This window comes from Trachypithecus francoisi, unplaced genomic scaffold, assembly GCF_009764315.1.
Source record: "Trachypithecus francoisi isolate TF-2019V2 unplaced genomic scaffold, Tfra_2.0 Lachesis_group16, whole genome shotgun sequence".
In the NCBI taxonomy this organism is placed as follows: domain Eukaryota; kingdom Metazoa; phylum Chordata; class Mammalia; order Primates; family Cercopithecidae; genus Trachypithecus; species Trachypithecus francoisi.
Genome location: NW_022681461.1, coordinates 44,471,515 through 44,593,410, shown reverse-complemented (window position 1 = coordinate 44,593,410; position 121,896 = coordinate 44,471,515). Strand labels below are relative to the sequence as shown.

The 121,896-nt window shown below is 36.1% G+C and overlaps 1 protein-coding gene across 5 annotated transcripts; it reads left to right on the top strand.

Moving 5' to 3' along the window:
• Positions 1 to 802: 802 nt before the first annotated feature.
• Positions 803 to 75,341, top strand: ZDHHC21 (zinc finger DHHC-type palmitoyltransferase 21). 5 transcript variants are annotated; one of them, XR_004443484.1, is made up of 11 exons: positions 940 to 1,284; positions 4,085 to 4,133; positions 10,465 to 10,595; positions 16,243 to 16,441; positions 17,650 to 17,748; positions 23,856 to 23,967; positions 27,247 to 27,385; positions 46,296 to 46,412; positions 63,850 to 64,000; positions 66,871 to 66,914; positions 67,455 to 67,544. XR_004443484.1 is itself a non-coding variant. In XM_033237381.1 (11 exons), the coding sequence occupies exons 5-11, from the start codon at positions 16,288 to 16,290 to the stop codon at positions 67,585 to 67,587; spliced, it is 798 nt and encodes a 265-aa protein (XP_033093272.1). In that variant the 5' UTR covers positions 943 to 1,284; positions 4,085 to 4,133; positions 10,465 to 10,595; positions 13,218 to 13,324; positions 16,243 to 16,287; the 3' UTR covers positions 67,588 to 75,341. The 5 variants fall into 5 exon arrangements, 4 of the variants coding, with proteins under 4 accessions (XP_033093273.1, XP_033093272.1, XP_033093271.1 ...); XM_033237381.1 differs by lacking the exon at positions 63,850 to 64,000 and adding an exon at positions 13,218 to 13,324 and having other exon boundaries at positions 943 to 1,284; positions 67,455 to 75,341; XM_033237382.1 differs by lacking the exons at positions 940 to 1,284; positions 63,850 to 64,000 and adding an exon at positions 803 to 895 and having other exon boundaries at positions 67,455 to 75,341.
• The last annotated feature ends 46,555 nt before the right edge of the window (positions 75,342 to 121,896 follow it).

Here is a 121,896-nt window from a genome sequence, read left to right as displayed (position 1 = left end):
AATCCTTAGCAATACAAGGCAATATGAGGCCCCAAACAAGCAACCATGTGTGCTCTACAAGCGCAGTGGTGAGAGAACTCTGGGTAGGCAAGATTTCCACTCTCAAATCTGGATAGGGTTAAGATCATCAGAGAGCAGGGCATTCTAGAATGGGGAAGTGAACCAAATTAGTTGGAGCTAAGACTGGAGAGGTAGGTAGGGATGTGTCTGTGGAGGACTTTTAATCACATAAGGCGTACAGATTTTATACAAGAGGTAGTATTTCTTCCACCAACACACTATCTCCTCCTGTGGCACGTGGGCACAACGATCTAGCTCCACATTACTGCAAACAGTTTAACCTTCCCCAAACACCGTTCAGCTGGGGTGAGGTGGGAACGTTAGCAGATCTCTGGCGTTTGGTGAAGATACTTAGACTGAGAGGTGGATTACTTGCATCGCTGAGTCCAAAAGTTACCGGGTTTGTAGGGATGGGAAAGCAGGAAACTTTTGGAGGTCTCCCAAAATATAAGAAAAGATTGTTTGGGTGTGGATTTAGGTTGAGGACAGGAACAGGAAATATCCTGGGATGTCTGAGGCAACCCAATAGAGGGTCTCAAGCGGACGAGACCATGTAACACAGTGCAATGCTTTTCCATCTTTACGGTGCACCTCTTAGGAGTCACCTGGTGACTTTGCTGAAGTGCAGGTACTGATTCAGCAGGCCTGAGATTGTGCATTTCTAAGATTGTGAGTTCCCAGAGGGTGCTGATGCTGCAGACCGCACTTTGAAGCAAGGTACCATGGGACATCCAGAACGCCTACGGCGAGAGAGGCCTGCTGGCCACATCCCCTGAAGAAGGCAGGATACATGCAATCTTTTAAGCTAAGGTCCCCGTCCTGTCTCTCGGGAGAGGTGAGCAGTGAGGATATGGGGACAATGAGAAGGACGGCTCAAGCAGGGCTGGGGAGGGGGCAGGCGAAGGAGAGTGCGGTCGGACTGGGCCCGCGGTTCTGGGGCCGCGGCGCGATTGCAGGAGTTTCGGCCCTCAGCGGCTCCCATCGCGGCTCCCGGGAGCGAAGCGAGACGGCGACGGCTGCAGTCGTCCCTCCCCACGCGGGCGCGCGGGCATGCGGACACCCACTCGGCCGGTCCAGGCTCTCAGGCTCCCGGAAGCGGAAGGGAAGAGCGGCCCGGCCTGGGCGGCGGCGCCGGAGGAGGCGGAGGTGGCGCGACAGGAGGAGGGGAAAGAGCTGTTGGCGGCCGCGAGAGCTGCGGCGGCGAGAGGCGAGCCAGCCGCGACGGTGAGTGTGCAGGCGCGGGGGCGAAGCGGCCGCCCCCACCCCCGGCCCCTGCTCCGCCCCGCCGGGCCCGCCCGCCGCTCCTCCGCGCCGGGACGCCCTCACCTGTCCCTCCACGCCCCCTGCACCTGCTCTGCTTGGAACCCCGGGGCTTCTCGGTGCCTCCCTGCCCCAGGCCTGGCCTTTCTCAGAGCGTCTTCTGCTAGAGCTGCAGCCACCTGCTAAGTGCCCCTCCCTCAAACTGGCGGTGAGGGGTTCCTGCTGTAGTCGAGACGGTGTTGGCTAGTTATTTATTTATTTTTTAAAAATCTATTTCCTGAGTTTCTCGCTTGTAAACTACAGTTTCTGTCTCCGCACCCCCGTCTGGAGACCTACACTGGGATCCCTGGTTTCTCTGTGCTATTCCAGAGCTATTCATTCATTCCAGACTTCTGGTGTGAAGCTGCAGAGAGGACAGTTTGCTCCTTTATTGACCTTCTCACTCCTCTTCTCTCGATCCAAAGAGGTTTTCGGGAAAATGGCTTACGGATGGCAGCAGTTTGCACTTGTTACTGTTCACTATAATAGGTCGCTGGATTGTAACTGCAGAGTCCATTTAAGTTATGGTCTTTTTCAAGCTATGTGTGTGTCACATTTTAAGAGCCCTTGAGAGTCAGGGTGGTTGTCTGTATTATCAGGCTGAGAGGACATGACCAATTATTACTTTAAAATATTGCAATATAGCATCCCCTGAAAGTACAAGAGGAAAAAAAAATCAAGGTCATTGTGGGCGGGTCATAAATTATATTGTAAAGTTACAGTCCAAAGACGACCAACGATAATTAAGTGCAATTTAAAAAGATGTGTTAAATAGGTCCTCAGCCTACTATGCTAATATGTACACTTTTAAAAATTCACTGCCTTCCTTGTGGTAAGAATGATATTAATAACAGTCACCATTTGATGACTGCTTAGCATGTGCCGTTCCTGGATTAAAAGGCTTTTGGTGTAATATTAAATTCTTCCAACTCTTTAGATTTTACTTATTTTAAAGATAAAATTCAGAGAGATGCTCTCTTTTTCCTTAGTTGTGCCATCTCTTAAAAGCAAAAAGATGTTTGAAGAATTGAGGTGAGAAATCAATTGGAAAGAAAACCAAATGAGATTTGGTGTCATGGAAAGAAAAACTAGAGTCTAGTCCCATTTCTGTCACTATCCAGCTGTGGGGTCATGGGTAAGGCAATGACCCATATTATTTTCTGTATACCATCATAAATTCTTTAAGGCTTATTTTAGCTTCTCCATGCTTACTTGGAAAATAGTATGTTTTTAAATAATATAAGACCCTTTAACGCGTTGAAGGTACGTTAAAAACATATACGAAGTATTAATAAAATTATATCAAAATACAAGTTAAAATGTATAGTTCCATAATTGTTTTGGTGTAGTACTCTTCCAGAATTCATCATTTTCGATGGAAACAATTCTACTAGATCCTTTCACGCTGTTGAGATTTCTGTTAACATACTTAGGAAGCTGTAGTTGGAATAAATGAAATAGAACATCATTTAAAGAAATGGTGAGGACTGTGTCACTTTTGCCTATGAGGTGCTTTGTTTAATAAGATAAATCTAAGCGTTTAAAAATGCAGACACATAATCAGCTTAACAGGAAGTTCTGAAATAAGAATCAATGAATCATAACATTTGTACTTCTTATTTGCCTACTGCCTCATTTCTTTAATTCGTAATGACCGATTCAGGACCTATGGAAAAGCACATGAATAAAATAATGGTTTTTATAAAATGTGACCCACATATAGCTTGAAAAAGACCATGACTTAAATGGCCTCTGCAGTTACAATCCAGGGACTTGTTATAGTGAATACTAACAAACGCAAGGTGCTGCCATCCGTAAGCCATTTTCCCGAAATCCTCTTTGGATGGAGAGGAAAAGAGTGAGAAGGTCAATAAAGGATCAAACTGTTTGTCCTCGTGCTAGTCTTATTATATAGTGGTTTAGTGAAGAAACTGCTTGAGAAGTTGAGTAATGTCTCCATGGAGCTGTTTTTCTGGAATTGTAATTGAATGTGACTCAATGAAAACTTTTTTAGCATAGGAGGTGACACAGTGGCAGTATCAGTACTACCAGGCAAAATAGGGAAGGCAGAGGAAAGGCTGTTTTTATTGCCAAGAGCTTGTTCCCTAAATTCAGTTTTACTTTTATTTTAAGGAATGTAACCTTTTATGTTGTTTTAGTAAAACATTAGGGCTCAGATTCAACTTTTCACATACATTAGTTATAATAAGCAATTTAGCATCTAGTAGAATAATCAGTGCTTAAATAACTCATTAAAGTTTAAAATACAGGTGAAATTGTTAAAACAGTTTTTATTGTTGAAAGTGATTTGTTAAGAATTCTTGATAAGTTAAGTCAGACTAGTTTAAAAAGCACATTTTCATAGACATGTGAATCATCACTGCTCATTGATAGCTCCCTGAACAAAAATACCTTAGTATGATGGTAGTTTATGTGTTTGTTTCGCTCTTTAGATCTAACCTGGGTAAAATTGTGACATTTTTGAAGTTTGCCTTCTGCCTTTCAAGCTGCTTTTTCCTCTGCTATTTCTCTCAGAGTAGATTCACCTTCTTCTCCGTTTCAGAGATTCTCTTAACCTATGTGTTGCTACTTCTACAAAACGGCAGGTTGGGTAAAATAGGTATTTTACCATTCACTGATGAATTTTTTTTTAATTCTAATATAAAATGCTCAAGTGTGATGTCAACCAGGCTTCTGATTTTAAGCTTTTTATCTGTAATTACAGAATGAAGAACTTTTTCACTTACTGCAGGATTTTCAGCTTCAGCAAGCAGGTGAGGAGAGATTTTTCTTATGGTGTTAGTGTTCTTAAATCATGCCTGCTTTGGTAAAGCCTGGTGTGAAGGAAATCTAATTTAGTCTCCTACCCGCCACCCCACCCAATCTCTCTTGGTGCAGTGGGTACTAGAAGGTAAGTAGCAGGCTTCCCCTTCCTTCTTAGAAGAACATACTTGATTCATACCCAGGAAAAGCCTGGGCCTCTTCATTTCTGACTTTTACTGTATCTGAAGGTTTTTCCTTCTGCTGATTTTGGAACAAAAGTTATCTGTTTTTCATCCCCATTCCTGTCCTACAATTAATCTTGCCCTTTCAGTCCCTTTTCCCACTCCTATCTCCCTAAATGAAAACTCCCACAGAGACATTTTGTACTGACTGAAACAATATTTGGTGGTCTTTAATTCGTATCGCCCCACACCTCCCAAACTATTTTTACTTTTTGTTAGAAGATTCTAATGAAGTGAGCTTGAGCTGGGGAGAATGGAGACCGAGGCTGCAGTGAGCTCTGATTGCAGCACTCCAGTCTGGACAACATAGTGAGACCCTGTCTCAGACAAACACACATAAAAAACAGTGCCCCAGTTACCTACTTTCTCTAAAGTTAAAGCAAGTTAATGCAACTAGGGAAAAATAAAGGTAAATGCCTGTATTAGCAGTACTAATACTACTAGTACTGCTAATACTACTAGTACTGTTAGTACAGGATAGTGTTAACAGTATTAATAATACTTCAGTGTAGTACTACTAATACAGTCATTTGTATTTATTTTTTACTCATGAGACTGGTAAACACAAAAGCAAATTTATGAGAAGAGCAACAGCTTATGCTCAGTTTTGCCCAGAATGTAATTTAAAAACTTAGTCTACAGAGTGGATTCTTGAAACTATTGGTGGTGCATGTACGTATGTTATGCTTTGACACTTTGTCCACCCACGTTTTTACAGTCTTCCTGGAAAACTCAGCAATTGATTCAGAATCCCTGCTTACATTATACATTCTTTATTAGCTTCTGAAATCAAGTACTGATTTTCTTTCACACTTTATTTCTTTGCTCACCAGTCCTGCTTTTACTTGAAAGTGATTTAGTTTAGGGGCTTTAGTTCAGTCATTCTATTTTTTTTTTTTTTTTTTTTTAGATAGGGTCTTGCTCTGTCGCCCAGGCTGTAGTGCAGTGGGGCAATCTCGGCTCACTGCAAGCTCCTCCTCCCAGGTTCACGCCATTCTCCTGCCTCAGCCTCCTGAGTAGCTGGGACTACAGGTGCCCACTACCACGCCTGGCTAATTTTTGTATTTTTAGTAGAGACAGAGTTTCACCGTGTTAGCCAGGATGGTCTCGATCTTCTGACCTCATGATCCACCCACCTCGACCTTCCAAAGTGCTGGGATTACAGGCGTGAGCCACCGTGCCCAGCCTAGTTCAGTCATTCTATTTTAGATCAAATCTCTATTTTTGGTTTTCTGCTTAAAGAACCCCCCCAGCCAACATGTAGAAATACAACTTCAGTTAGTGTAATACTAGCTGAAGGGCTCTCATATTTGAAGTTTTTTTTTTTAACTTGTTCAGACTTTAGACAAGTAGATAACGGGGCATTTGTTTTTCTTGTGCTTGTTTTGTTTTTTGTTTGAGACAGAGTCTCACTGTCGCCCAGGCTGGAGTGCAGTATAGTCAGAGCTCACTGCAACCTTGGTCTCCATCTCCCTGGCTTAAGCAATCCTCCCACTTCAGCCTCCCAATAAGCTGGGACTACAGATGAGTGCTCCCACACCCGGCTGGTTTTCTCTTTGTTTGTTTGTTTTTTTTGTTGTTGTTTTTGAGACAGAGTCTTGCTTTGCCACCCAGACTGGAGTGCAGTGGGGCAGTCTCAGCTCACTGCAACCTCTGCCTCCTGGGGTCAAGTCTCAGCCTACTGAGTAGCTGGAATTACAGGTACCCGCCATCACATCTGGCTAATTTTTGTATTTTTAGTAGAGATGGGGTTTCACCGTGTTGGCCAGGTTGGTCTTGAACTCCTGACCTCAGGTGATCCACCCGCCTTGGCCTCCCAAAGTGCTGGGATTACAGGCATGAGCCACCACTGTTTGTCTTTTAACCAGAGACTAGGTCTGGCTATGTTGCCCAGGCTGCTCTGGATCTCCTTAGCTCAAGCAATCCTACCCAACTCACCTCCCAAGTGTTAGGATTACCGCAAGAGCAGGCCCTGGGGTATTGTTAAACCGTTTTCATTACTTTTAAGATGGGGACCCAGAAACATTGTTTCATTCTGGAGTTTGTAAAACTAGAAGTAAAACTTACCTTTCACTTTCCCTTCCTTTCCTCTCTCCTTCACTGCCCTGTAAAGTTAGCATTTTGGAGGTGCTGCTTTGCCAGGCAATTTCTCTTTTAAGCGTGACAGCAACTAGCCGGGCTCGGTGGCTCAAGCCTGTAATCCTAGCACTTTGGGAGGCCGAGACGGGCGGATCACAAGGTCAGGAGATCGAGACCACCCTGGCTAATATGGTGAAACCCCGTCTCTACTAAAGAATACAAAAAACTAGCCGGGCGACGAGGCGGGCGCCTGTAGTCCCAGCTACTTGGGAGGCGGAGGAAGGAGAATGGCGTAAACCTGGGAGGCGGAGCTTGCAGGAGCTTGCAGTGAGCTGAGATCCGGCCACCGCACTCCAGCCTGGGTGACAGAGCCAGACTCCGTCTCAAAAAAAAAAAAAAAAAAAAGCGTGACAGCAACTGTATAAGTTGACATTTTTATCTCCATTTTACAGATGGTCAAACTGAAGCTTGAAAAGAAACTAAAGCTTGGAAAGTGAATAAGAGACTGTGTCATAATTTCTCTGTTAACATCTGTAGAAGATTAATTTTTTGATCTGTTGATAATCAACTGAATATCTATGTGATATTTAAAACATTGAATTCCTAATTGGCAAGGAGAGCATGATTTTTACGGAGAATTATTTAACTGCCTACACTTGACCAGTTTTCAGAGTAGAATGATATCAGAAGTCAAAAAGTTTTATAAATATGTTTTTAGCTGTAGCTCTGCTTTCTAAATTCATTGTTGGCTGTAATTAATAAGTTTAAAATTTCATATATTCATCTAATAAGCATTTTCTCTTGGCACTGTGGAAAAAAAAATTTGGTGTGTTTGAAAACTTAGCTTGTAAATTGTTGATTGTATTCTTTCAGGCGCAGCATATCAAAAGTATTTAATGACGTTGTCTAGTTTTGAAACTTTGGAATTGTTTTGTTATTCCAATTTTTTGGATGTTTAGGCCCAGCATTACTTTTGTTTGTTTGTTTTGTTTTTGAGACAGGGCCTTGCTCTTGCTCCCAGACTGGAATGCAGTGGCACGGTGATCTCTGCTCACTGCAGCTTCCGCCTCCTGGGTTCAAGCTTCAAGCGATTCTCATGCCTCAGCCTCCTGAGTAGCTGGGATTACAGGCGGGCGCCACTATGCCTGGCTAGTTTTTGTATTTTTTGGTAAAGACAGAGTGTCACCATGTTGGCCAGGCCAGTCTCAAACTCCTGACCTCAGATGATCTGCCCACCTTGGCCTCCCAAAATGCTGGGGTTACAGGCATGAACCACGGTGCCTGGCCCAGCATTACTTTTATTACCACATAGATGAGATTTGATTTCTAGCGGTGGTGGTGTTTATCTAATACTAAAATATGAATCTCACTTTAGAGGCTGTGTCTGCAGTGTAGCTCTAATAACTATAAATGTAAAGTAGGATTTTTATTGTTTTTAAGCCAGTGAGTGACTGGGATTTGACTCATGGGTGATTGACCTGTGCTATAACCTGCTAACGTTACTGATAGAAACTACTGTTTTGCTGAAACATTAGGAAGCCACTCTCAAGTCATAGACTTGGCAGCATTATTGTTTTTGGCCATGTTTCAAAAACGTTTTGTTGTACCACATTTAATTCTGTTTGAATTTTTTTCTGAAAGAATTCATTTATTTGCCATTGGGGTAACAGCTCTTTAACTTTTTTATTTTTTTGAGATGAAGTCTCGCCCTGTTGCCCAGGCTGGAGTGCAGTGGTGCAATCTCTGCTCACTGCAACCTCTGCCTCTTGGGTTCAAGCGATTCTCGTGCCTTAGCGTCCTAAGTAGTTGTGATTACAGGCACACACCACCATGCCCAGCTTATTTTTGTACTTTTAGTGAAGACAGGGTTTTGCCGTGTTTGCCAGACTGATCTTGAACTCCTGACCTCAAATGATCCTCCCACCTCAACCTCCCGAAGTGCTGGGATTACAGGCATGAGCCACTGTACCCAGCCTTTAACTTTGTAATTCTGTGTTCAGTCTCTGAAAAGCAAAGGTGCAGCCAAGGAGCCCACTTTAAATTAGCTTAAAAAGTTAAGAGTAGAAACAAAGTTCATTTGACAATCTAACAATTATGGACCATAGAGAAGTTGACCTTGGGAGGAAATACAAGTTCCCTGCCCCCCACAAATGTATAAAGGCAAAAGAAATGTAATGGTAATAATTTTGATATGTTTTTTACATTCTCAGTATTTAATAGTTTGCTGTTGCTGTGGTAACCAGCACACCTAACACACTTGTAACTTGTCCTTTGTTTCCTGTCTTAGAGAATGGTTCCACCTTTCACCTAGATCCTAATGTGAAACTTGGGAGCCATCCTAGTCTGCCCTCTGCTCCCAGTTGATCACTAGGTCCTATCAGTTTTATTTATTTAAGTTCTCCCAGATCTGCCCTTTTTCAGTATGCCTCCTGTCTTAAGTGTCACTACCCCACCCACTTACACACACACACACACACACCATTCCCCTTATCAGTTACTATTTTTGGGGTGCTTACCCCATGTGCCCTCCTCATTTCTTGCCGGGTTAACAGTCAGTCTACCTGGTTGCATGTATTCAATCTCAGTGCTTTCTCAGTCCACCACAATTCAGCCCTCAGATTGTGTCCGTTCTTCTGAAAATGCAAATTTGATCATGGCGTTTTACTGCCTAAAATCCCTCAGTGGTTTTCCACTGTGTTCAAGGTGAAATCCAAACTCATGGCATGGTTGAACAGTGTTTTTCAATCTGAGGAGCTACCTGTGGGTCATGAAATCGGTTTAGTAGGCTATGACCAGTATTACACATTTTTATTAAAGTAAAATAAATAGGTTGCAGTGGTACCCAACTGTGGTGCCAGCGGCCCAGGAAACTGAGGCAGGAGGATGCTTGAGCCCAGTGCGCTATGATCGCACCTGGGAATAGCCACTGCACTCCAGCGTGGGCAACATAGTCAGACCCAGTCTAAAAAAAAAAAAAAGAAAAAATAGAATAGCAATATCAGCGTGTCTCATATGTAGTAAGGGTAAATATCACTTCATTAAACTTTTTTAGTTATTCATATATATCTGTGTGTACTAGTAATGTTACACAATTTATTAGAGTTGGTTGTGGTCAAAAAGATGAACATCTTACCCCATTCTATATGCAGTGATTCTTGTTATTTCAGTTTACTCAGATTTCCTTTGCCTGCTTTTATGCCTTTGCTTTTTCTGTTCTCTTGGTCTGAAGAGTCTCCATTCTTCATCTAGCTAACTTACAGGGTTTGTTGTCTTCAGGAATCTTTTCCTGATGGCTATGTACCGTAAGAAATAAATTTTGTAATATGACCTATGAACCAATATCCTTACCATATGAGGTAACAGTCTTGTCCCCTTGCCCTCTTTCTTAACTTGTCTTACTGGTCTAGTCTGTTTGCTAGTCTGCCTCCATTGAAGATAGAGTCTCTCTTTTTCATCTATACCCTGTGTTAAAGCATAGTATGTATAGTAGTTAAATGTTGATTGAGTTAATAAAATAGTGCATCAGTATATGTTATATACAGGACTTTATAGTATATATTTTAAAGCCTGAATTGTAGAAACTGACTTATGTTTGACTCTCTTAATGGTTTCATTACAGGAGGATTAACTGTCTTAAAACATTTTAAATTAAAACTTCCATTTTAAAGTGTTTATCTTTGTTTATGAATTGTGATTATATACTTCTAGCAGAATCTATTGTTATTTTGTGATTTGTGGCCAAGGAAGTGTGTAATGGAGCCCAAATACTGAACATACAATGCTTATTTGATTTTATGGGAAGTGGGTGATTTTGAAAGAGAGACTCATGTATAATGGTAACCAAATGCAAATTCTGAAGGGATGGGTGGGATATGAAAGCACAGTATCAAATGGAGTTGAATTTTTTTGTTGTTATTTCTAAATTTAAGACATTTGTAATTGGCATTTTCACAGTTAGAATATTTAGTTGCTTATCGTTTTTGTCTTTGTGAGAAATTATTGTTTCTTAAACCATTAATAGGTCCTCATGGAAAACTGTTATTGAAGAGAGATCTATTTGGTGGCATATAATTGAAAAAAAATGAATCAAAAGAAAATCTCTAAATGCTGGTGCCAGAAAAATTACAGCACACCTCAGTGAATTTGCAAGTGGTAAGTTTGCTTTTTGATTTTACATGATGATATATTTTTGAATTATGTGCCATGGTATCCTTGGAGTCTTATGGTTAGATGCACTTAATTGTCAGTTAGCAAATGTGGTTACTTTATGTTTATTTAAAAGTTTTTATACTAAGTTTTAACCAAATCTGTTTTCTTAAATAAGACTTTTTCCGTAGAGAAAAATAATCTGTAAATAATAAGTTTGGGAAACATCTTATCGTAAGTGTTACATGGCTTTACAGCAAATCCTTCCGTACTTCATTTTTAAAAGTAATAATTTTAAAAGCATTTACTATAAGTATAATATATAGTGACAGAGAGGCCTAAAGTAAACATTTTGTTTGTAAGTTTAGTGTCTCTTAGGTTATCTTTATTTGAAAAGAATTTAGAAGTACATGGTTGTTGATAAACTTAGAAGAACACATAAATATTTGAAAGCCTTCCTTCTCACTAGTCCTTTCTCAGCCCATTGAGAACAGTTTGGTTGGTCGGTTTTCTTGCAGTCTTTTTTTCCTGCACTTGTGCAGAAATTACTTATGCACATACACACATATTTTTTCTAACAAAAATGTTATATAAACTATTGTATAATTTGCTTCCCCCAACACTTAATTTTGAAAAATTTCCAACAGAAGCATTGAATTTTATTGTGTAACATCTGAATACTTATCATTTAGATTCCTAAAAAACATTGTAACAAATTTCAGCACATGTTCATGTATCTTTCTATCCACTTTGTTATTAATTTGGGGGATTCATTTCAAAGTAAATTGCAGACATCAGTATGCTTTCCCTCTACATAATTCAGTATACATATTGTTAATTAGGGCTCAGTATTGGTTTACAGTTTCTTAAAGGTAAATTTACATACCTGACGTGCAACAATCTTAAGTGTACATTTGCTGAGTTTTGACAAATTCATACATCTTTGTAACTCAGACTCCATTATCAATAGAAACATACTTATTAGCACCACAGAGAGTTCCCTCATGCCTGTTTCTGGTCTGTCTCTATCCCTGTCTCTTTCCAGAAAGCCAGTTAAGGTCTGTTCCCTCTCCACTCCTAATGGATTTTGCCTATGTCACTTGCTTTGTTCACTCAGCAGTATGTTGTGGGTAGTTATATGCAGATCTAAATCTGCCCTCTTTTCTGCCTTTAAAAAAAATTGCAATAGCTTGGAAATAGTTTACACTATGGGTGTATTAGAATTTATTTCATCATTCCCTTTTCTCTACATAGACATTTAGATTGTGCCATGCTTTGATGATTACGGAAAGTACTCTATCCTTGTACATCCTCGTATGTGTATATACAGTCTCAGGAGTACTTTTGTAGGTAACAGTAAAAATAAAACTGCTGGGTAAAAGGGTTTTACTTTTTGATACATACTGCCAAATTGCCCTCCCAAGATGATTGTATCAGTTTACATGCCCACCAGTAATGTATGAGAGTGTCCTTTTTTTCTGTGCCCTCTTAACATTGGATATCATCTTTCTAAAAGTTTTTCCGTACAATACATGAAAACTGTACCTTGTTATTTATTTCACATTTTCCTAATCGGTAATGATTAGCCATTGGATTTCTTTCCCTTTGTGAATTGCTTCTTTATATATTTACATTGTATGCCTCTTCTCAGTCTTGTGTTGTATTTTTTCCAGGAATGCTTTGTCTTTTAACTTTGCTTTTCATGTGTTTTGGGCTTCAGATGTGTTAATTTTTATCTGGTCAGACATGGCTGATGGGTCTTCATTGTGAAGGCCTTCCTTCTTCCAAGAATATCAAACCACTTGCTATTCTAATACTTTTCCTTTTAATGAAATTTAGAAGAAAAAGATAAATCATTGTGAACTGAAGTGCCAGGAAAAATTTCAAATGGAGAATGAGATTCAAATTGGCCTTGAAGTCTGAGTTGAATGTAGATGGAGTAAGCAGAATGGTAGGGACGTTTCAGACAGGAGGAATGAGTGATGGAATATCGTCGAACAGTGGTAACAAGACCACTTAGGCTGAGGTGAAGAGTCATATAAAACTGTAAGCATAGACATATGTGTTTGGATATATTTGTTGGTAATTATTTTGGCTAATCTTTATGATTTTCTAAAATCTGCATCTTGATGTTACAGTTTTCTGTCATTTTCATGGTGACTTGAGTATTCTTCTTGAGGAGAATATGTGGTGAAATAAAGTTGCCTGAAAAGGCAAAAAATGGTAGTATTCCACTGGAATAAGTTGAACATTATAAATATTTACTCAGTCTGGTTTATTAAGAGTGAAATTATAATTGTTTTTAAAGTTTGTGCTGTAGTAATTTACATCATTTAGTCCCTGTAGTCGACTATAGTTACCAGATAGCAATCTTAAAAAAAGTAGAAGTACCAGTATATCCACTAGTTACTTAGAGTTTTGAGTTATGAGCTCACCTTTTAATATACAAATTAGTATGTTGGAATCTCCCGCTAATGAAAGTATTTTATGAATGCTGTCCTTAAGACCGAGTAACAGCATTGTGTTCAGTTTGGTCATTGCTCAGGATGTGTAATAGTTTCTCTTCAGCCATAAGCCACGCCTGGTAGATATTAATTGAGTGGAGGGATGATCTTGCATCTCTTCCAGTTACGCATTTGTGGTTTGTCATCTGATTTGGAGCACTTGGAAGATCACTGTTTTGTGTTCTGCAACCCAATTGAGAGGATTATGTGGAGCTAAGTTTTACCAGTCAGGTATTTTTAAAAATATATTAAACATCTTATTTGTTGTTGTATTTTTCTATCCTGTGCTCACTTTTCCTTAGGGATGCTTGCTCTTTTAGAGATTGTCATCTATGTGTGTTTACGTCCAGGAAAAATGGATATATTTTAAACTATACTTTTCACTTTGTAATTTTTTTTTGTTGTGAGAGATCTCTTCTAGTGATAAAGAAAAATTTGTTGTTCTCTAGTAGAGGAAAATAAAAATGGAGTTCAAAAATGAATATTTGATAATTTTACCACTTGTTTTGCTGGGTCATGTACTTTTCTGTTTCTAAAGTTAATAAATGTAGAAATAAGTAATGAAGTTACTCTCATATATACTTAATGAAATTCATGTTCTGTTTTTAGTCTTGAATAGAACTGAAACATTAAAGAAAGGTACATAAAATTAATAATACTGAACATGTTGAAAGAGCACTTGTCATTTCTTTTAGCACTTGATAGTTGGCAAGACTAAAAAATTAACATTGTCTTGAATGTTTCTCTTTTTGACTGTGTAGATAGCTTACGATTTGTATTTGAGATTCCTTTATTAAAATGATTCTTAGCAAATTAAATAGCATGCTTTATCCTGACTTTTTTCATTTTAATGATACCAATCTGTCTTTTGATTTTTAAATTAAAAGATAAATAAATGAAACTTATTAGTTTAGTGGCCTAGGCACTATTTCTATTTTAGAATTCATACACAAGTTAGAATATATCTGATTTAAACCATTGAGTGGTATTGCATTTGGGTTCTTTTTTTTTTTTTTTTTTTCCTGCTGGCCCAATATTTGCAGGATCTGGGGATGAGAAAACAGGGGTATTCCTTTAAAATTAAGTATTCCTTAGTGTCTTTTTCTTTGTTTCAGTAGCTTTATAGCTTGAAGAACATTGGCAAGGCCTCTAAGGGATGGTACCCTGAGGCTTTTCAATTGATTATGAGTTGTTCTTAGAATGAAGTAGACTGGGATATAGGCTGAAAATCTGGGAGTCCATCCTTGACACTTTCCCCTGTAACCCCTAATATCTGATCAACCAGAAAGTCAGACTGGTTTGATTCTAACAATTGCTCCTTTCTGCAAACCTAATTTTGGCTTTTGCCTTCTCTTAGCCTAATGGATCTCTGTCTTTAATTTTATCATTCACACCAGAGCTTCAGTAATTTATTCACAGTACACATTTCATCATGTTAATCCTCTGCTTCAATAGCTTTCTATTGCCAAAGAATTCAGTCTTAGCATTCTAACATGGCATTTTATGTCCTTCATGATATAGGCCTGTATTTCTTAGCACTCACTCTCCACAGAAAGCTTTATGATTTGTGATGGCAGGTTGTAATACCTCCCACAGTTTCTACTCTTGCTCTTGCTATTCCTTCTGTTTGCAGTATTGTTGTCACTTTTCATTGCTTGGATAACTTTTACTAACCTTCTAAGACTGAATTCAGGTTTCATCTCTTATAGGAAGTCTTAGTTTATCTAGTCCCATCTTCTGTGCCCCATTAACATTTTGTCCGCAAATCTGGAACTTACCATATTAAGCCTTTTTTCTGATTCTTTTTCCCATTAGACTGTTTTAAGCAAAGACCATGTCTTCTTCATCATTGTGTCTGCAGTGTTTAGCAAGTAATGGGTGTGTAGTGGAGGCTCAGTGAATATTTGTTGAACTAAGTAAGTTCAAGTCATTGTGGTAACATTGAAGTGTTTGTGAAGCTCATGGGTCAGTGGTTCGTAGACAGCAGTCAGCTGTTATCAGACTCTTGCAGAGCATTTTACAACATTTTATTGCTTTTTGAGCTTTATGAAGAATTATGATTCAGTAGATGTAGAATGGAGTCTGGGGATATGTATTTTTAAAAAGCTCCCCAGGTGTTTTTGGTTTTCTTGCAGGCTAGAGAACCATTGTCCTAGTTTATTATTATACCATTACATTTTATGTAAAAGGTGCCCTCTAGGCTTTATGCAACAATTTATTATTTCAGCCTTGGAAGTTATATCTACCAAAGTATGGTTGTATTTTAAGTCACTTTTTTGGTACCATATATATATATATATATATATAATATATATATATATAGAAGTATCTTAATTCCTTAAGTGTCTCATTGAGAGATCTGTTAGCATATTGTTAACACTCAACTAAGAAAAGCCTCATTTAAACAGGAGTCTTCTTGAATTGATCATGATGAGATTTGCTGGGCTTCATTCTATGAATTTTAGTATTTTTGACAATTTGTAGTTTTCACTTTTTGTCATTTTTCAAAATCCTTAAAAAATGTTTTATTATAGTTTAAACTAAAGTGCACAGTTCTGAAGTATACAGCTCAGTGAATGTTTACATATGTATATAACCATAAAGTACCACCCAGGTCAAGATATGGAACATTTTCAAACCCCTCAAAGGTTCTCTCATGTTCCTTTTCAGTTAACATACACCCCTGTCACCACAAGATAACCACCATTTTGACTTGTGTGACCATCAGTCTTCTGATTAAAGCTACTAAAAATTTTTGTATGTAATCTTTTGGTGGACATGTGTATTCATTTCTTTTGGGTTTACACAGGAAGTTCAACTCATTGTGGCAAGGACTGGGTTAAGGACAAACTTGTGTTTTAAATTCAGTAGATGATTCCAGTTTATACCTGTGATAGCAAATCATAATGAAACATTGAAATTATTTGAAGCTTATGGTAAAATTTGAATGTCCTGAAACTTCTGTTTGTTTTCCCAAGTATTTATTGTAAAAATATATATACAAAGAAGTATCAATAATCAACTATAGAAAGAAAATATCAAATATGCAAAGAAAACTCAATGTCATTTTATAGAAGTTTTGCCAGAAATACAGTTTTTAGTCAAATTTTTCTATGTAAGTAATTGTTTTCTTTGTTCCTTCTCCTTAGGATCATCCCTCCTTGTGGGTTAGCAGGCAGTTATAAGACTGCAAAATGGGTCTCCGGATTCACTTTGTTGTTGACCCACATGGTTGGTGCTGCATGGGTTTGATTGTCTTTGTTTGGTTATACAATTTTGTTTTAATTCCCAAAATTGTCCTCTTTCCTCACTATGAAGAAGGACATATTCCAGGCATATTAATAATAAGTAAGTTTCTTGATCTTTATTTTCTTGTATAATTATTTTTCTCACTGTAAACGTTTTTGGAGTGTAGTGTCACTATGATAACTTTCCTTTTAATATATTTAGTATTTTAGCAGTGCTGTCAATATTCAGTTATTTACTAATTTATGAACTTACAGAAATAATGGCCTTTATAGATTTGCAGTTAAATAAAAGTGATATCTCCATTTTTAACTGCCAAGTACGTAAAGACCATTTTGTTAAAAATAGAAAACTGGCACAGTAGTGATAACTTGCATGTCTATCTGTATTTTCAATATTGCTGTTTTGTACCTAATTACAAATGTAGTCGTTTTAAGAATAGAGATAGTATATGTTACTGAGAAGTAAGAATTTCATAAGAAAATTATTGGTTGTGAGGTTGATTATGATAACACTTAGAACTTCTGGATAGTTATTAGTCAATTAGTGATGGCTTGCTTATGATTAAAATAAATTGAAATTATATATTTTACATGTACATGGCATTTACAGTTTTCATGCCCATTACCTCATTCTGACCTCACACGAACCATGGGAAATGTTATATGTATGATAAAACTGACCAGTACTATGCAGTCAGTCCTAGATCGAGCACTCAGACTGTTCCTTTTACATGTACAGTGTTTTTTTTAATCTCCCAACAGAATTCCTCTATTCTTACTAATTTAAAAATGTAGAATTATGGTGGCCAAATCTATTTTCCCTTAGTATTTTTGTTTTCTGGTTATTAATTTTAAAATTAAAACGTTTCTAAGTCTTAGTTCTCAAATTAATTGTTTTAAGATCCATCAAAAGGGACAGTTGAACTTCACTAATTCAGAGTAATATTGAAGATACCCAGTTAATAAAAAAGTTTAATTGTTGGTATTTTGATCCTTTCAAATATAGAACATGTAGTAATTAAAAGTGAGCCTATTCATTTATGCCATTATTAATAGGAAGTCCCTGTTAAGGGATCTGATTTATAAGAAGTTTGAGTTATTATAATGTAAAATAATAATTAAAATTAGTGCTATTTAAGATAGTCCTCCTGACAGTATTCTTTGGTGAGTTAAATTATTTATTTTTTAATCTTTTGAAAATTTTTCTCCTGATGGTGTTTATTAAAATACACATTTTAAACTTTAATTATGATTGTTGATAAAATGTTTTGAAGGATAAGTAATTTCTTTAATTTATTTATTTTAAAGTATTCTATGGCATTGCCATATTCTGTCTGGTTGCCTTAGTGAGGGCCTCAATAACTGATCCAGGAAGACTCCCTGAGAACCCCAAGATCCCACATGGAGGTATGGTACTCTGGATTCATCAGTTTTGCTGATGCCAGAATTACTGTCTTTATTTACATATTTTATTGCCTTTAATATGTATTGGTTATGTATGTCATCTAACACCGCTTTGAAGTCTTTGCTTGTATGTGTCTTTTCCAAACTTCCCTACTTAAAATTGCAACCCTGCTCCCCCTGCACCCCTGCAATTTCACCACACTCCATCTCTTGACTTCCTTTTCAGTTTACTTGTTTGTTTGTCTTCCTTTTCCCATTCTAGATCTCCATAAGCTCTGTGAGAGTATAGATTTTTTGTTTTTGTTTTCTTCATTTACTCACTGCTGTATCCCTCATATCCAGAAGAGTCTCTGTCATTTAAGATGCTCAGTACATAGTTGTTGAATGATACATGATTATCTGAGAAGTTATATTTTAATTTTATAAAGGAGTTTTCTTGATGGTGCCACTTACGTTACGTTATAAAGACAATATTGCTTAGAATAAATACTTGTAGTATTAAGAATACTATTGTCTATTTTTCCAAGTTCTAACAATTCAGTGAAAAATGGCAAGCATTTATTCTAGTGTCAGTCGAAGGTGATTTTTGATTACTCTATTGCATAGTAACCATTCAAATCTCAAAAATGAATTAAAAATGTATTGCTTGTTGTATTATATACCGGGTATATATTGTACAGCCTTATTTATTTTCATTCCTGAGGCTCACTCTTTGATTGTTTGCTATATAAGCTATGAGAACTCTCTGAACTTTCTTCTAGTAAGAAATTTATATGCCTGTGTAGTACATTGCAGAACCAAAATACTTTTATAGTAATTTAGTAGTTTCCAACTTGCTGCACATTAGAATCCACCTGGGGAACTTCAAAAAATCTCAATGTCCAGGTCACACCCCATTTCGTTAAATCAGAATGTCTGAGGCATAGGAACCAGGTATCAGTATTTTTGAAAGATCCTAGGTGCTTCCAGTGTGTAGCACAGTTTGGGAACCAATGCAGTAATTTCTTAGGAAATTAGATTAAGTGACAAGTTACTTAGAAAGTCTCCCTTAAATTCTGATTATTGTTTTTCGACACCCATCATTTAGAGGCGTAGTTGGCCTTGAAAATTCAGAGATTCAATGGGAATATTACACTGATGTTTATATAACTGTAGAAGTTTTTGAATACTACATTAAATATTAAGTTTTTATTAATGTCTAGAGGCAGTAGGACTGTCATTAGAAGTTTGTGTATGTATATGTGTTTTGCAGTGGGACAGGAGCAGGGAGGGTGGCACTCTGCAATCTGTATAAAATCACTTTTCTTCCCACATGGCTTAGCTAAAAACTCTCTAAAATATTGTATACATGTGTTATCTACTTCAACTTGAAAATCCAGTGGCCCATGAAAATCAAAGAAACAGGTATTTTCTAACTTGAAGACCTGTTTCTGATGAACTCTTTAGTTTGCAGTGGTGAAAGACTCAAATGCCTAGATGTTCCAGACACTGCAAATCAATGAGAGGGGCCATATAGCAAGTATTTCATATTAAAAATTTCATACCTTATCTGAAAGTAGTTGTCTCTACTCAGCTACAGTAATATTGTCATGCAATTAGACTGTTGGATCTTAAAATTCTCAGAATACAGGGAATCCCAATTTTTATGAGAAATTTTGTGATTAAAAAAAGACACTGGAAACTAATTTAAAATGTTAAGAATGTTGTATATGCCCCAAAATTTATATCTTTAGGCCTAATTGACTAATTGAGTCTACATGTAACAACTCTGTTATCTTTAATGTCTAGACTGTAGTGATGTAGGACACCCTGGCATCTTGCTGACTGTTTGGATGTCTCCTTTACATCTTGTCTCAGTTGACATGTGGCCTATTTTTCTTCCCTGAATTCAAAAAACTTCCCATTCACTCCATTGACAAAAATACACTTACTTGTCATATATTAATGTTTCTCCAAAGTCTTTTTCTAAAAGTGTCGCATATCGTATGATCCTCATGGTAATTGTATGAGGTAGGTAGGCTGGGTGGTCAGGAGCATAGATTGTCCTTCCTGGATTAAACAGCTGGTTGTTGGTGTGAGATCCAGCCCAGAGACCCAGAACCTTGTCTCTGTCATCTTATTACGATGGATCTATATACAGATTGATAATTTTAGCTTTTTATTCACCTTTGTTATGAATCTGGGGAAAACTTAAGTCATCATTTACTTTTTGGTGCTGGTTACCTGATTCTTTTGTAAATATTATTTTAATTTAGTAAAAAACATTACAAAATTTTAACAGTGAAAAATAATATTGAATGCCTAGAGAGTTGAAACTATGGAAGAGTAACATTTATTCAGGAATGTTTAAAGGTTGAGCAATTTCATATAACTGAATTCTTCAGAAAAGGGAACTTAAAGCCCTAATACTTTGGTGATTTTAACTATTTTTTTTATTGAATTACTCTGAAATATTTTACATGCCTTTCTGCTTTTTTGAAACACAATGACTTTAGTATATATGTGACTTACTAAATATGAGGCAATTTGAATATAAGGAAATGTTCCATTTTCTCATGAAAAGATTCCCAGAATTTGACTTTATAAACTTTTGAGCATGTAGATGAAGCAGTCAAATGAAATTGTTATGTTTGTTTATATTACTTGAGTTGTTCACATGTGTATTTGAAATAAAATATAAAATGAACACCTTCAGTTAAAAATGTTTTTATCACTTTCATATTTTATGAAATTTTGTTCAAGTTCTTAGCTATGTTTAAAAATGTTTTACTGAATATAATTTACATGCCGTATAATTTATCCAGTTAGAGTGTACAATTCTATGGGTTTTAGTATACCCACAGTTGCGTAACCATCACCGCAATCAACTTTAGAACATTTTAGTCAAGTTTTTCACTTGCATGTTCGACATGTGGTTTTGTCATCACTAGAGCCATTTTTTTTTTTTTTTTTACATAGCATTACAGAGGAAATTCTTTCAAGTTAAAAAAAAATGTGTCATGTTTTGATGCAGTCTCTGGAAAATTTACCCCAAGCTGTAAGGATGCCTGTATTCAGTGATCAGGGTCATGTATTCACTCACAGTTTTAGTGTTATCCTCCCTCTTATATTGCTTTTTAAAGGTGATCTGTGAGAGACTTATTGACATTTATTTCCTACATTGACAACTGATTCTTGTCAGGGAATCTCTGTTAGGACCCAAACTTTGTGTTGATTTAGCTTATTTCAAGTAATGTTTTTCTCCTCAAAGCATTACTTAGTGATTTTAAATATATTAATTGAGTGAGGGTCCCTTAAAAGGTGAGTCTTTTAAAAGACTCAAGTAGAGGGTGATTCCTTCCTTTCTGAGGGTTAAACAAACCAAGCATTGCATTATATTCATTCAAGCATTTACAGCATTAATAAATCTCCAGGTTAAACAAAATGATGTATTTATTCACATTAAACAGCCTCAGTCATTTATGGAGTTTGCCTTTTTTTTTGGTTTTGTTTTATATTTTGATTTTTCTCTCCCTTAAAAATATATCTGTTAGCTTTTAATTTTTCTAAAGCTATCATAAATTTTCAGTTGAATTCTTTTTCTCATAGGCTTTTTAAAAATATTATTACATGGCTAGTACAAAAATCATCAGACATCAGAATGTATCAGTCACCAAGATCCTATGTGGACATGAGTAAAGAAAGGAAAGGGAAGTGACTAAGAAAGGCTTTAGAGATATGTAGGGTATGTTAAGATGGATGGATTTTTTTCTTGCTACACAAGCCAGAAGCACCTTCTAGATGATAAATTAAATTTCTAGATTTTGTACAATAGTGATTTCTCATTTCTTCCCTAAGTGTATAGAGATGTATGTGCCCATATAGATATGTGAAACTGAGTTTTTACAGGTATTTCTCATTTTAGATACTTACGTGGTATCTTCATGTTATCAAAGGAATGATCAAATTCTTTCTTTAAATCAATTTATGGTCCAGACCATAGATTAGCAAATAAATTATTTTTTACTATAAAGGCCTGTAGTAAACATTTTCAGCTTTATGGGCCGTACAGTCTCTATCACAACTCCTCAGCTCTGCCATTGAAACACAAAAGCAGCCATAGACAATATGTAAATGATGGGTACATCAAACTTTATGGATACAGAAATTACAATTTTATATGATTTTTACATGTCACAAATTGTTATTTTCAATAGTTTAAAATTGTAAAAATTATTCTTAGCTCATAGGTCATACAGAAACATGTGGTAGACTGGATTTGCCTGCAGACTGTAGTTTGTATCTGTGGTCTAGATTAAGAATTATAGGCTTTCTCTAACTATAGCCAAGTGCTCTCCTCTTTTCTGAGAATACATTTTAGATATAAAATGAAGAATTATATGCTGATTTCTCAGAAATTACCAATAATGAATACACCGTGTTTATGTTTTAAGGGGTTGATAAAAACAAAGTTTTTATATTGCCTTTTAATGAAAATTGGCTGATTGTGGAGAGAACCTCCTTCCTGTCTATATTCCTCGCAATGTGTGAATTCAAAGTTTTAACACTGGGAAGTTTGGGAGCATTGAGCTAAGCAGGGGAGTGGGATATGATATGCTTGTGACATTGTAATATGCTATATATTAAATGAGTTTTTAGTTCACTTAGAGGTAAATAATACTAGTTTAACTGTATGTCAGGCTTTAATATTGCTGCTTTTGCATGATTTATTTTCACTAAAATAACTGTAAGAAATGAAAAAGGATTTTCTTTTAAAATGAGATTTCAAATATAAGAGATAATTTCTCAACTTTCATGTCATTGGAACAATTAATTTGATGTAGGTTTTATTCATACTTTGTTTCTTCAGAGATATCTGTAGTGGGAATGTTTTCCCAACGCTTTACTATATAAAAGTCCAGCATGTTGATGTTGCTCCTGACCATTGAACTAAAATAATGGAATTCAAATAGAGAATCTTTTTCGAAAATTGAATACTGTCTACTATTATCTTTCACTTTTATTTTGAATCTTTCATGTTTTGATTTTAGACTTTTCATACGTCAGCAAGCATTCAGTGACTACCTACTATGTGCTAGGGTCCCACTGTTCATATAGTAATATTCAATCTGAATATAGGAATTAGGCTAATCTTACTGTGCCCATACTTTTAATGAGGTTATGGGATAGTATAAACACGAATGATGAAAATTAAAAGAATTTTGTAAAAGTAAAATTCCATTCCAACATATTTAAAAGATACATTTTTGTATAAAAAGGCAATTGTCTTTTCTAGGACGATGACTCTTCCATAGTTTTCATGGATCTGATTAGGACAATTTTTAATGAAAACAAAAGCCTTTTCTCTTATGCAAACTTCATGTTTTTTGCACAGAACTTAATCGTGTGCTATTTCACTACAGATTAGAGGAAATTGCTACTTGATGGTAGTTCAGTGTTTTGTGAAGAACTGCTTTATTTTCATTAAAAATAATAGTCATCTTATAACATTTTTAACTACTGAAACTATTCTGACACCTCCCAAACCCATATGACATCCTTCTCTAACCTGTCGCGTACATTCTTAAATGAATCTATTGATATTTTAAAAAATTAAATGATTTAGGGAAAGTGTGTGGAGAGGAATGCCATCTCTGTTTTTCAAATGAGTTTATAGGATTGATTTCAACTTACTAATCAACTGAAACCAGGGTCAGCATTATTTCTTCTTTAGAGCCTTCAAAAAATAAAATTTCTAGAAATCAATTTGTTTAAATAAAATTGTTTTAGTATAATAACTTGGTTAGGCTTTAGGGTTTTGTCATTGGATTTTACTTATATTCTCACAGTATACCCAGAATCCAAATATGTTGTTTTCTGTCTCTTACTTTGACTGTAACAATAGTGTCTTATTTTTATAGTCTTTTAAATTAGAAACACACAAAATAAGACATATATAGAATAGAACCACAATATTCATGGCAAACACGTTTACACCAAAGGCTTAGAAGAAGAAAAATCTCTTAGAGTTATATGTTGAAGTCTTCCTATAAAATCTTCTAAACAACTGTTGCTAAATTTCAGCATTACCCACTTGCCTTCATTAAATGGATTTTAATTTCCTTCTCTAGAAAGGGAGTTCTGGGAATTATGTAACAAGTGTAATCTGATGAGACCAAAGCGTTCCCATCACTGTAGCCGCTGTGGCCACTGTGTGAGGAGAATGGATCATCACTGTCCATGGTAAGAGTGATTCACTTCTAGCAAAGAAAAGGGGGGTGGGTAATTAAATGTAAATCTTACAACTTAGCATCTTTAAACAAAAGTTATGTTAAAGTTATATAGTTTTACAATATCTTAATAAGGATATTGTTATTTAGATTATATGACTGATCAACTCCCAAAGTCATTTTTCCACAGAAATCCTATATTTGCTAACAAGGAGAGATTTGAGCAAAAAAACTAAGGATTAATATGCAACCTAATATACAAAAGGATAAAGGTGGTTGTATTAAATGAGGCAATGTATATAAAACATGTAATAAAATATCTGACATGTAGGATGTACTTAAATGGTAGCCATTTCTAATTGTAGTAAACCATATACATCCGAATATTTGTATTCCCTTTTTATTTGTTTAATTAATAACATTTCAGACACCCTGATAACCTCTTCCTTACCCCTTAAAGCTTTTTAAGCATTATGTGTTGGATATAGCTACTACCATTATGTACGTGTTGGAAGTATGTCAGTGATAATTAGCTGATTCTGCAGAACTGTCAACAGTTTTGGTCAATAGGGGGCTCTCTTGTAATATTTAAAGAAAATGTTCAGTTGAGAAATAGACTCTCTGAAAACAAATGCTGTGTGAATTCTGTATTGTATCTCATTTTAAAGCTGTCACAAAAATCTGTGAACAAGATATTGTATTTAATTCTGTTTTCTTAGCATTGGCTCTCTGTATAAATATTTAAACTGGTATAGTGTAGAATTTGACAAATGTATCTGTATACATGTATGTAGTATTTATGTTTGTATACACAGTCATGCATATATGCAAATGTACATAGTGAGCCTCTTAATTTGTAATTGTACTTATTTAAAATTGATTCAAGTAGATTTTAGCTTTTTCTAATGTTAGTTTAGAGTTTTCCTTATTTTTGAGAACTTATTTTGATAGCACAGTTAATCAGCAAACTTTCAGTGGAAATTTGTTGTTTTGCATAGACTGATTATTTAAATAGAAGATAATTTCCTGAAACAGGAAAAAATAAGAGCATTTTCGATAAAAGCACTTTGTTACTACATAAAAATTTTAAAAATTTCTAAATCTGTCAACAAGATAGAGTAGTATATGACATATAGTTGATATTCAAAACTGTGCCTTGAATTTAAACAGATTAATTCCCAAGTAATCTTCTGAAGCTCAGTGATCTGTTTGCTGTCACAATAGTAATAGATTTTTAGAAAGCTAGGTGAAATATGTATTCAGATAATTGCTAATAATACAGAAAACTCAGTTTTTAAGCACCTCTTATTGTAGTGTTTCTTATTAACTAAAATACAAATGTTCATGATACAAGTGGATATTGATGCCTTTTTTCCAAACGAATGCAGTAGTTTAAGATTAAAAAAAAATCAACTAGGAAAGACTCACTTATTGGTGACCAAATAAGGTGCTGTTTAACCTTAATTCTAACCTTGGGGTGATTTCTCTTTCTAGGCCTCTTGCTTCCATAGTTTTAGTCAACTTTTCAGAAGTTGTTAGCAGTGAGGGGGAAGTACAAAGGATTGGAGGATCAGAAAGGAGGGTAGACAAGGGACCTAAAGAGATTCAGGAATTTTTATGATTAAATTTCCTGATAGAGCGCTGCTGAAATGTTCAGAGAAAAGGGAAATGTATAGTGTAAATTGGAAGCAAGGAAAATTTTTGATGTTTTCAGAAATTGCACTACTTAGCTGCCTAGCACAGTTTTAGGTTTGGAGGTCAATTCTCACAATGCCTCAAGGTTTTCTATATTTCTGGCTTTGATCTTTTTGTTTGTTTGTTTTTGTTTGAGATGGAGCCTTACTCTGTTGCCCAGGCTGGAGTGTAGTGGCACGATCTCAACCTCCACCTCACTGCAACCTCCGCCTCCTGGTCTCAAGTGATTCTCCTGCCTCAGCTTCCTGAGTAGCTGGGATTACAGGCGCATGCCATTATGCTCGGCTGATTTTCGTATTTTTAGCGACGATGGGGTTTCACCATGTTGGCCAGGCTGGTCTCAAACTCCCGACCTCAGGTGATCTGCCCCCCTCGGCCTCCCAAAAATCTGGAATTACAGGCGTGAGTCACCGCGCCCAGCTTGATCATTCTTTCTAAGTAGTTCAAATGTTGCAAAAAGAACTCATAGATTGAGTACCTTAGTGCTTCTTAAAGCTGTTCTGGTTAAAAGTGCTGTGATCGTAGACATTGTTTCTCAAACTTCCTGGGGACAGGAAGGATAGAACAAGGATAAGCCTTGTTATCCTTGATAACAATGTTGAAGAGCATTTTTGAGTGTGTATAAGCACACTTCTTTTATAATCCTGCTTGCAAATAACAAAGCACAGTAGATTTTCTTGTTTACAAAACATGCACTCTTAATTAAGTCTAAGAAATACCTCTCTAAGATTTTTCAGTTCAGTTCTATATTTGACTTTAAAAAATGATTTAATGACAAGTTAAAAAGAGCGATTTAAGTTAGGACCGAAACCTGTTACATCATTTCTTTTTCATTGACAGTATAATACTATTTTGAAATGAAGACATTTGTGCAAAGTCATTTGTAGTTTTGAACTAGGGTTTTTTGGTGGAATTTTAGGATACTTTGACAATTTGGATACAATAAATTTGGAACAATAAAATATTCAGCTTAAATTAGACTTGAAAGTTTTTGATTGTAACATTAATCCTCTTTCCTAGTTAGGGTTCACTGTTGTATTGGTGGAAGTATAGCTCTATGTATTTGTAAATAGTTTTGAATACATTTTTATTTTCAGCAACCAGGGATAGATTTTTAAAATGAAAAAAAGTTGTGAATGCTTATCAGTCATGTCAGAGTGGTATGTTTCAGCTGTTTTACTTTAGGGCACTCAGATTGCTTTCCACAGCTAGAATGCTGTAAAGGAAGAGCAATATACAGGGAAGCAGGGTTCTTGCTCTCTTGGCCCCTCTGTCTTCTAACTGTACATCCTCTGGCTTAACTCCTTTGTTCCCTGGTTCCATATCAGTGACACAGGAAGCTACCGTCTGCTCTTCCTGTCTCGCTGAGTTGTTATGAGTTGAAGGGGATCACATATGTGGACTTCCTTTGTGAAGTGCTTTACAAATGTAAGATGGTATATTTATACTTTTCCTTGTATAGTTTGTTTTTATCTTCAAGTGGCCTTAGCATATCTCCATGAAGTCAAGCATATGTGATATTATTTGTTTTTATTTTAGTCTTGTTGATCCTGAGGTGAACTTAAAATATTGTTTCTTTTTCATTTTTTTTCTTTAGGATTAACAATTGTGTTGGTGAAGATAATCATTGGCTCTTTCTGCAGTTGTGTTTCTACACTGAACTTCTTACTTGCTACGCACTGATGTTTTCTTTCTGCCACTATTACTATTTTCTTCCACTAAAAAAGCGTAATTTGGTAAGAAATGTTTATATCCACTAACATTAGAGCAGTTGTAGCATACAATTATTAACATGTGGTTCCTTTAAGTACAAAAGATTGGGAACAAAACAACAAAAATAAACTCCCAAATTGGTGAATTTTGAACTATATTGGGATTGAGAAAGTGGGCCCTAGTCTGACATTTCCTTTTCATGAAATTCATTTATGGTTATTTATTAGTGTTGAGTGGCTTTCTTTAGAAAGCAACACATTGAATCTTTCAATATATGTGTCTTGGTTTAAAAATATCTATGATAATGAAAAAGATGAAATATTCTTGTTTCTTTTCAGGAATAAAAATGTAGAATGTATTTTTTTTTAGCATAATGTCATCAAGATTTTATTTTATTTTTTATTATTATACTTTAAGTTCTAGGGTACATGTGCACACGTGCAGGTTTGTTACGTATGTATACATGTGCCATGTTGGTGTACTGCACCCATTAACTCGTCATTTACATTAGGTATATCTCGTAGTGCTATCCCTCCTGCCTCCACGCACCCCATAACAGGCCCCGCCTGGTGTATGATGTTCCCCTTCCTGTGTCCAAGTGTTCTCATTGTTCAACTCCCAGAATGTAGTTTTTAAAGGTTCTCAAACAGTTACGTTCTTGAGAAAAAGAACTTTTTTTCTCCCTGACTTTGATCAGCAATGATAACATGAATTTGCAGGATGCTTTAAAAAGTTATCCACTGAGAATATAATGCATGCTAGTACTATAGTTTTAGAAATGTTTCATCTTATTTGTAGATAAATTTCTGATATAATTGGCATTAAAGTTAGATCATGTAAAAGAATGTACATATTCCCCAGAGTAATCTGTTTCAAATAGTTGAGCCTAATAAGAAAAGCATTAAAATGAAATTCCTCAGTAGGATTAAGGTAGTAATTTTTTTAAGTAACAGAGAAGTAGAATTTAGTGGTGTTAATGAAAAACAAAGAACAGCTAAGAGGTAATGAATGCATTGTAGTATAGTGCAGTATTGGCAAACTCTGGGCCTTGGTTTAAGTTCAGTCCTCTGCCTGTTTTTGTTAAGAAAAAGTTTTACTGGAAAACAGCTACTTTCTTTTGTTTATATATTGTCTATGGCTGCTTTTGTTTTGTAACAGCAGAATTGAATAGTTGTGGCAGAAACTGTATGGTCTGTAAAGCCTAAAATATTAACTGTCTGGCTCTTTACAGTAACTTGGCCAGCCTCTGGTAGTGGAAAGATCTTGTCTTTATACATACCTAGGATTAAAGCCTGTTTTTTCTTATTACATGAGTGAGTTTTGACACATTGTTTAACCTCTCTGAGTGGTAATTTTCTTCTACACTCATTATAATGTGAATAATAATGAGATTAAATGAAATAATATATGTAAACTTAGCTGGTATGTGATAGACATTCAATTTATGTTACATTTGATTTTAGTGAAAACTCTCAGAGGGAGGAAACAGTTTTCTTTGGCCTATTAGTTTTCGTGAAAATTTTAGAGACTGTTTTACAGTAAGCATTTATTACTGGAAGATTGATGACCAACTAAGGAAATTCCAGTAATCAAATGATGAAGGAGTAAGGTGTTTGAAATTACAAACTAATTTTCTTCTCCAAATGAAAGGTAGAAACTGGAGAAATTAATGGCAATTAGGCAGTCACCATTTTTTAAAATGGAGAAATGGATTATAGGTTATATCTGAATGTGCTACATATATGTATATATTTACATGCATAATAAATATTGGAAAAAGGTCAGCAGCATAGTAAATGTTTGTTAAAAGATTAAATCAGGAAGAAGAAAGTATATAAAAAGTGAGTGTGAAAAGTGGGTTTTGAAAAGTCAAACCAGATTTTCCTTAGAGCAATCAATTGTAGATGCAAGCAGGTGTTTTTTTAAATAAAAATCATAATAATATGTTAGCATTTTACCAAATGAAAATCAAATCATTATGTTGGTTGTTAGAAAGCTACTTTAGGGATGAAGCACTACATTATAAATAATTCTAGGGATCTGACAGAGTTATTTATGTCTAGTAGTACTGAGCAGAAATCGTTCTCTTAGCCTAAGTCTTACAGTTTCCTTGTTGTATCAAGTGGGGTACTTGTATAATTACCACCATATTAGCAGTAATGAAATGAAAACTCAGAGAGATTATGTTATGAAATTTCCAGGATCATTTTGCTTCCTTTTGAGAAATCAAGTAATTTTTAGTTTTGTTTATGATATATTAATGAACGAAGTAATTCATATATATTATCAAGTTAGGTATATGGAGAGAAGAGCTTTACCACAATATTTCCCATAGTAGGAAAAGACAGACGAATTTAAATACATAAAATTGAATGTTTATTAGCACTGTTCTAACCTACTTAAGTTTGATAGAGTAAAGCTAAATTCTAGGGCCAGAATTATAACTAAACTTGAAGAAAGTATTTTATAATCTATGTAGCTCTAAATATTCCAATGATCTGAAGCAAATGAATGTTCAGTAGTTACTCAATATACATTGAAATGACTTCGAGTCATTTCATTGATTTAGAAGTTGAGAATTTGAAGCTATGTTACAGATACATACAGATTTCATTACATCTTTTTGGTGGATTGACTCTTGTATCGTTATAAAACGTGCTGCTTTATTCTTAATAATGATTCTTGCCTTCAAATTTTTTTTCTGTTACTAGTTTAACTATATCAGTTGTCTTTTAGTTAGTGTTTTCATGGTATATCTTTTTCTGTCTTTAATACTTTCAACCTTTCTTGGTTACTATGTCTCATGTGTCTTATAGACAGCAGATATTTCATCATTAAAAAATTGTCTTTTAATATGAAATATTTAGTAAATTTTTACTTAGTATAGCTGGTATTTTGTCATCTTCCTATTTATTTACTATTTGACTTTATCTGTTCTGTGTTCCCATTTTTCTCCTTTTCTTGCCTGTTTTGGAATTTCTAATTAAAAAAAATTCCAATTTTCTATTTTTAGTGGCTTTCTCTTTTATTCTTTTTATAGTTTTCCCAAAAATGAAAACATTATTCTGATTTTTTTGAAGTATAAGTTAGTACTTTACCATTGTGCACCTAATGAAAGCAGTGGCCTTGGAACACCCTCTGTCATCATCATTTTTTGTATTTTGGGGTGGAAAGTAGATACAGAAAAAAATCACATGGTAACAAGACTTTATCATTGTTGCATATACATTATGTGTTATATTCTTATATAAGTTATATGTTACCTATAGTCAGTATTTGTTTTGAGTTATCTACGTATTGGTGTTTTTTCTAGTACTCCTTATGTCTGAGCCTCCTCTAGGCTTATTTTTTCTGCTTTTATTGCAAGTCTGTTGGAACAAATTCTCTCAGTGTTGGTTCTCTGAAGATGTTTTTATTTCTCCTTCATTTTTGAAGGATTTATTGTTTGGCACAGAATTGCAGGTTGGTGGTTACTTTTGTTTAGTTTTTAAAAGATGTTATTCCGTTGTCTTATGGTTTCCATCATTTCTGTTGTATAGTCAGTTGTTGGTGTTACTGTTACTCCAATGAAATGTGTGTTTCTTTGGCTGCTTTTATGATTTCTTTTGGTCTTTGTATTTTAGCAGTTATTCTGTGATTCTGTGATGTGCTTTGGTATTGTTTTCTTTGCATTTTTTCTGTTGGAGAGTTTATGTAACTTTGAATCTGTGGCCTGATGTCATTCTTAAGTTTTGGAAATTTCTTGGCCTTTATCACTTCAAATATTACCTCAGCTCAATTTTTTCTCCTGCAGTTCTGGGATTCTACTTACATGTACATGAGGTCTCATTGTGCTGCATATGTTCTAAATTTATTTCTTCACTTTTTTATTCCCCTCTCTGTGCTTCATTCTGGATATTTCCTATTAATTTATCTTCTGGTTTACTAATCAGCTCTTCTGCCGTGTCTAATCTACCCTTAAATCCTTCTAAAGAGTCTTAATTCAGTTATTATATTTTTCGCTTTTAGAATTTCCATTTGCTACTTTCTTTCATTGATAATTTCTGTGGTGAAATCATCTATTTTGTCATCTATTTTTTTGAACATGTTAATCACAGTTATTTTAACGTCTGTGTTTGATTACTTTAATTTTGAGATCCCCTTGAGGGTTCATTTCTGTTGACTCTTTTTTCCTCTCAATTTCCAGATATTTGGTCCTGTCTTCTGACATGCCTAAGTCAGAATACTGAGCATTTTGCATGACAAATTGTAGAAAATGTGGTTGATGTGTTCCTTCCTCAGATTTGCTTTACTCTTTTGTTTTTTTTTTTGATAGGATATAAGAGAAGGCTCATTTTTATCCAATCGGGTTTGTATAACAAGAATTTCTAATGCTAAATAACAGAACAGTGGTCTTAATATAGCAGTTCTTGGGAAGATGCTGTTTATTGTGTTTATTGGTACTTTGTAAGGAATGTTGATTGCTGGATTTGTCTTTGTGAAAGACTAGTTTCAATTTGCCTTTATTCCAATAGTATAGTCCTTCGGGGTCTCAGCTGAAAAACTGAGGTGTTTATTGTGGATTGTGCCCTACAGTTACTGTTTTCCTGGCCTTGGAGATTTTGCAGGATGTTCTGAGTCTCCAGTTCTACTTGGCTTTTCATTCAGTATTGAGTGTGAATTGACAAGTACTTTCAGATAAAAAGTAGTGCAGAGGCCGGGCGCGGTGGCTCAAGCCTGTAATCCCAGCACTTTGCGAGGCCGAGACGGGCGGATCACGAGATCAGGAGATTGAGACCATCCTGGCTAACATGGTGAAACTCAGTCTCTACTAAAAAACTACAAAAAACTAGCCAGGCGTGGTGGCAGGCGCCTGTAGTCCCAGCTACTCGGGAGGCTGAGGCAAGAGAATGGCGTAAACCCGGGAGGCGGAGCTTGCAGTGAGCTGAGATCTGGCCACTGCACTCCAGCCTGGGTGACAGAGCGAGACTCCATCTCAAAAAAAAAAAAAAAAAAGCAGTGCAGAATATATGGATCACCTTAATGCCTGTCTACTTTCTCTGAGATTTTGGCCCTATAAGTTCTGGACACTTTGGCTATTTGCCAATGTCTTCAAACAGCTGTGTATTTATTAATTAATTGGATTTTATCTGGTTTTTAATAGTGTTTTTGGTGTGAGGGTTGGTCCCATACAAACTATTTCCTCATAGGTGTCAATGGCAATAACATTTTGTTTAAAAAAATTTCTTCCCAGGTGATTGTAATCATTGCTGCCTAATTGCATAACTCCAGGAGGTAACACTCACATCATAGTCTGTGTAAATAGCATCCTGTGGAGTTGTGCAGTGCAAAACTTCTGTGGCCATAAGGTTTGAGAACTGCTGTAGTGTAGGGAATGAGACTCATGGTGGACTTTATAGGTGAGGTAGAGATTAACCAAATGGGGAGATGAAGGAAGTCATTGCTGGGCCAAAAAAACAACAAAAGCCTTGAGACTTTAACTGGAATAATTGGTTTTAAGGGCAAATCCATTGTAAAATTCCAGCTGTATAACAAACTTATTTAAAGCTAAGTAATAAAATAATGTTCTTACTTCAACAGTTCTTTTGTAAATTATATTTGCTTTGTTTTTCATAAAGGTAGAAAAAATTTAAATAATTTCATAACAAAAGCCACCATTATTACCACTGACATTGAAAAAAATAATGTTTTATGGTGGAATATTCTTCAAAAAATACTGTCCCATCAGTGTTTTCTGCAAGTCCTTTCCTAGGTTTCTTTCATTTTTCTCTAAAACAAAAATCTGTATCAGGCTCTTGATTATGTGTATGTGTATAAAACTCTGTGTGAATAAAGATAGTATCAGGAATTTCATTCATTCATCTTATTACTCTTTCTATTATTCAGGATATGGAATAAGATCCTCCAAAGTCCCTACCTATCTTTGGATATTACGTTAATGATTATTATACATATTTTTTGTGGGAGTAATGATGCAGTGAAAGCATGCTGTGGACCTTGACCCTGTCTGTGTTCTTCTGTCATCCAGACTGAAGCAAAAGCTGTAGTCTGCATTTTCTTTCTACCATTTCAGGTAGATAGGTGGCAGCATAGTATCTTTTCTAGCCCATCTTTAAATTCCAAAGCTGAATGGAATTGCCTGGGTTGGAAAAGAAAGTGTTAACTTTCTTGTTTTTCTTTTCTTGTTTTTTTAAGGCGAAAGTGTTTATTCATTTAACAGCAACAACGACAAAAAATGAGTTGCACTTTGACCATTGCTGTAATGACACTTAACCTGTATTCAGTAGAAAACTGGTACGTTGTGGGTTATGCTCATGCTCATGGTAAAGACAGTTGAGAGAAAGCAGGTTGTTCACAAATTCTGGGAAATGAACAGATTGGGAGCCTAATTTTCTTCCATTTCTCTCTTCTCTTCGCCTTCTGTTTTCAGGAGAGCTCTTTCTGAGCTGGATTATTTTAATTTCCTTGCAAGTGCCCCATTGTTTTTTATAGTAACTTAATGCTTTTTAGATTTCTTCTTAATCTTTTAAAATATTCTTTTATTATGGACATTCAAAGATTTATATGTTTTTACCATGTGAAGTTTTGAGGAAATACTTGAATTTATCCTTTGTTGAGGGAAGTAAGGACTAAGATGTGCAGGAGATAAGGAATTTATAGTTTATCATGAATCAATGCCCAAATTTAGGATTTATTTTTTAAGCTATAGATACTGATTTATATTCTGAGTCTTACACTAAAAAAAGACCTATGAACCTAAAAAGAATTAGTATTTACTGTCTTCCTCAGAAATAGTAACTAAAAAAATCCCGAAATTCTCAAATAGTTTAAAAAATGTGTATCTAGAAAAATTGAAGAAACTTGAGTAATAATTTTGTTTTCTAAATAAATGGAGATAAATTAAACTTTTTTTTGTTAGAATCACAAAATCAATAAATATTATAAACTTTGAGATGTTTGGAGAAGTTTTTCAGGTGTTAGACATTAAATTAGTTTGCATCATTTGCATTTATCATTCCAGTATAACGTTGAATTTTACTTAAAACCCCTCTCGAAAGTAATGTTTCACTTTAAATATTTACTGGCATGAAAATCACTGTCTGGGTTCTAAAACCTGTAGATTGGGTAATGATTTGGCATTTAAGTGAATAAAATAGATGAGTATTGAAGAAAATGAGCTTTCATTTTTTACCAAGGTCCATATTTGACTGTTTCACATAGTTACTTTAAATGCTTATAAACAGATGCCTAGTCATTTGGTGTATTATCAAATTCTAATAATGTATTTCATTTTATTGGATACTGGTTATTTACCAAAACCAATAGTAGAAAATTATGGTTTTAAATTAATTATGAAGGAAAGTACCACTATATTTAAAGAGTATACCTTAAATTTATTGTATATTTATCCATGAATATTTTATTGGTAACGTGTTTTCTTTTTTATATTATTCTGGATTAGTATATTACTTAGATTAGCGGAAAATGTCTACTCATTTGACATATTTCTGAAGGGATGAATAGTATGATTATCATCTTACAGGTATGGTAACTGAAATTCAGAGAAATTCAATACCTTGTCCAATCACAAAATGGCCACTTGGCAGAGGTGTGATTTGGGCCCATGTCCCTAAGTCATGTTCTTGCTATTACTATGTCTTATTCAAGCTCCCATTCCATACTGCTTTTTGCATTTTTCCCTCAAGAAATTTTTTAGCAATATTATTGTAGGATTAAAAATATTAAATATATTTAAAAATACTAAACATCATAATATATGCTCTTCAGAGAAAGCTCAGTGAACCTCCTGATTGGTAGATTAATATTTTGCTGTTTTTATTTTTCATTGAGGCAGTCTGTTATATTTTATGAAGGCATCGTAGTGGGTTAAAACTAGTTTTTAAATGTGTACCTGCTGGAAATCAGATGTGGGCAATGTTTACTGTTTCTCTACATGAGAAAATATAAGCTTTAAAAAAAAATAATTTGTGACTGTTAGTATCAGAGTTTATACAGCTAATCTTTGATGGCATGCCACTTTAATTCTAAAATTATGTCTTTTAGCTTCTTTTTAGATGAAGTGGTTCTGATAATTTCTAGTTATTGTATACTTATTTTTATGTGAAGGGGAAAAGCATACTAACTGCATTTAAGGCTATGAGAGCAGTGGGTGACAGAAGGGGAAGAGAGGAGAGAGAATTTCAATAAAGGAAATGCTGCCAAAATTCAGAAGAGGAAAATAAATAATGTTTAGCAGCCTAGCCAACTCTTCTGCTAGGAAGATACATTATTATTATTCCAATTGGCTGATATCTAATAGCGTTGCTAGGGATTTGATGTCAGAACTGTGCCACAGAATTGTTTGCCTAGCCTTTTGGCTAACAAAAAATAGAAATAGTCAGAAGACTTGGCTGCAGGTAGCTTTGAATATTGGTAAATCTTTTCATAATTTATTTTAATCTTTTCCTATAATCAGTTTTAAAGTAGTCTGAGTACTTCTGCTATTTGAAAAAATATTGTAGGCTTAATAATAACTTTTGTTTTCTTAATATCTAGAAGGTCATTTATTTTGTTCACTGAAGGATGGAAAAAATTGCTGAAATACATATTTAGCTTTTTAGATTTTTGGAAAGAATAGCCAAGAGTCAAGAATAGCCAAGAATATTGTGGAATTAAAGTTGATATGAGACGAAAATTATTTTTAATGCTAATATAAAAGTAATTTGGCTTTTTTGTTCCTGTTTCCTGAGATGCTAGTAGAAATATTATTCCTTAGTAACATTTTTTATGTTTTTTGCTTGAAAAGAATAATGTTAGATATACAGTTTATATTTCTAAAGAAATAAGAATAATCTATTTATTATTCTAACAATTGCCAATTCTGTTTGTCAGTATATCTCTATGCTTTTAGTGAGAGATGGAACACAGAAACTTTATAATAAATCTTAATCCTGTCCTACAATACCAGGTTGACTGAGTGTATGTCCTGGTTAAACATGTTTCCATAGTAAGCTATAAATATTAATAGCATTTAACATAGAAAATTTATCAGTTTTTATTTCTCTGTAAGACTGTTACAGTTACTGTGAATTTAAATGGTTAAAACCTGGCAGCAATTTTTTTATTGTCTTACTTTTACTTTTACCAAACACTGTAGCACTGCATTAATTGGTGAATGCAGTAAGGAAGTATGTTACTCTGTTCTCTTATTGGATTGCCCAAACTTTTCTAGAATTTTTACTGCTAAAATATGGTCAGGCAGACAAAATGATTTTTCTGGAATACTTCACCCTCAGCTATGAACCTGACAGTCAGATGCTAGTGAAATATGCTCTGTAAGGTAGTTGCATACATATGACTACCAAAATTTAGTGGATAATTCTGAACACTCAATGATAGCCATTAGGGAGGTATGAGTAATTATTTGTTTCACTGTAGATATTAATTGCCATTAGGATGTAATAAGACTGAAAAAAGTACATTTTACCTGAGCACTGAGTTGGGGAGTGGAGGAGTTTTATGTAGAATAAGCGTGTAACTTCTTTTCCTATATTTTGGAATATAATAAGGTAAGGCTCATTCCAAAAAGTGCTCATAACCATACAGATATCATAGGATTTTATTTTAGGATTAAATTAAGATTGCTTATTTTAATGTCAGAGTATTTGCCTTGTGAACCTACCCTCAGCATGTGAAGTTGGTTATTTTGTTATTTTGAAAATATGCTTTAAATATCTCAGATGTGATCTAAGCTGTTTCTGTTATTTTTATTTTTTAATTTTATGATCTATACTGTCTCTAGGTGTTTCTATTCTTGAACAACAGAGAAAAACAAAATCCTTTACCAGTGGGTACAGTGGTTCTTAGTGGGGAGGAGGTTGACTTTCCCCCACACAAAACATTTGGTAATGTCTGGAGACGTTTTTGGTTGTCACAACTAGGAGAGTGCTACTGGCATCTAGTGGGCGGAGGCCAGGGATTCTGCTAAATGTCCTACAATGCACAAGAGAGTCCCCTGCAACAAAGTATTATCCAGCCTAGTGCCAGTAGTGCTGAGGTTGAGAAACTCTTTGGTAGGAGGAAGATCACAAAGAAAACACATATTTTTACTTTTCAGAGTAGTCTCATAAAAACACAGAAAAGTAAGTATAAGCTATGGTTTATAAATAAAAATTGCTTCAGACTCATTGATAGGAAAATTGTCATTTTATATATAAAATTTTATTTGTAAAACACAGTTTTTAATTTTAAAAAATTGTGAGGAACGTTTATTCAGTCATTCAGTACATATTATTGAGTGTACATATTATTCCCCATCGTCTAGGCTCTGAAACAAAGTTACTGTGTTTAAGGAGCTTACGTTCCGATTAGAGAAGACAGTCAATAAACAAATGTATGGTAAACAATATAAGTATTATGAAGTGTAATAAAGCAGGGTACAGGGGTGGATATAGTCAAGGAAGACCTTTCTCATAGGGACACTTGAGCAGAGACCTGGAACTCAAGCAAGTCCCTGTTGACATTCTCAAGGAGCGGTAAGGAGACCAGTGTATCTTGAATGGAGTCAGTTAGGGACAGAGCAATAGGAGATGATGAATTGAGAGTAGTAAGGGCTGTGATTGGACTGTATGCTTTATTAAGGTAGTGGTTGGGACTTTGTAAGCTGTTGGAGGGTTTTGAGCCACTGCAGAATCTCATTTACATTTTAGGAAAAAAAAAACAACCTGATTGCTATGAAAAATAAACTGAGGGACAAGGATAATAGCAAGAAGACCAGCTACCAGGCTGCTAAAATACAGTCCAAACACGAAATGATTATGGTAGTGGTAGAAGCGCTTACAAGTGGTCTATTGTCGTTTGAAGAGCTAACAGAATTTGGTGATAATTTGAATGTGGGCTATGAGTTAGAATGTGAAACGTCAAGGATATTTCCGAGACTTCACAGCCCAAACAACTGGAAGAATGGAGATACCAATTACTGAGAGGGGGAGCCTGAAGGAAGAATAGGTTCTGGGGAGAAGTTAAAGAGTTTGGTTTTACACATGTTTACTTTGCCTATTTGACTTCCAGGGACATATGTTAATTAAGCAGCTAGATACAAAAATCTGGGTTTCAATGGGGTGGTCTGAGCTAGATAAATAAATTTGGGAGCTTTCAGCATAAAGATAATATTTAAAGACATGGAAACTGACTGGAGATTTCCTAGCAGTAATTACAAATAGAAAAGAAAAGAGTTCTGAAGACCAAACTCTAGGCACTCTTCAGTTTTTGAAGTTAGAAAGATCAAAGGTACAAGAAAGGTGACTAAGACTGCAGCCAGTGAAACAGGAGTAGAATGGTGGTGAGAGAGGGTCAAGAAAGTTGGTGGTAAATTAAAGGAGAATTTATCTTGATGGACTGTGGAATATAAAAAAGTAGGGAGTTGAATGTGTTGGGGAAAGTCAATGATACGGTGGTTGGGCCAAAGAATTGGAGCTCCCATTGGGGCTGAGTTGTTAGCACTGATAGTCTACAGGGAGTTAGCTCAAAAGAAAGCATGTGGTATTCATAAGGTGACATACTTGAAATTATAATTATGAGTTGCAGTTCTTAGAAATGATAAGATACAGTATATAGTTTTAGAATTAGAATTGAGATTAGGATAGAAGATAAGATTATAGGAAGAAATGAGCTGAAGGAATTCACAGATCAAGTATTTAATTGTTTGCTAGATCATAAATAGCCAAATCTGACTCTTCTTTTCATTTAGCTTGCATTAAGAGGTGGTGCCCCCCTACTGCTAGTTTTGTAACATTTAAAAATTTTTTAATGATACAGTTCTAAAAGATTACCAGATAGGAGTATAGGAATATTATTAATATTTCATGGGAGTGACCCTCTTCTCCTCTGCTGGTTTATGTGTAAACATAAACATAACTATGTTTATGTACATGTTGCCTGTGTGTTTCTTTTTCTGTGTTTATCGCTGCTATTATACATGTGAAACGATCCTTGTAGATACTGTTCTCTGTCTCTTCACATGTTGAGGGAAGAGACAGTTCTTTGTCCAACTTTCTTTGTTTTCATTCATTCATTTAATAAATATTTGTTGAGTTGGAGCTGATTCTACGTTCCAGAAACTCATCATTGAACAAGACAGGCAAAAGTCCCCATCTTCAAGAAATTTGCATACTGCTAAGGGAGACAAAACAATAAAGAAATACATATATATCAGATGGAGATAAATACTATGAAAAAAATACAGCAAGGAAATAGGGAATACTGGGATTTTCTGTAGTTTGGTCAAGGAAAAGGTCTCTGATAAGGCAATATTTAAGTAGAAACCTGAAGAAAGTGAGGGGAGTATGCATGTGGTTGTCTGGGGAGTTTTCTGGGAAGAACAAATGCAGCAGTCCTGGTTTGGAAGTTCGCTAGCTATGTCTGAGAAATAGCAAGGAGGTCAGTGTAGTTGAAGGTGAGCCAGGAAGAAAGTAGTAAATGAGATCAGAGAGCTGGTCTGACTCTTCCTCTCCTTTTTTCCTGTCTCTCACATCCTTTTCTGTGTCTTATTTCACAAATTTTGGTCTGTCTTTTTATAGGCCATTTATAACTAACTTTTATGTTTCATATGTATTTTAAGAGTTTGGTTTTCTAAAATTAAAAGTATTTTTATATTCTATATTTCACCGTCACAACTTTTTGTACCTTTTATATTGTAAAATGTGATACACATATGAAGGAGTGCATAAAAATAAAAACAGTTAAGTGAATCATCCGGATGTTTCTTTTGGGCAACATTTGGAAGATTTATCCTTTTTGTTACTTTAGATACAGTTTATTTTCATTGTTGTGAATCCTCATAATATTTCATTTTTAATATAAAGCCATTTGTTCATTCTGTTGGTGGATATTTTCAAGTTTTGGGAGATTATAAATAATGCTGTTGTAAGCAGCCTTGTTTATTCCTCCCTCTGTACATGTGCATGTGTTTCACTTGGATGTAGAGCTAGAAGTGCTGGTGTTCAAAGGTTAAGTGGTATGTTCTTTTAGACAGTGTTAAACAGTTTTCCAAAATAGTTGTACTGATTTAAACTCCTACCAGTAGAGTGTATAAATTCTGATTGCCTCATATCCTTACTAATACTCATTTAAGTCTTCTTAACGTTAGCCATTTGGTATGTATGAGCAGTACTTCATTGTTTTAATTTACACTTTTCTGATGACTAATGATATGCAACCTCTTTTCATATATTTACTGATGATATGACTGGCCTATTTGGCAAAGTGTGCCTATTTAAGTATTTCTCCCATTTGACTTTTTGTTGGTAATTGTAGGGTGTTTTAGATTAGTCCTTTTTTGGTATTTGTTGTAAACATCTTCCACTCTTTGGTTTATCTTTTCACTCTCTTAATGGTATTTTTTGGTAAACAGAGGTTTTAAATTTTAATGTACTCCACCTTATCAACTGTTTCATTTTTGAGTAGTGTTTTTTGGGTTCAATTTATAAAATATTTTTCTATCCTTTCTAAAACCAATGTAATTCTCCCTTATTATCATCTAGGTACTATATTTTTCTGTCTTTCATATTTCTACCTGGAATTGAATTTTGTGATTCTCATGAGATGGAAGTCAGGGTTTCAGTTTTTTCACAGATGAATAGTCAGTTGATCTATCACCATTTATTGAAAAGATAATTTTTTCCCCTCCACTCTGTAGTGCCATCTTTCTCATAATCATGATTCATGTGTGTGTGTGTGTGTGTTTCTGTTTCTAGTCTGTTGGAGAGACAATACCACACTGTCATTATAACTATAGTTTTATAAGAAATGTTATTATCTAGTAGAACAGTCGTTTTTGACCTTTTTTTTTCATTCCCATTTTCCTCCTGTGGAAATTTTCTCTTCTTACCACCCCCATGAATTTAAATACTAAGAAACAAGAGTTTGTCAGATAAGATTGACTTGTGTAGGGCCACAAACCATAGTGATGGCTAAGACTGTTTTTCTCCCTCTAAGAACCAGTTTTCTCCCATTTGGGAGCAAAACTTACCCTGTCGAGAATACATGCAGTAGAACTGACTTTCCTACCTTGCTCTGTTTATATGAGTGTCATGGTATTCTTTGTGTTTGTTTTTTCCTATGAAATAAAGAAACAGCTTAGCAGTTTCTACAGAGTAAAGCAAAGTAAAAATATATATATAAAAACTCCCACCAGTAGAGTACATAGTATGTATGTACATACTATGCATATAGTATGTAATGTGGTTATATATAACCTGGGCAAGTTGAGCTTATCATAGGAATGAAAGGTTGTTTTTTGCACTAGAAAATCAGTCAGTATATTTTATCACATTAACAGATTAGAAAAAAAATTCAAATGAGCATCTCAGTGTATGAAGACAAAGATAAAATTCAGGATTCATTCAGGTTACACACTCTTTGTAAACTAGAACTAGGAGAAGTTTTGTAATCGGATAAATGGTCTTTCTCCCCCAACCCCTTAAAAAAAACCACAAAGTCAACCAACTATAGCATGCTGAGATTAGATGTTAACTTCTTCCCTCCAGGTTGAGGACAAGGCATTGATGCCCACTATCACCATTATTATTATTAAACATAGTACTAGAAATTTAGCCAATGCAGTAAGACAAGAGAAAGAAAGAAAAGGTACAACTGCTAAATGAAATATAACTGTCATTACGCATAGATGATGTAATTGTGTAAATGATTTATCTATAGTTTTTTTGGGTTTTTAAGAAAGTATAAAAAATGTGACTATGAAACAATATTTTAAAAAATCTATTTTTATGTGCTCACAAACAAACCTTTAGACAATGAAATTAATAGCAAATGCCATTTATAATAGAATCAAAAACTGGGAAATTACTGAATTAAATCTGACAAAGTGCAAGGCCTTTAGGAGAAACTTGGCGAAAGATAATGGAGAGAATATATCATATGTGAATATATGCCTGAGTATGTGTTGTAACTTGAAAATCTAATTTTAAAATTTTTATGCAAATACAAATCATCTAGAATAATCAAGACATTCTTGCAAAAGAATAAGATGGGATGACATGACCTACCAGATATTGAGACTTATTACAAAGCCATAATAACAAAGACATTTGTCACTGTTACAGGGATAAACAAACCAAGGGAACAGAGTAGAGAGCCCGTGTATGTATGGATACTTCATCTCAGGTCACTGAAGAAATGATAGCTTTTTAGTCATTCTGGAACAGTTGAATATTCATATTCGAAAAGTAAATTCAGATTCTTATCTTTCATTGTGCACAAAAAATTTAAATAATAATGCTATGTGAATTAGTGACCTAATGTGAAAGGCAAAACTTACAAAGCTTTTAAAAGGCTTTACAAGATAATATAGGAGAATGCCATTTTTACTTTAGCATCAGGAAAGATTTATTAAATAGGATATAAAAAGTACTAAAGGAAAAGATTGATACATTGGACTACTTAAAATTAAGACTTGAGTTTATGAAAAGATGCCATCAAGAGGGTGAATAGGATAGTTTCAGAGCAGAAGATATTCGAAATATGCAACTGAAACATAGCAATATCCAAAATGTATGAAGAAGGAGTTAGTAACCTCTACCTTTAGGGTAGGGTAGGGGTGAGGGAGAGCCAGCAATGGGGAAGGAATACACAGGAGGCTATACTTGGTTTCAGATGTTCTAATTCTTGAGAGGATACTGTTACTCTTCTTCTTCTTCTTTTTGAGACAGAGTCTCACTTTTGCTGCCTAGGCTAGGGTGCAGTGGCACGATCTCGGCTCACTGCAACCTCCACTTCCCAGGTTCACGTGATCCTCCTGCCTCAGCCCCTCTAGTAGCTGGAATTACAGGCATGCACCACCATGCCCTGCTAATTTTTGTATTTTTTTTTTTTTTAGTGGAGATGGGGTTTTGCCATGTTGGCCAGGCTAGTCTTGAACTCCTGACCTCAGGTGATACACCCGCCTTGGCCTCCCAAAGTGCTGGGATTACAGGCGTGAGCCACCGTGCCTGGCCCAGTGTTACTGTTCTTTGAACACATGTTTTATGAATTTATCTGTATATGAGCACATTTCTTAACAAAATGGAAGAAATGTAAACAATAAAGAAATACATTTATTGATTATATTAGTTTGCTAGGTCTGCCTTAAGAAAATAAAACAAACTGGGTGGCTTACACAACAGAAAATCATTTTCTCACATTCTGGAGGCTACAACTTCAAGATCAGGATGTCAGCAGGTTTGTTTTCTCCTGGTGCCCTGTCTTTGGCTTGCAGATAACCACCTTCTCTCTGTCCTCACATGGTCTTTCCTCTGGGAACATCTATGGTGTCTCTCAGTGTGTCCAAATTTCCTCCTCTTATAAGGACACCAGTCGGATTAGATTAGTGCCCACCCTAAGGGCCTCATTTTATTTTAGTCACTGCTTTAAAGGCCTTGTCTCCAACTACAGTCACATTCTAAGGTACAGGGGTTAGGGCTTCAACATATGAATTTTGGGGCACACAATTGAGTCCGTAACACTGATTATGTAGTAAAGATCTGGGATAGCAAATGGGTTCCTGTGATTTGGATAAAAATTTTTAAGCCAATTTTTGGATTCAAAAAGTGTTACATCTAAAAAAATCTAAGACAGAAGTAAAGATGTACTCTAGAGAACAGTGTTAAGTGACTCAAAATATGGATTTAGTGCTGATGATGTTAATTATGCATGTGTGAACTTGGAATACAGTTGTTTTTTTGAAAATGTAAAAGTGATAAAAAGCAATTTCTAGATTAAAGTTTTTTTACTACTGTATTTTACATAAATACTTTAAATATAAATGTATAACCAAATGAATAAATGTAATATTATAAGTGGATCATTTAGTCTCATCTCCATCCTTGACATTTATAAATTGTAGTTGGCCAAAAATTATTTTAAAATCTTTTCACTGGGAGAAGAGTGGATGGATTTTATTTGGTCATAGATGGTAATTTTAGTACAGTAAGCTCTGCTATAATGCAATATGTGCATTCCTAAAAATCACTTCACTGTGTAAAACCATGCATTAAAACCACAGGGCTTACCACTCCGAAACTTTGTCTGTGACACTTAAAAGGATAGGAACCTAATAAAAACCACAGCACTCTTTTATAAATGTTAAATGATTAAGAAATACATAAATACTATGATAAACATGGCACTTTACCTTGAAGAAGACCTGAAGTTTTCTTATGGAAGTGAGCATCAGGAGGGTTGCAGAATGTGAATTATTGTGAAGTGATGGAAGGAGGGTCTGTGAAATTGGAGGGAAGCTTGTAATACTAGATGCGGGTGGGTGTGGCTCATAGCATGGAAGATAAACTGAGGTGGCTGGTAGATGACGGGTGAGTGTGTTTTGTGTATTCCTACGTATTTTAGTTCATCTTGGTACAATTTTTTGTGTTCATCTAGGATTTTTTCACAGATAAAATTATGCATAAGAATGATTGCTGTGGTCAAACTTGTTTAATGTATCAATTATGTTAGAACAAATTTGTGTTTTTAAATAGCATTAATGCAGATTTTAATTTTTTGTATCTTCCACAGGCCCATCATTTTGGTTTTATATGTTTCATAGGGATTCTATATTGGATTCTTTTTACTGAAGTTTTAAAATGATTGCCTAATATTTACCTGCTACATAATGTTTTAAGTATCTTGCTGAATTCTAAGTTTTTCCAGCTAATGAATAAGTAATGTGGATGTGGAACCTGATTTTTGCCTTAGTCTGGTGGTGACTCAATATAATACACACAGAAAAGTATCAGTTCTTTCGTTTCAAGCAAGCATACTATCTCTGGTGGCCTTCCTATTTTTGAAGTTGCTATTAGGATACCTTAATCCCTAACATGAATCAGTATAAAAGAAAGCATGTGGGTGGTTGTGTTTGGGTGTCCTTCCCATCCACTTGGTGCTTTTATTTTCTGTGGTTGCTTTATTCCACAGCTTAGCAACAGCAGATTTCCAGGAGAAGTCTTAGTTCTTCAGCTCTCTCTCCTTCCTCTGGTCTGGTTGGTTGGTAACAGTGAGGGTAAATGAAATGCTTCTTGTTTTTCTGTCTTCCTACCACAGTATCTTTGGTTTACTTTTAGAACACTCATTTTCAATCTCTGAGCCAGAAGACCTGCCTTTAAATCACAGCATTTCAATTCCTCCCTCCTATCTAGGCATTCCTTTGTGTTTCTACCGTACTCTGCATGCATCCCTGTTATAGAATATATCACATTGTTTTGGAATTTTCCAAAGTTGGGCTCTCTTTCTAAATAAACTGTACTTCTTGAGTGCATGGACCATATTTTTATCATTTATACATTTCTATTACGTAACACAGTGCTTGGCAATGGTGGTTGGGTGACTGGATGGAAGAGTGAAGTAGGCTTGAAGAGAGCTGTTCTTAAATGATCCTATTATATATGATTTCCCTTCATTTTGACCGTGTTAATGATTTCTAGATATCTTGGTCACTTGAACTTTAATATGAATTATGCTGTGTATTCAAACTTTTTAGCAGAAAAATAATAAAATTCCTTTTGTAAACCAAAGATTGTACAACCATCTGTGTTTTGTTTTGTTTTAGGTTTCTTTTTCTTTTCTTTCTTTTTTTTTTTTTTGCCCAAAATAGATTCAAAAAGCAAACAAGGCTAACTGGCACCTAAGATTGAGGAGTTTTGATGCAGTAGAGTAGTAAACTCCTATATTTTCCAGCTTGCTATTATTGTAAATTAAAATACCTATTTTTGAAATTTTAAAATATTTATACATTGATTTAAATAGAACAAGTATAAAAGAGGGAGAGGAATTCTATTAAGATAATAAGGAAGATGTGTTATGGCTCAAGTCTTGATTATTATTGCAACTGTAAGCAATATAAGCAACTCTGAATTGTTTTTAAGACTTCCTTTTTCTTTATAGGACCTCTTTGTTGTTAGACACGAATTGGCCATAATGAGACTAGCTGCCTTTATGGGCATTACTATGTTAGTCGGAATAACTGGACTCTTTTACACTCAACTAATTGGCATCATCACAGTAAGTATATTTTTAATGTAAAGTAACATTTATGAATATATTACCTAATTATGAATGTAATTCTGAAAAGTTATAGAAAGTTTAGAAATTAAAGGAGAAAATTAACAATCCTTTTTAGTACTTTCATATGCCTATGTAATTTTAAAGTAGTTATAATCAAGTACAAAGTACATACAATTCTGTATCCTGTTTTTGAAAGCTAACAAATATAGTGTTTTTATATGAGTATAGACATCATGTTTGTAGTTTTTTATTGATACACAGTATCTTACGTATTTATGGGGTACATATGAGTATTTGTTACATGCATGTAATATATAATGATCAAATCAGAGTATTTGGGGTTTCCATCAACTTGAGTATTTATCATTTCTATATGTTAGGAACATTTCAAGTCCTCTCTGCTAGTTACTTTAAAATATATATTGTTGCTGACTGTAGTCACCCTCCTGTGCTACTGAGCATTATAACTTATTTCTTCTAACTGTATGTTTATAACCATTAACCACACTCTCTTCATTCCCTGCTCCACCCATGCACCCTTTCCAGCCTGTTGAATCTCTCATTCAATTCTTGACCTCCATGAGATCAACTCCTTTGGCTACCACATATGAGTGAGAAAATATGGTGTTTGTCTTTCTGTGCCTGGTTTGTTTCACTTAACATAATGACCTCCAGTTCCATCCATGTTGCTGCAAATGACAGAATTTCATTCTTTTTATGGCTGATAGTATTATTCCACTGTGTATATACACCAAATTTTAAAAATTCATTCATCTGTTGATAGACACTTAGGTTGATTTCGTATCCTTGCTCTCATGAATAGTGCTGTGATAAACATGCAACTGCAGGTATCCCTTTGATATACTGATGTTTTTTCCTTTGGATGAATACCCAGTAATGGATTGCTGGATCTTATGGTAGTTCTATTTTTAGTTTTTTTGAGAATTCTCAGTATTGTTTTCCTTAGTGATTACACTAATTTACATTCCCACCAACAGTGTACAAGAGTTCCCTTTTCTCTGCATGTTTGCCAGCATCTGTTACTTTTTGTCCTTTTAATAAAGGCCGTTCTAACTTAGGTAAGATGATACCTTATTGTGGTTTTGACTTGCATTTCCCTGTTGATTAATGACTGTGAGTACTTTTCATATACCTGTTGGCTATTTGTATATCTTCTTTTGAGATACGTGTCTTCGTGTCCTTTCCTCACTTTTTAATGGTACCGTTTTTTATTGTTGAGTTGAGTTCCTGGTATATTCTGGATACTGTCCCTTGTCAAGCAGGTAATTCAAGTGTTTTCTCTCATTCTACAGGTTGTCTCTTCACTCTGTTGATTGTTTGCTCTACAGCTTTTTAATTTAATAGAGTCTCATTTGTCTGTATTTGTTGTCTGCACTTTTTGAGATCTTAGCCATAACATTTTCATCTAGACCAGTGTCCCAAAATATTTTTCCTAGGTTTTCTTCTGGTAGTTTCACAATTGTAGGTTTGATGTTTAAGTCTTTAATACATCTTGAGTTGGTTTCTGTATATGGTGAGAAATGGGGTCCAGTTTCATTCTTCATTCTTAGGCATATGGAGATCCAATTTTCCCAGCACTTCCCATTTATTCAAAGATTGTTCTTTTCCCAATGTATATGCTTGATGCCTTTGTCAAAAATCAGCTGACTGTAAATATGTGAATTTATTTCTGGATTCTCTATTCTGTTCCCTTGGTCTATGTGTCTATGTATCTGCTTTTATACCAATACTATGCTGTTTTGGTTACTATAGCCTCATAATATATTTTGAAGTCAGGTAATGTGATGCTTTCAGCACTGTCCTTTTTGCTTAGGGTTGCTTTGACTCTTCGGGCCCTTTTTTGACTTCATACAAAGTTTAGGATTGTTTCTCTAATTATGTGAAAAATGGTGGTGGTATTTTGATCGTGATTACATCAAATCTGTAGATTGCTTTGGGCAGTATGGTCATTTAACAGTAATAATTCTTCTGATCCATGATCATGGGATAGCTTTCCTTTGCCTCCACCTTTAATTTCTTTCTTTAGTGCTTTGCAGTTTTCCTTAGAGAGCTCTTTCACCTCCTTGGTTAAATTTCTTACAGTGTTGTTGTTGGAGCTATTGTAAATGGAATTGTTTTTTATTTCTTTCTCTGCTAGTTCATTATTGGTGTATCGAAACACTACTGATGTACTGATTCTTGTATGCTGATTTTGTATCCTGTGACTTTACTGAATTTATTTATCAGATTGAAGAGTTTTTTGGTAGAGCCTTTAGGTTTTTCTTGATACAAGATAATATCAACAACACAAAAGGCCATAGATGGCCTTTATTATGTTGTAGTATGTTTCTTCTGTGCTTAGTTTGTTGAGCGTTCCAGTTCCTTCCTCTTCAATTTTTTGAAATAGTTTGAGGAGAATTGGTGTTAGTTCTACTTAATTTAACATTTGGTGGAATTTGTGAAGTTGTCTGGGTCCTGGACTTTTATTTGTTGGGAGACTTTATTACTACTTTGATATTATTACTTTTTATTGGTTTGTTCAAGTTATCTGTTTCTACCCAATTCAATCTTGGTAGGTTTTATGTGTCTAGGAATTTATCATTTACTCTAGGTTTTTCAGTTTGTTGGTATATATTTGTTCTTAATAATCTTTGTTAGTCTTTGTATTTCAGTGGTATCAGCTGTAATGTCTCCTTTTTCATTTCTGATTTTATTGACTTGGGTCTTCTCTCTTCTTAGTTAGTCTTGAAAGTGATTTATTTACTTGTTTATCTTTTCAAAATACCAACTTTTTGTCTTCCTCTTTGCTTATTTTTTTAGTCTCTTTTTCTTTTACATCTGATCTGGTCTTCATTATTTCTTTCCTTCTACTAATTTTGGGTTTCGTTTGTTCTTGCTTTTCTGGTTGCTTGAGGTGCATCATTAGACTGTGTTTGCTTGAAATCTTTCTACTGTTTTCGTATAGGCATTTATTACTGTAAATTTCCCTACTAGCACTGCTTTTGTTTTAGTCCATAGGTTTTGATATGTTTTGTTTTCATTTTTATTTGTTTCAAGAAAGTGATGTCCTACTTAGTTTCTTTCCTGGCCCAGTGGTTGTTGCTTAAATTCCATGTATTTGTATAGTTTCCAAAGTTCCTCTAGTTATTGATTTTTAGTTTTATTCCACTGTGGTCTGAGAAGATACTTGATACAATTTAGATTTTTTTCATGTTTCTTGAGACTTGTTTTGTGTCCTAACCTATGGTCTATCTTGGAAGTGTTCCATTTGCTGATAAGAACAATGTGTATTCTGTAGCTGTTGGATGAAATGTTTTGTAAATATCTGTTAGGTCCAGTTGGTCTAGAGAGCAGTTTAAATCCGATATTTCTTTGTTAACGATTTTACTAGATCTGTCTCATGCTGAGAATCCTGTGTCCATGTCCTCAACTATTATTGTATTAGAGTCTATCTTTCCCTCTAAATCTAATACTTGGTTTATATATCTGGGTGCTCAGGTGTTGGGTGCATATGTATTTAGAGTTGTTATATCTACTTGCTGAATTGATCTCACTATCGTATAATGGCCTGCTTTGTAACTTTTTACTATTTTTAACTTAAAGTCTGTATATCTGATATAAGTATAGCTAGCTATTCCAGCTTACTTTTGGTTTCCGTGTGCTTGGAATATCTTTTTCTGTCTTTTTACTTTCAGTCTATATGTGTCTTTATAGGTGAGATGAGTGTCTTGTAGGCAGCATATCGTTATGTCATGTTTGTTTGTTTTTTTAGTCCATTCAGAAAGTCTGTATGTTTTAAATGTGGAGTTTAATCCATTTACATTAAAGAGTATTATTGATATGTGAGGGCTTACTCCTGTCATTTTATTAATTGATTTCTGATGTTTTGTATATTCTTTGTACCTTTCTTTCTCTTTTATTGTTTATCATTGTGGTTTGGTGGTTTTCTGTAATGGTAACGTTAGAGTTCTTCCTCTTCCTTATTTGTATGTTTGCTCTACCAGTGGGTTTTAAATTAATTTTTTATAAAAAAAATTGAGACAGAGTCTTGCTCTGTTGCCTAGGCTAGAGTGCAGTGTTGTGATCTCGGCTCACTGCAACCTGTACCTCCCGGGTTCAAGCAATTCTTGTGCCTCAACCTCCCAAGAGTGGGTTTTATACTTTCATGTGTTTTTATGATGGTAGCTATCATCCTTTTGTTTCCAAATGTAGGACTCTCTTAAGCATTTCTTATAGGACCAGTCTAGTGGTGATAAAGTCCCTCAGCTTTTGCTTGTTATCTCCTGCCTTTTTCCTTTATTTATGAAGGATAATTTTGCTGGAAATAGTATTTTTGTCTGAAAGTGTTTTTCTTTCTGCACTTTGAATGTATTATCCCATTTTCTCCTGACCTATAATGGGAATGTATTATCCCATTTTCTCCTGTGGAGAAATCCACTGTTAGTCTGATGGAGATTCCCTTATATGGGACTTGATGCTTTTTTCTTGCTGTTTTTACAATTCTCTTTGTCTTTGACTTTTGATAGTTTAATTATGGTGTGCCAGAGAAGATCTTTTTGCATTGTGTCTGTTTGGGGATCCCTGAGCTTCCTGTACTTAGGTGTCTAGATCACTTGCTAGACTTGAGAAGTTTTCAGCTGTTATATCCTTAAGTAGGTTTTGTAGGCTTTTTGTTTTCTCTTTGTCTTCTGGGAGATTACACATTAAAGTATTTGGTCACTTTATGGTGTTCAATCTGTCACATAGGTTTTGTTCATTTTTTAAATGCTTTTTTCTTTATTTTTGTCAGACTGGGTTATTTGAAAATACCTGTCTTCAAGTAATGAAATTCTTCCTTCTCCTTGATCTAGTCTATTATTGAAACTTTGAAATATATTTTGTATTTCATTTAATGAATTCTTCAGTTTGTTTGGTTCTTTTTTATTTGTATTTGTTTAGTAAATTCCTCATTCAGATCTGGAATTATTTTTCTAATTGCTTCATATTTGCTGTATTCTCTTTATCTCAATTAGCTTCTTTAATATTATTTTGAATTATTTTTCTGGGATTTCATATATCTTTTTGATTATAATGTTTTACTGGAGAATTATTGTATTTCTTTGGAGTGCCATATTTCCTTGCTTTTTTATGTTTCTTGGGTCGTTATGTTGATATCTGTGATATGTGATGTAGAAGAAACAACAGATGTTTCTTCTAATTTGTTTGCTTTTGTAGGAGAGGACTTTTTCCTGGAGATGTATCTGTTGTGTTGGTTGGTTGGGGCCCTTTGGTTTTGATTCTGGGAATGTGCAGTATTATAGTTGCTGTATGATTTGTTTGGCTGTAAGCAGCATCAGTGGTATCTATGATTTCCTCAGTGGCTTAGGGTATGTTTGTTAGTGGATGTTGTGATGAAATTTTGCTAGGGACTGGGTTGTCAGGTGGGCTTGTCCTTGGTCCTTAGTGGTGGCAGCAGCGAGTGGGCCTGTCTGTGGGCACCAGGGTGGCTTTGGCACTGCTGTTAGCAGGTCCACACAGACCAATTCTTAGGCCTCCAGGTGGCTTGTTCAGGTGCGGATAGTGGCAGCAATGCGCCAGGCAGGTGGACAGGTTCTTGGGTCCTGGGAAATGGGCATGTCGTGGGTGATGGCAGTAGTATTGGTAGAACAAACCTCTAGCTCCCAAGTGGTTTGCATAGGTGTTGACAGTATCAGCGATGGGCTGGGTGGGCCAGCCCTCAGACCCACAGGTGGCATGTGTGGGTGCCAGCTATGGTTGTAGTAGCAAGCTGGGTGAGCCTGACCTCTGGCCCCAGAGAGGAGTGTTCAGATGCTGACAATGGTAGACTGGGCTGTAGATGGTTCCCAGGCTCCTCGACAGTGTGCTCAGGTACTGGAGTTTGGATATGGGCAGACCTAGCCTCAGCTACTGGAGTTTGGGGTTGGGGAGACCTAGCCTCAGGTCCCCTGGTGGTACATTCACCCACTGGCTATGGTAGGCATTGGTGGGGTGATCTCCAGGCCCAAGGCAAAATGTCTGGGTGGGAGTGGCATCCATTGCAGCCGTGCTACTGGGGAGGACGGGATTGCTTTCAGTGGCTGCAGCTGTATGCAATGGGCTGGGGATTGCCCACTTTGCTTGCACGTCAGCTTGGCAGTGCCAGCGCACAATGGCTGCTGTGGGTGGGGGGTTTGTCCTTGGGGCATGTGAAAATGCACCCTGGATTTGCTGCTGGGGTCAGCAGGGTCTTTGCCAATGGTTTGTACTTCAGCCTTGGTGGTGGCAGCCAATGGCAGCAGTGGCTGTGGGCAGGGAATATCAGTGAGGCTCCAGAAATGTGGAGATGCAGGGGCTGTTGGGCTCACTGGCAGGATACAGTCTGGTGGGGGCTGGACTCTTAATATGGTGCCTTCCTGGAACTGCTTAGGGCTCGAAGGCTGTGTGGGACCCAGCATGATCTTCCTCTCTGGGGCGGTGCCTTCATGTATACTCCAGGCAGCTCCTGTTAGTCTTGAGACTTGAGAGGGTCTAGGGGCTTTCCTCTCGCTAGGATGCAGGAGTCCGCAGTGGGAATGTTGGCCATTGGGGGTTACTGACTTACCCTTTTCCTGCACTGGGGAGCCTCTGCATGCCTCCAGCCAGTTTTGGCTAACCAGGCCGCCTTGCTTTCCTCTCAGTCCTTGCTTTAGGATGGTGTTTCCAGTCACTTCTCTGTTGAATTCCAGTGTTCTCTTAGATGATATATTTTATGTGTGATTATCTACTCACTATTTTGGTTCTTCTTTGTGGAGGAGGTGAGTACCAGTTGTTTCTAGTCAGCTATCTTGAAGCCCACCTACAGGTTTTTGTGTGGACATACATTTTCATTCCTCTGGGGTATGTAGAAGTGGAATTGCTGAGTCTAATGGAAGCTACATTTAACTTTTAAAGAACTGCTACTATTTTCTAAAGTTGCTGCATGATTTTGCATTCCCACTAGCAGTATTTGAGGGTTCTGATTCCTCTACAGCCTTGGTGACAATTGTTATTTATTACCTGCCTTTTAAAAAATGGTTGCCATCCTAGTGGTTTTGAAGTAGTACCTCATCATGGTTTTAATTTGGATTTCCCTGATTAACTAATGAGATTGAGTACCTTTTCACATGCTTATTGTCCATTTATGTATCTTTGGAGAAATCCTTTGATCATGTTTTAATTGGGTTGCCGTTTTACTGTTGAGTTAGAAAAGCTGTTTATATGTTCTAGATATAAGTCCCTTTTCAGATATATTATTTACAAATATGTGATTTGCAAATATTCTCACATTCTCTTAATTACATTTTCACTTTATTAACAGTGTCTTTTGAAGCACAGAAGTTTGTACTTTTTATTGTTTCAATTTATCTATTTTTTTTCTTTGGTAGTATATGCTTTTTGTGTCTTATCTAAGATACCATTGCCTAATCCAAGGTCAACAAAAATCCCTCCTGTATTTTCTTCTAAGGGTTTTATTATTTTAGCCTTTACATTTAGTACTACGATTCATTCTAAGTTAATTTTTGTAGATCGTGTGAAGTAGGGGTCCATCTTCATTATTTTACATGTAGATATCTAGTTGTCCCAGCACCATTTCTTGCAAAGACAATTCTTTCCACCATTGAATAGTCTTGACACCTTTGTTGAAAATTAATTGGATATTTTCTGGACTCTTAACTCTATTTTATTTATATGTCTATCTTTATGACATAGAGATACCTTTATGCCAGTAGCACACTTTCTTACTGTTGCTTGATAGTAGTTTTGATACATTTTTCATACGTTTTTACTGAATATATTCTGATAAACACTTAATTTCTTATCCACAGTATATATGCTATACAGGCATACTTGTATTGTGCTTTGTAAATAGTGTTTTTTTGTTTTTGTTTTTGTTTTTTTTTTAACTAGTTGAAGGTTTGTGGCAACGGTGCATTGAGTGTGTCTTTCAGTACAATATTCCCACCAGTGTGTGTTTACCTGTTGTTTCTGTGCCATAGTTTGGTAATTCTCATAATATTTCAAACATGTTCATGGTTATTATATCTGTTACGATGATCTGTGATTGGCGATTGTTGATGTTACTATTGTAATTATTTTGGGGCACCACAAACTGCGCCCATATAAATGGCAAACTTAATTGGTAAACGTTGTGTGTGTTCTGACTGCTGCATTCACTGGCCATTCCTCTATCTCTTTTCTTTGGGCCTTGCTATTCCCTAAGATACAATAATATTGAAATTAGGCCAAATAATAACCCTATGGTGGCCTCTAAGTATTTAAGTGAAAAGAAGAGTTGCATGCCTCTCACTTCAAATCAAAAGCTACAAATGATTAAAACTAATGAGAAAGACATGTTAAAAGCTGAGATAGGCCAAAAACTAGACCCCTTGTGCCAAATTGCCAAGTTATGAATGCAAAGGAAAAGTTTTCAAAGGAAATTTAAAATGCTGCTTCAGAGAACGTACAAATGATAAGAAACTGAAGCAACTTTATTGTTGATGTGGAGAAAGTTTTGGTGGTTTGGGTAGAAGATCACACAAGTCACAACATTCCATTAAACCAAGCCTAATCCAGAGCAAGGCCCTCACTCTTCAATTTTATGAAGCCTGGGAGAGGTGAGGAAACTGCAGAAGAAAAGTTGGAAGCTAGCAGAAGTTTGTTCTTAAGACTTAAGGAAAGAAGGCATTTCCATAACATAAAACATGCAAGGTGAAGTGGCAAGTGCTGATGTAGAAGTTGCAACAAATTATCCAAATGATCTAAGATGATTAACGAAGGTGGCTACACAAAACAACAGATGTTCAGTGTACACAAAACAGCCTTCTATTGGAAGAAGATGCCATGTAGAACTTTTGTAGCTACAGAGGAAAAGTCAATGCCTGGCTTCAAGGCTTCAAAGGACAGGACAGGCTGACTCTCTTGTTAGGGTTAAATGCAGCTGGTGGCTGTAAGTTGAAGCCAGTGCTCATTTGCCATCCCCAAAATCCTAGACTCCTAAGAATTATGCTGCATCTACTCTGCCTTTGCCCTAGAAATAGAAAAACAAAGCCTAAGTGACAGCCACATCTGTTTACAGCATGGTTTGCTGAATATTTTAAGCCCACTATTGAGACCTACTGCTCAGAAAAAAAGTTCCTTTCATAATATTACTGCTCATTGACAATGCATCAAGTCACTCAAGAGCTCTGATGAAGATATACAAGGAGATTAATGTTGTTTTCATGCCTGCTACATCTGTTCTGCATGCCATGGATCAGGAGTAGTAATTTCAACTTTTAAGTCTTACCGTTTAAGAAACACGTTTGATGGGCTATAGCTGCTCTAGATAGTGATTCCTGTGATGGATCTGGAGAAGTATATTGAAAACCTTCTGGAAAAGATTTACCATTTTAGATGCCATTAAGAACATTTGTGATTCATGGGAGGGGAACAAAATAGCCATATGAACAGGAGTTTGGAAGAAGTTGATTCTAAGCTTCATGGTTAACTTTGAAGGGTTCAAGACTTCAGTGGAGGGGATAACTAAAGATGTGCTAGAAATAACAAGAGAAATAAGAAGTGGAAGATGTGACTGAATTGCTACAATCTCATGATCAGTATTGAATGAATGAGAAGTTGCTTCTTAGGGATGAGCCTGAAAAGTGGTGTTTTGAGATGGAGTTTACTCCTAGTGAAGATACTGTGGACATTATTGAAATGACAATAAAGGATTTAGAAGAATATACAGACTTAGTTGGTAAAGCAGTGGCAGTGTTTGAGAGGATTGACTCCAAATTTTTGAATGAAGTCCTACTGTGGGTAAAGTGCTATCAAATAGCATCACATGCTACAGAGAAATCTTTCATGGAAGGAAGAGTCAGCCTATGCAGCAGACTTTATTGGTTTTTTGTTTGTTTTGGAATGGAGTCTCACTCTGTCACCAGGCTGGAGTGCAGTGGCATGATCTCAGCTCACTGCAACCTTTGTCTCTCGGGTTTAGTCCCAAGTAGCTGGGACTACAGGTGTGCACCACCACACTAGCTAATTTTTGTATTTTTAGTACAGATGGCCAGGATGATCTCGATCGCTTGACCTTGTGATCTGCCTGCCTCGGCCTCCCAAAGTGCTGGGATTATAGGTGTGAGCCACTGGTTTATTGTTTTGATTGTGACAGCCACCCCAGCCTTCAGCAGCCACAACCCTGGCCAATCAGAAGCTATCAACTTGGAGGCAAGACCCCCATCAGCAAAAATATTACATCTCCCTGAAGATTCAAATGATCATTAGCATTTTTTAGCAATAAAGTATTTTTAATTTAAGGCAGGTATGTACATTGTGTTTTAGACATAATGCTGTTGTATGCCTAATAGAGCATAGCATAAACATAACTTTTATATGCAGTGAGAAACCGACAAATTTTTGTTACTGGCTTTATTGCAATACTGGCTTCATTGTTTAGAACCAAACTTGCAATATCTTCGAGGTATTTCTGTAAGTTATTTATGGTTTTTGTATATCAGGTTTGATTCTGACTCTGTTCTCTTCTATCAGCATGTTAGTTCTCAAATTATAAGGGAATTTTTTTTTCTGTAGTGTTGAACAACATTACTTTTTATTAAGGTAGAGAGATTTAGTTATGATGTGATATTTCTAAAACTCAGTAGAAACCACATTTGTTAAATAATGCTTACTCCAAAAGTTTCATCTCTTTCTGCATATACGTAGTACCCTCTCAGAGCACTGTACCAGACAGTGCTGTTATCTATAGCAATTATACCTCTGCGAAACATTCAAAAAAGAATGATGAAGAAAGAAAGCAAGAGAGAGGATATATTGTATTTGTTATCCTAACCCTTAGTCACTTTACTTTCTCTAGAATACAAGTACTTTTTAGAATTACAATAAATTTTTAAATCTCTTTGGCTGGGATTTCATAGTGAACCTCAAGCATTATCCTTTTAGCATTTAAAAAAAAATTAAAAAGGATTTCCAGAATATACTCCTCCTCACATTGATTTAAGATTCTTTGAGGCTTGATTATTTAAAAGTCTAATACATTCAGTGTTTAATTTTAAATCTAATGAATTATTAGCACTTAAATATGATTTAATATTTTAATTAAGTTAAAATATAGATTATGCTTACTTTATAAAATAAGTTTGCTGTTTTGTGATAAAATTAAGATGACAAGAAATTTTACATCTGCACATGTTTTTGTCATAATTTGAATCCATGGATCTCTCTTTACAGTGTTAAGTGATGAATTTGTTAGGTAGCATAAGAAAGAAGTGGGAGAAAGAATCACAGTAAACTTAATCCTTCCATTGCAGTCTTACTTTTTCCCCTACTCTTGAACCCTACAGATCCTAGAGGCATTTTGGGAAACTACGGATGTGGATATCATTTCATTACATACACTATTTTATTGCATAGCTTGAATATAGACCTATTAGATGTCAAACAAGCAAAATAAGTGCTGTCTCTTTGGGGTTTAGCTTGAGGTTTCAGGGAAGTGGCATATCAGTTTTCAGTAACTTTTTACCATTATTCATTTTTGCTTGGAATAAATAAATCATTTATTTCATGTATAGGAAGAAAAATCTCATCTTCCTATTGATAGTGGAAGGTAACAGGATAATCATAGCAGTGATAATCTGATGTCATTTTAGACCTAGCAAGAGTAGATTATCTGTGACCCAGATAAAATAATTAGAAATTATTTTAACTTAAAAATAGTGGATTTCTAATCTCATTTTCAAGGTTAAAAGATTTCAACACAACCAGATGTTTCTGTTAAATAGACTAATCTGAAGCCCAATTCAAAAGGATTACCTGTGATTATTTTTCGATTTAATTTTAAACAGGATTCAAATTTACATGTTTGTGCATTTTTACTACAATTTATATTGAAATAAAAATGTTTTCAAATCGATCTACTTCTAAGGGAAACAGGTTAGTCAAATCATTGTTTAGACTTCAGACTGTTTAGCCTGTTTTTTTTTTTTTTTTTTTGCTGTTTCTGAATGAAATGGATAGTGATGTTATTAATGTAATTGATGTTGTCTGAATTATTGAGCAGTAGTTCACACATAGCCAACAATAATGTCCATTCTGATGAGCGCCAATACTGATAGTGCTGGATGATTGTATTCGTCATGTTTTCAGTCACTGGGCTTGGAGAGAGTTAATCAAGAAGTGCTGTAACAGCTGGTACAGCACATTCTGGTGAGGTTCTGACAGTGAGCTATTGTGTACCATGACACTGCTCTGACAGTTTATCTAAATTTTATATACAAGCATTTTTGTTTTCTGGGCTCTGTGAAGTTTGTATAATAGTGTAAGCTTTTGATGATGTCTCTGGAGATTTTCTCAGTTGTGGTGAGATTGGGGATAGGGTGAGACAGATGTATTTAGTTGCAATTTTGAAAAAGACTAAATTCTCAAACAAAAATATAGTGATTTTTGCATTTGGTTTCACAGGTACTATTGTTGGAGTCTGTTTGAATTGCTGAAGATAGCTTAAATCAAAGCTTTTCAAATTAAGAAGAAAATATTTTCTCCCAAAAATACTGGCTCATATTTAACTCATAAAGTTAATGTTTACTTAGGTAGCTACAGGAGAAATCATAAATGCAGGGGTGACCATTTGAACATGGTTATCTTACTCAATGAAAAGTATCTTACGTTCAAAATGTTAAATCAGTTTCAAGGAGACTATCTACTGACCTTCATTTTACTAATCAATTAGTTGATTTACTTGCCTTTTAATCATACACAGAAATGTAGTCCTGAAATTATTAATCCCTATAGTTAAATTTTGCCTAGTATTCTGCCAAGTTATTTTGAATTAACAGCATTCAGTAAACTATAACAATTATGTTTGATCTGCTCAACTCCAGGTCAGCATTGCAGACATGAGCATCATTGCTAATTATATTGACCCCAGCTCACTTATACTTCTATAAAGGAAGCTCTGTATACCATTTTTGTTTTCCTCTGAATTTTTGCTTGATAAAAACAAAATAAATGTATTTCTAATATAGTAATTGTAATATTATATGAAACATTTTATAGCTTTTTTAAAATCCAGAAAGTTAATTAAAATTTAAAATGTCCCTTCTTTTTAAATATGCTTTTAATGTCATACAGTAAAATTGGGTATAATATTTTTTAGAGTTTTGTATATGATAAGTTTATAAAAAAGTAGGTTCCCCCTTGCCAAGGGCATTTGTTACCAAGTTACATTTCATACTTACATGAAATAACTGTTTCTAAAAAAGAATTACCAAAGTTATTTTGATAATTGTGATGTGTGGAATTGGATTACTCTTTAGCATACACATGTTCCTATGTAAAAGCATATTTATATTGCATAATTTCTCTTTGCTCAGTGTAATAAACTGCTTTGAAGTATTTTTGATAAAAGTAATTAAAAACAAATCTTTTTCTATGATTTATATGTTCTTAAATCACTACTAATTGCTTGAGTGATTAAATAGATGCTTAAAAAATGTTGGTAAGGAAACTAAACATTTATGGGTTTTCCTTTTACTAACCATTTTTCCTAGACATTCATTTTATATTTCATGATTTAAATCCACACAAATATTCAATCTGACATTAAAATATAGGATTGCAGAAAGCAGTGAATCTTATATTTATGGTTTGCTTATGGTATTTCAGCACAATAATTTATGTACATTTTATTGATACATTATTCCCTGAATCTCAGCCAAAGGGGAATATTAAGTACCCATCTTATTTCTACTAATAACCAAAAATCTTATCAAAGTATAATTGTGGTGTTAAAAGTGTAAGAGTAGTTAAATTTGAGTTTTGATTATAAACATAGTTTTTCAGCTGTTCCAAATATTCTAATTAGTGCAAGACTTATTTATACAAAACATTATTGTGTATAATCATCCTCGCTGGCTTCCTCTCTATATTCCTATATAATTATTTCTTGTATACTTGACTACTTTGACTAGATTGTAAGTTCCGTGATGCTAAGGACTGTGTCATAATACTTAATAAATTTTTGATAGATAGATAAATGAATAAATGCATCATGGTTTACATGTTTAGGACTTGTTTTTTTCAACTGAATTACAAGCTCTTAGAGGGCATAGGATTTTGTATGTGTAGTCTCTTGTAGTCCTATTGTTTTATTTTTCATTATAAAACCACTTGTTTCTGTGTTTAAACATAATGTTGAAAAGTTACATTTTGAGGTAATTGAGGTATTTATTTCCAAACTGTCTCAGAAAGTAGGTAGTAGGCAATATCACTAAAATCTAGGACTGCCATTTATTGAGGAGTTTAAGGGGTTTCGACATTATTAATTCATTTAATCCCCACAAAAACCTATGAGGTAAGCGTTATTATTTGGAATTGGAGGTATGGAGTTTTAGCAATTTTTTTTAGGTTGTATAGTCAGAAAGTCGCATGATTAAGAGAAGTGTGGGAATTATTTTGGAAAGAGATTTTCATTGTCTATAAATATAAGATCTGTTGCCTTCTCACTTTTGTTCTATGATTGATTAGATGTTTATGTGAACTTCAGATCTCTAATAAAAGACATAGCTGGTCTTTTGTTGGAAATGGGTGCTTAAAGAACCATTAATTTGAAATGAGGAAAGTAGTTCTGACTTAAAAGGAAGACAGAGAGAGCTGAGATTAACAGAACATTTCCCTCTTTTGATTGAAAACAAAACTAAAAATAAGGAATCATGCTATTTCTTCATGTCCAGTTAGTTTAGTGCCGCAAATTTATATTAAGTTGACCATTTTGTACAGTATGTGCTGCTAACTAAGTGCTATGGAAAAATTTAAAGTTAAATGAGCTACTATTCATAACTAATCAGAGGTGCTAAGAAGTGAAATGAAAGTCTTTCTTAGAATTAATATAAATTAGTAATAGATAAAGCAGGCAAATCTTGAATTGTGAAACACTTGCCTGAGTAGTGTTTTCAATTTTTTTATTTTTAATTAATATATAATAATTGTACATATTTATGGGGTACAATGTGATATTTCAATATTTTTATACATAATGTAATGATCAAATCAGTAATGAACTTGTCCATCACTTCAAACATTTATGATTTATTTTTGGTGAGAACATCCGAAATCCTATATTCAAGCTATTCTGAGATATACAGTACCTTCTCGTTGACTGTAATCACACTGCTGTGCAATAGAACACCACAATTTATTACTCCTTTCTAATTGTAACTTTGTACTCATTGACTATCCTCTTCCCCATCCTTCCCTTCTTTCTACCCTCCCCAGTCTCTGCTAACTACTGTTCTATTCATAATTCTATGAGATCAACTTTTTAAAGATTCTACATATGAGTGAGAACAATCAGTATTTGTTTCTGTAACTGGCTTATTCCATTTATCCATGTGATCGCAAATGATCATACTTCATTCTTTTTTATGACTGATTAGTATTCCAGTGTGTATATATACCATATTTACTTTATTCATCTGCTGTTAGACACAGGTTGATTCCATATCTTGGCTATTGTGAAGAGTGCTGCAATAAGCATGGGAGTTTGACATACTGATTTTATTCCTTTGAATATACAGTTGTCCCTCACTCTCCATAGGGGATTGATTTCTGGACCCCGCAGGGATATCGGAATCCACTGATGCTCCTGTTCCTTTTGTAAAATGGTATAGTATTTGCTTATAACCTATGGGCATCTTCCCTTATACTATAAATCACCTCTAGATTATTTGTAATACCCAATACAGTGTAAATACTATGTAAATAGTTGTTAAACTATATTATTTTTATCTGTATTTTTTAACATTTTTAAAAATAGTTTCTCTTAAAATATTTTTGATCCATGGTTGATTGAATCACAGCTACAGAACCGACAAATATGGAGGGCTGACTGTGTACCCAGTGCTGTGATTGCTGGATCATGCAGTAGTTTTATTTTTAACTTTTTGAGGTACCTCCGTACCGTTTTTTTATAATGGCTGTATGGATTTACATTTTCCCCAACAGGAGTAAGGTTTCTTCCCCAGATTGTGTAAGGGTTCCCTTTTCTCTACATCCTTGCCAACATTTACCTTTTGTATTTTTGATAATACCCTGGGATAATTCTAGCTGGGATGACATGATTTCCCATTGTGGTTTTTAATTTACATTTCTCTGATGACAAGTGGTGTTGAACATTTCCTCATATACCTGTTGGTCATTTGTATAATCTTTTCTCAATTTTAGAATCAGATTTTTTTTCTTTTCTCTTTTTTCTGTTGAGTTGTTTGTGTTCCTTATGTATTCTATGTATTACCCCCTTGTCAGATGTATAGTTGCAGAGATTTTCTTCCATTCTTTAGGTTGTTTCTTCAGTGTATTTTTTTTTAAGAGATGGGATTTCACTCTGTCACCTAAGCTGGAGTGCAGTGGCATGATCATAGCTCACTGCAGCCTTGAACTTCTGGGCTCAAGCAAACCTCCACCCCTGAGTAGCGAGGACTACAGGCACATGCCACCATACCATACCTTCTATTTTTTTTAAAGGTCTTTTGTTTTTGTAGAGACAGGGTCTCACTGTTTTGGCTGGGCTGGTCTTGAACTCCTGGCCTCAAGGAATCCACCTGCCTCGGCCTCCTAAAGTCCTGTAATTACAGGCGTGAGCCACCACACCCAGTCATTCACTGTGTTGTTTCCTTTGCTTCGCAGAGCTTTTTTGTTTGATGTAATCTCATTTCTCTATTTTTGTTTTTGTTGCTTTTGTTTTTTATGTCTTACCTAAGAAATCCTTATCCAGGCAATGTCATAAAGCATTTCCTCTATGTTTTCTTCCAGTAGTTTCATAGGATCACGTCTTAATTGAAGTTTTTGATCCATTTTGGGTTGATTTTGTGTATAGAACAGTGTTTTAAACTCTAGATTAAATCACCATAGAGTCATTAGGTGACTATGTGTAGCAGACTTAGAAGCATCAGCGAGACCTATAATAATAAAGAATGCAGGGGATAATTGAGGTTAGATTGAACCAAGACGGGCGGATCACGAGGTCAGGAGATCGAGACCATCCTGGCTAACACGGTGAAACCCCGTCTCTACTAAAAAAATACAAAAAACGAGCCGGGCGAGGTGGCGGGCGCCTGTAGTCCCAGCTACTCGGGAGGCTGAGGCAGGAGAATGGCGTAAACCAAGGAGGCGGAGCTTGCAGTGAGCTGAGATCCGGCCACTGCAATCCAGCCCGGGTGACAGAGCGAGACTCCAGCTCAAAAAAAAAAAAAGAACTGTTTTCAAGTAGTCTAATGAAAATAATTGTTTTACTTTCCTCAGGTCTGCAGTTTGGCGGGTCTAGAAACTCCATTTTGAAATTGCTTGCAGGGTTAAACAGGTCCAGAGGCAATGGCTCTTACTTCCAGACTAAAAAGAGATAGTCATATAACAGATTGTTTATTCCTTTATGTGCGATTGTCAGGTGTGCCAAAGGACTCTTCAGCACATTCTTTCTCCTGTATGACAACATATGTGGCAAAGTGTTGCTTGGTGAGAATGAACTCAAAACAGGATGAGTTAGTTGGATGGATTGTATCATCAAGCGCTCTATGCCAAGAGGACTGGGTTCTCAGGTCTGTTAACCAGGAAACCTCTGGTGATAAATTCTTGCTCTTTATCCCACCCCCCTTGCAACCTCTCATTTTCCTAACATCAAGCCAAGAGACACCCCTTTCTCCCTTTCTCTTAGGAACTTCCCCCCCATTCCAGGTATAATTTTACTACTTAGGATGCAGTTTTAATAGTCAACATAACTTTTTAGACCAGGCCTGAAAAATAATTTCTTAGGTAAGACCACCCATCAGAAGATAAAATATTAGATAAAATAGGTAGGGCCTATATTTCTGTATGTCTTGCTGTTTCTAGTTCATTATTTTTAAGGACGTCCAGTTTTTAAAGTAGTACATCATTCTCATATATCTTGGTCATGTAGACTGAGGAAAGTCTTAGATATTTTGATCATTAGACTGTAATCAAGGAGTAAATATTTATAAATAAAAGTGTTCTTATAGACAACACATAGTAAAAACTTGTTTGTTATCATTCCTGGAAAAATGAATTTCTCTGGATAGCTGAGTTTTACATAAAACTAAGAACTTATACTTTGTATTTAAACTCCTTGAGGATAATAGTTATCTTATTGGTCCTTTCATGATGAGCACTGTGTTGAGTCTTTAGTATCGAATGAAGTTATCTGCATCAAAATATTTTAATTATTTTAGTGTTTTTTTATTCCAAAAGTATATTAAACTTAATTTGACACTTGAGGATAACTTGTGGTTTTTTGTATTCTTGATAGTAGTAACCCCTGTCCTCTTCCGGTTTGCTGTGTCTGTGCTGCTAGTGAATGTGATAACCTAATTTGTATTGCTCTGGGTATGTTATATGTAAGCACCAGTGCAAAAAGTTGATGATATGTTTGGTTGCTAAAATACAAATTGTACTTATAACAGTATTCTGGATAGCAGAGTTACAGAGAGATGAGCATTTGCCATTTCTAGAGGAAAAAAATGGCCTATTTTGGCCAACCTCACAAATCCTACTTATAAAGTAATGGTAAGCATCACGTGGTTTGAAAGAATAACCGAATAACCATGCTTATGATGATTTAATAGATAGTATGCTAGTTATTTCCCAAAACAGATTCAAGAAAGGTATCAAAAACACTTGAAAATAAAAGCTTTTTCTGTATGAAATCTAAATCTGAAATCTTTAAAGTAGATTTTTTTAATGCCACCAATAAATCCCTCAGGATTATAAGCAAATTGTAATTTCTGCATAGTAAAAATTGCCCTTAATCTTACCTGGTGAGAGTAGTCTGACCTTGCTTTTGTCTTATACACCATGGAATACTTTATAGTTTTTAAGTGTTGTCCACATCTGTGATCTTAGGCCATTCATATACGTTTCCTAATAGCTGTTCTATTTCATCTTTCTCTTTGACTTCTATCTCATCTTTTTCTTTGTACTTTTGCACAAGCTGTTTTACTTGCTTTGGAACAATGTGTCACTATCAAAACTCTAAGAAACCATTAAAATGACTTCACTTACTTCCTTTACAGATGTGGAACCTGAAGCCCAAATTTCCTCTGAGACCCTAATCAGTGTTCTCATATGTTTGTAGACTGTGTTTTCATAAAGTAAGACATTTTGAGGAAATTACAACAAAGCTGAGAAAGGTTAATTATTAATAGAATTGTCACTGGATACCTTGAATTACAAAGCTTCATAGGAAAACTAATGAATATAGAATATGTAGCTGATTTATAACTTTTAAAAAATTCCTGGAAAATCTGTAAATGAAACTCTGTTATTGGTTATTAGTTATCTTAAAAGTAGATCAGTTTTCTCTAATTTTCTCTTATATAGGCTAACTGTAGTTATACAACTATTCGTAATGAGAATTCAATATTATGAGCTATTTATTTAACATCTCTAAAGAGATGTTTTTGAGTGAAGGTGCTGTTTATTAGCATCACTGGAAAAGTTTTACAGCCAAATAAGTTCTTGAGATTTTACTTGTAGCCACAAGTGTTTGCATGAATCGTACTGCTTAATAAGTCTACCTATGTGTAAACAAAGTGTTAAGGTAAAGTAAGGGATAAAAAGAGGAAAACTTCTCCAGCTTTTGGTGTATTTGAATGAATGTACTCTTTTGCACTGTTTCAAAGTATATTTAAAATACAAATAAATACCTAAAAATAAGATTGTGTAATTTGTATTTTGATTATTTGGCTATTACTTATAACAATTTACCAGTCTAATGGTAAGTCTTCTGATAACACAAATTAAATCAGCATTTCTAGAAGCGATCTTGTTTGTTGAAGTGTTTTTTTTTTTTTTAACATATTTGTGTTAGAGCCTTATAGAAAGCATACAATTAGGGAATTGTATTATGAAAAAAGTTATTTTTCTGCTAAAAAAGAACTCTGGTCAGTTTAGTTTTCAGAATAATAGATGTTGTAACATGACAAATTCATAGATTGCCTTGTTGAGTTTTATTGTTGTTTACAGAAACCTAGAACCAGTAGCCCTCTCTTAGGCAGTTTTCTGTTCATTAGTTTATTTCATATGTCATTTTAGTATTTATTTTTTAATGCATATTCACTAACAGTTAAATTGAAAGTAGATTGTAGACTTTCAAAGGAATCGTCAAGAAAGCAAGTGTAATAAAAGGTTATATTTTAATGAAGTGATATTCTCACAATTTTTGTGAGGTTTTTGTATTTGAATAGGTTTTTTTGCATAATATAATGTTGATTTTGTTTTTCCAAGGGGATTCCAGCAATGCATGAAAGATCATTTAAAATTCATAATACTCATATATAAACTGTTTAAATCTTTAGAATATTCTTGGAATAAGATTAAAAACATCATAGAATGGATACAGAATAAAGACTTAATAACTTTGTTACATCTGAATATAATTTTTTATTTTTAATAGGATACAACATCTATTGAAAAGATGTCAAACTGTTGTGAAGATATGTAAGTATAAAACTGAAGTATATAGTATTATTTAAAAATGGAAAGAACTGGATATATTTGAGAAATATGTGCATGTAGTAGAAAGATAATATAATGATGGCTTTTTTTGGTGCCTTGTCTGAGGCCTGTGCTAGACAAGCCTACCCCAGTCTTACAGTAGGGGTTTTCCAGCCGTGATAGTTTTCACACTAAAATGCTGATCATTCTTGTGCCTTGTCTAACTAAAGTAAGTTAAATTATTTGTCCTGAAAGTACATCAAAAGAGATTTGCTACTGTGTTGTTGACACACATTCTGTTAATCCTGAGATTTTCCTCTGCTTCAAAAGTTGTGCTCGGTTGATTGACGACACAGATACAATATCTGCTATCCAGAGTTAAAACTCAGCTGCATGCCATAATGAAAGAAAAGCTGTATTTATGATGCTGGGACACAATTCATCAGAGTCCAGTAATGGATCCCCAGCCAACCTGTATTGTTTTAGCTGACTGAAGTGCACCATGGGAGTGCTGTCTTTCACTAATAATGCTGTCTTCTGTAGATCGAGGCCCCGAAAGCCATGGCAGCAGACCTTCTCAGAAGTTTTTGGCACTCGTTGGAAGATCCTGTGGTTCATTCCTTTCAGGCAGAGGCAACCACTGCGAGTTCCCTACCACTTTGCCAATCATGTCTAAACAGATGGATGGTGGGCACAGATGGGTCCTCCATGCTGGAAATGCGTTACAGGTTTTATGATAATAGAACTATGACAGTCTTCAAGTCAATTAAAATCCACCCACCAATCTTAGGCATCATAATGTGCCCCAGGCTTTATGTTAATAGTGATCTTGATCCTGTTGTGGGACTAATACAAGATCTATATTTAAGTTTTAAAGCATGTTTACTTTCAAATTAGCTTTCCACAGGGATTTATTTAAATGCTTTTGTTATTAAACTCAAAAGGCAGTGATTAGGATGAAATAATTGTACATAATTTCTTTTAGTACTGACAGTGTTACAGATTCTAATTTATGGTAAATTTCAGATGTTTATTTAAAATTATCACTTTTAAACAGTAACCAAATCTAAGTTTAATTATTCAGGTTTTACAAAAGTTGATACACCTTCTTGTAATATAGGTACATTTTCTTTTTCAAATCCAATTTAAAATAACTTTTACTTTTAAATGTGCTGCAACATTTTTAAAAATGCAGCAGCAATAGGAGTGAACAACAGCAACAAAAAACGGGCATTGGTTTCTTAGGAGTGGCTTTTTTATGTTTTCTTCTTTTTTCTTCACCAAAACCAACATTAAAGGACCACTGAAGTAAAACACCAACTACCTACCTTACTATAAAGGAAATGTTAAAAATTTTTTCACAATAATTTTTCAGTTTTCACCATTACTGTTGTAATTATTGATGGTGATTGAAATATTTGCTCCCAGGAGAACTCCTGATCGGTGGGCATGTATTCCTATTTTACCCTAAGATTTTAATGAGCAAAAGGGAGAGAATTTGCAATAACTTCACAATTACCTTTTCTAGTGCAGTTACATTAGAATGCATATGTTTTTAAAATACTAGTATAACTAGATAATATGTAATGTATAGTATAAAGAGGAATATTGTGCTTTTGAAAAGATTATACTTTTTACTTTTATTTATGTACTAGTAGATGTAAAATTTCACATTGAAGGTTTATATATATTGGCCAGCTCATATAGAAATTTTATTTATAGGACGCTACTACTGAAAAAAGTCACTAACTTTGTGTACCTTTAATAATCCCTAAATTCAAATTAAATTTTAATTGGCCGGCTCTAATTTGCATTGAGAGACCTTTTACTAGTAGCTAGTGTTAGGAAGTGACCCTAAAATAATAAAATACAATGATCTGTGTTTATCATTAACCTTATACAAATGTAAATTACTAATAGTGACGTTCTCTCGCAAGGCATAGAACATTTGTATGAAAAGACATTTAGTATGCTTTGAAAACTCAGCTTTTAATTTTTTTCCTTTAGAATACTGCAAAACTCATATATGTTTTTAAAAAATTTATGTACTCACAGTCTTTCCCTTGAAGAGAAGATTGAAAAAGTCTACTGTTCGTGAACCATGCTAATATTTTCCTTTTAGTTAATTTTGAAAGTAAGGAACAATACCTGGGAAATAATTAAACAGAAGGTTACCGTTGTTAGTCAGTTGTCTATACTGTGGTTAGTTCTTTTCAGAAATTGTAAATATCTTATAGCATATTCTGAAATAATAGAGTACTTCTCAGAGATGTCAATATCATGTTTTTCATGTTCTAATTGGAATACTTTATTACTTACAAACTCCGAAGTGACAGACGAACGTATTTATTGGTACTGAAAAGAAACGTAGTAAATTAAATAGAAGAAATATATTTATAAAGCTTAGTGAAACACAAAATTAGAATGTTAATGTCAGGCAAATGGGTTGGAATTTGTGCAAGCTATTTGGCCACCATTTGGCCTGGTGACAGAACTTTTATAAGGAAGTAATATATAGATAATGTAGGTCGATATCAGTTGAATGCCTTATATTGTATACATTCCTTTCAAATAAGGACCTTGAGAAAACAGCAGAACCAAGTGAAGATCCCCTAAAGAACTTTGTAGCTAATTTATACTTCCTGTAGTAGCAGTAGGTACACTGAAAGGTACTGGGCGGGGTCTCTTTCCCACTGTGATGATTTGTGTTCTTATTTTCCCTAGATTTACCACTTCTAGGACATATTCTTTTCCCTCTTCCTCTTTGGCTTTCCTGGTCCTGATCCCTCGGTAGTCAGTTCCCCTAAATTATTGGACTACACACTAATACACTAGAAAAGCATACGCTTATTTTATTTGAATGGCAGAAATGCTATCTATCAGTATATTTACATAAGAATGTATGTTAAAGTATGTCTATATATACTTACACTGTGACTTGCAGTATTCCCCAGTTAGCATACCTAACCCTCCCGTGGGTATTGTTAATTCTTGTTAGACTACACTAGAGAAAAACCAACTGTCAGGTTCCTAAGCATATCTACTGGTGTTCTTTCTGCGCCCTCTTTTGGCTAATTGATGTAATTATACTGGCTCTAAAGATTTACTGCCCCATAAGTAAATAGTATAGCCACATTCTGAACATCTCAAAAGTATAAACTTAGGAGGAGTATATGTACAAAAATGTAAAATTTTATGAAAATGAACATGTTGTTTTTATGATGTTATTTCTAGTTCGTAGAATGTGATGACTGCATTGCTTCATTTATGTACGTTCCCATTATATTCTTGCTGTCAATCAGAAATTTATATTAGATTAGGATAAACTAAGCTATTTTATGTATTTTATTTTAAACCTTACTTTGGCAGAGCAATTCCTTAGAATTGGAAAAGCTGTTACTTTAAAGTGACCAATTTATTACAAAACAAAAATGTAGCTACAAAGACAACCAAGCATTTACTGTGTTTTAATGAATATCTAAAAAACTACATTTAGTTTATTTTACTCAGTTTTGAAATGATTTTTTTTACTGGCTTATGCCTTAAATAACTAAGAGATTAATGATTCTTTGTATACTTTTCCTTTTCTTTTCTTTATTCTTTTTTTACCTTTCCCAGAGTTATATCTATAGTTTTGGTAGCCAACTGTGAAAACAACTAAAGGTGTTGGGCATTAGAAAATAATTGTGAGCAGTAAGATTACTGATGTAATATGTATGTTGGACTGAAGTATTTCTTTATAAACGTTCCATTTGATTTTAAGTAAAATGTATGTTAAAGGATGTTTTTACATCAGTAAAGTCATTTGTCGGCCTTCTGGAAATGAAAGATTTTTACCTAGATACTGTAAGTTACACCTCCTTAACAATCATATTTGTCACTGTTGTTTTCTTCAAACAAAAGTGTTTATGGGCTTCATGTAGGCTTAAGATTGTAGGCAAAGATGAACTGAGTTCAGGACCCGTCAAGCAGTAGGCATTCAGTTATAGAGCGATTGTTACTTTGTAACCCAGACTTACAGTTTAAAAATATCAAGTTAGCTGATGTTTCTTTATAATAAAAATACTATTTTGCTTAAGAGTTGTATTAAAAATATTTGTGCTTAACATTAGAAATAGCTATTTTAAATTGTAGTTAACATATTAAGTCTTTTTCAGAAAAAAGCATAGTTTATTTTTAATAATGAAAGAGAACATAATACATAGTGTTGACTGTAACAGCTGAGTTAAAACGTCTGTCAGAATTAACATCAGTGTATTTTTGCCAATGCATAGAGGCATTTTTCTCTAAGTATGATGGCTAACGATAACTATTCTTTGTTAGACATTCAAGTCACTTCCATACAAGTAACTAGTTGGTGATATGTTTTGCTCCAAAGGGTGTATTAATTCTGAATGCTAATCATAAAGACTTAAGTTATAACGTACAACATTTCAAACCAGGAAGTGTGAATTGATTTAGATTATGGCCACACAATTTTCTGTGTGATAGCTCTTGGGGCAGTTTGAGTGTTTTCACATGTATTGCTATAAAATCACAATGTATCAAGCTCTGGTTTAATATGCCATTAATATTAATTAACAGAGCTGCTAGTCCCTCTCTGGACTTTTCTCTAGTCTCTGCTTCTCTTGCGTCAGTAGATTAGCTCAAGTTTACCGAGTTTAATAACCTATAGTTACTTTATTAAATAAGTTTCTGACATGACCTCTAATATACATAGATATATCTAGAATTTATTTGATAAAATTCACACATACAAACATTGAGTAGTTTGCTAATAGATACAAATATTAGATTTTCACACAACTCTACTACTGCTTTAAAAAAACATAAGTATTGGTAAGTGTAGCAAATAAGCCATGTACATTTAATGTGTTCTACTTGCTAGTATTAACTATATAATTAATGAATGTGTTATTTAATGCCCAAGTTTGTTAACTTTTACTCTAGAAATCATTCTGTGAATTTATCTATAAATCACAAATTTCATATGCTCTATATTTAGTCATTCTCAGTTGAATTCTAGAACATTCCACAGTACAATGTGAGAAAGTATTAGAACCAACTTGCTTGAACTGTTTTGAACCAATGTTGTAATTCTATGTATTAATCAGTATTTAGCATTTCTGCTACTTTTGAGGTGATGATGGTTTAACTTCAGGAAAGTGACTTTTCTCTGATTTCTTTTATTATCATTGTGCAGTTTTTAACAACAAAACTTAATACATCTTTGTCAGTTTTTCAGATGTTGCAATACTGCCTGCTAATTTGAAGCAGAAATAACAATGGTATTTAAAAAGTCATTGATATTACTAGTATTTTCCATTATCATTACTTTTTTTACTATTATTATGTTCTTTTTGCCTTGTCCATCCTAGAGAATAGGTACAAATGAGTAGTGAGTATCCAAAAACTTACTAAGATGGAGAGAAGGCTAGATGGGGCATGAATAATCAGCATCTCAGCAACAGAGTTGACTGGAGCCAGTTACTGACATCAGAAATTCTCTTTGCTATAATCATTTAGCCTTATCTCTTATTTATACCATTTTTATTGGAGGAGTTGTTAGTGCATATAAACATTTAGTTTGAATTATTTAACTTAAGGAATTTATATTGATGTTTCTCTTCAGTTGGTCGGATGCCTTTGATAAATATTTTAGTTTTAAATATTATAATTGTGTAGAGTATGGTAACGTGAATTGTTAACAATAATGTGGAAAACACAGCTATTTAATGCAGAGGAGAAATGAATAGGTTGCCCAAACTTTGAAAAAACTGGTACCTTTTCTGGAAATCTCTTATTGCAAAGAAGAGATACTGAGTATATAGAAAATTTTGTCACCAGAGGAAAAATAAACAATATATAAGGGTGGCTTTCACTTTAACATTTGGGATATTTTGGAGTTCTTGATACCCTGAAGGTCTCCATTTGTATTGGTATTTTGAATATCTGTAACATGTAATGTCGTGCTTATAACAGTTCAACACTGGTTTTGTTGGTATTGATAGCTTTATATATAAACAAAGATGTGGACAAAATAGCTTAACAAAAGTTGTGGGCTTTTTTGTGGCTTCGCCTGCCTGTTTGACTAAATACAGGGTTTATTTTGCAGGCTGTTAACTAAATGGAAGGCTTGTCTGCGTATTGCAAGCTATATATTCTTGCCAGTATGCATTGGATGATATTTTAACCTACTGGTGCCTGAAGTTAGTGTTTTATAACCTCAACAACTATAAAACATCCTGGTGCTATTCACTTTAGCATTGAGTGACATTTTTAATTCCTGTACCAAAGAGTTAATTTTCTTTTGGGTTGACTGCGTTTTCTTCTCACATCGTTGTGTGTTTATAAAGTAGAATTTAATATTACTAAGAACAGTTTGATTAACAGATCTTATTTTTTGCATGCCGCTCTGGCAATTTAATGGATTTTAAATGTTTCTCATTTGGACTTTTTTTTAGTTAGGCATGTATGGATTTTAATTTTGTATTTTAATATACCTTGGCTACTTTAAAAGGTAGTTTGATAGGCTGAAATTACAAAAGGTAATTGAAGCACTTTTCACAAGTTGTTTTATTTCTGCAACAATGAATAAAAAAATAAGAACTCTAATATTATTTATATAAATGAACTATATAGCTTATTGGGCACTTTAATGAACACTGAAACAAAATACTAAAATGAAGAGTTAAGGGTTCATTCTCATTACAAATCAAGAATTCAGCGTGTGTGTGTGTGTGTGTGTGTGTGTGTAATCGTTAGTGGCTTTAAAGAATAATATTGCCATTTGTCTACTTTGCAAATAAAGATAAAAGACTACCTTTAAAATATATGTATGTGTACATATATATGTATGTGTACATATGTGTGTGTAGATACATATAGAGAGAGATACGGAGAGAGAGAGAGATGCTTTCCGAAGAGGAAATGCATATGTACCTTGATTTAATAAGCAAAACTGATAACAGAAAATTGAACTTAATGAAAAAAAAAAGTCTGGATATGGTTGCTTACTTTACATAGAAAGTTAGAGTAAGATTATTTTTAAAACTAATTTTGCTTAGTAGTTCATTTTACAAAAATGAAGAAAAACACCCTTTAAGTGTACTCATAATTTAAAACACCTTTCAAATGTAATTGTCCAAATGTAATACTGCTGTGTATACTATTTTGGTTCCAAATTTTTCCCTTTAAAACTCTCAAAACAGTGTCCTTACAACTGCAGCCAAAATGGTTAATCATTCTGGCAAGAAGGTGACAGTGTGTGTATTGGAAAAGCAGACAATCACATTCGAAAATATTTTGCATTATTGTTAGCTAAAATCAGCCTCTCCTTGAATGTAGATACAGTATATGGTTTTGCAGTGAATTCTGAATGGAAAAAAAGAATCAAGTCTGAAGTTTACGTGAAATGTGGCTTCAGATCATTTGAACGATATGTAGAAATCTAGATGAACGTAATCATTAGAGGTGAAAGCCAAATTTGTTTGAAAGCCTAATGAGATGAAGTAACATTGTCTCTCTCTAATCTGCCAACAATATTCCCTAGATTATGTTGCCACTATATTGATTCTGAGTAATTTGGCTTGTTTATGCATGGTTTAAATGCGTGTGGCTGAATGTAGTACTTTTTCAAGTTATTGAGTAGTAGAGAATTCACCACTATTCACTGTCTCCCAGAGAAGAACATTTTAAAGAAAAAAAATTAGACAAAGATAGGCTCTTTGAAGGACAAAGCACACATGGATCATGCTGTATGAGCTCACTTTGTGTCCCTGGAATTAGTGTTTTTTGTGTGTGATCTGACTGGCAAGTTTAATGAATAGCCAAAATCTGTGTTATTTTTGAGGCTCCTAAAATTGTGTGTGAACCCCAAGTTCTGTCTAGTATTATATCCCTAAAATGCTTTTATTTTGATAGTAGTATGTTCCAAGTGCCATCGGAAGATCCTGTTTTTAAATTTGTCAAGCATTGTATTATTCAGTGCATAATATGTATAGATCTGAGTGCTGTTTTCCTTGCATTGTCTTTTATTTTTACCTTGTCTTTCCCTGAGAGAATTTAAAGAAAATCTTCACCAACATTTCTTGTGCTGATGGTAATTGGGAAAATAGTGGTTGAGGGATATAAGAATAGATTGAGGGAGTAAAATGGGTGAAAATGACAAGTGGGAACCATGCAGCTGATATGTATTTGTTTAGATGAAAAGTCTACACTGGTTCTTAAAATGAAAATCACACCATGTATCTACCTTAAGAACAATGTTGTTGTTTTTAATTTATTGTAGTGATTTAGTTTTATTCACATAATATTTCTATTTTCTTTGCAGATTGTTTTTAATTTAAATTGTGGAATTTTTACTTCTCAAAATGTATTACGTACTGTATTTTTTTAAATCTTATTTTTAAATAAATATTTTTTAAAAACCTAGGACTGTTTTTCTCATCTTACCTTTTTTACTTATGAAAATTAACCCAAATTCTAGATTTCAGCACTACGAATGTAATAGGTCTCTTTAAAACATTTTATACAATGTGGATAATTATTCATGATTACTAGTCTTAGGATATTGTTCTACCATAATCACAAAATTCATTAACTGTTCAAAAAGAACTAGGTGTACATACTAGGGTTGAAATTGACAAACGCAGTATTTCTAGTTAGGCATATTTATCTTAGAGATGACCCAGATGGCTGGATTCAGTCACCCAATTTATTTAACATTTATTGTGGCAGACACTATTTTATAGAAGTATTTTTTCTTGAGGGCAATAATTTACATACAATAAAATGCAGAAACTTTAAGTTTGCATCTAGGCACTGTTTTAGATCTGGCAATATTGAATTAAAGACTTTGCTCTTAAAAAGTTATATTCTAAGAGTACTTAGTTTTTTGTTGACAAATATTCTTAAGCCTAAACTAATTTCTTGTAAGAAGTCACAAAGCCAGTAAACATGAGTTGACCAAAAAAAATCATCAGCTCTGAAAAGACAAATCAATCAGTAGGTCTTACAAACAGTGAGTTAGTAGAAACTGCCCTGAGATTGAAAGACAGAGGCTTAACTTTATTTTTAAAATTCTTAGGCCGAGACGGGTGGATCACGAGATCAGGAGATCGAGACCATCCTGGCCTACACAGTGAAACCCCGTCTCTACTAAAAAATACAAAAAACTAGCTGGGCGAGATGGAGGGCGTCTGTAGTCCCAGCTACTTGGGAGGCTGAGGCAGGAGAATGGCGTAAACCCGGGAGGCAGAGCTTGCAGTGAGCCAAGATCACACCACTGCACTCCAGCCTGGGCGACAGAGCGAGACTCCATCTCAAAAAACAAACAAACAAACAAAAATTTATTACCAGAAAAGTAATTTTGAAAAATACTCTAGATTAGTAGATAAATTATTTGATAGATTTGCCAAATAAAACTATAAATTTTGCTCTATTGGTAAGTCAAAGCAGATTTGTCAGAAAGTCTGCCTTCTGACAAACTTTTAAGAATTATAAATCTTTAATCTTGTTTCTTGTGCAATTTCCTTTGTTTTGATTCTAGCTAGCATTTATAATACTGTTTTCTTAGTGATAAGTTACAACTGGTCTCAAACTTTTTGGTCTCAGGACTCCTTTACGTTCATAAAAATTACTGCAGGCCCCAAACAATTTTTGCTTATGTAAGTTATGTTTATCAGTATTTATTGTAATAGAAAATAAAACTGATCAGGATCTATGAGAATCTGAAACAAAATGGGAAAAAATTTAAATAGTTGCTAATTCATTTAAACATAATCTCATTGCGTGTTAACATAAATAACGTTTTTATTTAGAGACCCATGATTTTATGTTTCTGCAAAGCTCTCATATCTGCCTTCATAGAAGGAAGTTGGGTCTCATACTGCTTCTGCATTCGACCAATTGAATTGTTATTTTGTTAGAAGTATCTGGAGAAGTCTGATCTTGTGCAGATAATGTAGTTGGAAAAAGGAGAAGTATTCTTACCATCTTTTCAAGTAACTGGATATTCTCTGGTACTACACAAATACTCAAGTGATGGTTTCTTAAAGTTTAGTTAGTTGCAACGTGGAGTCAGAAACAATACCAAGGAACTTTTCATATTCTTAAAATCCACTGGTCTCTTTTTCAGTTTGGAAAAAGCCATACAAAATTAATTCATTAATATTACCACTGGTCTTGTCAGAAGTATTGCTTTTAGCCATACAAAATAAAATTAAATTGATTAATATTACCACTGACCTTGTCAGAAAAGTAAGTATTGGGAAGCAGTTAAGTTTATGGTGACAGATTACATTTTTCAGAATTGTAATTTTCACGTGAAAGTTTGAATTTTGTCATTGGCAACCACATACTGTCAGTAGTTGTCCTTGAAGTGACAGGTTACCTTCACTTATTTTTGAGAAGATGCTTGCCAAATACCCAACTCTGAAAAACTGCGGTTTGTCAGTCATTCCTTCAAGTATAAAATGGTGTTCCATGAAAAAAAGTGGCTGGTTCAGCTTGCAACTCAAACAGTCACGCAAGTGCTTTTCTTTAGTAATATACTATTAAACTCTGGAATTCACCTGAAGTGCTTTATGTGTACTTCCATTTTGTCAAACAGAATATTTAAAGTGTGCTCAAGAACAAGCTTTAGGAAAATTAATGGTTTTTACTGTTGCATCAGTGTTAAGTGAAACTGGCTTGTCACTTTTTTTAAGTTAAAGTGTGGTTCAATCTAGTTAATTTGGCTCTGTTTGGGGAGGAAAGCAATTGGGGAAGGCAGAGCAGAGCAACATACTTTTGAGACTAGATTCATTTACTCTGATAAGTGAGAAGAAACGTCCACTGCATAAAAATAATTTGAATTTTATCTGTATATTCCACCTTTTGAACACTTAAAATATGTATCCTTTACAGATTCACATCTACTTAGCCTTGTTATAAAGAGGCAAAAACTAAAAATATGTGATACTATTATAAGAGTGCAAAATCATTTGAGAAGTTGCCAGATACTGTAGATGAACAAATGCATACAAATGCTGCTCTAGGCTGACCAATTACCCATATGAGCAGCAATTATATTAGCTTGCAAGGGCAATTGGAAGGAAAATTGGACCCTGTGGACATCCAGCTGAGCAAACAGTACTGAGGAAGGATAGAGGATATGTTAGCTTGAAAAAAAAAAATACATCTAAGCTAACTTGAAAAAATATTTGTATCAGTCACAGCACATTCTTTGTATGTCCTCTGGATGACTAGTATTTTCAAATTAGGCCCCTTCTCCAAACAAGAAAGCACCTCTGTTTAAAGATCAAACAATAAAAATAGCAATGTGTTTTGCATTTTTTTTAGAAAGCCAGACTATTGAGGAAATTAGGAACTTGGAATATACAATTCCAAGCACTCAGATATTACTGTATTTGAGTGTGTCTTTAGTAGTAAGTTTAATTGTAGCATGGTTTGGGTGATATTTATCTTTCTTAGTATTGAAATTTACAACTTTAAAAAATTAGACATGTTCTGTCCTCCCCACAAGTAGCTACTGGCCATAACTGAAGGTTTTAGTACGTAATTCGAGATGGAGGTTTTGTAGTTCCACATTGAAACTATGGATGGGTAATCCTCGCTGAAGTCAGGACCAACAAGTTAGTGAAATTTGTTTTATAACTTGTATAAGCTTTGTAGGTGTAGACCAGATATCCTCATTGTGTTAAACAGGTTCGTATTTTAAATGATGTCTAGGAGTAACCAGTATCAAGGTTTTTTGGATGGTCTGCACTTATAACTTGATGTCTGGCTTTTAGAGTGTTTCAGTGTTCAAAAGCATTTCTGATATTCTCATCATGGAAAAGTACCCACAATGTGGAAAATGCTGATCCAGTCAGTGCACAGTACTGTGCTGTGAAGTGCTCTAATTTTTGTCATTTACTTTTCATGTGCGTTTTTTTACATTTGAAAGTCTCCAATAATTTGGGTAATCACTGTGATAGGAACCTTCTAAGAGAGTCTTCAGTGATCCTTACTTTTTGGTATTCAAAGCCTTGTAGAATCTTCTTTTTCCTCCTCAGAGATGAACACTGTTTTAAACATGGTATGTAGCATTCTGATACATGTTTTCATACTTTATGTAAACATGAAAAGTAGTTTGATCCGTTTTTAAAATTTACATAACCCTCCCACAACAGCCCTGATCTCTTGTCCCTACTTTCCCGCCCGCCCCCTCCATAGCACTTATCACCATCTAGAACAAAATGGAAAAAATTCCTGTTATCAAAATCTCCACTCCCACCCTCCTCCCCAAAAGTAGCTACTGGCCATAATTTGGTGTGCATCATTCCACTCCCCTTTCTTCACATGATCATTTGCATTATATGATATTCCTATCATATAATGATATATGGTTATCCCTATTAACATATAGTAACTTTCTTTTTGAGACAGGGTCTGCCTCTGTCACCCAGGCTGGAGTGCAGTGGCACAATCTCAGCTCACTGCAGCTTCCACCTCCTGGCTCAAGCCATCCTCCCACACCCAGCTAATTTTTATATTTTTTGTAGAGTCGGGATTTTGCCATGTTGCTCAGGCTGGTCTGCAACTCCTGAGCTCAAGCAATCTGCCCACCTTGGCCTCACAAAGTACTTGATGATAGGCGTGAGTCACCGTGCCCAACCTCTTCTTTTCTGTACAGTTCATATCAATAAACTATTATTTAACCATCCCTCTATAGTGAACATCATAAAGATTTTTTTTTTCTATTAGTAGCAGTGCTATGGAGGACAGTCTTGTGCAGAAATCTTTGTGCCCATTTGCTAGTATTTCTATAGGTAAAGTCTAGAAGTCAAATTGACAAGTCAGAGGATGTACATATTTTTAATTTTGTTAGGAAGTACCAAAATGTCTTCCAAAATTCTTTACACACATCCTCACACAAATACTATTAATCTTTAAAATTTGTAGCAAAGTAATAGAAGTGAACATCCAATTTTTTCTCTTGTGTATTCCTTGTTTATGGTTTTTGACTAGATTACCTTTCCTTGTCGAATGTTGGTAACTTTTTATTAATGTATTTCCTGGGTATTATTTTTTAATCTATTTAATACGTTTCTAAAATTCAGCCCAGTCACTTGTTTTTCTTTATGGTGATTGTTCCAGTTACTTTTGCTGTATAACAATCCCAAAGTTAGTGACATGAAACAACCAACCATTTTTTTATGGTCACAGTTTCTGTGGGTCAGGCATTCAGAACGGGCACAGCAGCTTTTCTGTCTTCCATGGTGTCTGAGGTCTTAGCTGGAAGACTGAAAGATCTTGGAAGATTCAATGGCTGGCAACTGCAATCAACAGAAGCCTAGTTTACTCACATACCTGATAGTTGATGCTGGCTGTCAGCTGGGAGCTCAGCTTGGGCTATTTTCCAGAACACCTACACGGACCTCTCTGTATAACTGGGCCTCCTTACAGCATGGTGTCTGGGTTCTAGTAGACAGTGGCCCAAGACAACCAGAAAGGAATTATATCACCTTTTATCACCTAGCTTCAGAAGTCACAAACCTACTGTAGTCACAAGCTTACCCAGAGTCAGTGGGAGAGAACATAACTCCATTTCATGGGAAGAGTGTCAGAGTGACATTTCACAGGAAAAGTATATAGGATGGGAGATACTGTTGAGGATATCTTTGGAAAATTAAATTTGCCCAATCATTATGTTGTATGGAAGAATTAAACTACCTTGAAATTTAATACTTTTTATTATGACTTCTGGGTTTTATTACCTTGTTTAGAAAGGTCTTTCCTAAATCAAGATTATGTATTTTCCTTCATTTTTCCAAAAACTTTGATATTTTTGTTTTTTTAAATATTATGCTCTTGAATCCATTTGGAGTTTATTTTCATAAACTCCAATGTAGCTTTATTTTTATGAACTTCAATGTTTTGTACATTTTTGGAAACTTTTGTTTCTGTAATAGTATATAGTGAGAAACTAAATTATTTCAGATGGACAAAATATTAACAACACATAAGATCTGACAGTATAAAACTCCTAAAAGAAAACATAGGAGGAAAAGCTTCATAATATTGTTGACTTCTTGGAGATAACACCAAAAGCACAAGCAACGAAAGCAAATATAGACAAGTGGGACTACATCAACTTTAAAAGTTTCGGCACAGCTAAGGAGAGTTGATAGAATCAAAAGGCAGCCTATCGAATGGGAGGAGGTATTTTCAAACCACATATTTGCTAAGAGGTTAATCAAAATACAAAAGGAGCTCCTACAACTTAATAGCAAGAAAAAAATCCATATAAATCCATATAAAGACTGATTAAATAATGGGCCAAGGACTTTAATAGATATTTCTCCAAAGAAGACACACAAATGACCAACAGGTACGTGAAGGGATGCTCAACATCACTAATAGAGAAATGCAAAACTACAACAAGGTAACATCTCAAAACTGTTGGAATGGCCATTTGAAAAAAATAATGTTGGTGAGGATGTGGAGAAATTGGAACCCTTGTGTACTGTTACTAGGAGTGTAAAATGGTGCAGCTGTTTTGAAAAGCAGTATGGAAGTTCCTTAGAAGAATTAGAAATGTTATATGATCCAGGATTCCCACTTCTGGATATTTTTCAAAAAAAAAAAAAAAATGAAACCAGGGTCTGGAAGAGATATTTGCACTCTGCATTTCATTGATGCATTATTCATAATAGCCAAGAGATGGAAACAACCTAAATGTCCAATGATGATTGAATGAATTTAGAAAATTTGGTATATACATATAATGGAATGTTATTCAGCCATAGAAAAGGAAGGAAATACTGTTAGATGCTGTAACTTGAACTTTGACAACATTTTGCTAAGTGAAATAAGCCAGCCACAGAAGGACAAATATTGCATGATTTCACCAATATGAAGTATCTAACGTAGTCAAGCTTGTAGAAACAGTAGAATGGTGGCTGCTGTAGGGAGGGGGAATTGGGAAACTGTTGTTCAAAAGGTATAGAATTTCCATCATGCAAGTTTAAAAAGTTCTAGAGCTCTGTTGCATAACATTATGCTTATAGTACTGTACTATACTTAAAATGTAACAGTACTGTACTGTATATTTAAAAATTTACTAAGAGGATTGATCTCATGTACTTTTTGCCACAATAGAAAGTAATGTGAAGTATGAAAAACAATATCTGAGGAGTGTAATACTAAATTTGTATAATTAAAAATACCAAGATTAATTACATGCTAATGTTTTGCTTTTTTGTTTCAGTTTTCTCACTTTGTTTTCTAAAAACATGGAATGTTACAGACACATCTAAATCCTCAACCTGCCGTTTTCCTCCCTGGAGGTAGCCACCATCCTAAAGTCAGTGTGAATTATTTTCATGGATGTTTTTGTACTTTTATGATGGATGTAGCATCCATAAATGATACTATTTTAAAATTTTACATTTATTTAAATTTTAATCAGCATCACATTTTAAAAACAAAACATCTTTATTCATGTAGATCTAGGTCATTATAAATCCCACAGAACAATTATTTGAATAAACTGTAGTTTATATATTATTCACTAAGTGGATTATTTCCCTTGTTATTAACTTGTTCAAAGAGAAGTGAAATAGTGGAATGGTAAGGTATGTGCATCTTCAACTGTAAAAGCTTTCCCAAATTGCTCTTTAAAGTAGTCAAACCAATTTACACTCCAACCAACATATCGTTTCATCTTCCCCCACATCCTCACTAACCCTTGATATCATTATATGTAATGAATTTTTCCAATTTGTTATTGATATATATTTTTGCATCTTCCTGCATCATTTGTCAGTCCAATAATTTGCCAGGAATCTAATGTAATTTTCTGAGAAAAGTCTTCGTAAATATCAAGAGAAAAAGTGAATAAAAACATGACTCTAATAACTCAATAATTCATGAAGGATATATTTTCTTAAAAAGGTAAAATATATCTTTTTTACCTTTTTAAGAAAAGGGATGAGTCAACATCTAAGTCAACATCTAAGACTGTAATATAAATATGAATAAAAAATATGTTCATGAGGTAGCCAGAGATAAACCACATTAAAGAATAGAGTTCGACCCCTCTAAAGTTCAGGGTCCACTTGATTGTATTTATTTCTTAAGAGCAGTGATTCCCTTTTTTTTAATCTTTCACAGGTAGAATATAAATTTGTAAAGTCCTTATAAAAATTAATAAGTATTGCCTGTTGAGATCTTATTTTCATATTTATCTAGCAAATCAAGATGAGCTCAATAATTTATATAATCACATGAGGGTAAATTAATGAGCTTTGGTTGCATTTATGTAAAAGTGTTTGAATCGAAATCTTTCATGTTACAGATGTGCTTAACTGTTACTGGGTCTTCATAGAAGTAAAAACCACACTGGGGAAAAATACCACAAAAATTTTTTGTTTAGCACATTTTTTCACATCTGATTTGCAGTGTCATTTGTGTCCTTGAAGTATAGCTTGCATTTAATTCTTCTAGTGGTTATGTTAAAAATTTCAGAAGCATTTACCTATGTATTTCTAATTGTAATATTCATGTAAGAAATGGTATCTGTTAGTAACTCCTGTTTGAAATAAGAATTTATGTTTTTCTTTTCTTTTTCTTTTTCTTTTTTTTTTATTTTTTTGAGACGGAGTCTTGCTCTGCCGCCCAGGCTGGAGTGCAGTGGCGTGAACTCAGCTCACTGCAAGCTCTGCCTCCTGGGTTCACGCGATTCTCCTGCCTCAGCCTCCTGAGTAGCTGGGACTACAGACACCAACCATCATGCCTGGCTAATTTTTATTTATTTATTTTTATTTTTTAGTAGAGATGGGGTTTCACCATGTTAGTCAGGATGGTCTCGATCTCTTGACATCATGATCCACCTGCCTCAGCCTCCCAAAGTGCTAGGATTACAGGCGTGAGCCACCGTGCCCAGTCTATGTTTTTATTTTCTATTGTCATACTTTTTAAAATATAATTTGGAGTTTAATAGATTATTTTCTGTCTTCTATTTTAAAATCAATCACCCCAAAAGTTTTTTCAGGCCACTTTACAGCTCCCCCTCCTTAACTCCCATGCCTCCAAGGAAACACAGATCTGTTTTCTGTGACTGTAAGTTAGATTTGCCTTTTACAGAATTTCACATGAATGAAATTCTCCTTTTTTTTTTCTTGGAGACAAAGTCTCTCTCTCTTTCTGTTGTCCAGGCTGCTGGAATGCAGTAGCATGATCATCACTGCAAGCTGGAACACCTGGGCTCAAGCAATCCTTCTGCCTCAGACTCCCAAGCGGCTGGGATTATAGGTGCAATTCACTGTGCCCGGCTTTTGTCCTTTGTTTTTCACTGGCTTTTGCTCTGCATAATACTTTTGAGATTCATTCATGTTGTGAGTATGTTTCTTTTCATTTCAGCACTTTAAAAATGTCATCCCAGTTTCTCTGACCTATAAGTTTTCTACTGACAAATCTGTTAGTCTGATGGGGATTTCCTTATATGTGACTTGATGCCCTTCTCTTGTTGCTTTTAGATTTATTTCCTTTGTCGTTGGCTTTTGACAGTTTAACTATATTGTGTGTGCATTGGAAAAGACCTGTTCAGGTTTAATATACTTGGGAATCACTGCACTTCTTCTATCTGGATGCCTGTATCTCTGGCAAGAGTTGGGAAGTTTTTAGCTATTATTTCATTAAATAGGCTTACTGTGCTTTTGGCCATCTCCTCTCATGGAACTCCCAAGATTGGAATACTTTGTCACTTTATGAGGTCCCATGTGTCATCATAGGCTTTCTTCATTTTTTTAATTTGACTGAATTTTTTCAAATGACCTGCCTTCAATTTGAGAAATTCTTTCTTCTGCTTGATCTAGTCTATTGTTGAAGCTCTCTATTGAATTTTTTATTTCATTCATCGAATTCTTCAGTTCTGAGATTTCTGTTAAGTTCTTTTATTTTGTTATTATTATACTTTAAGTTCTGGGATACATCCTCAGAATGTGCAGGTTTGTTACATAAGTATACACTTGCCATGGTGATTTGCTGCATCCATCAACCCATCATCTACGTTAGGTATTTCTCCTAATGCTATCCCTTCCCTAGATCCCCAACCTTCTGACAGGCTCTGGTGTGTGATGTTCCCCTCCCTGTGTCCGTATGTTCTCATTGTTCAACTCCCACTTATGAGTGAGAACATGCAGTATTTGGTTTTCTGTTCCTGTGTTAGTTTACTGACACAGTAAACACAGTAAAATGATGGTTTTCAGCTTCATCCATGTCCCTGCAAAGGACATGAACTCATCCGTTTTAATGGCTGCATAGTATTTCATGATGTATATGTGCCACATTTTCTTTATCCATTCTATCATTGATGGGCAATTGATGGGCAAAAATCATAGTTTTTTGCTATTATGAACACTACTGCAGTAAACATACATGCACATGTGTCTTTATAGTAGAATGATTTATAATCCTTTGGGTATATACCATTAAGAGGATTGCTGGGTTAAATGGTAATTCTGGTTCTAGATCCTTGAGGAATTGCCACACTGTCTTCCACAATTGTTGAACTAATTTACACTCCCACCAACAGTGTAAAGGTGTTCCTGTTTCTCCACATCCTCTTCAGCATCTCATGTTTCCTTACTTTTTAATGATCGCCATTCTAACTGGCATGAGATAGTATCTCATTGTGGTTTTGATTTGCATTTCTCTAATGACCAGTGATGATGAGCTTTTTTTCATGTGTCTGTTGGCTGCATAAATGTCTTCTTTTGAGAAGTGTCTGTTAATATCCTTTGAGCACTTTTTGATGGGGTTGTTTTTGTCTTGTAAATTTGTTTAAGTTCCTTGTAGATTCTGGATATTAGCCCTTTGTCAGATGAGTAGATTGCAAAAATTTTCTCCCATTCTGTAGATTGCCTGTTGACTCTGATGGTAGTTTCTTTTCCTGTGCAGAAGCTCTTTAGTTTAATTAGATCCCATTTGTCAATTTGGGCTTTTGCTGCCATTGCTTTTGGTGTTTTAGTCATGAAGTCTTTGCCCATCCCTATGTCCTGAATGGTATTGCCTATGTGTTCTTCTAGGGTTTTTATGGTTTTAGGTCTTACATTTAAGTCTTTAATCCGTCTTGAGTTAATTTTTTGTATAAGGTGTAAGGAAGGGGTCCAGTTTCAGTTTTCTGCATATGGCCATGCAGTTTTCCCAACACCATTTATTAAATAGGGTATCCTTTCCCTGTTACTTGTTTTTGTCAGATTTGTTAAAGATCAGATGATTGTGGATGTGTGGCATTATTTCTGAGGTCTGTTCTGTTCCATTGGTCTATATCTCTGTTTTGGTACAAGTAGTGTGCTGTTTTGGTTACTGTATCCTTGTAGTATAGTTTGAAGTCAGGTAGCGTGATCCCTCCAGCTTTGTTTTTTTGTTTTTTTGTTTGTTTGTTTTTTGTTTTTGGGGGGTTTTTTTGCTTAGGATTCTCTTGGCTGTACCAGCTTTTTTTGTTTTTGTTTTTGTTCCATATGAAATTTAAAGTAGTATTTTCTAGTTCTGTGAAGCCAATGGTAACTTGATGGGGATAGCATTGAATCTATAAATTACTTTGGGCAATATGGCCATTTTCTCCATATTGATTCTTCCTATCCATGAGCATGGAATGTTTTTTCATTTGTGTCCTCTTATTTCCTTGAGCAGTGGTTTGTAGTTCTCCTTGAAGAGTTCCTTCACGTTCCTTGTAAGTTGTATTCCTAGGTATTAAATTCTCTTTGTAGCAATTGTGAACGGGAGTTCACTCATGATTTGGCTCTCTGTTTGTCTGTTTATTGGTGTATAGGAATACTTTTGATTTTTGCCCATTGATTTTGTATCCTGAGACTTTGCTGAAGTTGCTTATCAGCTTAAGGAGATGTTGGGACAATGTGACTTCCTCTCTTCCTATTTGAATACCTTTGTTTATTTCTCTTGCCTGATTGCCCTGGCTAGAACTTCCAATACTATGTTGGATAGGAGTGGTAAGAGAGGGCATCCCTGTCTTGTACCAGTTTTCAAAAGGAATGCTTCCAGCTTTTGCCCATTCAGCATGATATTGGCTGTGGTTTTGTCATAAATAGCTCTTATTATTTCGAGATACGTTCCATCAATACCTAGTTTATTGAGAGTTTTTAGCATGAAGGAGTGTTGAATTTTATCTAAGCCTTTTCTGTATCTATTGAGATAATCATGTGGTTTTTGTCATTTGTTCTATTTATATGATGGATTATGTTTATTGTTTTGCATATGTTGAACCAGCCTTGCATCTCAGGGATGAAGCCGACTTGATCATGGTGGACAAACTTTTTGATGTGCTGCTGGATTCAGTTTGCCAGTATTTTATGAGAATTTTCACATCGATGTTCATCTGGGATATTGTCCTGAAATTTTCTTTTTTTCTTGTAGCTGAGCCAGGTTTTGGTATCAGGATGATACTGGCCTCATAAAATGAATTAGGGAGGAGTCCCTCTTTTTCTATTGTTTGGAATAGTTTCAGAAAGAATGATACCAACTCCTCTTTTTATCTCTGGTAGAATTCGGCTGTGAATCCGTATGGTCCTGGGAATTTTTGGGTTGGTAGGCTGTTAATTACTGCATCAATTTCACAACTTGTTATTGGTCTATTCAGGGATTCAGCTTCTTCTTGGTTTAGTCTTGGGAGGGTGTATGTGTCTAGGAATATCCATTTCTTCTAGATTTTCTTGTTTATTTGTGTAGAGGTGTTTATAGTACTCTCTGATGGTAGTTTGTATTTCTGTGGGAACAGTGGTGATATCCCTTTAATAATTTTTTTATTGCATCTATTTGATTCTGCTCTCTTTTATTCTGTATCATTCTGGCTAGCAGTCTATCTATTTTGTTAATTTTTTCAAAAAACCAGCTCCTGGATTCATGGATTTTTTGAAGAGTTTTTCATATCTATACCCTTCAGTTCTGCTCTGATCTTACCTATTTCTTGTCTTCTGCTAGCTTTTGGATTTGTTTGCTCTTGCTTCTCTAGTTCTTTGAATTGCGATGTTAGGGTGTTGATTTTTTTTATCTTTCCTCCTTCCTTTTGTGGCCATTTAGTGCTATAAACTTTCCTGTAAACACTGCGTTAGCTGTGTTCTAGAGATTCTGGTATGTTGTGTCTTTGTTCTCATTGGTTTCAAATAATTTATTTACTTCTGCATTAATTTCATTATTCACCCAGTAGGCATTCAGGTGCTGGTTTTCCGTTTCCATGTAGTTGTGTAGTTTTGAGGGAGTTTCTTAATCTTGAGTTCTAATTTGATTGCACTCTGGTCTGAGAGATGGTTTGTTATGATTTCCATTCTTTTGCATTTGCTGAGGAGTGTTTTATTTCCAATTATGTGGTCAATTTTAGAATAAGTGTGATGTGGTGCTGAGAAGAATGTATATTCTGTTTATTTGGAGTGGAGAGTTCTGTAGATGTCTACTAGTTCTGCTTGTTCCAGAGCTGAGTTCAAGTCCTGAATATCCTTGTGAATTATCTGTCTCATTCTGTCTAATATTGACAGTGGGATGTTAAAAGTCTCCCACGATTATTGTGTGGGATTGTAAGTCTCTTTGTGGGACTCTAAGAACTTCCTTTATGAATCTGTATGCTCCTGTTTTGGGTGCATATATATTTAGGATAGTTAGCTCTTCTTGTTGCATTAATCCCTTTACCATTATGTAATGCCCTTTTTTTCTCTTTGATCTTTGTTGGTTTAAAGTCTGTTTTATCAGAGACTAGGATTGCAACCCCCTTTTTTTTTTTTTTTTTTTTTTTTGCTTTTCATTTGCTTGGTAAATATTCCTCCATCCCTTTATTTTTAGCCTATGTTTGTCTTTGCACGTGAGATGGGTCTCCTGAATACAGCACACCTATGTCCCTTGACTCTTATCCAATTTGCCAGTTTGTGTCTTTTAATTGGGGCATTTGGCCCATTTACATTTAAGGTTAATATTGTTATGTGTAAAGTTGATCCTGTCATTATGATGCTAGCTGGTTATTTTGCCCGTTAGTTGATGCGGTTTCTTCATAGAGTTGATAGTCTTTATAATTTGGTATGTTTTTGCAGTGGCTGGTACTGGTTTTTTCTTTCCATATTTAGTGCTCTCTTCAGGAGCTCTTGTAAGGCAGGCCTGGTGGTTACAAAATCCCTCAGCATTTGCTTGTCTGTAAAGGATTTTATTTCTCCTTTGCTTATGAAGCTTTATTTGGCTGGATATGAAATTCTGGGTTGAAAATTCTTTTCTTTAAGAATGTTGAATATTGGCCCCCACTATCTTCTGGCTGTAGGGTTTCTGCAGAGAGATCCGCTGTTAGTCTGATGGGTTTCCCTTTGTGGGTAACCTGACCTTTCTCTATGGCTGCCCTTAACATTTTTTCGTTCATTTCAGCCTTGGTGAATCTGATGATTGTGTGTCTTGAGGTTGCTCTTCTCAAGGAATATCTTTGTGGTATTCTCTGTACTTCCTGAATTTGAGTGTTGGCCTATCTTGCTAAGGTTGGGGAAGTTCACCTGGATAATATTCTGCAGAGTGTTTTTCAACGTGGTTCCATTCTCCCCACCACTTTCAGGTACACCAATCAAAAATGTTTGGTCTTTTCACATAGTCCCATATTTCTTGGAGGCTTTGTTCATTCCTTTTCATTCTTTTTTCTCTAGTCTTGTCTTCACACTTTATTTCATTAAGTTGATCTTCAATCTCTGATGTCTTTTCTTCTGCTTGATCAATTCAGCTATTGATACTTGTGTATGCTTCACAAAGTTCTTGTGCTGTTTTTTTTTTTCAGCTTCATCAGGTCATTTATGTTCTTCTCTAAACTGGTTATTCTAGTTAGCAATTCATCTAACCTTTTTGTGAGGTTCTTAGCTTCCTTGCATTGGGTTAGAACATGCTCCTTTAGCTTGGAGGAGTTTATTATTACCCACCTTCTGAAACCTACTTCTGTCAATTTGTCAAACTCATTCTCCGTCCAGTTTTATTCCCTTGCTGGCAAGGAGTTGTGATCCTTTGGAGAAGAGGCATTCTTGTTTTTGGAATTTTCAGCGTTTTTCTGCTGATTTTTCCTCATCTTCATGGACTTATCTACCTTTGGTCTTTGATGTTGGTGACCTTTGGATGGGGTTTTTGTGTGGATGTCCTTTTTGTTGATGTTGATGCTATTCCTTTCTGTTTGTTAGTTTTCCTTCTAACAGGCCCCTCTGTTGCAGGTCTGCTGGAGTTTGCTGGAGTTCCACTCCAGACCCTATTTGCCTGGGTATCACTAGTGGAGGCTGTAGAACAGCAAAGATTGCTGCCTGTTCCTTCCTCTGGAAGCTTCATTTCAGAGGGGCAACCACCAGATGCCACCTGGAGCTCTTCTGTATAAGGTGTCTGTCAACCCCTGCTGGGAGGTGTCTCCCAGTCAGGAGACAGGCGTCAGGGAGCCACTTGAGGCAGTCTGTCCCTTAGCAGAGTTTGAGCACTGTGCTCGGAGATCCACTGCTCTCTTCAGAGCCAGCAGACAGGAACATTTAAGTCAGCTAAAGCTGCGCCCACAGCTGCCTCTTCCCCCAGGTGCTCTGTCCTAGGGAGATGAGAGTTTTATCTATAAGCCCCTGACTGGGGCTGCTGCCTTTCTTTCAGAGATGCCCTGCCCAGAGAGGAGGAATCTAGAGAGGCAGTCTGGCTACAGTGCCTTTGCAGCACTGCAGTGGTCTCTGCCCAGTTCACATTTGCCAGTGGCTTTGTTTGCACTGTGAGGGGCAAACTGCCTACTCAAGCCTCAGTAATGGAGGATGCCCCTTCCCCCACCAAACTTGAGCATCCCAGGTTGACTTCCCACTGCTGTGCTGGCGGCAAGAATTTCAAACCAGTGGATCTTAGCTTGCTTGGCTCTGTGTGGGTGGGATCCGCTGAGCTAAACCACTTGGCTTCCTGGCTTCAGCCCCCTTTCCAGGAGAGTGAACAATTCTGTCTTGTTGGCATTCCAGGTGCCACTGGGGTATGAAAAACAAAAAAAAAAACAAAAAGAACCTCCTGCAGCTGGCTCGGTGTCTGCCCAAATGGCCACCCAGTTTTGTGCTTGAAATCCAGGGCCCTAGTGGTGTAGGCACCCGAGGGGATCTCCTGGTCTGTGGATTGTGAAGACCATGAAAAAAGCATAGTGTCTGGGCTGGATAGCACTATCCGTCGTGGCACGGTCCCTCATGGCTTCCCTTGGCTAGGGAAGGGAGTTCCCCAACCCCTTGTGCTTCCTGGGTGAGGTGATGCCCCACCCTGCTTTGGTTCACCCTTTGTGGGCTGCACCCACTGTCTAACCAGTCCCAATGAGATGAGCTGGGTGCCTCTGTTGGAAATGCAGAAATCACCCGCCTTCTGCATTGATCTCACTGGGAGCTGCAGACCAAAGCTGTTCCTATTCAGCCATCTTGCCAGCCCCATAAAAGCGCTTCTTACATAGTGGCAACAAGAGAGAATCAAATTTTTTTTTATGTTTATCTCTTTGTTAAATTTCACACTCGGGAATGCACCCATACAGATGTGAGGTGACTCACATCTGTAATCCTAGCACTTTGGGAGGCCAAGGTGGGAGGATCGCTTGAGCTCAGGAGTTCGAGACCAGCCTGGGTGACATGGTGAAACCCTCTCTCTACAAAAACAACAGCAAAAACTTAGCCAGGCATGGGATGGCACGTGCTTGTGGTCCCAGCTATGTGGGAGACTGGGGTGGGAGGATCACCTGTGCTGGGAGAGATTGAGGCTGCAGTGTGAGGTATGATTGTGCCACTCTGCACTCCAGCGGGGGTGACAGAGTGAGGTGAGACCCTGTCTTAAAAATAAATAAATACATTAATTAAATAAACAATAAAATAAAAAATACATTTCTCATTCAGGTCATGAATTGCTTTTCTAATTTTTGTATTGTTTGCATTCTTTTATATTTCACTGAGCTTCTTTAATATCATTATCCTGCATTTTTTTCCAGGAATTTCATAGATTTTTTTTTCTTGTTGGAATCTTTTGATGGAGAATCATTGTGTTCTTTTGGAAGTGTCACATTTCCTTGCTTTTTCATGTTTCTTGTGTCCTTACATTGATATCCGCACATCTCACGTAACAGTTGCTGCTTCCTTTTTTATGGATTGGCTTTCATAGAGAAAGACTTTTTCCTATAGATGTATCTATAGTGTTGGTTGGGTAGGGTGATTGGTTTTGATTCTGAGTGGGCACAGTGGTGTAGTCGTTGTATTATTTCTATGGGTGTAATCGGCATCAGTAGTGTCTGTGAGTTCACAGTGGCTTAGGCTATAGTTGTTAGTGAAGAGTGTGGTGAGGCTTTGCTGGAGATGAGCACAACAGGTGGGCTAGTACTCAGTCACCAGTGGTAGAGGCAGTTGGCTAGGTATGTTGGCCCTTGGGTATTTGGGCAGCATACATGGGCACTGTAGTAGTAGTAGGTCTAGGTGGACTAATCCTTGAGCCTCCAGGCAGCTTGCTCTGGGCTGGTTTTGGAGGCAGTGGGCTGGAGAGATTGGTGGGCCCTTGGGCCTTTGGTCAGTATGTATGGCTTTGATGATGCCAGTAGTGGTGGTGAGCCAACCCTCAGTCCCCCAAGCAGCATGCGTGGATACCAGTTGTGGTGGCAGTGAGCTGGGCAGGCAAGTTTTCTGCCCCCTAAGTTGTGTGGAGGGGGAGGGCATGTTGATGGTAGTGGGTAGAGTGGGTTAATTCTCAGGTACCCAGATGACATGTCTGGGTGTTGGTAGGAAGGGTGAGTCTGTCTTTAGGCCCCCAGAAGGTAGGCACAGGTGCTGGTGGTGGTGGGCAGAGCAGGCCCATTGTCAGGGCCCATGTTGCTGTGTGTGGCTGCCAGTGGTGGCAGGTAGGGCAGATCAATTCTCAGGCTCCTGGATAGTGCACTTGGATAGAGGCAGCAGGGGCAGTGGGTGGGACAGACCTGACCTCAGACCCCCAGATGGTATGTGCAGGTGTCAGCAGTGGGGGCTGGAGCAGACCTGTCCTCAGGCCCCTGTGTGGCACTGGGGTAAGCTGGTCCCTAGGTCTCCTGAGAGCACATGCAGGTGTGTGGTGACTCTGCTGCTAGGGAAGGGGCTGGGTTGCTGTTGGTGGCAGTGGCCCAAGGCAGGCCGCTCTCAGACTCTGAGGAGTGTGTGCTTCAGCTCCCTTTGTCCCAGAGCAGCCTCCCTGGTGCACTGCACTGTCCATTCCTGAGATGTAGGACACTGCTTGCGCTAGAGTGCTGGGTGCCCAGCCACACTGCTGAGTCCAGCCAGCATTGTTCTGCTGCAGCCCTCTTGGTGGATGTGGCGGAATGGCAGCAGGGCTCCAGGGATGTGGAGGTACAGAGGGTGTTGGGCCCCAGGGAAGAATGTAGTCTGGTGGGAGCTGAACTCTCAAATGGCACCATGCTATAGTTGCTTGGGTCTCAGGGAGTGTGTGGGACCCATCCAAACAAACTCCCTCTCTGGAACAATGCTGTTGCATGGACTTCAGGCATTTCCCTATACTAGTCTCAGGGTCTGTGAGGGCTGAGGGGCTCTCCCCAGGCTAACGTTGCAGCAGTTTGCAGTAGAAAAGTGAACTGGGGAATCTCTCACTTACCTTTTCCCTGCACTGGAAAGTTTCTCCTGGCTACGAGCCTATCCCAACCAGGCTGACTGCTTTAATTCTCTCTCCTTCCATGCCTCAGATGTTCTCTGACACTGTCCTGCTGAATTCCGGTGTTCTCTCTAAGACACTGTATTCAATGTGTGATCTTCTACTCAATGTTTTGGTCCTTTCTGGAGGAGATAAGTGCCAGGTACCTCTAGCCACCAGCCAGTAATTTATTCTATTAGGAATTCTGGGATATTTGTTCTCTGTTATTTTTATTTCTTTCAGAATTCTTTGCTTTTTCTTAATCAGACAGTTCCAATGCAATTTCCAGGAATGAAGCAATAGACAAAGGAAGTCTTCCTATCTGAGTCCAGGCATTTGTTAGTCAAGCTCTTGCTAGATTTCTTCTTTTCTTTGCAGGGAGGACCAGGAGATGGTACCAGGTCTCGTTCCCCACTGCCCTTCCCACAGGACCAGTGCTTACTCTCACTGCTCTGCTCCTGGAGAGGTGGCCAACACCACACACAAGCAGCATGTAGGTATGTGGAAGGTTATCTAAGGACACCACCCTTTCCCAGGTAGCTGTCCCCATCTTACACACACTCCTTCAGCGCACTGAGCCCTACCTATTCATACCAACAACCTAGCAGCTTGCCTGGGGTGCAGCCTCATGTTGCCACTGAAGAGTGATGCTGTGGCTAACACCGCTATGGAAGGATGAGGTGAAGAGACACTGGGGATTCATACTCATTCTGCTGTTCCTTTTTGTTTTTGAGCCAAATTCCTTTGTATTAACAACCTTCAATTTGTTACCTATTCATTTACTGTGAACATTTGGGTTGCTTTCCATTTTTTGGTACTATAAATAAAACTGCGTAAACATTCACATACAAGTCTTCATAAAGACATGTTTTCATTTCCCTTGGATAAATGCCTTAGAGTAGAATTGCTGGGTTGAATGGTAGGTTTATGTTTGATTTAACAAGAAACTGCCAAATTTTCCATGATCATGCATTTTACACTCCCACCAGCGATGTATGAGTGTTCCGGTTGCTTCACATCTTTTCCACTACTTGGTATTGTGGGTCTTTTTAAGTTTTAGCCGCTCTAGTGTATCTGGTTGTGATTTTAATTTACGTTTACCTGATGGCTAATGATGTTGAACATCTTTTATGTGTGTATTGACTAATCTTGTATTTTCTTTTTTTGGAGATGTCTTTTCTTTTCTTTTTTTTCCCTCATGGCATTTGCAGCCAATAGAGATGTCCTTTCATATCTTTTGACCATTTTTAATTGGGTTGTCTTCTTACTGAGTCAAAAGAGTTTGTTATGTATTCTGGATACCATTCCTTTATCAGATGTGTTTGTATTTTCTTCTTGTTTGTTACTTACATGCCTTAAAATTCACCTGTTGTATTGTGCACAATTGAATATTTTGTAGTAAATGTATAGTTGTACAACCTTCACCAAAATTCAGTTTTAGAACATTTCCATCACCTTGCCAGGACCCCTTGTACCCTGGCAACCACTAATATGCTTTTATAGATTTGATTTTTCTAGGCAGTTACTATAAATAGAGTCATACATTGTATAGTCTTTTATGTCTGACTCTTTTCACTTAATGTAATGTTTTTGAGGTTCATCTATATTGTACCATGTGTCAGTAATCTATGCCTTTTTATTGTTGAACAGAACTCCATCTTATGAATATGCCACATTTTGCTTATCTATTCTTCAGTTGATGAACATGTGGATTGCTTTCAGTTTTTGGCTATTATGAATAATACTGCTTTGAATTTACATAAAAGTGTGTGGACATATGTTTTATTTATCTGGGGTAGACACCTAAGAGTGGAAAGCTGCATTGAATGGTAAATTTATATTTAACTTTTTAATAAACTATTAACTAGTTTTAAAAGTGTGTGTCACATTTTACCTGCCTATTAGAAATGTATGAGGGTTTCAGTTTTCCACATCTGCACTAATAACTTATTATCTTTATTAAAGCCATCCTAGTTAATAGGTAGTGGCATTTCATTGCGGTTTTAATTTGACATTCTCAAATGGCTAGTGATGTTGAATATATTTTTATGTGTATGTTTATTAACCATTTGGATATCTTCTCTGATAAACTGTCTATTCAAAATGTTTGCCCACTTATTAAATTCTTTACTTATTGTTATAAGAATTATATGTTCTGGATACAAGGGCTTTATCAGATATATGATTTGCAAATATTTTCTTTTAGTTTGTGGCTTGTCTTTTCTTTTTCTTAATGATATCCTTTGAAGCACAAAATTTTTGATTTTGATGAATTCCAATTTATCATTTTTAAAAGTGATCATGCTTTTGATATTATCTAAGAGCTCTTTGCTTAACCCAAGGTCATGCAGGTTTTTATCTAGAAGTTTCATAGTTTTAGGTTTTACATTTCTATCTGCTGTGATCCATTTTGAGTTAATTTTTATGTATACTGTGAAGTGAGGGTCTAAGTTTTCTTAGTTTTGTTACATGTAGATAATCCTGTTGTGTCAGTACCATTGACTAAAAAGACTGTATTTTCCCATTGAATTGTTTTGGCAAATTTATTGATAATCAATTGATCATAAATTTAATGCTTATTTCTAGCATTTGAATTATGTTCCGTTGTTCTTATCCTTATAGCAATACCACTCTGTAGCCTTATATTAAGTTTTGAGTTCAGGTAGTATAAATCATCCAGCTTTGTTCTTTTCTTTCAAATTTATTCTACCTGTTCTAGGTCCTTTGTATTTTCATATGAATATTAGGATTCTTTGATCCTAATCAGTGCTGCTCACCATGCCCATTGCACCATATCCAGGTCATAGTAGGAACTATCTACATCTGAAAAAAGCTTTTCCATGGAACTGGGGTTTTTATTCTCCAGATTTTCAAATATCTTATCTAGCAACTTTTGAAAGCTTCCTCTATTTGCTTGAGGGCTGTCCATTTCTTAGATGCTGCTCTGTAGGTTCCTTGATTACTGTGCTGAGGTGACCAGGGAAAGTTCAGAAACTAGGCCCTGTTTCCTGAGCTGTCTCCCAAGCCAGGAACAGGGTACATCCCCTCCTGCTCCCAGCTAGTGGCTCAGGGAGCTCTTCCCACTTAGTGACTCAGGATCTCTGTGGAGACCAGGTGGTCTAGAAGCACCTGCCCCTCATCCTGGGGCATCACCATCCACTATTTTCCATCCTGGGTCGTCTCTCTTGAATCTGCAGGACAGTGTTGGTTATGAGGACCCAGTGGCAGAGGTTGGGCTGGACCAGCACATGGCAGAGCTGTAGCTTAACTAGGGACATGTCCAGAAGTGACTGTCATTACAGATTATAGGAAGGGACAGTCTTAAAGCAGATCAGGGCTCATTCCATGTCTTCCTTGTAGTCAACGCATTTCCTCTTCAATCCTTGAGCAAACATTGTGTTGTGTGTCATGAGGGTTGCCTGCCCAGCCCAGTCCACTGTCATTGTCCCACTCACCACCACTGCGTAGCGTATGACATCTGGCCAGCACAGGGTGGGGAAGATCTATTCAGATTTTGTATTTCTTGTTAAGCCTGTTTTGGAAATTGATTTTTTTTTTCCTAGGAATTTGTCTGTTTTATCCATGTTATCTAATATGTTGATGTAAAGTTGTTCGTAGTAGTCCCTTAAAATCCTTTCAATTTTTGTAGTGTCAGTAGTGATATCTTCTCTTTCATTCCTAATTTTGGTAACTGATCTTCTTTTTTTGTTTTGTTTCGTTAGTGTACTTTAAAGATTTGTCAATTTCGTTAATCTGTTTAAAATACATACTTTTGTTTTGTTTTCTTTATTGTTGTCATTTTCCATTTCCTTTGTTTGTACTATAATTTATAATTTCCTCCCTATTTCTTTTTTTCTACTTGCTTTGGGTTTACTTTTTGAGATGGAAGCTTAAGTTACTGGGTTGAAACGTTTATTTTTTGTAATATAGATTTTAAAAGCTATAAATTGCCCTCCCTGCACTACTTTAGCTGTACCACATAAATTTTGATATGCTGTGTTCTTCTTAATTAAAACTATCTTAATTTCCCATTTGATCTGTTGTTTGATAATGGATTGTTTAGAACTATGTTGTCTAATTTCCAAATGTGGAGATTTCTCAAATTTGTTTCTGCTATTGATTTCTAATTTAATTCCGTTGTGGCTGGAAAACACACTTTGTATGAGTTCAGTTATTTTAATTTATTAGGATTTATTTTATGGATTAGCATATGATATATCTTGAACAATTTTTCATATGTGCTTGAGAAGAACATGTATTCTGATAGTAGTAGGTTACAGTATTCTGTAAATGTCAATTAGGGCAGTTGGTTAATGTGTTTGTTGAAGTCTTATATCCTTACTGCTTTTCTGTTTAGATTTTCTGTCAGTTATTGAGAATGGGGTATTGAAATCTTTAAATATTGTTGAATTGATATTTCTTCTTTTAATTCTTTCAGGTTTTGCTTTATGTATTTTAGAGTGTTGTTGTTAGGTGTGTATAGATTTATAATTGCTATATGGTCCTGAGTGTATACTGTACTGTTGAGTTTATAACAGAAAATACATGTACAAGTCAATATCACTTAAGAAAATCCTTCATGAAGCAGTAAATATGTATAAAAATATTTTTTTTAAAAGAGAAAGAGGAAGGAAGGAAATAAAATTATATTGAAACAAAGTTATTGTATTTTACTGAATTAAATAAGTGTAAATCCAGAATAGATTGTAATGAGTTACAGTGGACATTCTAATTGTCACACTAACTACTAAGAAAATAAGCCAATAAAATATGCTTAAAATCAATAGAGGAATTAAAATGGTACATTAAAAATAGATGTTTAATAAAAAAGGCAGGAAGGAAGGAACAGAGAAAAAATATAAGACACAGAAAACTAATTGTAAAATGGCATGCAGACATCAATTGTACCGATGATACTTTAATGTAAATGGAGTAAAAACCTCAATAAAAAGGCAAACATTTTCAGACTGTATAAAAAGCAAGATCCAACTATCCGTCTGTAAGATAAAATTTAGATTCAGACATAAATAGGTTGAAAATAAGAAAATTAAATAACAGATAATCATGCAAGCAGTAATCATAACAGCTAGAATAGCTACCTTGATATCAGGCAAAATAGATTTTAAGCTAAGAAATATTACTAGAGATAGAAGAATATTTTATAACTATAAGAGATATACTGAAAGGTTATAATTTAATATCAATAACTTTTACTGTTTTATGAAGTAGTTTTATAAGTGAAATTTGATTTTTTCTTGCAGTTTTCATGATGGACAATACAATGATTGCTAGTAAAGACTGATGTTATGTCTCAATTTATATGAAGGGACCATGGACCACAGTTTTAGAACTGCTGACTTAAGCCATTTACATTTCATATAACTTCATTATAGTTGTGTTTAAATCTGTCATCTTGCTATTTGTTTACTCTTTGTCTCATGTCTGCTGCTATCACAAATTACCTCAGACTGGAGAATATATAAAGAACAGAAATGTATTTATAGTTCAGAAGGCTGGAAAGTCCAGGATCAAGGCTCCAGCAGATTCAGTGTTTGATGACCTTTTTGTTGCATTCTCAATGGCAGAAGGAGCAAACACTGTGCCCCCACGTGGCAGAAGGGACAAAGGTGCTAAAAGGGACCACATTTACTCCCTCAATCCTCTACTAAGGCACTAATCCATTCATGAGGGCAGGTCCCTCATGACCTAATGATCTCCTAAAGGTCATACCTCTTAATACCCTTATGTTAGGGATTATATATCAACATGAACTTTGGAAGGGACAGAAACATTCAAATTATAGCATTCTATCTGTTCTTTGTTCCCTTTTCCTGCCGTTTTTGGAGTAACTCTATTTTCCTTTACCCCATTTTATTCCCACTATGGGTTTACTAGCTATACCTCTTTTAATTTTTAATGGTTTCTCTTAAAATTACAATATGCCGTATCACAGACTACCTTTAGATACTACTATGCTACTTCAAGTAGAATGTAAAAACACACATTTTGCTTCTACTTCCCCCTTTGTCCTGTTGCATATTGTTGTCATATATTTTTCCGAGATATGTGTTCTAAACTTCCTGATACATTATTATTACTTTTCTTTTGCCAGTCAGTTTTCTTTTTAAAAAATTTAAAAGTAGGAAAAATATCTTTCAAATTTCCCCATATGTTTATCATTTCTGGTGCTCTTCGTTCCTTTTGTAGATCCTAGTTTTCATGTAGCATCTTTATCCTTCTGTCTGAGAATTTCCTTTTACATTTCTTGTGATTCAGGCTTGCTGATGATAAATTTGCTCAGCATCTGTTTGTCTGAAAAATTTTTCTTTCACCCTCATTTCTGAAGCATATTTTTGTTGAATATAGAATTTGAGGTTGGTGGAGTTTGTCCCCTCCCCACATTCAGCCCCTTCCATTCTATTATTTTCTGGTATTTATATTTTCTGGTGAGAAGTCTGTGAAATTTTTTTTCTTTTATTCAATATGTCATTTTTCTCCATTTTAAAAATAGTCCCATTATCTCTGGTCTTTAGTAGTTTAAATATGATGTGTTTTGGTGTGGTTTTCATTGTGATTATCTACTTGAGTTTAAATTTGTAAGTCTATTATTTTCATCAGATTTGGAAAACTTTGGTCATTATAACTTCAAATATTTTGTCCAATTCCTTACTTCTAGATACATGTAATATCACTTAGTATTGTCCCTTAGGTTACTAAGACTCAGTTCATATTTTTCAGGGCTTTTCTTCTTTCTGTCCTTTTATTTGAATAGTTTCTGTTTCTATGTTTCATGTTCACTATCTTTTCCTCTGCGGTGTCTAATCTGCTGCTAACCCTGCTGCAAACCATGAAATTTTCATTTTAGATATTGTACTTTACATCTCCAGAAGTCATATTTAGTTTTTCTTTATATCATTCATTTCTCTTTTAATTATATACATGTTTTTCTTTAAATACTTAAACATGGTTATAACAGCTGTGTTTTAAGCTCCTTGTCTGTTAATTCCATCATCTGTCATTTTTGCATCTGTTTTTATTGACTAACTTTCTTCTTCATCATGGTCACATATCCTTGCTTCTTCCCATATTTAGTAAGGTTTGGTTGGATGCTGGATTGTTTTAATTTAGCATTTTGGAGTGACTGCTTTTGTGCTTTCCTTTAAAAGTATTGGACTTTGTTTTGATAGTTGAATTACTTGCAAATCAGCTTGATCGTTCCGAGACTTGTTTTTAACTTTTGTTGAAAAGGCTATGCTACTTCAAGTATAATAAAATTTAGTTTTAGTTTTATCCTAGAACTAACGCATGTGTTCAATTTGAATGTCTCCAACCCTGTGTGAGCTCTGAAAATTGTTCAGCTCCCAATTTCCCAGTAATTTTTTTTGTTCAGCCTTGCAGTCGCATCCTACTCAAGTGTGGCTCTGTATCCAACAACAGTCTCAGAGATCTCACGAAGATTTCTGAAAGTTTTGCTCTGCAGGATACCTTCCTTCGTGGTTATGTGCCCTGAAAACTCCAGCTTCCACCTCTTCAGTTCAGTGAAGCTACTACTCTGCTTGGATTCACCTCTTATACAATGGTCTACAAAGTGACTGCAAACAGAAATCCAAGGGAATTTCAGGAGTCACCTCATTTATTTTCCTTTTTTTCAGGGATCATAGTAGTACTATACCACCTGTCAGCCAATGTGTGAGAATGGTTGTTTCGTACATTTTGTCCAATTCTTTCATTGTTACAGGAGCCTCCATTACTTTTCAAACAGTAGTGCAGTTACAGTTGCCTCTCCTTTTCTTCACTATGTGTATCTCTGGCAGTTTGAGCCAAGAGAGAGCATGGAGAAGTACAGTGACTAGAGAGCATTTCTGTTGAGGCTCATTCATTGACCCCTACCCCAGTGCTTTATGAATGTGTGCTGCAGATGTCATATAGCATCACAGCTGCTTCTCTAATTTATGAGCCAGAATTTTTTTTTTTTGTATTTTCATTGTATTACCTGCTTGGTTGCAAGATGATGATGAAGAGAACTACTGTAGGATAAATTTGTTTTATAGAGCAATTTCTCATGGGTCACGAGGGATACTACCCCATTTTCCTCATTGATATTGGCTTAATCATCTGAGTCAGTGGGCGCATTGTGGAAACATACGGAATCCTTTATGCTTTTTCTCAGGCCTCTTCTGTTGCATGAAATAAAGCCAGAGTCGATTGTGAATTGAAGCCTCTGTAGATACTTTTTAAAAGATCTTGTTCCGTCAGCCTTTTTTTTTTTTTTTTTTTTTTTTTTTTTTGAGACGGAGTCTCGCTCTGCCGCCCAGGCTGGAGTGCAGTGGCCGGGTCTCAGCTCACTGCAAGCTCCGCCTCCTGGGTTTACGCCATTCTCCTGCCTCAGCCTCCCAAGCAGCTGGGACTACAGGCGCCCGCCATGTCGCCCGGCTAGTTTTTTTTGTATTTTTTAGTAGAGACGAGGTTTCACCATGTTAGCCAGGATGGTCTCGATCTCCTGACCTCGTGATCCGCCCGTCTCGGCCTCCCAAAGTGCTGGGATTACAGGCTTGAGCCACCGCGCCCGGCCCCGTCAGCCTTATAACTAGTTATCATCATCATTACCACCACCATCATCATCTATACTTTACTGAGGAATCTCAACCCACTGGAGCCAAGATACAAAACTTTTTTTGTAAATAATTGTGCCCTGTTAACTCCCATTTGTGCTACCGGATGATGGCTCCCTTAATGACATTTTGCTCAGATCTGTAATGTTTTTCAGTCACTTTTGTTTATCAAAACATTTATTCTAACAGTTAAGCCTTGCTCGTGTTTAACTCTAATTTTTTTTTGTTTTTGTTTTGTTTTGTTTTGTTTTACTTTGTTTTGTTTTTTTGAGGCAGAGTTTTGCTCTTGTCATCCAGGCTGGAGTGCAGTGGCACAATCTCAGCTCACCGCAACCTCCGCCTCCGGGGTTCAAGCGATTCTCCTGCCTCAGCCTCCCAAGTAGCTGGGATTACAGGCACCTGCCACTGCGCCCAGCTAATTTTTGTATTCTTAGTAGAAACGGGGTTTCACCGTGTTGGCCAGGCTGGTCTCGAACTCCTGACCTCAGGTGATCCACCCACCTTGGCTTCCCAAAGTACTGGGATTACAGGCGTGAGCCACCATGCCCAGCCTAATTTTAATCTTTTGTGCGATTCAAAAGTCTGTTTCACCCCTACACCTAAGTCAGGCTAGAGTTGAGACTCCAGAGCTGCTTTCTCATGCAGAGATTCAAGTAGGAAAAAGGAAGAGGCCAAAGGACAACAGCCAGGTTCTTCCCTGTTGGTTGTTCCTGCTTCTCTTGCTGGCACCAGCTGACTGTTGACATCTTCTGTGTGGTTAGTTTTCTCTTACTGGCTCTTTAATAGTCTCTCTGGAGAACCCTGGGAGAGACAAAAGATACTCCCCTCTGAAGATCCCTTAATTTGAGGGATCAGGCTTCCACTTGACCTCTTTCGTCTCCTTTGACTCCAGTGAAAGACAGTCCACCCAGCAACATCTTGTAGCTGGGATGCTTTTGCATGGTAGGTGTGGCTCTTTATTGAGGTGTAGGTGAAATGAAAAATGTTCAGCCACCCCGAGGTGGTATCCACCCAACTCGTGGGAATTTTATTCTTTCTATGAAAACAGTGGAAATGTAAGCAGCTTCTCAGCCAGGTCTCTCAACTCCACCATCTCTTCCTCACTCATTTCTGCAAGACCAAACAATACAATAAATACTCAACAGGCCTGGTGCCTTACCAGCTTTCAGGGGAAAGATGATCATTAATATCTTGGTTAATGAAAAGTGCAGGTTTGGGGAACGTGCAGAACTTAGCTAGAATTTCTTTTAGTGTCTTTCTCCCTTAGCTTTGGGGAGAAGAAGTATCAGGTATCCTCCCCCATGGGAAAAGGGTGGTTATAGCCTCTTCTTATGAATATTCACTCACAGGCAACACATCTTTGCCAGTTCTTCCTTTATTTTAATAGGATGGCTGGGGTTGGAGTTGGGGAAGATGGAAACCAGCACCTTGCCATAAACCTAGAACATTTTGTGCGATCAGTTTATGCATTTGCTGCAATTCCAGGACAATGGGGAAAATTCTGTTTTATAATAACAACAATAACAACCATGAAACTATACTACTAGTAGCTGACATTTACTGACTACTTATTAAATGCCATGCATGGTACTGAGATCCTTACAGGCATTACCTCCTCAAATCCTCAGGACTATGAAATATCATCCCTTATTATCTCTATTTTACAGGTAAGAAAATTAAGGTCACTCGACTATTCTGTAGGAGAGCCAGAATTCAAACCTGGAGTCTGCGTTTTTAGGTACTAGTGGTGTTTTTCCCTCCAGATTATGCATTTTGGACATTGATACTACTGAGTTTCCATCTTTAGGTGCATCTTCACAGGTATCAATTGGACGAACTGGAAAAGATGCACTAGCGCTGTGAGACAGAAGTCATTCTCAGCCGGGAGTCTCATTTTCTCCTTGGAGTCTCTAACTTTAGGATTCTGTGATTTGGCCATAAATAATAAATATGGTTTAGTAGAGGTTAATAAAATGCTCATTGAATTACTGCCAACTTTATTCTAGGTCCTCGTTTCTTTCGTTGTTCTCTTAGGTACTAACTGCCTCTCTGGGAATTAATTTCCCAAGGTGGATTTGAATTAATTCCCCCAGGCCACAGAATTGTAATCTGGAAGAGTTCATTCAGCAAATGGCACCCAGCTTTTCTCACTCTGGTTTGCCAAAGACACTGTGAGGCTTTGTTTGAACACAGGCAACAGTACTGGACGACAGATGTTTACAAATACCATTTGTTTAAAATTGCTTAGGCACTTTATAATATATTTTTCTCTTAAGCTGTGGAAAACACATCCTTTATCAGCTTTAAATCAGAGTGTAACTTTGGAGTGCCATTCTGGCTGCCTTTTTTCCTTGTGCATTGGTCCAGACAGATGGAGTGAACAAAAAGAAGAGAAAGGGGAGGCTGTTGGCAGTTACCCTCAACTTTGCCTCTTTGTAGCAGCAAGCAGCAGTATAGAAATGAGTACCCTTTCCAGTTTTGCTCCCGACCCCCTAAGGAGAAAAAAGCACCCAAACCAGCAGAAAAGCACTCACAGTCATCTAACTGAAAAAACAGTCAAGGGGGGGATTGTTTGGTGGCAGCCCTCTGTAGAAGTACATCTTACAGTATCTGTAGTCAGTTTCTGAATTCTGTGAATTTCGCAGGGACCTGGCATGGCCTTTTTGACTGGTACAAGCACTAGTAGAAGATTTATGTGGGCATGATAAGAGTGCCCAAGGTGGCCTTTCTCTCTGTGCACTGTGACTTCAGTCCCTTAAAAGCGCTGCAGAGTGCCTGACTATTGCGCCTTGAGAGGATACGGGCATGTGGTAAGTTGGTCGAGATTTCAGATGCCTTCATGTTTCTAGGGGAAACCCGCAACAGGAAATGGGACTCTCAGAACCACCTGCGGAGATATATTGTGGCCACAGACTCGTCTCACTCAAGCCTCAGCATGCCAAACTTTAGGGCCATTCTCCTCCACCCTTACATCATTTCCACTGAAGCTTCTCTAAAGTACCCACAGCCAGACCTCACCGGGAGAATTTCATTCAGTAGGGCTTGATGGCAAATGGGAATTTGCATCTATATATCAATCCACAGACAATTGACAATTGAGATATTCAGCTATGGTTAGTGTAATCACTACATTAGTGCTTTCTAAAATATGTCACTAAATATATCCTTTGTATGTAACAGTTACTGTGAGGCTTTGGTTGAACACAGGCAACTTAGTTCTCTAGAACTAAGATTCCAACCCTGGCTCTGCCACTTATTAGCTGTGTGACCCTGGACAATATACTTAAACTCTCTGTGCCTTATTTTCATAATCTCTTATATGAGGATGGTAGTATCTACCTCATGGGGCAGTTTGGGGATTAGATGAATTATCACATGTGAAACACTTAGGATGCAGCAATCTCTGTGAGTACATTGTTATGATTTGCCTATAGAGGAAAGAACATTTGCTTTGAGGTTTGTTTTGTTGGATTCACATAGAAAAACAGAAAATCCCTTGCTCTACATCTGACCATTTCATAGCAAGAGGCTTTGGAGCTACCATGGAATGCCAGTATATTGTTTCCTTTTAATTCTTGCTTTGATTTATGTCTCTCCTTCAAGACACAAGCTTTCTTATACAACCCAGATTTTGTAAAATGTTTTTATTTTCAAATCAATACAATTTATTTAAAAATAAAAAAATCTTCAGGGACTACTTTGGCTTCTCCAGGAGTCAGTCTGATAGTAGACAAGTCACCAATCCTCCTGTGACAAATACACTTCTTCTAGGCAAGTACTCTTAGCATTTTTTAAGTTTAATTAGCTTCAACAAAAATTTGTTAAATATATACTAGATGTGAGGCACTTTTGGGGAAAGGAGGAAATAAGGGAAATTAATCTAACCTTTATGGAGCAGCTGTTTTATGCCAAATACTATAGTAAGAATTTCATAATCACCCTGTTTAATATCTGCAATGGATGTGGTTAGCTGTATTTTACAGATAAAAACCCTGAGACTCAGAGTTTGTTGCTCTGGCACTTATAAAATCCCAGGCTCTCCTCTTTCCACTGTGTCATATCATCTCAGAAGATTCAAAGATAAAGATGGAACAGAGTCTGACCTAATGATGGTGTTTTATGTGTTACATAGTCTATTGTGGTTTATAGCAGCATGCACGTCTACATTCTGCATTCTGATTTGAATGTAGATCCCATAATTGTTGCCCTATGCTGTATTCCAGCCGATGTTTACACAGTTGATCATAACCTGTGTTTGTAGGGACCTTGATGCTATCGGAGTGCTTTTGTCCTACTTCACATGTTTATCATAACAATCTTATGAAGGAATTAATGACAATCCTAATGATGGCAATATTTAGTAACCATTTACCATGTGCCAGGCACTATGCTAAGAGTTTTCCACATTGTCTCATTTAACCCTTAGTGTAGCTGGTAGATCCTTTTCACATCTCCATTTTATAGACAAGGCCACTACAAGCATTATTGCAGTGCAAAAGTTAAAACTCACATCCAAGTCTATCTGCCTCCAGATCCCCAAATCTTAATCACTGTTATAGTAAAATATTATATGCGTCTAATTAATGAAGAAACCAAGGCTTAAATGGGGTTATGGGCTAGCCCTAAGTGTGACAGTTAGACTGGGAATCAGGCTCTCATCTTCTGATGATACACTTCTGATCAATAAAGCACACAAATGCAATACTAAAAGGCAGAATAGGAAAGCAAAATAGGAAAAATGGTAAGTGTGTGGTCCAGTGGGGTCAGGAAAGGCTTATGAAGAAAGTGAGCTGGACCTAATAGGATGAATAAGATTTCCAGAAATAGATATAACCAGGAAGGATATTTCAGATGAATGGAAGAGGATTAGCAAAATGAGAAGACATGGATAATATAGAAACAAAAAAATGCTCGTGTTACTTTACTTCAATATGAGGTGTACCTAGGGTGTTGGGACATGAGTCCAGAAAGCTATGTGTGCAAGTCTGAAGTATTAGCTCCTACATTGTTGGAGAATGGGGAGCCATTGAATGTTTTTGAGCAAGGAATGTGTCACGGAATGTGTCACGGTCAAGGCCACACTTTCAACAATTTTAAAAATTGATACATAATAATTGTTCATATTCTCAGGGTACAAGTGATGTTTTAATACATGCATGCAATATGTAATTATTAAATCGGGATAATTGGCATATTCATCACATCAAACATATATTTTTATGATGGGAACATTTCAACTCTTCTAGCTATTTTGAAATATACAATAAATTATTATTATCTATAGTCAGCCTCCTGTGCTATCTAACACTAGAACTGGTTTCTTCCATCTAATTGTATGTTTATATCATTTAACCTCTCTTCATCCCTCTTTGCTCATTCTTCTCAGCCTCTAGTATCCATCATTCTACTCTCTACCTCCATGAGATCAACTTTTTTAGCTCCCACATATGAGTGAGAACATACAATATTTGTCTTCCTGTGCCTGACTTATTTTACTTAACATAATGATCTCCAGATCCATTAATCTTGCTGTAATGACAGGATTTCAATTTTTTTATGACTGACCAGTATTCCATTGTGTGTATATACATACCATATTTTCTTTATCCTTTCATTCATTCATGGACACTTAGGTTGATTCTGTATAACGGATGTTGTGAATAATGCTCTAGTAAACATGAAAGTGCAGGTATTTCTTTGATATACTTATTTTCCTTGAAAAACTGCATAGGAGTGGCATTGCTGGATCAGTTTTGTGAGACACCTCTATACAGTTTTCCATAACGGCTATACTAATTTACATTTCCACTAACAGTGTATAAGAGTTCCCTTTTCTCCACATCCTCATCAGTCTTTGTTAGTTTTTGTCTCTTTGATGGCAGCCATTCTGAGGTGAGATGATGTCTCACTGCGGTTTTGATTTTTATTTTCTTAATGATTAGGATGTTAAGAATTTTTTCATATGCCTTTTGGCCATTTGTATGTTTTCTTTTGAGAAATATTTATTCAAATCCTTTGACCACTTCTTAATGTGATTATTTGGTTATTTGCTGTTTAGTTGTTTGAGTTCTTTGTATATTCTGGGTACTAGTTCCTTGTGAGATGAATCGTTTGTAAATATTTTCTCCCATTCGACACCTTCACTCTTCAATCTGTGATTGTTTCCTTTGCTGTGCAGAAGCTTTTTAGTTCAACATAGTCCCATTTGTATATTTTTGTTTTTGTTCCCTGTGGTTTTAAAGAGTGGCTATAAAACCTTTGCCTAGGGCAGTGTCCTGAAGCATTTCCCAAATGTGTTCTTCTAGTAGTTTTATAGTTTTAGGTCTTACATTTAAGTCTTTAATTTAGTTCAATTTAATGACTTTTGTATATGGTGAGAGCTGAGGATCTAGTTTTATTCTTCTGCATATAAGTATGCAGTTCCTAGAACCATTTATTGAAGAAGCTGTAATTTCCCCAATGTATGTTCTTGGTGCCTTGGTCAAAAATCAGTGGAGTGTAAATGCATGGATTTATTTCTGCATTCTCTATTCTCTTTAATTGGCCTGTGTTCATTTTTATACTAAAACCATGCTGTTCTGGTTACTATACCTTTGTAGTATATTTTGAAGTCAGATAGTTGATGCCTCCAGCTTTGTTCTTTTTGCTCAGGATTGCTTTGGTTATTTGGGGTCTTTGTGGTTCTGTGCTAATTTTAGGAGTGTTTTTCTATTTCTCTGAAGAATGTCGTTGTTATTTTGTTAGCAATTGCATTGAATCTGTACATTGCTTTGGGTAATGTGGTCATTTTAACAATATTAATTCTTCCAATCCATGAGCATGAGATGTCTTTCCATTGTTTTTGTCCTCTTCAATTTCTTGTATCAGTGTTTTGTACTTTCCATTGTAGAAGTTTCTCACCTCCCTGATTGAATTCATTCCTAGGTATTTTGGGGGTGAGGAGTAACTATCGTAGATGGGATAGCTTCATGTCATTTTCAGCCAGTTTGTGTTTGGTTTATATAAATGCTACTGATTTTTATGTGTTGATTTTGTATTCTGTAACTTTACTGAATTCATTTATAAGTTCTAAGAGTTTTTGGTAAAGTCTTTATGTTTTTCTCTATATAAGATCATGTTATCTGCAAAGAGGGGCAGCTTACTTCTTTTCCAGTTTGGATGCCTTTTACTTCTTTCTCTTGCCTGATTGCCCTGGCTAGGACTTCCAGTACTATATTGAATAAGACTGGGGAGGCTGGGCGCGGTGGCTCATGCTTGTAATTCCAGCACTTTGGGAGGCTGAGGAGGGCGGATCGTGAGGTCAGGAGTTTGAAACCAGCCTGGCCAACACAGTGAAACCCTGTCTCTACTAAAAATACAAAAATTAGATGGGGATGGTGGCAAGCACCTGTAATCCCAGCTACTTGGGAGGCTGAGGCAGGAGAATCACTTGAACCCAGGAGCTGGAGGTTGCAGTCAGCTGAGATCACACCACTGCACTCCAGCCTGGCCGACAGAGCTAGACTCTGTCTCAAAAAAAAAAAAAAAAAAAAAAAGTGGTGAAAGTAAACATACTTGTCTTTTTCCAGTTCTTAGAGGAAAGGCTGTCAGTTTCTGCCTATTCAGTATGATGTTAGCTGTTGGTTTGCCATCTATGTCCTTTATTATGTTGAGGTATGTTCCTGCTATGCCTAATTTTTGAAAATTTTTATTATGAGGTTATGTTAAATTTTATCAAATGCTTTATGTATCTATTGATATGATCATGTGGTTTTGGACATTCACTCTGTTGATGTGCTGTATCATATTCATTGATGTATGCACTTTGGGAGGCCGAGGCAGGTGGATTACCTGAGATCAGGAGTTCAAGACCAACCTGGGCAGCATGGTGATACACCGTGTCTACTAAAAATACAAAAATTAGCTGGGCATGGTGGTGCATGCCTGTAATCCCAGCTACTCAGGAGGCTGAGGCAGGAGAATCATCTGAGCCCGGGAGGCGGAGGTTGCAGTGAGCCAAGATCTTGCTATTGCGCTCAAGCCTGGGCAACGGAGCAAGACTCTTTCTGAAACAAACAAACAAACGTTGATAAGAGTTTGATTTTTAACATTTTTTTGAGGCTCGTTTTGTGCCCAAGCATGACCTAGAGAATGTTCCATGTGTTTGTGAGAAGAGTGTGTTTCCTGCCACTATTGGATGAAATGTTCTGTAAAAATCTGTTAGGTCCATTTGGTCTAAAGCACAGTTTAAACCAGTGTTTCTTTGTTGATTTTCTATTTAGATTATCAGTCCAATGCTGACAGTGATGTGTTGAATTTCCCAACTATTATTATATTAGCATCTATTGCTACCTGTAGGTTTAATAATACTTGCTTTATATATGTGGGTGCTCTGGCTTGCGTACATATATATTAACAATTGTTTTATTAAATTGACACCATTATCATTATACAATAAACTTCTTTTTCACTTTTTATGGGTTTTGACTTAAAGCCTGTTTTATCTGATATAAGTATAGCTACTTTTGCTGGCTCGTGGATTCCATTTGCATGGAATATCTTTATCAGTCCTTTCACTCTCAGTCTATATGTATCTTTACAAGTGAAGTGAGTGTTCATATAGGCAGCATATAATTGAGATGTTTTTAATCCATTTATCCAGTCGGTATCTTCCAAGTAGGGAATTTAATCTGTTTTCATTCAAGGCTATTATTCATAGGTGAGAACATATTCCTGTCGTTTTGTTAATTGTTTTCTGGGTGTGTTGTATATCCTTTGTTCCTTTCTTCCTCTCATATGTTTATCATAGCAGTTTGGTGGTTTTCTGTAGTGGTGAAGTTTGACTCCCTTCTATTTCTCATTTGTGTGTCTGCCCTACCAGTGAGTTTTATATGTTCATATGTTTTTGTGATGGTAGAGATCATCTTTCACTTCCAGATATAGGACTCCCTTAAGCATTTCTTGTAGGACTATTCTAGTCATGATGAATTCCTCAGTTTGCTTGTCTGAGAAATTTTATGGCTGACAGTTTTTTTCTTTCAACACTATGAAAACATCATCCCATTTTCTTCTGGCCTGTAAAGTTTCTGCTGAGAAATCTACTGTTATTATGATGAGGACTCCCTTATATGTGACTTGATGCTTATCTCTTCCTGTTTTTAGAATCTCCTCTTTGTCTGATTTTTGACAATTTGACTATAATGTGCTTTGGAGAAGGCCTTTTTGAATTGAACTTATTTAGGGATTCTTTAGCTTTCTGTATCTGAATATATCTCTCGAAAGATTGGAGAAATTTTTAGCTATTATTTTAATAAATATGTTTTCTTTGCCTTTGGCCACCTCTTCTCCTTCTAGAACTCTCAGGATTCAAGTATTTCTTTGCCTTATAGGGTCCCATATGTCAATGTTGGCTTTTCTCTTTTTTTTTTTTTTCTGTCTGACTATGTTCTTCAAAAGACCTGTCTTCAGTTCAGATATTCTTTCTTCTGCTTGATCTAGTCTATTGCTGAAGCACTCAATTATGTTTTTTATTTTATTAATTCAATTGTTCAGTTCCAGGATTTCTGTGTGGTTCTTCTCTATGATATCTACCTCTTTGTGTAATTTCTCATTCAGATCATGAATTGTTTTTCTGATTTTTTGGTATTGTTTACTTGTGTTCTCTGGTGTCTCACTAATCTTCCTTAATATCATTATTTTGAATTATTTTATGGGCATTTCACAAATTTCCTTTTCTTTCAGATCTGTTAATGGAGACTTAGTGAGTTCTTTTGGAGGTTTTATGTTTCCTTGCTTTTTACATGGTTTTATTTGTGTGTGTGTGTCATTACATGAAATCTATGCATCTGGTGTGGCAGTAGCTGCTTTCCATTTTATGGACTGTCTTTTGTAGGGAAAGATTTTTTCATATATATATGTGAAAAAAGTCAACACTATGTATATGTATATATAGTGTTGGTTTGGTTGGGTGCTTTGGCTTTGACTCTGAGTGGGCACTGCAGTCTCTGTATGATTTCTCGGCTGTAATCAGCATCAGTGGTCCTATGAGTTTCTCAGTGGTCTCAACTGCAATTATTTATGGATGCTGTAGTGAGGCTGTGCTAGGGACAAAGGTGCCAGGTGGGCTAATCCTTGGGTACCCTTTTTGGTGATGGTGGGCAGAGTAGGCCTGTCTTCAAGCCCCCAGATTGTATGCGTGAGCACCAGTGGGGCAGGTGGGGTGGATCAATCTCTAGGAGACTGGATAGTGCACTTGGGCGCTGGTCATAGTAGGTGGAGTGAACCTATTCTCAGGCCCCTGGATGGTGCACATGGGTGCTGGTACTGGTGGATGGAGCAGGTCCATTTTCAGGTCCCCAGACAACACACATATGTGCTGGTGGCAGTACATATGTGTTGGGAGGGTGTCTTCAGACCCCCCGATGGTTTGTGCAGGCATCAGCTGTAGTGGGCAGGGAAGATCAATCCCCAGGCCCCTGGACAGTGCACTCGGGCGTAGGTGTCAGTGGTAGTGGGCAGGGCAAGCTTGCTCTCTGGACCCAGATGACACATGCAGCCACTGGCAGTGGTGGCCATGGGTGGGGCAGGCATGTCCTCAGCCCCCAAATGTTGCGCACAGGTGGGCAGGGTACAGGTTGATCCCCAGGCTCTTGGATGACATGCACACACACTGGCAGTAGTGGGCAGCACAGGCCTCTACTCAGGATCCCACAGTGGTGTGTGCCAGTGCAGGTGCAGCAAGTGGGGCAGGTCAATCCCCAGACCCATGAGTGATGTGAGCAGGCACTGGCATGAAGCCACAATTTAAGGAAGATTCTTGTGGCAGGCAACACTGAGGCTAAAAGGAGCTCATTATAATGATCCTTGGGATAGAAGGAAAATATAAACCAATGTAGAAAATGTAGAACGGGAAAATTCAGATAATACTGCAATATAGAATTAGCAATACCTCACAACTGTCTAGATGTTTGGAACTAGAAAGAACAAGATATCAAATATCATTTACGTTTGAGCCTAGATCCCTAAAAAAATTATGTTGTCACAAATGAAAATAGGAAATTTAGGATTATGGGTTAATTTAGGTGAGGAGATAATGATCTCATTTTGGAATAAGGCACTTTGAGGTGAAGCCACTTATTAAAATTGAAGTATGTCAACACGAGTGAAAAAGAATGCAACCAAATATACAGTTAGTGGAGGCAGTGAGAGGAAGGTGACAGTGGCTTAGGCTATCAAGGAAGCAGGCATGTAAAGAAAAAAGACAAGGCACAACTTTTGAGCATTTCTATATTTAGAGTGCAGCCAGGTGATAAGGGGCTCTTAAAGGAGGTAAGGAAGTAAAAAAGGGAATGACTAACATTAAGAAATGTGACAGATAGTCAAGGAAGATGAAATTAGAACAAAAAATGTAAGAGCAAGTTTGATTTTGGAGTGATTGTCAGCAGGAAGGGGTTGACATTAGGGAAATCAAGAAGGCAAAGGATTAAGAAGCCAGTGAGCTGGACCAGTCAGAATGAATGGACAGCGAACTCTCACAGCAAATCTGTCAGTAAAACTCTCATCAAGAGACAAGATCAATTCAATCCCATTTTGCAGTGTCAAATGGCATGCTGCATGCAAGTCAAAGGGAGTACATGCTGTGTTAATATGCAAATCTGTATTTTCAGAAGATTTGGAGAAAATAAAAAGTATTTAAAATCAACATGAGGGAGATTTCTAAGGCCGTTCTTCTAAAGAAGATGAGTGAAAAATACAACGTCAGGCCGGGTGTGGTGGCTCACGCCTCCAATTCCAGCACTTTGGGAGGCCTAGGTGGGCAGATCATGAGGTCAGGAGATCGAGACCATCCTGGCTAACACGGTGAAACCCCGTCTCTACTAAAAATACAAAAAAAAAAAATTAGCCAAGTGTGGTGGCGGGGTGCCTGTAGTCCCAGCTACTCAGGAGGCTGAGGCAGGAGAATTGTGTGAACCCGGGAGGCGGAGCTTGCAGTGAGGTGAGATCCAGCCACTGCACTCCATCCTGGGTGACAGAGCAAGTCTTCCTCTCAAAAAGAAGGAGAAGGAGAAGGAGAAGGAGAAAGAGAAGGAGAAGGAGAAGGAGAAGACAAATCCAATGTCACAATGTCACAGGATGGAAATGAACTCGCAACTTAAGATCACAATTTTGGCTTTGATACAACATTTCACTAGTAATTAGAGGAGAGAAAACTATAACTTCTGAGAGAAAAAGAAATTCTTACGTTATTTCCAATTCAGACACCAAGTTTCTGGAAGTAGCTGGTAATGCACCTGACTACACAAGGCCCTTGTAGATAAACAAGATGGCTTCCTCTTAGTGACACAGTGTTCAGAGTTCTCTTATTAAATGTTTCATTTCAAAGTATACATCTCTTCCAACAGATTACAATGAAAGGACAACACTCTTTTGCTTTTCCTTATTATTATTATGACTTTTCTTGCAAGCTGAGATCTCTGTAACGTGTTACAGTGTTGGCCAGATTAAAATGAGTCTTTTCAAAACAGTCAATATTAGAGTATTTGAAGACAATACACAAACTTTCAGTTCTTCATAGGTGTGATAGCTTTATCATGTACCTCTGGATAAAACCAGATTATGCAAAGAATAGACTCTGATTCCAGATCATTCATACTTATCTCTGTGTTCAAAATACACACGTACACATGTGCACACACACGCACGCAAACACACACACACAGAGGAGAGAGAGAGAGAGAGAGAGAGAGAGAGACAGAGAGACAGAGAAGCTAAAATAGTACAGTTAGAGAACCAATGCTTAGTTTTAACTCTTTTGGAGGTAGCAAGAACTTCCCTTCCTGGGGAATATGGAAGTCTCATTGTTTTATGATTTTGACATGTGGCTGCCTTCAGATGAGTTTGTCTCTTTCTGTATATAGTCAAGAATCAGGAAATGAGTAAAATGCTCACTGCTTACTTGCCTGTTCTCTCTACTTCAGTCCCTTACAAATTGAGAGAGCCCTGTTTCCTCTATTCTTGTGTTCTCTTTATTTAGAAAAGTATAGACTGTGAAACAGTTACCTCATTATTTTTAATGTTATTGTTAAAAAATTATAGAAAATCAAAAAAGAAAAAGATTATCTATAACTTCATCCTAAGAGAGACTACAATCTTTATTTTAATGTCTTTCCATCCAGTCTTTTTTTGCTATGCGCATTCATTACATAATTGTATTCATAGTCTAATACAACTTTGCATTCTTTTTCATTTCAATTTCTATCTAAAGCACATATTCACTCTCCATGCCTCATCCTAGAGACTGACACAAAGATTTTCTACTTTGTCAAGAAGGCTGACTGGGAGACTGATATTTACCAATTCACTCTTGAGGGAAGCACACTGGTTTGTTGGACTTGAATCCAACTGTATCCTGGTTACATTTCTTCTAGTCCCTTAAAACAAAGAGGCTGTGTCACCCTTGAAAAGGCCTACTTATCTGTCTTCAACAATGTGTCAGTTCTTTCATCTTCCAGAAATCTGAAAAGAATTTATATCATGGTATAAAAAGGGTATAAATATAAGTACAATGTAAGATGACAGCCAGAAGCGGTAGCTCATGCCTGTAATTCCAGCACTTTGGGAGGCCAAGGCAGGTGGATTACTTGAGTCCAGGAGTTCAAGACCAGCCAGGCAACATGACAAAACCCCTTCTCTACAGAAAATACAAAAAATTAGCTGGGTGTGGTGGTGTGCATCTGTAGTCCCAGCTACTCAGGAGGCTGAGGTAGGAAAACTGATTGAGCTAGGAAAGTTAAGGGTGCCGTGAGCCATGATTACGCCTCTGCACTCCAGCCAGGATGGCAGCGTGAAACCCTGTGTCTCTAATGCTTGGTTACTAGACTTATTATCCTATGTTCACTAAAAACAGGGTTGGAACTGGGATGACCACTCACTTCAGCAATAGCCCAGAATCGTGCCATGGGTTGCATAGTTTGGAATGAGGATGACAAATAAGGTTTGAAATTCTATTTTTTGTCAATTGGCGGTGGTCGTACTGAATAGAAATCTGGGTGTGTTTCATCTCAATAAGGAAGAGTATTATGATCATTTAGCAATTGATCTCCTATTTCAGACATGAGGAGAAATTCCCAGCACACATGCCTAAGATTTACCATCCTTTTAGACAAATATTTATTTAAAGCCTACTACATGTCATGTACTTTGTTTACATTAACGATATATTCCTCATAGCAATATGAGGGAACAGATACCATTTTCTCACATGGGCACTATAGGAGAGCAAAAGTGAGGTGCACACCCAAAATCAGAAATTAGGAAAATAAAATTAATTCAGAGGATAAAGCTGTGAAGTCAACATATAAACTTTTATTGTCAGAATGGCTCCCAGAATAGCAAAATTTGCCAATAATCATATTTAATGTGTAAGCATATTTTAAAGAAAGATTGTCAACCAGAGGAGGGTAAGATTGGTAATAGAAGCTTAGGAGATAAGAAAATAAGGTGTCGCTGAATTGAATGTTGATTGTACATTCCCAGCAGGGCTGTTCAGCTTCTTATATTCAGCAAACATTGAGTGTCTGCTTGGGCCATGCATTGTACTGGATGCTGGTCATATGAACGAGGCTGGAGTACTTCCTCCCATTTATTTCCTTCAGTCTTTTCTCCTTCTCTCAGATGTGATTTCTCCTTCAACCTATATGTTCTCATTGTATTTCAAAACTATATTCATGAATATTGTGGGACTAGGATGCAAAAGGAAGGCAGGGAAGATGTGATCCAGGGGAATTGCTCGATTTTTATTCTTCTCAGTTCCTGTCTGAGAACACTTCAAAATCTTTTTCTTTCTTTCTTTCTTTTCTTTTCTTTTTTATTATTATACTTTAAGTTCTGGGATACATGTGCAGAACGTGCAGGTTTGTTACATAGGTATACACGTGCCATGGTGGTTTGCTGCACCCATCAACCCATCATCTACATTAGGTATTTCTCCTAATGCTATCCCTCCCCTATCCCCCCACCCCCTGACAGGCCCTGGTGTGTGATGTTCCCCTCTCTGTGTCCCTGTGTTCTCACTGTTCAACTCCCACTTATGAGTGAGAACAGGTTTTCTGTTGTTGTGTTAGTTTGCTGAGAATGATGGTTTCCAGCTTCATCCATGTCCCTGCAAAGGAGATGAATTTGTCCCTTTTATGGCTGCATAGTATTCCATGATGTATATGTGCCATATTTTCTTTATCCAGTCTATCATTGATGGGCATTTGGGTTGGTTCCAAACCTTTGCTATTGTGAACAGTGCTTCAGTAAACATACGTGTGCATCTGTCTTTATAGTAGAATGATTTATAATCTTTGGGTATATACGTAGTAATGGGATTGCTGGGTCAAATGATATTTCTGGTTCTAGATCCTTGAGGAATCGCCACACTGTCTTCCACAATGGTTGAACTAATTTACACTCCCACCAGCAGTGTAAAAGTGTTCCTATTTCTCCACATACCCTCCAGCATCTGTTGTTTTCTGGCTTTTTAACGATTGTCATTCTAACTGGCATGAGATTATATCTCATTGTGGTTTTGATTTGCATTTCTCGAATGACCAGCGATGATAAGCTTTTTTTCATATGTTTGTTGCCTGCATAAATGTCTTCTTTTGAGAAGTGTCTGTTCATATCTTTCGTCTACTTTTTGATGGGGTTGTTTGTTTTTCTCTTGTAAATTTGTTTAAGTTCCTTGTAGATTCTGGATATTAGCCCTTTGTCAGATGAGTAGATTGCAAAAATTTTTTCCCATTCTGTAGGTTGCCTGTTCACTCTGATGGTAGTTTCTTTTGCTGTGCAGAAGCTCTTTAGTTTAATTAGATCCCATTTGTCAATTTGGGCTTTTGTTGCCATTGCTTTTGGTGTTTTAGTCATGAAGTCTTTGCCCATGCCTATGTCCTGAATGGTATTACCTAGGTTTTCTTCTAGGGCTTTTATGGTTTTAGGTCTTACGTTTAAGTCTTTAATCCATCTTGAGTTAATTTTTGTATAAGGTATAAGGAAGGGGTCCAGTTTCAGTTTTCTGCATATGGCTATCCAGTTTTCCCAGCACCATTTATTAAATAGGGAATCCTTTCCCCATTACTTGTTTTTCTCAGGTTTGTCAAAGATCAGATGGTTGTGGATGTGTGGCGTTATTCTGAGGGCTCTGTTCTGTTCCATTGGTCTATATCTCTGTTTTGATACCAGTACCATGATGTTTTGGTTACTATAGCCTTGTAGTATGGTTTGAAGTGAGGTAGCATGATGCCTCCAGCTTTGTTCTTTTTGCTTAGAATTGTCTTGGCTATATGGGCTCCTTTTTTGTTCCATATGAAATTTAAAGTAGTTTTTTCTAATTCAGTGAAGAAAGTCAATGGTAGCTTGATGGGGATAACTTTGAATCTATAAATTAGTTTGGGCAGTTTGACAGTTTTCACAATATTGATTCTTCCTATGCATAAGTATAAAATGTTTTTCCATTTGTTTGTGTCCTCTCTTATTTCCTTGAGCAGTAGTTTGTAGTTCTCCTTGAAGAGGTCCTTCACATCCCTTGTAAGTTGTATTCCTAGGTATTTTATTCTCTGCGTGGAAACTGAACAACCTGCTCCTGAATGACTACTGGGTAAATAACGAAATTAAGGCACAAATAAATAAGTTCTTTGAAGCCAGTGAGAACAAAGACACAAAGTACCAGAATCTCTGTGACACAGCTAAAGCAGTGTTTAGAGGGTAATTTACAGCACTAAATGCCCACAGAAGAAAGCAGGAAAGATTTAAGATCAACACCCTAATGTCACAATTAAAAGATCTAGAGAAGCAACAGCAAACAAATTCAGAAGCTAGCAGACGACAAGAAATAACTAAGATCAGAGCAGAACTGATGGAGATAGAGACACAAAAATCCCTTTAAAAAATCAATGACTCTAGGAGCTGGTTTTCTGAAAAGATTAACAAAATGGATAGACCACTAACCAGACAAAGAAAAAAAGAGAAGAATCAAATAGACACAATAAAACTGAAAAAGGGGATATCACCACTGATCCCACAGAAATACAAACTGCCATCAGAGAATACTATAAACACCTCTAAGCAAATAAGCTAGAAAATCTACAAGAAATGGATAAATTCCTGTACACATACACTCTCCCAAGACTAAAGCAGGAAGAAGTGGAATCCCTGAATAGACCAATGCCAAGTTCTGAAATTGAGGCAGTAATTAATAACCTACCAACCAAAAAAAAACCCCAGGACCAGATGGATTCAAAGCCGGATTTTACCAGAGGTACAGATAAGAGCTGGTACCATTCCTTCTGAAACTATTCCAAACAATAGAGAAAGAGGGACTCTTCCCTAACTCATTTTATGAGGCCAGCATTATCCTGACACCAAAACGTGGCAGAGACACAACAGAAAAATAAAATATCAGGCCAGTATCCCTGATGAACATCGACGCAAAAATCCTCAATAAAATACTGGCAAACTCAATCCAACAGCACATCAAAAAGTTTTGTCCACCACGATCAAGTCGGCTTCATCCCTGGGATGCGAGGCTGGTTCAACATGTGCAAATCAATAAATGTAATCCATCACATAAACAGAACCAATGGCAAAAACCACCTGATTATCTCAATAGATGCAGAAAAGGCCTTTGATAAAATTCAACATACCTTCTTGCTAAAACCTCTCAATAAACTGGATATTGGTGGAACGTATCTCAAAATAATTAGAGCTATTTATGTATGACAAACCCACAGCCAATATCAAATTCTTATGCTAATATTTTGGCGTTTGATTCCCAAGCTTGTAAAGCATTTAGGTTTTTATCTATAAATACATATGATGAGTTTGACTCCATTAAATTCAAATTCATGATTAAAATAGTCACAGGTCAGTCTTGCATTTAAAATTTCTGAACCTAAAACCTGGAAAGGAAATGGGATTTTAAAAGGTTAAATGAACTGAACAATTAGCAACTTTATTACATGTATTTTTATGGCTGACCCCAGCATCACTAATGCACATTATGAAATTTTTTCATCACTTCATTTAAAATAATTTCTAGGCCGGGCACAGTGGCTCATGCCTATAATCCCAACACTTTGGAAGGCCAAAGCGGGTGGATCACCTGAGGTCAGGAGTTCAAGACCAGCCTGGGCAACAGGGCGAAACCCTGTCTCTACTAAAAATACAAAAATTAGCCAGGCGTGGTGGCAGGTGCTTGTAATCTGTGTTACTCAGGAAGCTGAGGCAGGAGAATCACTTGAACCAGGAAGGCAGAGGTTGCAGTGAGCTGAGATCGCACCACTGCACTCCAGCCTGGGCAACAAGAGTGAAACTCTGTCTCAAAATAAAATAAAATAAAGTAAAATAAAATAATAATTTCTAACATGCAGCTTTAGAATTGGCTGAAGTTAAACTTCTGGTTTTTGGATGAACTGGTTTCTCTAGTTTTAGAATGCTGTTTATTTAAATGATAAACTGAATATGATTGGCATTAGCTCCACTATAAACAAAGCAAATGATGCTTGTATCTCACTCTCCAGAGATCCAAAGCAACAAATGGATGGGCAGAAGGAATCACAAGTGAAAAATCTACAGATTCAATTCTATTTTTAAAATGAAAAATTTCTATATTAAAAACGTCAAAGCCTTCCTCCCTCTTTCCGCCCTCCTTCCTTCCCTCTCTCTCTTTCTCATTTTGAATAATGTGCTGGTGTGATTTTTTTAAAAAACAGGCTTCCATCTACCCTAATTTCTTCACTTATTTCTTTTCAATTTGGATATGCTTCTGTAAGGTGACTTAAACACTTTTTAGGAACAGGCTGATTATAAACAGATAAATTTAAAATAAATAGAATAGAAAGACACTAAATAAAAGGAGAAAATTTTGCCTTTTGAATTGGCTGTAATTTTCTTTCCACTCCCCACTACCCCATCTCGCGCATATGTAGGAAACATCTTCTGAATGTCTAGCACCAAATTAAGATTTAGTGCTGACTGCAAAGAGCTTAAAGCCTAGTAAGAAAGACAGACAATTAAACAAAATAAAATACAGATCAAGTATAGTTAAAGGCTGTAGCATGAATGTTTCCTCATCAATGTATTGACTTACGCACATTTCAATGAGCTACTCCTATGAGCACAATTATGTGAAAACACAGGTGAGACATCGACTAGCTGGTGAGACAAAGTCTTTAACAAAGAGGACATGTAAGTAGATTTTGTTTATTTAAAAACAGTTACTCTAGCAAAAGTAATGCAGCCAACCTCCGTTCTCTCCTCCTTAGAGTCCCACTCTGTAGAGACTATGATTTCCAGCACTTTTAGGTCTTAGTTCTGCTAGCAATATTTTTCTAAATAATATGCCTTTCTTGGTTTTTTTCAAAGGTAAATGTTGTGTATTGGCTTATCTCTATGAAAAACATGGACTTCGCTTTCTTATTACTGGACCTCCACTCCCTACTGCCCATTTCTTTTTTGGGATGTTTGGTTTTGTTATAGCAGAGGCTGTGCTCCAAGGTCTCATGACCTTGGCAGATTGTTCCTGTATAAAGCTGCCTGAGAGCTCTGTATGGAAGGGCTAAGCCTGTTGACTGGAGGCTTCACTGTAATTTTCACCTCATTCCCACTATGGGGGAATCAGGCAGTTATCCTGGCATTTAACTGTCCAGCTCAAAAATGTCAGTATTTTCAGGTCTTCTCTCTTGGGCTGGTTAATTCTC

Coding starts and splice junctions, on each gene's coding strand:
- ZDHHC21 (XM_033237382.1), top strand. CDS start 16,288: ATGGGTCTCCGGATTCACTTTGTTGTTGACCCACATGGTTGGTGCTGC. Junction 16,442..17,649: donor TCCAGGCATATTAATAATAA/GTAAGTTTCTTG, acceptor TTTATTTTAAAG/TATTCTATGGCATTGCCATA. Junction 66,915..67,454: donor TCAAACTGTTGTGAAGATAT/GTAAGTATAAAA, acceptor TGTCTTCTGTAG/ATCGAGGCCCCGAAAGCCAT.